The sequence below is a fragment of the Catharus ustulatus genome, chromosome 14, assembly GCF_009819885.2.
Source record: "Catharus ustulatus isolate bCatUst1 chromosome 14, bCatUst1.pri.v2, whole genome shotgun sequence".
Taxonomy (NCBI): Eukaryota; Metazoa; Chordata; class Aves; order Passeriformes; family Turdidae; genus Catharus; species Catharus ustulatus.
The window spans coordinates 5340349-5474614 of NC_046234.1; the positions used below are offsets into that span (position 1 = coordinate 5340349).

The 134266-nt window shown below is 53.2% G+C and overlaps 10 protein-coding genes across 27 annotated transcripts; 7 read left to right on the top strand and 3 right to left on the bottom strand.

Annotated features, from left to right (window-relative positions):
* Positions 1 to 5248: 5248 nt before the first annotated feature.
* Positions 5249 to 14667, bottom strand: DNAAF6 (dynein axonemal assembly factor 6). 8 transcript variants are annotated; one of them, XM_033072600.1, is made up of 8 exons: positions 14624 to 14663; positions 13831 to 14096; positions 13292 to 13403; positions 11537 to 11600; positions 10374 to 10479; positions 8397 to 8493; positions 7528 to 7613; positions 5249 to 6022 (listed from the first exon to the last, which is right to left on the bottom strand). In XM_033072600.1, the coding sequence occupies exons 3-8, from the start codon at positions 13388 to 13390 to the stop codon at positions 5887 to 5889; spliced, it is 588 nt and encodes a 195-aa protein (XP_032928491.1). In that variant the 5' UTR covers positions 13391 to 13403; positions 13831 to 14096; positions 14624 to 14663; the 3' UTR covers positions 5249 to 5886. The 8 variants fall into 8 exon arrangements, with proteins under 8 accessions (XP_032928491.1, XP_032928493.1, XP_032928499.1 ...); XM_033072602.1 differs by lacking the exon at positions 13831 to 14096 and having other exon boundaries at positions 14624 to 14667; XM_033072608.2 differs by lacking the exon at positions 13831 to 14096 and having other exon boundaries at positions 14599 to 14652.
* A 195-nt stretch (positions 14668 to 14862) lies between these two features.
* Positions 14863 to 21878, top strand: LOC117003056 (nuclear pore glycoprotein p62-like). Its single transcript, XM_033072680.1, has 12 exons — positions 14863 to 15155; positions 15971 to 16356; positions 16587 to 16697; positions 17157 to 17288; positions 17465 to 17569; positions 18020 to 18128; positions 18284 to 18428; positions 18823 to 18872; positions 18995 to 19129; positions 19780 to 19891; positions 20419 to 20485; positions 21669 to 21878. The coding sequence occupies exons 1-12, from the start codon at positions 14863 to 14865 to the stop codon at positions 21758 to 21760; spliced, it is 1737 nt and encodes a 578-aa protein (XP_032928571.1). The 3' UTR covers positions 21761 to 21878.
* A 1706-nt stretch (positions 21879 to 23584) lies between these two features.
* Positions 23585 to 30435, top strand: RBM41 (RNA binding motif protein 41). Of its 3 annotated transcripts, none has more exons than XM_033072758.1 (7): positions 23585 to 23654; positions 25054 to 25170; positions 25273 to 25465; positions 27552 to 27756; positions 28647 to 29017; positions 29579 to 29726; positions 30059 to 30435. In XM_033072758.1, the coding sequence occupies exons 1-7, from the start codon at positions 23647 to 23649 to the stop codon at positions 30214 to 30216; spliced, it is 1200 nt and encodes a 399-aa protein (XP_032928649.1). In that variant the 5' UTR covers positions 23585 to 23646; the 3' UTR covers positions 30217 to 30435. The 3 variants fall into 3 exon arrangements, with proteins under 3 accessions (XP_032928649.1, XP_032928648.1, XP_032928647.1); XM_033072757.1 differs by lacking the exon at positions 23585 to 23654 and adding an exon at positions 24513 to 24835; XM_033072756.2 differs by lacking the exon at positions 23585 to 23654 and having other exon boundaries at positions 24903 to 25170.
* Positions 30436 to 30666: 231 nt separating this feature from the next.
* LOC117003105 (nuclear pore glycoprotein p62-like) lies at positions 30667 to 36666 on the bottom strand. Its single transcript, XM_033072755.2, has 12 exons — positions 36374 to 36666; positions 35176 to 35561; positions 34835 to 34945; positions 34245 to 34376; positions 33964 to 34068; positions 33405 to 33513; positions 33106 to 33250; positions 32661 to 32710; positions 32404 to 32538; positions 31642 to 31753; positions 31187 to 31253; positions 30667 to 30871 (listed from the first exon to the last, which is right to left on the bottom strand). Exons 1-12 carry the CDS (start codon positions 36664 to 36666, stop codon positions 30780 to 30782), a joined length of 1737 nt encoding a protein of 578 aa, XP_032928646.1. The 3' UTR covers positions 30667 to 30779.
* A 12084-nt stretch (positions 36667 to 48750) lies between these two features.
* Positions 48751 to 49898, bottom strand: CLDN2 (claudin 2). The gene has a single exon (XM_033072797.2). It carries the CDS (start codon positions 49882 to 49884, stop codon positions 49189 to 49191), a length of 696 nt encoding a protein of 231 aa, XP_032928688.1. The 5' UTR covers positions 49885 to 49898; the 3' UTR covers positions 48751 to 49188.
* A 594-nt stretch (positions 49899 to 50492) lies between these two features.
* On the top strand, positions 50493 to 54044 carry RIPPLY1 (ripply transcriptional repressor 1). 5 transcript variants are annotated; one of them, XM_033072796.1, is made up of 4 exons: positions 52610 to 52749; positions 52976 to 53051; positions 53629 to 53693; positions 53774 to 54044. In XM_033072796.1, exons 1-4 carry the CDS (start codon positions 52610 to 52612, stop codon positions 53997 to 53999), a joined length of 507 nt encoding a protein of 168 aa, XP_032928687.1. In that variant the 3' UTR covers positions 54000 to 54044. The 5 variants fall into 5 exon arrangements, 2 of the variants coding, with proteins under 2 accessions (XP_032928686.1, XP_032928687.1); XR_004419461.2 differs by adding an exon at positions 50493 to 50677 and having other exon boundaries at positions 52478 to 53693; positions 53774 to 53802; XM_033072795.2 differs by having other exon boundaries at positions 52245 to 53051.
* A 289-nt stretch (positions 54045 to 54333) lies between these two features.
* PRRG3 (proline rich and Gla domain 3) lies at positions 54334 to 64542 on the top strand. 4 transcript variants are annotated; one of them, XM_033072259.1, is made up of 6 exons: positions 54334 to 54398; positions 57620 to 57661; positions 58242 to 58419; positions 59320 to 59501; positions 61393 to 61553; positions 62306 to 64542. In XM_033072259.1, the coding sequence occupies exons 5-6, from the start codon at positions 61494 to 61496 to the stop codon at positions 62840 to 62842; spliced, it is 597 nt and encodes a 198-aa protein (XP_032928150.1). In that variant the 5' UTR covers positions 54334 to 54398; positions 57620 to 57661; positions 58242 to 58419; positions 59320 to 59501; positions 61393 to 61493; the 3' UTR covers positions 62843 to 64542. The 4 variants fall into 4 exon arrangements, 2 of the variants coding, with proteins under 2 accessions (XP_032928150.1, XP_032928149.1); XR_004419414.2 differs by lacking the exons at positions 61393 to 61553; positions 62306 to 64542 and adding an exon at positions 59600 to 59790; XR_004419413.2 differs by lacking the exons at positions 61393 to 61553; positions 62306 to 64542 and having other exon boundaries at positions 59320 to 59790.
* A 1052-nt stretch (positions 64543 to 65594) lies between these two features.
* On the top strand, positions 65595 to 75644 carry FATE1 (fetal and adult testis expressed 1). Its single transcript, XM_033072254.1, has 7 exons — positions 65595 to 65683; positions 68179 to 68397; positions 68909 to 69057; positions 69753 to 69841; positions 70389 to 70550; positions 72831 to 72909; positions 73950 to 75644. Exons 2-7 carry the CDS (start codon positions 68202 to 68204, stop codon positions 74079 to 74081), a joined length of 807 nt encoding a protein of 268 aa, XP_032928145.1. The 5' UTR covers positions 65595 to 65683; positions 68179 to 68201; the 3' UTR covers positions 74082 to 75644.
* A 708-nt stretch (positions 75645 to 76352) lies between these two features.
* On the top strand, positions 76353 to 85086 carry CNGA2 (cyclic nucleotide gated channel subunit alpha 2). 2 transcript variants are annotated; one of them, XM_033072252.1, is made up of 7 exons: positions 76353 to 76600; positions 78017 to 78152; positions 78327 to 78434; positions 78923 to 79093; positions 81386 to 81493; positions 81873 to 81979; positions 82645 to 85086. In XM_033072252.1, exons 2-7 carry the CDS (start codon positions 78055 to 78057, stop codon positions 84066 to 84068), a joined length of 2016 nt encoding a protein of 671 aa, XP_032928143.1. In that variant the 5' UTR covers positions 76353 to 76600; positions 78017 to 78054; the 3' UTR covers positions 84069 to 85086. The 2 variants fall into 2 exon arrangements, with proteins under 2 accessions (XP_032928143.1, XP_032928144.1); XM_033072253.1 differs by lacking the exon at positions 76353 to 76600 and adding an exon at positions 77220 to 77276.
* A 37712-nt stretch (positions 85087 to 122798) lies between these two features.
* LOC117002942 (zona pellucida sperm-binding protein 3-like) lies at positions 122799 to 125667 on the top strand. The gene is made up of 9 exons (XM_033072489.1): positions 122799 to 123194; positions 123563 to 123681; positions 123765 to 123868; positions 124020 to 124197; positions 124275 to 124395; positions 124484 to 124575; positions 124653 to 124810; positions 125231 to 125350; positions 125534 to 125667. The coding sequence occupies exons 1-9, from the start codon at positions 122799 to 122801 to the stop codon at positions 125665 to 125667; spliced, it is 1422 nt and encodes a 473-aa protein (XP_032928380.1).
* Positions 125668 to 134266: the final 8599 nt, after the last annotated feature.

A 134266-nucleotide genomic window follows, 5' to 3' on the forward strand; every position in this document is an offset into this window, starting at 1 on the left:
CCTGCCTCCAGAATAAGAACAATTCTAATGCCCTCACTTATCTATTTACCTACTGATCTTACAGCAAAAGCTGGTGGTATTTCTTTTTGTGAGTGTTTTTTTTAAGGGTTTTTTGGGTTTTTTTAAAATAAACATGGGTTGCTCTAAATAGGGAAAAGGATGGAGGCAAGCATGCATATGCATGTAGGCCTAAAACTAGATGTGACATCCCTGTTCCAGGTCAGGGCACAGCAATCTGTCACCCAGGCACTGCACACACTAACTCTGCTTACCCAGAAATAGGTGTTACAAGGACAATACAGAGACTCAGGCTGCTGGGAGCATTTGAGAGGGTTCATGAACTCCCAACACCAATTCCCCTTTCATCTGCTGTTGATAAAAGTAATTGCAATGGGCCACCTTAGTCTGACCCCCAGAGTGAGACAAGGTTCCCAGCCCAATAAATCTCCATGAGCCAAGTGCCCAGGACCTCTTGGAAACCTCATAGCTATTCCAGGCACAGTCCCCTTCCCACAGCTTCTTTTGGCACAGGATTTTCAGTGCTGGTGACATTCTAACAAAGGTATCTCACCAGCCCTAAGCTCAGGGTGGCTGTCTGCTCTGAAATTCCCTTTCAACACAGTTTTAAAGAAACTTTGACAATGAATTTCTTCTCCCACTTGTGCTTTTGCTCAGTTCACATCACTCCCTGACTTTCAGCATCCCACTCCCCATCCACCATTTCGTTTTCCTCAAACATAGTGCCTGCTCACCTAGTTTCTCACAGAGCTGCTCCTCACCATTTAACTCAGCTTGAATGGAGCCCTCACCTTGCAATCAGCTCAGGTGAGAAAAGGTGTAGCAGACTATCCCAGGTGAAATCAATCCCTATGTACTATATTCTTGCCAGCTTGCCACAGTGCCCCCCAAGAGCAGCTTTGGGGGTATAACCACAGGAGTCTGAGTCAGGAGATCCCATCGCTAGGGTTCCCAGTTACAGAAATCACCAGGGGTGGTAAACTCTCATTACCTGGGTCCCTGTGAGGGGTGGAACCCACCCAGAGCTCACAGTATCATTTAACTCATTACATTTGTACAGTTCCTAATCTGCTGCTGTTTGGCAAATCTCTGTGTTGCCCACATCACCTGATCAGCTGTGTCCATCCCATTCCTATCCTGTTCCCTTTCACAGTTTCCAACATGAGGAGGGTTTTCCAGAAGAGGTCTGTGGCTCTTTTTCTCTCTGCTCAGCAGCTGCAGGAGACAAGTTGCCAAATAGAATCAGGGAATTGTTTCAGTAAATACAACATAGCACTCTTGGCAGTGTTTGCTGGGTTGTGATACCATCAAGCTAAAATGGCATGGTTAAAAAAATATTGATCAGCATCAGAAGTGAGTTTCCAGGCTGCTGTGATCCACAAAGGAGACACCCAATTACAGAGAGGTGGTCTCTAAGGACTGTAGGTGGACAGTATCTGCTGTCGTTCTGGCAACTTCCTATGATCTCTTCTGAAAAGAGTGCGTGGAGGCAGAGAAAAAAGATGAAAGGGAGGCCTTGAGATGAGAAAGCCCCAAATGATCAAAGATTCCTATGGATTGAGAGAAGTACTCCAGAACCAAAGGCATCCCTGTGTTGCCTGTGTCACTGTTGCCCTGAAGTGGATTTCAAAAACAACTTTAAGTATTCGTCTGGGATGTGGGGACACACATCAGGAAGCAGAGAGAAACTTTTCAGGCCTTGGGGAAGGCTGAAATTCTGAATGATCCTGACTTTTTCAGATGGTTCATTTCTTCATAACCAGGTTCCACCGGGAACATGTGGTACTGGCTGCATTTGAAACAAGGGCTCAAGAGGCTCTCAATTTTGTCAACACTCCTCACACAGCCTGCAGCACCTGCAGCTTTTGTGCCATGGTCCTTCAGTGCAAGTGCCTTAACACACTGCAGGTTCTGCCTGTGTGCTCGTGCTTGTGTCCCCCTCCCACCCACTGACACACACCCAGGAAGGACAAAGCTCTCCAGCCAGCACTGGTCTGAGAGAGGGGAAATGAATCACACACTTCATCACGTTAGGCACATCCAACAAGGGTCAGATACACCACCTGCCACCTGCCAGCAGGCTCTGGTGAGAAATGTCCTAATGTGACAACAAGCAGGGCAGATAAAGCACTTAGGAAAGGAAAGAAAAAGTCAGAGTCCCCTGAAAAGAGCACAGAACAAACAATCGTGAGGGAAAGGGAAGACCAGGGATGCTGTTCACCGTCCTCTGATGAATTCATCACAATCTGAAAGTGAATTCTGCCTCAAGGAAAAAACAGAATGAAGAGAGAGACAAAGAGAGCAAATAGAGATACCAAGAGACAAATCATCTCCTATTTGTGAAGATCATAGGAAAAAAATAAACAGCCCCCAGCATATTCCAGGCACCTCCCCTGGAGCCAGGACCACAGGCAGACAACAAAAACTGTCTGTGGCAGCAGCTCCTGAAGGGGATTGCAGACAACAAGGAGGAATCCAAGCTGCAGGTGCTGCAGAGGAGAGGGTAAAAGTCTGCACCAACACCAGCAGGTTGAAAAGGAGCTGCTCCAGCATGAGGGAGACAGATCTGTCTGTACACGTAGATACAGCTTAGTCATTTTAGATAAACTTTGTCTGGAGGGAAGGATATACTGATAAATCAGTGTTTCACACAGGACAAGAAGAACAAAAAGTTTGGATACAAATTTGAAAGTGAACAGAAAAATGAAGTAGTCTTTTAAGGCAAATAGAAGGGGTTTATTATGATACCGACAGCAGACCTGGAGGAAGATGAGAGTGAGAGCCTGCAGGTTTAAGGGAAAAATCTAAATTTAAGTTCTTGCACTATCTCAGGTGTTTCTATGGAGCAACTCATCTGGGTTTTCTCTTCCCCAAGCTATAGAATGAGACAAGTATCTTGGCCCCAGAGCACTAAGTGGGGAATATAAAGAGAGGTGAAATTCAAAGTGTGAGCTGGGCTCTGTATTTTGTACATGTATTTTAGTACACCACCATAGTTCTGAGAGAAGGCAGGAACAAGTAAAACAGGGATGGTGGCTCTGCAAACACAGCTGGAGGACAGAATGTGTGAACAAGGTGAGACGAGAACCTGCAGTTTATTGGGATACTACTGCAAACAAGCCTCCATCTCAGTTCCACATCTACAGTACCCTCTACTTAACTGCAATACATTTAATCAAGCTGCTTCTTATGGGAGCCAAATAAAGCTTGATGATGCTTGATGGCTGAGTTGTTTAACTGGGCTCATAATTTTGATTAATTAAGATGCTTGCAGGTGTTGGAGTGGCACTTCAGCAGCAGCATTGATGTTCAGAGGCAAAGGGGGTTCCCCTCCTGGAGGATTTCTGCCAGTCCTACTTCAGCAAAGCAAAGTGTCCTCAAGCCTGTGCAAAAAAGGTCAATTTTTGTAGCTGACAATAGCCTCCAGATTCCTGGGAATTTTGACAACCTGTAAGATGTTTTGACCAGTTTCCTCTTGGAAGGATATATGGAAAAAATCCAAACCCCAAAACTCAAACTTTTGCCTAGGGCAGCCTCTGTGTGCTTGATAGGAAGAAAGAGAGAATGAGAGACTCTCCAGGTGATGATGGTGCTTTCAGGCAGTGGATCCAACCAGCACAGCAAACCCCACAGAGCAGTGTCCCTACTTCAGAAAAGGGCAGCAGAGCTTACCCTGAGTGGAACACACAAAGCCTGGCTGCTTATGAGTTTGTCCCCTGTGTTCCTCCAAACTCACTCTGTGGTTTCAACCTCCCTCTGCCAGGACATCACCCTTTTCCTATCCAGTGTCACCAACCTGCCAGCTCCCCCTCATGGATGTCCTGCAGGAGCCTGGAGGTGGATGTACAGAGAGGCCAGCAAGCACAAGAAATCACGTTACAACCTCCCCCTTAAGCACTACAAATTTGTATTTCCCTTTTCTATTCAGCAGCTGGCTTTCTTACAGAACGTACTTACCTCAGATTTTTGTCTCCTGAATGCTGATAAAATGCCCTCAGGTTAAAAAATATTTGGAGATAAATATGGGTACCAGTGTGGCATATGCTCATTTCCATAAGAAACTAAAACATGGGAGAGAGGCACAATGAGCCAGACTCATCACTGTTTTCAGTATCAAACACTGACATTAACAGAACTTGATGATTTAAGGCTTAGTAAATGACTACTGCCAACTATAAAAGCACCATAACCTTGTGGATAGAGCACTGGAGTAGGGCTCAGAAGGGTTGTACCCTGCCAGGAAGGTACTGAATTAATTTGGACAAATTATCTTCACATGTGTATAAATACTGGTCAATCTTCCACTCTTTTTGTAATGTGTACAAGAAATGCAAAAATTAAGCAGCATATTATCTAGGGACCACAAAGACAACCTTTTTCCAAGAAACAGCTTGTTTGGCAAGCACAGGAGGGAAAAACTGAGTCAGGAGGAATGATGTCAGCCTTTTCTCATACATTTACATTGTCCTGCTCAACCACAGCTTTGGAACAAGAGACATTCAGATCTAATTTATGGAAACTTAAGCAGACCAGTTGGAGTAGCCCCTGAGTGTTATCAGCATATTTCATAGCTTGTGATGAATCATAACTGAAGTGTCTGCTTTCCAGTGCATTAAGACTAAAGCAGGAGTTGATTAGGATTATTCTGACCCAAGCAATGGTTCACTTTGCAGGGAAGTGGTTGAAATGCCCAGACATCAGCCTAATTTGTCCTGGAGTTATAATGCAGTGTATTACAAACATACTGTGACTACACCTTTAAACTCAGTGTCAGTGCCTGCAATCCATCATGGAGTATCCATCTTCTCATTACAGCCTGCCACAGATTTAGCTGCATGGGTGCAGCCTAGCTGGTCAATTATTTTCCTCTACTTACACCCCAGAAGAATGCAGCACTCAAGGCATTTTGCTCTGAAAGTACTCACAGGCTTTTGGTTAAATGTACCCTTAGTGCCAGGGCCTGCTTGTCCTCTCCGCTTGGATCACTGAGGAAGTACCTTTGCTTCCTGCAGAACTAACAATGTTAAATGAATATATTTGCCCAGCAGCTACTGAGAGAAACACCTTGGTAACTCATCTCTGTATCTCCAGATTGGACCTGAAGGCCAAAGAACAGATTTTGCAGTCCTTTGAGAGAAGCTTTGTTATGCAAAATTCCTCTTATCTCAACTTCTACGAGGTCTCTCAGAGCATAATATAGAGAAGGCAGGCTCAAAGACAACTGGAACTGTTCCTTAGAACCTATTATTTTATTAATCAAGAAAGATCAGAAAAAGAGGTGGAGGGACAGCAGATGAATAGACAACACTGAACCATAAATTGTGAAAAAAATGTTCAAAAGAGCTGAGATGTTCAGCAATCCAACTATAGCTGGTTAACTTGTTCTGCCAGTGTAAAGGAGCCTCAGATGTGGATATGGATCCATGAAGAACTTTGATCTTCTCACCAGGAAATAGGCAAGAGAAGATTCTGAACTGGCCCCAGTCCCAGCACTGGAGACCAAGCAAGGACACTTGCAAGTCTTGATATGATACCAAAGCACCAGACTCATTGTCCAGAGCCTCACTGTGCTACTTCTCAGCCACAACCACACAAAAGGCTCTAGCTGGCTTACAGAACCAAAGACTCCCACTTTCTGATTCACAGGGTCTGTATCAGACTGAAGGAAGCAGGAAGTTAACCAGAGCAGTGTAAGAGCCAGACAGCATCAGCTGTTAGAACCTGTGGGTGCTGTGCTCCTCCTGACTCATTTCTCCACAGACATTCCCCTGGACTGTTCAGGGGAAACAATCAACCATTTCACAACAAGTTGGGTTTCCAAAAGACTTCAAACTAGAACATTGGCTTTTGCAAACTTTCTCTATCTCTCTATCCATCAGAAAAATTTATGAGATCAAACTTCCTTGACACTCTCAAGGTGACCTCCAAGATCTCCTCTTCAGAGAGAAAACGAGCTTTCCCCTCCTTGCTGTTCACAGGGTAGGGGAGGTGCAGCAGCAGCTTCCTGTAAAAGAGGACACAGTGCATGTCAATGACTCAGATCAGGTGAGCAGCTGAGATGTCATTGCAAGTCACTCCTGCAATTCCTCAGTCAGTGTGCCAGGGAATGTTATTCCAATAGATCTCCTTATTGGGATGGATTGTGGGGCTCCTGCAATACCTCACACACAGCAAGACTGGCCCTGAAATATTTCCATCACTTAAAAGCACCTGGCTTAGAAGCAGCCCCAGGACTACAGAGTTGGAAGCAAGTGCTTTGAGTCAACCCATCTATGGGAGAACAAAGTTTTTCAGTATGTACAACTACAACTTGACATCTCGATTGTTCCTTTCGTACTGAGAAGACTTGCACTTATATTTGTGAAAGCAGCACTGGTTCAGGCTGTACCCAAGCAACCATCAGATTTATGGTGAACTTTTTATTTGCTAGGCTTGTGACTAAAGACAGCTGGGTACTGAGAAGATAATGGCAGATCTGAGTCACCAAAAAGACAGAATTGCAAAAGGAAAAGGATGCTGAAGTTTTCCTACATCTGCAGCATTGCATTAAGCTACTTCTTTTGCTACCCATAGGTTCATCAAGTCATTAGCTGAACAATTATTCCTCCCAATTTTCCAGTTTCAAAACAAACATTTCCAAACCTTCTTCCACTCCAGTTGCATCCTTGGGTTAAAACCAAGCACAGGGCAACTGACTCTGCCTAGTTTTGGCAGAGAAAAGTGGCTTTTCTATAGTTAGTCTACTGGGGACTTATTTAGGCCTTAATCCATGGCCTGCACCTCGAATTTATCTGCAGAAAGCTATTCACACATAGATCTTCCCACATCCCATTCAGTGCACCAAGTCAGCCCAGAGAGGATTAAGGTTTCTCATAAAAGCAGTCTTTGTGAAGAAGGACTTTGAGCAAAACAGACATAAGAATTATCTGGAAATCTCAGGCAGGGGAATAGCACACTGAGGGAGAGATGGAGAAAGACTGAGAAATCCAAGAGTGTATCAGTCAGATGATTATCTCTGTAGGCCTGAAATAGCCCTATTAAAAAAATCAAAGGAAATATCTTAAGGAAACCTTATAACATTTCCATCTCTGCATCTGTGCTTGGATATGTCCATAATTTGGCTTTCAGCTACTGAAAATGTACCTACACCTTTTTTTACCATCTTTGGTCATACGTATTTGTACAAATTAGTGCTTAGAAATACTAGACTAAGTCTTTCAAGATCTTGGGTAGCTTTTTGCCAGATGTTTTGAGCCCTTGAAGCCTTGTTGTTTAAGTAGCCAAAATCTGTCCTAAAGTGTTTTACTGGCTAGCATCACAGATTCAAAGCCAGCAGATTGTACACCTATGGATGGACTATGAGTGGTTTTTTTCTACATTTATTTCTCATGAGCAATTAATAGTACAATTTTTAGCTTTGTTTTCCACACAGACTGCAGTTAAAAGCTTGGCTAAACCCCATTTCAAACAGGATATTAACTGTGCTCCTATCAATTGTGCTACACTTACTTTTTGGGAGTTCGAAGGTCAAGAACCTTGTCCTGGATGTCTAATGTGATGTCTGAGTACTTTGTCTCTGGCAGCTTGATTTTAATCTGAAATGATGGGCAGAGGTAAAGCTGTGATTACATATGTTGCCCTGAAAGCAATAAAAGAGCTCATTTTCATGAATATTTCAATGCTAGTATCAAAGAGCAATGTTTTGAGAGGTAATTTGTATCAGAGAAAATACGACAGTGATAATGACTGCTTTCAATAGCTTAGTGATGTGTATTGATATCTTATTCTCCTCCAGATCCTGAGCTGCTAATGTGCTTGACAGGTGTTCGACATCCAGCACAAGCCTCAGGCTTTGTGTATTGCAGGGACAGTTTGCTTCTGCTGGAAAGATAACACAGCAGTTCTACCTGTCCTGGAGCTCAGAAACCAGGGAGGTCTTTGATGATATAATGATGAGGCAGGATCTAATAGCTGAAACTTTAAAGGCTGTCAGCACTGTAGCATTCTGCTAGCCCACACACCTTGTAAAAAATGCAGGAAGATGAAAAAAAATCTCCTTCCCAGCCCTTCTCCTCTCCAAATATGAAACTTCATTTTAGAGCTACATTTTATTCCCTCTAAGTTTATATGGGACATATGCATTTGCACAGATTCCCTTGAGCACACAGGTCCTTGAGGAGATACACAAGTTCCTCAGGCTAGCAAGTGTAAATGTCATCTACAAATGCTTGGAGAACCACGAGAAAATGCTACAGGAGGTCAAAGGCAGCAATAGAGCTTGGTGTTTACATTCTGTCCCTTGGAAAGATGGGGAGATGGAAAAGGGCAGAGAAAGAGCACAAAGAAGGGGTCAGAGCTCCAGGCTCAGCTCAGCTCACCACTATATCTTCACAGCAGGCAGTGGAGGGGTCTTTCCCAGTCATCCCAAAGAAGACATCCTCCGTTCCCACGTGCTGCTTGAATGAAATCTCATACCTGCCAAAGAGAAGCCATTGCCTAATAACACTGGAGCAGGAGACTGAAGGAGACTCTGGTTCTCAGAGGACTGAAATCCTCCTCACATTGTCTCTCCTCCATTGCAGTCTCCCTTCAAGGCTCCAATCCATCTGCACTGGGTTCCTGTTCAGAGCCATGACAGCTGGAAGACAGGTGAAGATCATTGACTCCACCTTCCAAAGCCCTCACCAGGCTGCCTCTGCTTCCCTAACCAGCCTTTGCAGGATCAGGAAATGCTTCCTAAGTGGATACGATGCTTATCAACCAGCCAAACTCCGTAAACTCTTGGGGAATGGATTTGAAAAGGGAGATGTCACAATTACATGTGTTCTATTCTGCCCTTCAGCATACTCTTGCAGCCTAAGCATAACACTCTAAAGCCAGATTGTAGTTTTTTTGCATTCAGCCAACATTTATTTTCTTCTTCACAACTACAAAATATAGACTCATGTATTCCCTTGCTCTTGGTGATTAATGAATGAGGGAAAGAAAACTGAATTTGTATTTGTAGCATATGCTAGTCCTACTAAGTTCAGCAAAATTACTGGGGTGGATCACTTGTCTAAGCTGTTAGAAATCCTTTCACATCTCCAGTGTGCATCTGCATATGTAATAATTCCTAAGTCAATGACAAATGTGTCTAATAGCTCTGGATGCACCTCTGTAGCCATCTGTTTTCCTTTCAGGACATTTTCTTCGCCTCATTTGATGAACTGTTTTAAAGACTTATACTCCTTCTTCATCTGTGCAACACTGGTCACAAGTGCTTGAGGCTGGAGAAGCACTACAGAGGGGAAGGGTCAGAGAAAAGCTTCTTTGTGCCCACAATACAAAGAGACTGTGTTCTGTATCTGACAGGTGACAATTTCAAGGACAACTCTGTGTGAGGGTGAATTCCAAATCATTTTCAGAAAGAATGAGTCCCTGTTCAGGTGGGTTTCAGGTCCTGTGTTTAACTGGGGAATTGAAAACCTCATTTTCAGAAAGGCTGAGTTCCTGTTCAGGTGGGTCTCAGGTCCTGTGTTTAACTGGGGAATTGAAAACCTCATTTTCAGAAAGGCTGAGTCCCTGTTCAGGTGGGTCTCAACTGGAAAATTGGACACCTCGCATCCTGACTTACATGCAGGAAAAAGTGAAGATTCTGGTGTACAATGTGCAGCTTCATGGGCTACAGTCCACATTTAACACTTCAGGACATGGCATTGAAAAGATGATTAAAAACGCAAAAGCTGCTTTATGGACTGACCCTCAGGGCTTTCTGACCTCTACAAACTACAGCTTACATGCCTGATTTCAAGAATATTTTTGCTACTGTTTTTCTATTGGCAAGGGAAAAGGCTCTGGTTTTGTGCTTTGACAGACTAAGATTGAATGACAACATTTAAGAGCTCAAAATTGCCTGCACACAGCTTTTCTTCCCGCAGTACTATTTGTCTCTAAAGAGCTCAAATCTTTGAAATGCAAATATACATTGGAGTACTTTATGAATTTATTAGTATGGAAAAATGGATGCATCTCAGTTGCAGCAGGAAAAAGCAGGTATTTCACACAAATGGCATATTTTAAAGTTAATAAATCGTTTTTCTGACCTACTTCCACTCCTAATCCCACTTTATACAAGTAACTGACACTGCACATAAACTTATGATGGGAAAAACCAACACTAAGTTTGTGTTCTGAGATCAGAAGATTTCAAGAGAGGGGTTAAAACCATTCCTCACATGTTGCTTAGATGCAACACTGATATCTTCCCTTTCTTCTTGCACGACACAAGCTTTTCAGCTGGCTGTACATGCTGTTTAACTCTCATCTCCATTAATGCTATGTAAAGCCCACACAGGCAGTCTCAGCTCTCTTACTCTGGCTTTTCTCTAGGGTCCCAGGTATCATCAAATTCAGAGCCTTCTGGGACCTCCTCTGTATTCCAAATGGTTTTCTTGTTTTCAGATTTCACTTGAAAAGTACCTGTAAGTGAGGAGAAAAATCACTCTGAGTCATTCTGAAATGTTTTTGTTCCTTAAGGCTTGCTGAAAGCTTAGAATATTTTTCAAGAATGAAAAAAAAAAGCCATTTCTAAAGCCTAGAAAAGTATTTCTAGGCTTTAGAAAAACCTTTGCATTAAAAGCATTCTAGGTAATGATTACTGTCTTCTTCACCTCACTATCTTATGAATGAGGATTTGCAGAGGGAGGATGTTTTCCTTTCACTTCAATCTCCTTTATCCAACCTTTATTTCCTGGAAATCCTCCTTTCTGGCATATAATATCTAGCATTTCAAAATCAGTAAAGTGTAGAGGGTTGAAATACTAATCTTCCACAAGCCCCCTGACATGAGATTTTCAGTGAGCACAGTCATTTACAAGAGGACCACCTCTTCACATAGAAATCCAGTTCTTCCCATTAATTACAGGGCACAGTCCAGTCAAAGTGCTTAAGACACATGGAAGTTTATGAGCAGAATAGCATGGTTTACATCTGTCCTGCATGGAAAAATATTCTTTTAGAAGCTGGTAAATGTGAAATTTGAAGTTTTTTAGAGTAGAATTTCTGGTTATTGCTGGAATCCTAAGCAAAAATTATCTATATTTGTCACAGTTCCTTTCCTGCAAAATTCACCCTGGCCCTGTTGGCCTTTCTTAGGGCTTTTAACTAAACTGCTCAAAAAAACTTTACATTAATTTTGCCAAGTCTTTACCAAAACTGTCCTCCTGTCTTCCCTGAGTACTTAGATGGAGTTTTGCTGCTCAGTTATAATCCTTGCAGCCCCCGACCAGGCTGTGCTCTGAACTGTTATCATCTCCACTGGAGGCTGCCCTGGATTACCCTTTCTGCTTCTCTTTGCATGTTTTAGAGTTAAGCTTTCAGGAAAGGAATAATTTTACAGTGTAACTGTAAGAAGTGTCATGTTATGCCCATCTCAAACATCAGTGGCCACTCTTTTATTGCAGTGGTGTCTTACTACAGCTGTTACAGTCTGCTGATGTGACACTCAATGCCACAACACACAAATACTCCTCCTTACTGGTGGGCTCTTTCTTTACTGGTCCAACACTCCCAGGAGTCATGGCAGCAACAGAACAGCGTGGCTGCAAAGAAAGGCAAGAGGATTTAAAATCAATTTTTACAGAGCCAAGCTCGGTTACAACCATAATGTCAGTAAATACAACACATTAACTAAGGTCAAACAAATCTCTGATAGAATTGAAAAAAACATTATCCCACAGTTTCATGACTGAACCACTGAACATTCTCTTCACTCTCACACAGCAGAAAGTGACCTTGACACACTGGGTTTGAGCAGGAAGCCCAGAATACAGACAGATGTGCTTTATGAGTTTTGGTTTCCATGGCATTTTGGCAAAATTTCCATGCTTTGCCTGCCATGAAAATATTACAGGAAACCAAGGGTGCCACATGAAAGCCCCATCACAGCACTTGGATTCCTTTTTACAGTAGAGATCATGTGGCAACAACATTTTCCTCTAATTATGAATCAATTTAGTGCTAATAGGCCAATGTGAGGCATTTCTCTATATATGAAGATTCCTTGGTTCAATAAAAGTGCCTCATATGCACAGAGCATTAAATTAAATCAAAATAAAGATTTCAATTTACCCAAATTGACTCAGACTTAATTGACATCCCTCGTGGCAATTTTCCATTTCTGTCTCTGAAGTGTCATTTATTTTATTAATAAGATGTAAACAAATTCTTTTTAAAATCAGGATGTTTACAGCAGAGATGTACAGCAATAATGCAGGGTTTAAAAGGCAGGCATTAAAGAGCTGGAGGATAGTTGGAGTGTGAAGGACCACATCTGTAACCCACTGAAAGAAAACTTCAAGGGATATACACCCCTTTTATCCCACACATTACTTGCATTGCCACTACTGGGGCTGGTTAGCTCTTTGTTGAGGAGTCATTTGGAGGAACACCCAGGCATTTGCTATTTTTGTTATCTGTTTTTTTTTTTTTTTTTTTTTTTTTTTTTCCCTTATCCATGTCATAATATGATCTGTCCAAAATCCTGAGAGACTTGGCAAAGTTTTGAGCCTTCACAGAGGCCTTCCACATTGTTGGCACTTGGGAATATTTCTTCCCATCACACAGGCAGGCCTAGATGAAAGCAGGTGTTGCATGTTGCAGGATTAATGCATGTTCTCCAAACTGTGATTTTCATCTGCTCCTGAGAGGAATTGATATAGAAGAACACATTTGGATATTTCTCTCATTATTCATTCAGATTATGCACCTTAGAATGATTGTTCACCTTTCCCTATTTTATGACCACCAAAATACTTCAGTGATCAATTGTCTCTACAGTTCTTCAATGTCTGACATATACAATTAATACACTCAGTTGCCTCTGGATATTTTGGTCCTTACTCAGTTGAGCATCAAAATTTTCCCCACTTGTCTGGTTGTAACTGCCTTCATCTCCAGCAGAGTTCAGGGGAAAGTAGGGGGAAGCCTGAAGTATCTAAAGCTCTTTCAACTCCATGTTCTCATTTCCTTCAGGCTGAAAAACTAAACCTCCCTCATATGTTGTGCTTACAATGTCTCCTTGTTTTCCTGGGGCATCTTGCTCATTCTCTACCTCAAGAGCTTGTTACTCTGAAAGTATCCTTGAGCTGTTTCAGTCAGTCCAAAACCTTCTAAGGTTTTCATTCTGTTTTTACTTGCTCAGGAGAAAAAGATATTTGCTTCTCTTTGGTTAACAAGATTAGGCTATGGCACAATATGTAAAAGAAGCAGAAAATTCTAATGAAAGGCTCACCACATCATCATAATCATCATCCTCCTCTTCTGGAGCATCACGGAGCAGTTTGGCAAGGCTCTGCAGAGAAGAGCCTGAGAACACACTGTCCATATCCATAGCCACTGCTCACCTATGCAGAAAAAACAAGTGACAGATGAAGCAGGAACCAAATGTGCTTGGAACAGCCTGTAAAGCACAATTTTCCTGCTGTGTGTTTGGGAAGGAAAAGTTTAGCCAAGTTCCTGTATGTGTGATGACAAAACATGTAAAATGGAACAGAAAATCAAAGAACATGCTGAGTTGGATGGGACCCATCAGGATTGGCGGGTCCAGCTCCTGGCCCTGTGCAGGACAGCCCGAGTCCCACCATATGCGTGGGAGCATTGTCCAAATTCTCTTCGCAGCCTTGGGGCTGTGACCACTTCCCTGGGGATCCTGTTTCAGTGCCAGACCACCCTCTCGGGGAAGAATCATTCCAGATCGCCAACATAAACATCCCCTGAGAGAGCTGGAGCTGCTCCCTCGGGTCCTGCCATCCCAAGGGAATATCACCCAACCTTTTCCTTCTGTGCCCATCCTACGGATGTTCTGCTCGGCTGCCTTTTGCTGCAAGCACAGCTGAGCCTTACAGGCGCCTCGGGCCGAGCCGTGTCACACAGGTAACCCGGCAGAACTCTCCGTAGGCTCCCCCAGCCGCCAGCCTTCGGACCGGGCCAGCTCCAGGCGCAGTGGGGGCGAAGGGAACCGCAGCGACAAATCCTCGTCCCCGCTGTCAGGCGGCTCCAATACCGCACCCCGGCCCGGTGTCCCCTGTCACGCATCCCTGACCCGGTGACAGAGACCCTGCATCCTCGGCCTAGCCCCGGCCCGGCGCCCGCTCACTGCGCAGCCCCTGTCCAGCCGCCCCAGCCCGGCGTCCCTTCCCTGGTCCCGCACCCGGCCCGGTGTCCCTGGTCCCGCACCCAGCCCGGTGTCCCCGGTCCCGCACCCAGCCCGGTGTCCCTGGTCCCGCACCCAGCCCAGTGTCCCCGGTCCCGCACCCAGCCCGGTGTCCCCGGTCCCGCACCCAGCCCGGTGTCCCTGGTCCCGCACCCAGCCCGGTGTCCCCGGTCCCGCACCCAGCCCGGTGTCCCTGGTCCCGCACCCAGCCCAGTGTCCCCGGTCCCGCACCCAGCCCGGTGTCCCTGGTCCCGCACCCAGCCCGGTGTCCCTGGTCCCGCACCCAGCCCGGTGTGCCCGGTCCCGCACCCAGCCCGGTGTCCCCGGTCCCGCACCCAGCCCGGTGTCCCCTGTCCCACACCCAGCCCGGTGTCCCCGTCCCGTATCCAGCCCGGTGTCCCCGTCCCGCACCGCGGCCCCGCAGCCGCGTCCCCCGTCCCCACAGCAACGCAAACACGCCCCGCCCCTCACGCCCCAACAGCCAATCGAACCCGCGGGACAGCGAGTGGCGGTCGCGCTGACCAATGGGAGCCGAGGGCGGGAAGGCGCGGGGCGGGGCGCGGCGCGGTGACGCCATCGCCGCGCGCGCGGTCGCGGAGCCGCCGCCGCGCCTGCCGGAGCTCGGCCCGCGCCGCCGCCGCCGCCGCGCCATGAGCCAGTTCAGCTTCGGGGCGGCCGCGCCCGGCGGCGCCTTCAGCCTGGGCGCGCCCCGACCCGCCGCCACCACCGCGGCCACCGGCGGCTTCTCCTTCTCCACGCCCGCCACCGCCACCTCCTCCAGCGGCTTCAGCTTCGGCAGCGCGGCGCCGGCGGCGGGCGGCAGCCAGACCGCCGGGTTCTTCTCCTTCAGCAAGCCGGGCACGGCCGCGCAGCCCTCCAGCTTCAGCTTCGGCTCGGCCGGCGCGGCCCCCGCGGCCCCGGCAGCCGCCTCCTTCCAGCTGGGGTGAGAGGCCGGGGCCGGCCGGGGGCGCGGGCACCGGGGAGGCTCCGGGGGAGGAACCGGGGAAGGCTCCGGGGGGTGCCGGGCCAGGGCTCGGCGGGGATCCTGCAGGGAGCGAGCCTTGCCTCTTGTCCTGGGGGTCCCAGCGCCCCGCACTCATCGCCTCGCTGGGCAGGTGCTGGGCGAGCCCTGCACCCGTCCCGGCTGATGTTTTCATGGGGAGCTCTTACACGGGCTGCGAAGGAGAAGTTGCGCGTTTCCGTCTGGAACTAGCCTGGAGACGCGTGCACAGAGAAATGCGAAAGCTCTGCTACCGAATATAAATAGTCCTGTTTTTCTGACCCGAATCTGGAGTGCTCTGAATGTTTTCCCGGCACTTTGGGAGTGATTTGTCGTTAAGGAAAGGCTGCGAGTTCTGGAGTGGCTCTGCAGAGCTGCTGCTGTCAAAGCTTGCCAGATGGGAGCTGTGGGAAGGGAGCTCAGATGGGGACGAGCAGAAAAAAACCAGCCTTGTGTACAGGGAGTGAAAATGGTGAGCTGAGAGAAGGAGCAGTTTCACATATATCGCAATAAAATGTCCTGTGGTGGCTGGGTGGGTGGAGGTAATGAAGGGAGAGTCAGTAGAAAGAGCCCTAAGGGAGGGTGGCAGGTGACAGCAGCTGGATAGAGTCTGCTCAGTACTGGACACAAGCCTGGCCATGTGTGCATCTCTTTGAAAGGAGGGTTCTGTTGTCAGCAAGTGGTCAGGGAGAAGGCCAGCTGTGTACTGGAGTGGATGTGTGTCTCAAGCAGATTGGATCTTTTCTTTTCTTCCCTAGGGCAAACACCCCAAAAGTGAACTTTGGAGCCAGCACTGCCACTTCAGCTCCTGGAATCACGGGGAGTTTTTCTTTTGGTACCCCTGCCGCAACCAGCACACCCTCGAGCCAGGCAGCAGCCCCGTCTGGCTTTACCTTTGGCTCTGCTGGCACCAGCAGCACCAGCACGGCTCCGTCTGGGACAACAGGAGGCTTCACCTTCTCCAGTGGCACCACGACTCAGGCGGGAACAGCCGGCTTCAGCATCGGCACCGCGGCTCCGCAGGCGGCGTCCGCAGGGATGACCTTTGGCACGGCCCCCGCGGCTGCTGCCACCACCAGCACGGCCACCCTGGGAGCTGCCACCCCGGCAGCAGCGCCCTTCAGCCTTGGGGGGCAGCCCTCAGGTGGGGGAAAGGGCTGGGGGGCAGCTGGAGCCTGGGAGCCTTTGGCATGGGGATGTCTGAGGGTGGAGGGCAGCTCTGCAGCCTCTGCCTTCTGCTGGGGCAGAATGGAGCGAGGGGCTGGAGCCAGAGGTGTTTCTGATAGGCCTGCCCAGGGTGTGCAGAGCTGAGCAGCAACTGCTCTTTAGCCTGTAGGAAGCAAGTCCAGCTTTTCTTTTTGCTCCTGCTTCCAGGTCTAACCTTTGGGGCACTGCCTTCAACAGCAGCCACCAGTACAACCACAGCAACGCTGACCACAAGTACCAGCCAGGCACCCACCCTGTCCTTTGGAACCAAGCCTGGAGGTAGGAAGCTGTTCTAGAAAACAATTCCTCAAGGCTTTGTGAAATCTGCTGTCCTCCTGGCAATATTTGTCTATTGAAAGTAGACAAGTACCTTATACTGGGGTGTGGGAAGGGCCCAGAAGCTTTTGTTCCTGTCAGTTTGCTCTGGCAGTGATGATCTGTGACAGCTCCTAGAGCCATTGGACAGCATGTCCTGTGTTTGTGCTTGTGTCCCACATGCCAGATTCTGTTCTGTGCAAGTTTGCGGAGCAGAGTGGAAGGGAGGCAAAATCTTAAAGGGCACATTGTGAAAGAGAGGGAGTGGAGGGAGAATAAGAGGAGAAGGATGTTGAGATGCTGACATCCCCAAGAGCCAGGTGTGGCTGGGTAGTTTGTGTCACCTTCCCAGCAGGGTTGTTGTGTAGTGGGTGGGAGCTCAGTGTGCTCTGCTTGTACACATGGAGCTGTTTGTCTCTACAGTCACATCCACAGCTGCCACCACAGCCTCCACCCCCAGCACCACCTCAGTGCTGGGCTCCACGGGGCCCTCGTTGTTTGCGTCTGTGGCCACGTCTTCAGCCCCAGCCTCCAGCACCAGCACGGGCCTCTCACGTGAGTCTCTGCAGGCAGCTTTGTCCCTGGGGCAGTAAAGGAGCAGCGTGGCTGCTGCTCCCTGTGCCTGCTGGAGCTGCTGCAGTGGGAGCAGGGAGCAGGCTGGGCACAGCTTTTCCCAGGGGCCCTGCATTTCCTGGCCTAGGCAGCCTGTCAATGGTGTCTTCTCTTTACAGTTGGTGCCACTTCCACTGGTTCCACTGGGACAGCCAGTCTGGGCACGCTTGGCTTTGGATTAAAAGTTCCTGGAACAACAGCTGCCACAACAAGCACGGCCACTGGTAGGAACAAGATTCTGAAAGGCACTGGAGAGAAGGGAGCCTGAATGCAGTGCTCTGTAGAAGTGTGAAGGGCAATGTGAGAGTAGAGGCACAGCAGTTATGATTTGGAAAGCCCTTGAGTAACTGAAAACAACAGCGTTTGTCTTTCTCACATCCTTTTCCATCTCTTAGTTGAAAACCCAAAAGTTCTCTCGTCTGCTGCAGAGGTGCAGGGGTGGAACTGGGTGTGCTGGTAGTTGTTAGGTCTAACAGTAAAATATGAGGATGTTGACAAGGGTGTGGGCTGGGGATGTTTTCATTCCCTTCTTGACAGAGGTGGCATTTGCTGCTGTTCCCTTCCGAGGGATCCACTGCAGCTCCTACAGCCATGGGCAGTGCACCCTGCACCTGTTCTCTGTGGGGTACCAGGTGTGTGCTCTTCTCTTGCTTGACCTGAATCTCCTCCTGCAGGGACTACTTCTGCTTCTGGCTTTCCTTTGAATCTGAAGCCTTTGACTACAACTGGTGCCATTGGAGCTGTGACCTCCACAGCTGCCATAACCACAACCACCACAACCAGGTGGGTGTTCTGTGAGCACTGACCATTTCCTGCCTGGGGCAGGAGCAGCTGCAGTGTTCATGCTGGGATCTGCAGGAGGAAGGGAAAAGAAGTGAGTGTTGTGGTGTTTCTCTTTCCTGACCCTGTGTCCTGTGCTGCCCCTCACTCCCTCTCAGTGCTCCCCCAGTGATGACTTATGCCCAGCTGGAGAGTTTGATCAACAAGTGGAGCCTGGAGCTGGAAGACCAAGAGAAGCACTTCCTCCATCAGGCTACACAAGTCAATGCCTGGGACAGGATGCTGATAGAGAATGGAGAGAAGGTGAGCAGGCCTCCACTGGAGCCTCATTCTGCTTCTCAGGTCCTTAAAGGCCTCAGTGTTACAAGCCATCAAGTGGGACTTCCTGCTTGTAAAAACAATAGATGTGAGCTCCACATGGGTGCTTTTCACAGTTTGTCTGTGTGTCTTTTCTGGCCTTTAGGCCTTGGAGCTTGGAAATGTGTTTTGTGACTTTGCTCTGTGATGCCAGGTTCTCTTAGGTGGAATCATTCCAAGCTGAACCTCCCTTATTCCATCTTTGGTCTGCAAATCTTTATGTAACCACCTCTTGTTTCCAGTAGAGCTTGCATGGTGCTGCTTTCTCCCTCCCATCTCTCTTCTTTGGAGAGCTGATTTCTTGGTTTTCAAGGTGTAATGAAATGTCTTCTCTTTCCAGATTACTTCATTACACAGAGAAGTAGAGAAGGTGAAGGTTGATCAGAAGAGGTAAGAGCCTGTGAGCACTTGAAATGATTTTATTTCTTCTCTGCATTGTCCTGCCTGGTTGTGTGACAGCTGTGCAATGTCTGCAGCATGAAAGGGAAGCAGTTGGCATTTTCTCTTTGCAGACTGGATCAGGAGCTGGACTTCATTCTGTCCCAGCAGAAGGAGCTGGAGGACTTGCTGACCCCTCTGGAGGAGTCTGTGAAGGAGCAGAGCGGGACCATCTACCTGCAGCACGCGGATGAGGAACGGGAGAGGACGTGAGGCACAACCCTGCTGGGCATGGGGGATGAGCACTGTGTTCTGGTCATGGCAGGCAGCAGGAGATAGAGTTGGGATGTGGGACAGGATTGCACAATGAGTGGCTGCTGTCAGATATTTAATCCTGTTTTACGCGTAGCAATTTCAATTTTACTCATTAGAAACTAGAACAGTGAGTGGAAGCTCTTGAATCAGCATGAAAAGCTCTTTGGATGCTGGTGTAAACCTCTAGGAAGAGGTTACTAATTTTGGCATAATCTCGGAAAATTAATTATTCTTCAGTGGCAGAAGTGGTGAGAGCAGAGTGAGCTGTGTGTGACATGAGCATCCTCGAAAGCCTTTAGTGATGTGTAATAGCAGTGTCATTAAAGGCAGGGTTTGTGTGGCTCAAGAAATGAAGAATCTTGAATCCAGCTTTGCTGCTTCCTTCAGTTCCCATAAAGCCTTCCAGGAAGTTCTCCACTCTCTTTCTTGTCTGTAGATCAAGGGAGACAGCAGTGGGCAGGTGATGGAGCCTCTCTGGGTGCTGTTCCCAGGTCTCTGCCAGCCTTGGCTGCAGATGTGGAAGCTCATTCCCATAGTTGCTGTGACTGCAGGTCTTCCAAGTTCTCCTCAATCATTCTGATCTTGGTTCCCTTGTGCTCTGCAGCTACAAACTGGCTGAAAACATCGATGCTCAGCTGAAGCGCATGGCACAAGATCTGAAGGACATCATTGATCACTTGAACACGTCAGGAGGCCCAGCAGACACGAGTGACCCGGTAAATGCAAGCTTCTATTTAATATTGCTGAAGAGGCAAAGGATATTGAATTAGTTCTAACTCTTCATTTGTCCCCAAGTGTATTCTATATTTATACTTTTTCTTTTTATCTCATAAAGCAAGTTCTTATATCCTCGTTAAACAAGATGTGAATGACTTGCTCTTTCTGATGTCTATTTAATTTATTTTAATGCTCCTTGTGACTTTACTGAGAAGTTTTTTTTTTTCAGTAAAACTTTCCCTTCAGTATTGCAGACTAAGTTTTTCCACATTAATTTTGAATTTTGCCACTTTAAGCCTAAGGTAATCAATGTTCTGCTGGTTCCTAGGCCTAAATTAAAATAACCCAAAGCCACAGATATATCATCTAAAGTGTGCAGTTCTCTTGCTGCTAAGAAGCAAAGTAGCAGCATTGCTGCACACACTTCCCTGGCAAAGTGACTGCTGCCTTAGGAGAAACTTGCCTTGGACTCCTCTTGCTGTTCATGCAGTCTCACAACTGACTTGCACCTTCTCTCTCTGCTCAGCTTCAGCAGATCTGTAAAATTTTGAATGCACACATGGATTCCCTGCAGTGGATTGACCAGAACTCAGGTGAGATTTATCTTGCAGCCTTCTGGGAATGTGAATGGACAGCAGGAGCTTGTGTGTGTTTGTTCATCCCTAAATTCCTGAAGGTGCCTGAGGAATCTTCCTGTTCACCTTCAGTGGCACTGTCCCTTCTGGGCTTGAATTCTCCTGCAGTGCCTGATTAGAGGGCTCTGATGAGCACTTACTCCTGGCAACTGCTGCTGTTTTACCAAAAAAGCCCTGCTTGAAGTACATCAGTGCAAAGCAAAGAACTTGAAAACCTTATTCTTCATTCTGTCAAACTAATGTTAAAGTAGCTCAACTTGTAAATGAGTGTGGGGTTTGCCTGTGGTGCAGAAAAACTGGTGAGGGGAATTGTGTTTGTTGAATGTTGCCATCCTCGCTCTTAAAACAGAAAAGCCAGAGTTAGGTAACATGGAGCAGATCTGCAGGTGGGGTAGCTCTGGAGGAATAATGTGGGAATTTTAGAGTCTCAATAGCTCCAGATCCAGTGCAGAGCACGGGGTGCACTCAGGAATGAACACTTGATAGTGGAGTGACTGTTTGGTATTCACCTTTAACTCAGGCCATACTAAAACAAGACAGGAAAATGGAACTTTTCTCCCAGGCAGTGCCTCCTGGTGAGGGATTCTGGAATTCTGTGTCGTTTGGATGTTAACTGGTAGCAACCACACGGGGGCATGGCAGAATAAAGCAGCTCTCCTTTCAGCAGCCCCAGAGTGCACTGCCTGGCTACAGTGCTGTGAAATGCTCACACCTGGTGAAACTTCTTATGTGAAAGCAGGCCTGCTGTTCTCCATGCCCACACAGAATTACTGGCTTAGGCCAGGGTCTAATTAGGGGTTTTCTTTCAGAACACTTATGCTAGGCTCCACATTCCAAACATGCCTTTTTCAGGAAGTCTGGTACAGCTCCTGTGCTACCTGAATTCTTTACAGAATGTGTGTGAAAACAGCTGTTTCCTTTAAATTTTCCTCGAAAGGAGACCCATTTTTTCCTCTGCCATTCAATAATGAAGAAGTTGTCTTATTGGCAATGCTTTGGGTTGAGTTTTCCTCCTGCTTTGTCCACTGTCAAATCCAAGTGACTGTCAACAAGAAAATATTTTTCTTTCTGCAGGCAAAACTGTGCAGGGTTGTGTTCTGGGGTAACTGTGACATTAGTTAATCCCTTGTTTCTCCCACAGCTGTGCTGCAGAGGAAGGTGGAAGAGGTGACAAAGGTTTGTGAGAGTCGCCGCAAGGAGCAGGAGCGCAGCTTTCGCATCACCTTTGATTGAAACACTCCCATGGTCAAAGGATGTACATAAAACCTCCACAGAAAAGAGGTGTTTGGGAGCTGAGGACTGAAACTTTTCTTTTCTTTTCTTACAATAAAATGTGTTGTTTGTTCAGTTAGCCCTTGTGGTGGTGGACTGGATTTCACCTGCTCCCATCAGAAACTGGATGAAGTTTGTGCAGGAAGTGTGTGCTCTGTGCTTTAGCTGTGCCTGCAGACTGGTGAGATAACAGAAATGCTGCCTTGGAGAGCTCTGCATGGTTTTGCATGGCCTGGTTTTGGAAGGAGGCTGCTGTGAGAAGCTGCCAGAAGCTTCCACCCTGTCCAGCAGAGCCAGTGTCTGGTGGCTCCAAAAGACAGACACATTCCTGGCCAGGGCTGGGCCAGTTAGGGATGGTGGTAATGCCTCTCTGAAACAGCTTTAAAACAAAAGAACAACAAATCTGTGGCTCAGTTGTAATTATGGCCAGAGAAGAGCGGGGTGAAAACGTGAGAGGAACAACTCTGCTGCCACCAAAGTCAGTGGAGAAGGAGGGAGGGGAAGAGGTGCTTCCAGGCACTGGTGCTGCGATTCCTCTGCAGCATGGGGTGAGGACCATGGTGAAGCAGCCCTTACAGCCCATAGGGATGCAGAGACCCACCTGCAGCCCATGGAGGAGCTGTGAGCCTGTGGTGAGGTGTCCTGCTCTCAGGCTGGAGCAGCCTGTCCTTGAAGGACGCTGTGGCAGCATTTTGAGGGGGGCTGGTGCTTGTGACATGGCCTCACATCAGACAAGTTTCCAGATGTCAGGAAAATGAATCCACAAGCAAACACCAGAGGTTTATGTCCAAAAAGGAGGCAGAGGAGTCCTTTTATTTTATTTGAATAAAGGGAGAGGCCAGGGGGCATTCCCCTAAGCTGTCTCAAATTTTTGGAGGACACAGCCTCCTTTTTATCTTATTTTCCCGGCCTCATTTCCCTCTTTCCCCATTGCTGAGGTACTTGAGAGGTGCAGACTTCCCAAACACCTGATACCTGAGATTCCCCTCCAATGTATAATTTTTAATTCTTATAGTATTCATGGTTTTTCCCCATTGCTTCTTCCATCTTTCAATATCCAATTTCATTTATCAGCAAACCTACAGTTTGTTTGTAAAGGCAAACATATATATATATATATTTCATTCATTAACCAGTGGAATCCTTCCCATTGCTTCTTTTATCTCTCAGTGCTACTCTTATCTACCAGCAGACCCACAGTTTGTAAGGACAAATCTGTCATTCCTCTCACAGAGAACTGTCTCCCGTGGAAGGGACCCCACAGTGCAGCAGGGGAATGGCTCCTCTCCCTGAGCATCGGGAAAAACACCGGTGATGAACAAACCATGAGCCCCATTCCCGACTCCCTGTGCTGCTGGGGTAGCAGAGATGGCTGGAGGGGAAGGTGTTCTAAGGGCTGATTTTACTTCCCATTATCCTACTCTGCTTTAGTTAGTAATTAATTTATATTATTACATAATTAAATTTATTTATAACAATTATATAAATGTATATAAAATAATTTAATTTATTACATTAATAATGATACCTTAATTTATACCTCTAAGTTGAGCCTGTTTTGCCCATGACAGCATTTGATGAGAGATCTTTTCCGGTCCTTATGTCAACCCACGAACCTCGCATTAAATTTTCTCTCCTCTGTTTAGCTGCAGAGGGGACCGAGTGTCTTTGTGGGCTGCGTGGGATCCATCCCGGCCGGGCCAGCCCTCGCCGAGGCTCCGCCGAGCGCGCAGCCCCGGGCCCCGCCGCTCCTCCCAGGGCTCCGCCGCTTCCCCGGTACGCGCCGCTCCTTCCGGGGCGGTGCCGGGCTCGGAGCGCGGAGCGGCGGGGCTGGGAGAGGCGGTGCCATGCGCCGGTGAGCGGGGGATCCGCAGGGTCTGGGCTGCACAGACCGCCCTCGGGGGCTCGGCCCCTCCGCCGGGCCCAGCCACCTGTGCAGGGCGGTGCGGGAGAGCGGCACGGCCCCGCTCTGGGCACGGACCCGGCCTGGGCATGGACCCGGCCTGGGCATGGACACGGCCCCGCTCTGGGCATGGACCCGGCCTGGGCATGGACACGGCCCCGCTCTGGGCACGGCCCCGCTCTGGGCATGGACCCGGCCTGGGCATGGACACGGCCCCGCTCTGGGCATGGACCCGGCCTGGGCATGGACACGGCCCCGCTCTGGGCATGGACCCGGCCTGGGCATGGACACGGCCCCGCTCTGGGCATGGACCCGGCCTGGGCATGGACACGGCCCCGCTCTGGGCACGGCCCCGCTCTGGGCATGGACCCGGCCTGGGCATGGACACGGCCCCGCTCTGGGCATGGACCCGGCCTGGGCATGGACACGGCCCCGCTCTGGGCATGGACCCGGCCTGGGCATGGACCCGGCCTGGGCATGGACACGGCCCCGCTCTGGGCACGGCCCCGCTCTGGGCATGGACCCGGCCTGGGCATGGACACGGCCCCGCTCTGGGCACGGCCCCGCTCTGGGCATGGACCCGGCCTGGGCATGGACACGGCCCCGCTCTGGGCAAGGCCCCGCTCTGGGCATGGACCCGGCCTGGGCATGGACACGGCCCCGCTCTGAGTGTGGCCCCACTCTGGGCACGGCTCCGCTCTGGGCACGGCCCGGTCCGGACACGGCCCCGCTCTGGGCATGGACCCGGCCCCGCTCTGGCTCCGGGCACGGCCCCGCTCTGGGCATGGACACGGCCCGGTCCGGACACGGACACGGCCCTGCTGTGGCTCCGGGCACGGCCCCGCTCTGAGCGTGGCCCCACTCTGCTCTGGGCACTGCCCCACTCTGGGCATGGACCTAGCCTGGCTCTGGGCACAGCCCCGGCCTGGCTCCGGGCTGGGTGTATTTAGGGTCTGTCTGCTCCGGAGCAGTGACCGCAGAACGGGAAGAGCGCTGTTGAAATTCACAGTTTTTCTCCTCGGTGTCAGGGTTTTACTTCTTTCTTCACTGGCTCATTTGAAACTGGAAGTGTCTGTCTAGGTGCTGATGCAAGACGATTCCAGTCAATGAAAATGATGGAGTATGATTTTGAAGTAAACAAACACCCATCCCCCCAATACAAAAACACCCGGAGACTCGTTGGGGTACTTTAATGTTCTCAAAGTAGCTTTGGTCACATAATTTTGCTTCCTTGTTTTTTAAATCCCTTAAAAACAGGCCAAGAGGTGGAGGATGTGGCGAGGATGTGTTTTGAGCAATGTTTCCCCTGTTGCCTTGCTGACCATGCCTGTGCTGTGGTTGTGTGCCCCAGGGTGAACAGCAGCCTGTCCAGTGATGAGCTTCTCCTGGAAGACTTGGAGACGGAAGGAGAGAGGCAGCTGAAAAGCCTCCTTCACCACCAGCTTGACACCACTGTCTCCATCGAGCAGTAAGTCCTGATCTGGCCCATGGGTGCTTTGGGAGAGACCAGCCCCTTCCTGTCCTCATCAGTGCTGAGTTGTTTGTGCTGTTGTGTTGCTCTGGCTCACAGGTGCAAGTCAAAGCGGAGATGCTTTGCCCCTGCAGCTTTTTACAAACCTTTTGGGGAAGAGGCTGCGGGGGCTTTGACCCTGTCACAGTTCCAGGCCCTGCAGGAGAGTGACAAAGAAACCTCCTCTCTCCGGGAGCTGGGGCTCTCTGACTCGGAGATTCTGCTCTGGAAGAACCGGGCTTCAGCAAGGAAGGTGGGTGTGCTCTGCTCTCATGTGATTGTGGTTAGCTTCCTCTAATCCCTGGCACTCTGGTAGAAATTCCAGTCCTTTGTAAGCCGCTGGTAAAGAATGGCCACTCCTTGTATTCCTTGCCTTTAGCCCAACCCTACATTTCTTCTGGCCTGTTCTCTTTGGTGGAATGGTCAGTGTTAAAAGATATGGTGGAGAAAGGAGTGGGTCCTTTGAAACACAGCAGGACATGAGTATATTCCTGCTTCTGCCTTGATCTCCAAGAAATCATTTCACCTGTTTACACTTGTGTATGAAGGATTTAAATGCCAGAAGAGAAGGAGAAAATACTTCAAAGCACCTCCTTTGAGTATCCTGATAAATCCCTGGATCCCATTGCTGATTTGGGATGGCTGTTTGTAGGAAGTGTTCTTAGGGGCTTGCAGGTGCTTTAGGGGCCTTGGGACAGCCACGTGAAAATAGTGCAGAGCTGTCAGACCCAGTGTGTGATGACAATGCCTTGGCTCCTCCCTGGGTGCTCTTCCAGCAGGTTTTTCCCCTTCCCCACCCTCATCCTTTTTTTTTTCACCTTCCAGAGACAAGAAGCTTTGGTGGTTGTCCTATGTCAGGTGCACAGGAGTGTCCTGTTTTTAATTTGCCAAACTGGAAAATGCAAAACAGGACTTGGGCTGATCCATGGCTTCCCTCTGTCTTCTCTTCCTGAGCTGTAGCTCTGTGCAGGAGAGAGTTGTCTGTGGTAATCAGGGCTTTGCCTCTTTTCAGCTGAAGTCATTACTTTGGTGTTTAAATGCAAACCAGCCCCGATTAAATCTTGGTGTAGAGAGGGGTGGTGTTAATTTAAGAATGAAAATCAATGTCATCAGTACCAGCTGTTATATTTGGTGTGAAATTAATTCTGGGTGTTCAGAAAAAATTATTTGTATGGAAAACTGCTCTGACAGAAAAAAAATGGTGACATCAGGGTATGTCTTCTACAGATTCTGAGATAAGAATATTTAGGGAGAAAGCCCAAGTGAGGTAGTGATGTGCTGCTTCAGAGGTGGAGGCCTTGAGTGAAAGATTCCACCATGGGTGATGAATAATGTCAGCTGAAACAGAGAGAACTTCAGATTGCCTGGGGAAATCTTGGCAAAGTACTGAGTGCAGATTTATGTTATTTTCAGCTGCTAAGTGGCTGCTTTTTTGAAAACAAAGTACAACAAATGATTTCCGGGAATTGCTTTTCCGTATAAACAGCCTTTTGTGCCTCAGGGAAGCTGTGAAATGGTGAATGGCAGAAGCTGTGCAGATGTGGGGCAGAGGTACCATGGGAAACTGTTAGGTTGTGCTCAGTGCAGGGAGAAAGCCTGGTTTCTTGCCCGAGGCAGAAGGATCTGCCACAGTAATTCTCAAACTGAGTTTGAGAACAGAAAATCCCCCCACAGCCCTGTAAAAGCTTATTCTGTGTTCTGATCGAGGTGGATGGGGGAGCAGAAATGCCCTTTCAGCAGCTGGGGTGTGTCCCTGTGCTTTGGCAGCATGGGATGGCCCGTGCTATGAGGTTTGTTTACTCAGAGATGCTCCCTCCTCGCAGGTGAGCTGTGAGGGCTGTGCTGCCAGAAACCACAGAGGGTGATGTCAGGGTTTAGTCCTCAGCATGAACCTCCCCTCGGCTTCCAAGCAGCAACTGGGGGCCCACTTTTCAGCAAATAAGGTTCTCAGGGTCACAGACTGAGAGCTTAGTGGAAACTGGAGCTCGGGGGTGCTGTAGGTGTGGGGAAAGAATTGCCAGAGGATGGTTGTGCAGTCACTGAAGGCAGGTGTGGAAAATGGCTGTAGACGTCAGAGGCAGCAGGGACAGAGGGAGACAGGCCAGGGGGAGGGAAGCAGCACAGACAGGTCGTGAGAAAGGAGCTGTTCCTCCACTTGCCTCCAGAACTGAGCTTGCTGCGTGGTTGTGTTTGTCCTACCCTTGCAGTAACGGGACCTCTTGGTGCCCTGGGGGATGGTTCCTAATTGCAGCCATTGCAGGGCTGGGCTGTGACATGACTCGCTCTGAGAAGCAGGTGTGTGCCATTGCTGAGCCGAGCCGTGCTGTTTTGTTTTCCAGAGCTCTGGGCTGGGGGCAGCCCCCGAAGCCACGCAGGAGCGGCTCGATGCCATCCAGGAGAAGCTGGAGGAGCGCCGGCGCATCCTGGCGCTGCCGCAGAGGTTTGCGGGCAGCAAGCAGCTGAGCCGGCGGGAGATGGAGATCGAGAACGCCCTTTTCCAGGGCACAGACAGACACTCCTTCCTCCGGGCCCTCTACCACGAAGGTCTGTGGGCTCAGGGCTCTTCTTGGCTCCAGCACACAGAGCCAGGCTGTGTGGGAGCCTGACACATTTCTGTCTGGCCTTCTGTCCCTGAAGATGTGGTTCTGCTTTGGTACTGTGTGGGAGGAGCAGACAGACAGTTGGTTCTGTGAAGGGTTTAATATAGAAATTTTGAAGTCCGTTTCTGGAGAGTGTGGATCTCTTTGATGTGTTGCATGTAGTGCAGAGCAGCTCAGGGTGTGGCAGAAGAGCTGGGGTGATGCTTTGGTAGTCTCTGAGGTACACAAAGTGCCTGTGTGGGACTGGAGATTTTTCCTTCTCTTAACTGAAGGGGATGAAGGAAGCAAAGGCACAGAGCAGGTAGGAGGAGGAATGACTTGTTAAAGCCTCATCCCTGAAGTGGAATTGAATCCAGTTGAAGGCTGGGAGATGCTGCTCTCACATTTGTCCTCATTTCCATTAAAGAGAATTAAAAGAGATCATTGATCAATCCATCTCAGGGACCTCCTTTAAAACCAGAGGCTTAATCTGATGTCCATGAAATCAAAATGTTTCTATTCCACATAGTGGTACAGGAAGGCAGCGTGACCCATCCTGGCCACACAGGCAGGAGGAGGGATGTGTGTTGAAGGAGTCACTAGAAAGTGCTGAAATGTGGCTGCAGATAAGCAAGTGAGGGCATCTCTGAAGAAAAGAGCTCTGATGTAGCACGGGTCGAGGTGCTATACTGCAGGTTCTTCCTGCTGGGGAACCAGCACTTGCTGGGGCTGCTCTTGTTTTAAACGACCTACAGAGGGGTGAAACAGGGTTTCTCCTTTCTGTGTCTCTTCTTGCAGTCTGTGTGTTTTCCAGGTTATTTGTGATAGTTACCACATATCTCTGTTGTTAATTAGATGACACTAAGAAGGGGGGAACAGATGAAAAGGACCCCATGGTTCATCTGGAGAGTGTTTACCAAGAGCTACTGAGCAAGAAGTGCCCTGAAAAAGTCCAGTGTGCTACAAGTGACCCCTGCTTGTCCCCGACCCCACAGGGGGCTGTGACTGAGGAGTCATCACTTCCAGACCAGGAGGAGCAAGCAGAACAGGCAGCAAGTCCCAGTGTTTCTGCAACACAGCCCCACCAGTGCCCTCCAAGGCCTGTGGTTATCAAAGAGCCAGTCAAGTTTGTCCCAGAGGAGGAGATCCTCAAGAACCGCCTCTCAGAGGAAGAACTCCGGAAAATACCCAGGTTCTCATCCTACCATGCGGGGGAGCCCAGCAAGGTAAGCTCAGATGAACCAGGATTTATCCTTGCTCAGCAGGATGCCCTGCAGCCCTGTCAGTAGGCAAAGGCTCCTCTTTGCTGTTGCCTTGAAGTTGCTTGGCTGATCTTCTGGGCTGGGGGGAGAGCAGCCTCCACTGTGGGTGGAAAAGGAACCTTAGGCTCTTATGGGAAGTCACCAGCCTGGCAAAGAGTTGTACTTCTGAGCCCAGCCCTTGCTGGCTCCAGGTCACCTGTCAAGATGTGCTCTGTCCGTTCAGTCCTAGCTGAGGCCTGCTGTCACCTTACTCAAACTGTGCCTGTCTGGTAGCTGGAGATTATTGTGTTTATAAATAAACTGAACTGTTTTATTATAAACTGAAACTGTCGGCATTTGGTGCAGGCAAGCAGGGTGATGCCTGGAGTTCAGAGCTGCCTTTATACACCCACCTGTCCTCTAAATGCATGTGAGTGTGAGAGCTGAGCTAATTCACACCTTGAGCTGTACAGACTTGGGATCAGGCTGAAAGGTGTCTTTGCATGGCAAAGGCTGGCTGACTGACCCTCTGTGTCTGTGTTTCAGGTGCTGTATTTGAAGAACCTGGGCCCCCGAGTGACAGTGAAGGACCTGGTGTCCTTGTTTGCTCGGTTCCAGAAGGAGGACAGCCCACTGATCCAGTTCCGCCTCCTGAGCGGCCGGATGAGGGATCAGGCCTTCATCACCTTCCCTGGTGAGTTGCTTCCTCACACCTCTCAGTTCTTCCCTGGCTCCCAAAGGTGTCACATCCTCCTGCAGGGCACTGTGCTGCTGCCAAGCCTGCTTTCCAAGGAGAAGCAGAGGAATTCACTCATTTTCGTTCCTGTTGTGTCATGATCCTTGCCCTGGGCTGGAAGAGTACGAGGGCAGAAGTGATGTGGGCTGTCCTGTGCAGTGTTCATTCAGCTTGTCAGTGGGGCTGGAGGGTCCCCTCACTGCACTAGAGCAGGCTGAGTGGCCATCAGAGGGGAGCAGCCATAGAACACCTGCTGGGTGCCCTGTGCCCACTGTGCCCTCTCGTTGCAGACACGGAGTCAGCCCAGAGTGCCCTGCAGCTGCTGAACGGGTACAAGCTGCAGGGGAAGCCCCTGGTGATCGCCTTTGGGAAAAGCAGGAAGCATTTGCCAGAGGCTGATTCTGCCATCCCCAGCTCCTCTGCTGCAGAGAACCCTCCTGCCACGTGAGGGATGAACCAGCAGCCTTGTGGATTTCAGTGAGCTTGGGAAATCTGAGGTTGAACCTGGGACAGTGAAGGACTGGTGGGAGCCAACATGCAGGTCCAGTGATCTCAGAGTGGGGAAAGGAGAGCTGGGGACTGGGCTCTTCTCGAGAGATGGGCACTACCTGTATACTGTTGGGGCAAGGAGGAAGAGGCCAGAAAAATAAATGTACTTATTGCAGTATTTCCTTAGTGTGTGCTTATTAAGGTTTATAGTCCACAAGTCTTCTACAGTGTGCTATACTCTCCTGCTGCAGGATTGTGTCCACACCTCACTCCTGGGAGTCTCCCAGCTCTGCTGGCTCCCCTGGAGACAGAGAGGGCCCCAGGCAGAGCTAAAGCACAGAGACCACACTTCCCCCACAGACTTCAGGCAGTTTCACAGCTTCACCTGCCCAACATAACAGAGAGTGTCTTTGGAACAAAACCATATTTTATTCCAAGAAAACAAACAAAGCCATCATTTCAGACCTCAAACACCTCTTTTCTGTGGAGGTTTTATGTACATCCTTTGACCATGGCAGTGTTTCAATCAAAGGTGATGCGAAAGCTGCGCTCCTGCTCCTTGCGGCGACTCTCACAAACCTTTGTCACCTCTTCCACCTTTCTCTGCAGCACAGCTGTGGGAGAAACAAGGGATTAATTAAGGTCACAGTTACCCAGAACACAACCCTGCACAGTTTTGCTTGCAGGAGAAAGAAAAACATTCGAGCAGGGCTTTTTTGGTAAAACAGCAGCAGTTGCCAGGAGTAAGTGCTCATCAGAGCCCTCTAATCAGGCACAGCAGGAGAATTCAAGCCCAGAAGGGACAGTGCCACTAAAGGTGAGCAGGAAGATTCCTCAGGCACCTTCAGGAATTTAGGGATGAACAAACACTCACACACAAGCTCCTGCTGTCCATTCACATTCCCAAAAGGCTGCAAGATAAATCTCACCTGAGTTCTGGTCAATCCACTGCAGGGAATCCATGTGTGCATTCAAAATTTTACAGATCTGCTGAAGCTGAGCAGAGAGAGAAGGTGCAAGTCAGTTGTGAGACTGCATGAACAGCAAGAGGAGTCCAAGGCAAGTTTCTCCTAAGGCAGCAGCCACTTTGCCAGGGAAGTGTGTGCAGCAATGCTGCTACTTTGCTTCTTAGCAGCAAGAGAACTGCACACTTTAGATGATATATCTGTGGCTTTGGGTTATTTTAATTTAGGCCTAGGAACCAGCAGAACATTGATTACCTTAGGCTTGAAGTGGCAAAATTCAAAATGAACACGGAAAAACTTAGTCTGCAATACTGAAGGGAAAGTTTTACTGAAAAAAAAGTCGCTGAGTACAGCCATAAGGAACTTCACGATCAATTTAATATAAATCATAAGAAATAAAAATAGAAGCTTGCATTTACCGGGTCACTCGTGTCTGCTGGGCCTCTTGATGTGTTCAGGTGCTCAGTGATGTCCTTCAGATCTTGTGCCATGCGCTTCAGCTGAGCATCGATGTTTTCAGCCAGTTTGTAGCTGCAGAGCACAAGGGAACCAAGATCAGAATGATTGAGGAGAACTTGGAAGACCTGCAGTCACAGCAACTATGGGAATGAGCTTCCACATCTGCAGCCAAGGCTGGCAGAGACCTGGGAACAGCACCCAGAGAGGCTCCATCACCTGCCCACTGCTGTCTCCCTTGATCTACAGACAAGAAAGAGAGTGGAGAACTTCCTGGAAGGCTTTATGGGAACTGAAGGAAGCAGCAAAGCTGGATTCAAGATTCTTCATCTCTTGAGCCACACAAACCCTGCCTTTAATTACACTGCTATTACACATCACTAAAGGCTTTCAAGGATGCTCATGTCACACACAGCTCACTCTGTTCTCACCACTTCTGCCACTGAAGAATAATTAATTTTCCGAGATTATGCCAAAATTAGTAACCTCTTCCTAGAGGTTTACACCAGCATCCAAAGAGCTTTTCATGCTGATTCAAGAGCTTCCACTCACTGTTCTAGTTTCTAATGAGTAAAATTGAAACTGCTACGCGTAAAACAGGATTAAATATCTGACAGCAGCCACTCATTGTGCAATCCTGTCCCACATCCCAACTCTATCTCCTGCTGCCTGCCATGACCAGAACACAGTGCTCATCCCCCATGCCCAGCAGGGTTGTGCCTCACGTCCTCTCCCGTTCCTCATCCGCGTGCTGCAGGTAGATGGTCCCGCTCTGCTCCTTCACAGACTCCTCCAGAGGGGTCAGCAAGTCCTCCAGCTCCTTCTGCTGGGACAGAATGAAGTCCAGCTCCTGATCCAGTCTGCAAAGAGAAAATGCCAACTGCTTCCCTTTCATGCTGCAGACATTGCACAGCTGTCACACAACCAGGCAGGACAATGCAGAGAAGAAATAAAATCATTTCAAGTGCTCACAGGCTCTTACCTCTTCTGATCAACCTTCACCTTCTCTACTTCTCTGTGTAATGAAGTAATCTGGAAAGAGAAGACATTTCATTACACCTTGAAAACCAAGAAATCAGCTCTCCAAAGAAGAGAGATGGGAGGGAGAAAGCAGCACCATGCAAGCTCTACTGGAAACAAGAGGTGGTTACATAAAGATTTGCAGACCAAAGATGGAATAAGGGAGGTTCAGCTTGGAATGATTCCCCCTAAGAGAACCTGGCATCACAGAGCAAAGTCACAAAACACATTTCCAAGCTCCAAGGCCTAAAGGCCAGAAAAGACACACACACAAACTGTGAAAAGCACCCATGTGGAGCTCACATCTGTTGCTGTTATAAGCAGGAAGTCGCACTTGATGGCTTGTAACACTGAGGCCTTTAAGGACCTGAGCAAGCAGAATGAGGCTCCAGTGGAGGCCTGCTCACCTTCTCTCCATTCTCTATCAGCATCCTGTCCCAGGCATTGACTTGTGTAGCCTGATGGAGGAAGTGCTTCTCTTGGTCTTCCAGCTCCAGGCTCCACTTGTTGATCAAACTCTCCAGCTGGGCATAAGTCATCACTGGGGGAGCACTGAGAGGGAGTGAGGGGCAGCACAGGACACAGGGTCAGAAAAGAGAAACACCACAACACTCACTTCTTTCCCTTCCTCCTGCAGATCCCAGCATGAACACTGCAGCTGCTCCTGCCCCAGGCAGGAAATGGTCAGTGGTCACAGAACACCCACCTGGTTGTGGTGGTTGTGGTTATGGCAGCTGTGGAGGTCACAGCTCCAATGGCACCAGTTGTAGTCAAAGGCTTCAGATTCAAAGGAAAGCCAGAAGCAGAAGTAGTCCCTGCAGGAGGAGATTCAGGTCAAGCAAGAGAAGAGCACACACCTGGTACCCCACAGAGAACAGGTGCAGGGTGCACTGCCCATGGCTGTAGGAGCTGCAGTGGATCCCTCGGAAGGGAACAGCAGCAAATGCCACCTCTGTCAAGAAGGGAATGAAAACATCCCCAGCCCACACCCTTGTCAACATCCTCATATTTTACTGTTAGACCTAACAACAACCAGCACACCCAGTTCCACCCCTGCACCTCTGCAGCAGACGAGAGAACTTTTGAGTTTTCAACTAAGAGATGGAAAAGGATGTGAGAAAGACAAACGCTGTTGTTTTCAGTTACTCAAGGGCTTTCCAAATCATAACTGCTGTGCCTCTACTCTCACATGACCCTTCACACTTCTACAGAGCACTGCATTCAGGCTCCCTTCTCTCCAGTGCCTTTCAGCATCTTGTTCTTACCAGTGGCCGTGCTTGTTGTGGCAGCTGTTGTTCCAGGAACTTTTAATCCAAAGCCAAGCGTGCCCAGACTGGCTGTCCCAGTGGAACCAGTGGAAGTGGCACCAACTGTAAAGAGAAGACACCATTAACAGGCTGCCTAGGCCAGGAAATGCAGGGCCCCTGGGAAAAGCTGTGCCCAGCCTGCTCCCTGCTCCCACTGCAGCAGCTCCAGCAGGCACAGGGAGCAGCAGCCACGCTGCTCCTTTACTGCCCCAGGGACAAAGCTGCCTGCAGAGACTCACGTGAGAGGCCCGTGCTGGTGCTGGAGGCTGGGGCTGAAGACGTGGCCACAGACGCAAACAACGAGGGCCCCGTGGAGCCCAGCACTGAGGTGGTGCTGGGGGTGGAGGCTGTGGTGGCAGCTGTGGATGTGACTGCAGAGACAAACAGCTCCATGTGTACAAGCAGAGCACGCTGAGCTCCCACCCACTACACAACAACCCTGCTGGGAAGGTGACACAAACTACCCAGCCACACCTGGCTCTTGGGGATGTCAGCATCTCAACATCCTTCTCCTCTTATTCTCCCTCCACTCCCTCTCTTTCACAATGTGCCCTTAAGATTGTGCCTCCCTTCCACTGTGCTCCCCAAACTTGCACAGAACAGAATCTGGCATGTGGGACACTAGCACAAACACAGGACATGCTGTCCAATGGCTCTAGGAGCTGTCACAGATCATCACTGCCACAGCAAACTGACAGGAACAAAAGCTTCTGGGCCCTTCCCACACCCCAGTATAAGGTATTTGTCTACTTCCAATAGACAAATATTGCCAGGAGGACAGCAGATTTCACAAAGCCTTGAGGAATTGTTTTCTAGAACAGCTTCCTACCTCCAGGCTTGGTTCCAAAGGACAGGGTGGGTGCCTGGCTGGTACTTGTGGTCAGCGTTGCCGTGGTTGTACTGGTGGCTGCTGTTGAAGGCAGTGCCCCAAAGGTTAGACCTGGAAGCAGGAGCAAAAAGAAAAGCTGGACTTGCTTCCTACAGGCTAAAGAGCAGTTGCTGCTCAGCTCTGCACACCCTGGGCAGGCCTATCAGAAACACCTCTGGCTCCAGCCCCTCGCTCCATTCTGCCCCAGCAGAAGGCAGAGGCTGCAGAGCTGCCCTCCACCCTCAGACATCCCCATGCCAAAGGCTCCCAGGCTCCAGCTGCCCCGCAGCCCTTTCCCCCACCTGAGGGCTGCCCCCCAAGGCTGAAGGGCGCTGCTGCCGGGGTGGCAGCTCCCAGGGTGGCCGTGCTGGTGGTGGCAGCAGCCGCGGGGGCCGTGCCAAAGGTCATCCCTGCGGACGCCGCCTGCGGAGCCGCGGTGCCGATGCTGAAGCCGGCTGTTCCCGCCTGAGTCGTGGTGCCACTGGAGAAGGTGAAGCCTGCTGTTGTTCCAGACGGAGCCGTGCTGGTGCTGCTGGTGCCAGCAGAGCCAAAGGTAAAGCCAGACGGGGCTGCTGCCTGGCTCGAGGGTGTGCTGGTTGCGGCAGGGGTACCAAAAGAAAAACTCCCCGTGATTCCAGGAGCTGAAGTGGCAGTGCTGGCTCCAAAGTTCACTTTTGGGGTGTTTGCCCTAGAAGAAAAGAAAAGCTCCAATCTGCTTGAGACACACATCCAACTCCAGTACACAGCTGGCCTTCTCCCTGACCACTTGCTGACAACAGAACCCTCCTTTCAAAGAGATGCACACATGGCCAGGCTTGTGTCCAGTACTGAGCACAGTATCCAGCTGCTGTCACCTGCCACCCTCCCTTCGGGCTCTTTCTACTGACTCTCCCTTCATTACCTCCACCCACCCAGCCACCACAGGACATTTTATTGCGATATATGTGAAACTGCTCCTTCTCTCAGCTCACCATTTTCACTCCCTGTACACAAGGCTGGTTTTTTTCTGCTCGTCCCCATCTGAGCTCCCTTCCCACAGCTCCCATCTGGCAAGCTTTGCCAGCAGCAGCTCTGCAGAGCCACTCCAGAACTCGCAGCCTTTCCTTAACGACAAATCATTCCCTAAGTGCCGGGAAAACATTCAGAGCACTCCAGATTCGGGTCAGAAAAACAGGACTATTTATATTCGGTAGCAGAGCTTTCGCATTTCTTTGTGCACGCGTCTCCAGGCTAGTTCCAGACGGAAACGCGCAACTTCTCCTTCGCAGCCCGTGTAAGAGCTCCCCATGAAAACATCAGCCGGGACGGGTGCAGGGCTCGCCCAGCACCTGCCCAGCGAGGCGATGAGTGCGGGGCGCTGGGACCCCCAGGACAAGAGGCAAGGCTCGCTCCCTGCAGGATCCCCGCCGAGCCCTGGCCCGGCACCCCCCGGAGCCTTCCCCGGTTCCTCCCCCGGAGCCTCCCCGGTGCCCGCGCCCCCGGCCGGCCCCGGCCTCTCACCCCAGCTGGAAGGAGGCGGCTGCCGGGGCCGCGGGGGCCGCGCCGGCCGAGCCGAAGCTGAAGCTGGAGGGCTGCGCGGCCGTGCCCGGCTTGCTGAAGGAGAAGAACCCGGCGGTCTGGCTGCCGCCCGCCGCCGGCGCCGCGCTGCCGAAGCTGAAGCCGCTGGAGGAGGTGGCGGTGGCGGGCGTGGAGAAGGAGAAGCCGCCGGTGGCCGCGGTGGTGGCGGCGGGTCGGGGCGCGCCCAGGCTGAAGGCGCCGCCGGGCGCGGCCGCCCCGAAGCTGAACTGGCTCATGGCGCGGCGGCGGCGGCGGCGCGGGCCGAGCTCCGGCAGGCGCGGCGGCGGCTCCGCGACCGCGCGCGCGGCGATGGCGTCACCGCGCCGCGCCCCGCCCCGCGCATTCCCGCCCTCGGCTCCCATTGGTCAGCGCGGCCGCCACTCGCGGTCCCGCGAGTTCGATTGGCTGTTGGGGCGTGAGGGGCGGGGCGTGTTTGCGTTGCTGTGGGGACGGGGGACGCGGCTGCGGGGCCGCGGTGCGGGACGGGGACACCGGGCTGGGTGTGGGACCGGGGACACCGGGCTGGGTGCGGGACGGGGACACCGGGCTGGGTGCGGGACGGGGACACCGGGCTGGGTGCGGGACCGGGGACACCGGGCTGGATGCGGGACGGGGACACCGGGCTGGGTGCGGGACGGGGACACCGGGCCGGGTGCGGGACCGGGGACACCGGGCCGGGTGCGGGACCGGGGACACCGGGCTGGGTGCGGGACCGGGGACACCGGGCTGGGTGCGGGACGGCGACACCGGGCTGGGTGCGGGACCGGGGACACCGGGCCGGGGTGCCGGACACGGGCTTTGGAGTGCGCACCGGGCCGGGGCTGGGGCCGAGGATGCAGGGTCTGTGTCACCGCGCCTGCAGGGTCAAGTGGCACCGGGTCAGGGGTGCGGGACAGCGCGCCCCAGGCCGAGGGTACCGGATAAGGGACACGTACCTGTCTGTACAGTTCTCATTCAAACAGGTGATATTAAAATAGGAATTATTTTTGGTGCCTGCTTTCTTTGATCTCTGCCTGACCTCTTTTTTCCTGATTAAAATAACAGCCTTTCATTCCAGAGGAATCTCTCCATTTAATTTACATAATTTCTGGAGAATTGTGTGGGTTTTAGTTAAATGTGCTGGTTGACTTACATTCCCATCGCAAAACTGCTAATAGAAAATAAGGTTGTTGTCGAGAACTCCTGACCTGTTGCAGAACAAGAAGTTTTACTTCCTTACCAAAAATTTTAGCTCAAATGCTAAGCGGAAAGAATTGCTAGAGTTTGGACAATTATCTGGATGTTATTGAAGGAAAATTCTTTTCTCTGATCAAGAGATTCCAGGATGCAGCAAATTCATACAGCTCAATGGCTATTAGCTGTTGAAATCCAGCATTCCATAAAGCCAGATAAGATAGCCTTTATCATTAAGTAGAAAGGAAATCTGCTGGCTCTGGAGGCCAAGAAGTAAGTTTTTATAACCTAGAAACTAGATAATAAAGGCACTTTTCAACAGAGAAGAAGTAACAACAAATTTGGCAACATTGTTGGAGGATGGAGACCTAAGAATGTGTTGGACAGTTCAGTGAAAACACCTGCGCAGTACTTGTTGCTGCCAGAAAAATAAAAGTTACATTTCTGTTTTAAACCCCTATGTGCTGGATTTTTACTTTGTGCTTCAGGACAGTGGTGCCTAGAGAGAACTTCTCCTGACCCTGTTTCCATATAGCTGCTGACTGTGCTGGTGCCTTCCCTTGGAATCAGCTGTTCCTAGTGCTCTGTGCTGCACACAAGGGTTACACTGCACTTCTCTGTGCACTCCTCTGGGATTTCCCCACCTTCTCAGGGGCTCTTGGGTCAGAGATACCAGGTTCTGCTGAGGACTATGCTCCATTGGGGTTGCAGGTATCAACTAGGTCAAGTTGACCTGCATTCCATATCAAAATCACTCCTGTGGAGATAAAAAAGACAGGTTATTGTCGTAGGGACTCATTTCTGAGGGGAACAGAAGGCCCAGAAGGACATTGGATTCAAGGGCAGGTTACACAGGAAAATTAGGGAGATGCTGTTCACCATTGCAGGGAGAAAATGCATGTGGCCAGAGCTTGATTAGTGTTCAAGCTTGACAGCACTGTGAAGGACAGCAAAAAGGACTTGTTAAAACATGGCAACAACAAAAGGAGGATCAGAGAGAACCTCGGTCTGCCCTTGATGAGGTCAGACACCTCACAGACAGGGACATGGGCAAAGCAGAGATGTCTGATGCCTTCTTCAGCTCTGTCATTGACAACAGTGCTGGGCCCTGGGACTCCCAGAGCTCTGTGTTGGAGGACTGTGATTAGGGGCAGGATAAACCCCCAGCTAAAACTGAACTTGTGTGAGGCTTGCTGCTCCAGCTGGATGCACAAAAATCTATGGGGAGGGATGGGGCTCATCCCAGGGTAAGGGAAATGCTGGCCCTGTCACCACAGGATCTCTCTCCATTATTTTTCAAGTCTTGGGAGTCTGGAGAGGTCCCCATGGACTGGAAGCTGGCCAAAGTCCTGGTTTTCAAGACAGACAAGAAGGAAGACCCTGGTAATTACAGCCCTGTCAGTCTCACTTCAGTGCCTGGTAAAAGAGAGTTATTTTTCTGGGCATTATTGAAAAACACTTGAGAGACAACACAGTCTTTTGGCTTCCAGCAAGGAGCAGATTTCTGGCTGAGAAAATTTCTCTGGATAAGTCTCTCATTCTTTTTAAGTTTTGGGAGGGGGGGAGGAGGGTGAAATTGAGTTTATTTATGTATGTGTGTGTGTTTGTGTTTCCAGCTGCTCTGTTTCATGCTCCAGGAGCCCTTGCTGGCTGTGTCCTGGCAGAAGGAGGTGACCTGCTCCCACATGGTGGCACTGCTGGTCTGGCTGTGTCCCACACGTGTCCCCACTGCCTGCCCAGGGAAGGGTCCTGAGCACGGCCCAGTGGACCTTGGCATCTCACAGAATCACAGAATTCTGGCCCTCTGCAGCTGGTTGGCGAATCAGACTGATCTGGGTCACCTTCTGCTCCCCCTTGCAGGATTTTGGGGAAGGGAAAGGTGCTGGGTTACAGCAGCACTGAAAACATTGTGTGGTGAGAGCAGTCCTGCTCATCCCTTGCTGGCTCAGGCAGTCATGGAGCCAAACACCTCCTGTTCCTGTTTTCCCTGCCTCAGCTCCCCCCCAGACCCCTCTTGTTTCTCCTCTGATCCACTTTTTCCAAATATAAACTCTCTGCAGCACCTCTGAGCTCCATCACCGCTTTTGCCCTCAAAGCTTGCTCATCTCTCCCAACACCCCTGTAACTCCTCCACATTCTTTTTTCCTCCTATGCTTTTCTTTGTGCCCACATTCCTTTCCTCTTTGCCCAGCACTGCATTTGAGAGCACACACTAGCAGGTGGAGCCTTTCCTTTCCTGAAGCCAGGCTTTGGGTTGTTCCATAAATGGGTCAGGTACCAGGGCTCTGCCGGGTTCAAGGCCCGGTTGTGTTTGTGGACAAACAGCTGTGGTCTGCAGGCTCTTCTGTGGCCGTGCTGGACTCTCTTTGTGGCTAACACCCTGCCTGGCTCGGGCTAGAGCACCGTGGTGCTGGGCTGGAGGATCTGAGCCCTGTGAGCACTGGGGCATCCATCAGTCTGAGCAGCCCACGCAGCTGCTAAACTGGGTCCCTGCCTGTGTTTTCCTCCTGAGCGTGACTGTCTGTTTGTTAAATAATGTAGCGACACGAGGTTCCTTGAACTCAATTTATCTTCCCGTGTAGCCATGGGAACAGCCGGGTGGTGACGCTGGGCTTGCTGTCAGGAGGCTCTGGGTCAGCCTGGCTGAGCCTGCCCCTTCCATCCGAGCCTGGCAGCTTGTTCAGGCTTGTTCTCTTAGACTCTTCTTTAGCCAGCAGCGTGATTGTACATTAAACCTGGGAAATGTCAAGGGTGGTGGGGAGTTTGGAGGAAGATGAGGGGTTTGGGAGCAGCCAGGTGTGACAAAGGGGAGAGGCTGCACCCAAAAGATGCTGCAAGCCCCTGTGCTGCCTGCAGTATGTGGTTTGTGGGAAGAAAATAGGGACAAGTGCAAATAGTTCAATATCATTCAAGCCTGTGTTTATTTCCAGTGCAGAAGCATCTTGAATCAAACCCGATTTCCTCCTTCATACCATAAAATGACTGGCCTCTAGGAGCTGAGGAGAGCCCACCCTGACAGTCCCACGTTCCCTGGCCCTCTGAAGTACATTCTCTCTCCCAGGTCGTGGACAGGGAGGAGAGGGTGTGTGGGTGGCCGGCACAGCGTCACTCCTTTGACTCAAACACTTCATTTTACCTGGAAAAGCATGAGAGCATGTGACAGAAACCAGGGGATATCTCCAAACGTGTGCCCTGCGTTGCCTGAAGTTGAGCAACAGTGATGTGGATGTGGACAGAGTGCCTCATCCTGCATGGTGAGAATTGTGCCACGTCATTTCCCCCAGGGCTGTAAGGTGTAAACCTTGCCACAGAAGGGACTTTCTCTGTTGCTATTAGAGGCAGAAAGGACATGTCTATACAGCTGTAGGGTTTTTTGCAGCCTGTAGGACCTGTGTCTGTGTCTACCATTCCTGATCTCCTGCTTGGCTGAATCTTGTTTCATTTCCAGCTCATCATTCAAGATTTCAGAGCTTTTTCTGTGACCTCTCTTGACTTTTCAGATTGTGCCGTTTACTGTGTCTTCAGGTCAGTGCTGCAGGTGGGAGCACTTGAGGTTGAAGGTAGCTCCCTTATCTCCCTCCATTCATGGTTTGAAAGTAGTGTTTCTTACCTTCATTCATGTTTGGTGTTTTGCTTCTCTCCAGCTGGTCCTCAAACCACAGGCCTATATTCCAAACATATTCAATTTTCAGTAGAGCTGTTGGGGAGATTGAATCTGTACCAGGATATTGCAATGAGCCAAAGTTTTACTTTAGCAGTGTTTGGGATGCTTGCACCAGTTTTTAGGGTTGTATGAAATATATTTTCTGAAGTACAAAATAACCAATGATCTTGGGAGCATCCATGCTTCTGACCATTCTGGGAAGTTTTATCCCAAAAGCCAATCATTCCTTGGAGCATCTACCCTGGGTGGGTGAAAAGACAGACCTTTATTTTCTTCTCCAAAGCTGCTTCTAAAGCAGGAAATGTCCACACCTCCTTCAGACTTGATCTCAATGTTCTTCACGGCACATATGTGTAATCTTAGCTGCTGCTGCTCCTCCTCTTTGCATCTTTTTTTATTCCCTCCCATTTAAGTAGCTCTATGATCTGAACTTTATCCCTAACATACTTGACCTTATTTTCCAGAAGATTATTCACAGACATCCCCAGAGTTTTTCATGGCATGTGTCAAGCCCTTGGGCTAAAACCTGTCTCCTGGTTTATTCTTGCCACCCAGAGAAAGGAGAACATGTTTGAGTGATTGTCATGGTTTAACCCCAGCCAGCAACTCAGCCCCACGCAGCCACTCACTCCCTCCCCACCAGCGGGATGGGGGAGAGAACTGGAAAAGTAAAAGTGAGAAAACCTGTGGGTTGAGATAAAGACAGTTTAATAACTAAATCAAAAGTCGTGTATGCAAGCAAAGCAAAGCAGGGAATTGATGCCCTGGCTCCCATGGCAGGCAGGTGTTCCAGGAAGGCAGGGCTCCATGGCATGGAACAATGACTGGGGAAGACAAACTCAGAATGTCTTCCCTTCCTCCTTCTCCCCCAGCTTTATGTGCTGAGGGTGATGCCATGCTGTGGTCAGCTGGGATCCTGGCTGTGCCCCCCAGCTCCTCCCTGGTGAGGGTGAGGAGCAGGAAAGGCCCTGGCTGTGTGCAACCCCTGCTCAGGGATAACTGAGACATCCCTGTGCTGTCAGCCCTGTTCCAGCACAGAGCCAAACCCCAGCCCCACAGCAGCTGCTGGCAAGGAAATCAACTCTGCCCCAACCAAAACCAGCACAGTGATGTACAGAAAACAGACACTCAGGTGCTAGTGAGAGGAATGGGCTTTGCTGAATGAGGAGGTGGTGAGCAAAGGCCAGCTTTGATGCAAGCATCCATCAGCAGAGATCCGTGAGCCTACGGAAGCGTTCACCAGCCTGTGAACAGTTAGCAGGTTTCATATTCTCCCCTCTCTGCGTCTGACATCAGCAGCAAGATAAAAATATATGCTCCTTACAGCAGTACATGGGTCTTTTGGCATTTCTTGAGCTGATTTGTTTTCCCCAGTGTGAGGAAATAACACATGAAGTAGTTCTGTGATGGAGTGTTTCCTAAATGGATGTAGCTTGGCAAACTGCAGCTATTAATTTTCCTTAGATAAGCTGGTATCAGCGTAACTAGGTTTGAAACCTGGCACTTCTCTTCCACATCTTCAAAGCTCTCTCAAAAATGCCTGTGCCAGGAGTTGCTGCCAGAGTAGTTTGGGGGGATTAAGTTGTGTAGTCGAGATAAACACTTACTGGAGGTGAGGCGGTCAGAAAGGCATCTTCAGAGATAAGGATGTTTGGCAAAGCCTTCTCCTCCCAGAGCTCCCAGTGTCCACTGTGCCAGCATCATGCTGTGCCCCAGCAGCCCTGGAACGGCTGGGGGCACCCAGCCTGTCCTGCCCTTGGTCCCAGCATTGCATGGGGGGTGTGCAGGAGCAGGAGTGGTGCAAGGAGCCAGAGAAGAGCAGGGTTGTGTTTCCCCTCAGCTCACACAGTTGAAGGCTCTCTTCATCCCATCACTGAGCTGGGAGCTTTAGTCCTGCATTTCCTGGGCAGGCTCCCTCTGCTTTGCAAAGTTCTTCCATGGGAAAGGGCAGCTGCCCTCAGGGACAGCTGAGGGTAAACTTGTCTCCTCACACAGGACTGGGCTGCCTGTGTTTTGTTTTGCCTGCTTATTCCCTTTTATTTCCCATGAGGATTTTACTCAGTACTGAAGTTGGGTGGATAAGCTGCATCTGCCTGTGACCTGCGAGGTAAAACACACTGCAGATACAGAACCCCAAGGCAGAAATCAGCCCCTTGGTCACCCTAGCACAGCAGGGAGATGGGACTCCCTGAGCTTTGGGAAGGAAACCACAACCCACAGCAAGAGCAGCCCAGGCAGGTGGAAATTTATTGTGTTAGCAGGATCCTGGCAGCTCCCTGGGCTGGGCTATGGGGACTTTGTTCTGGGAGCCGCTTCCAGGGGCTTTGCCTTGTAACAGGGAGGTCCTTCCCCTTGCTGAGGCTGCCCTGGACCCAAAGCCTGCTCTCCCTGCCTGGAAAACAAGGAGCTAATTGTTTTTCTCCCTGCTATCTCTCCCCTGCCGCCTCCCTGGGCAGCACGGAGGTGGAGTGAGCCTTGCCCCGGCCAGCAGCCAGGCCTGGGTGAAACATCCTGCCAGTTCACAATCTGGAAACATTAAAATAAAGGGTGTTTGGGAAGGGCAGAAGGCTGAGGAGGAGGCATTCCATTGTGGGAGGATCTGAGGCTCCCAGTGCTCTGTGAGATGTGTGCCTGGCTTCTGTGGCAGCTGGCAAAAAAGCCAGAGGCAAAGAGCAGAGCCCTCATTCCTGTAAAAGCGTACTGGGATAGTTCAAAGGGCAAGGGAGCATCACAGTGGATCCAGGGATAGCTGAGGACTGCCCTTAGCTCTGTAATGCCTGAAGAGTCTCTGGGCTTTTCTATGCCCAGAGAAATTGTGCCCACCATCTCAAAAGGAAAGGCTAAAAATGTGGGTAATGAAAATGCATCTGTTGGAGAAATCTTGGGAGCACCTGCCAGGTAGAGCTGGGGCTGTGGGACTTTGCTCCAGTGACCTGAGAAACCTAGAGAGACAGCTTTTCTGGGAAAGTGAGTTCGAGGCAATCATGCTGCTTCTGACGTGAGCCTTGTTCTGCTTTCAGCCTCTTTGAGCAGGCTGGACATCCCAGAAATAGAGGGTGTTGTAAGTTCTGTGAAAAAAAGATACCTGACTTGAGGAAAGATTAGTCTGCCAGTGTGGGGAAACCTTCATCCAAAGCACACCCTGAAATCCTTCCTGAGTAGTGATAAAAGGCACCCCCAAAGCTGGTGAAGCCCCCCTGGTTCCTCTGCTCGTGGGGTGATTTGTTTCTTCCAGACTTGTGGTGCTTAGCAGAGAGCCTGGAGGGGTTTGGCTGTGCCTGGGGTCTGAGCATCTTCTAGGTATGAACCTTTGTTAGCAGCTGCCAAATTGTTGGTGCCCTCAAGCATGGAGGTGACAGGACAGCAGGGATTGCTCAGGATGGCTCTCCAGACTTGCTAAGGTGGTTGCAGCTCTGTTTGTCCATGTAAATGTGTTTGGGATGTTCTGGTTTGCCTCTCTTCTGTCCAGTGTGGTGCTGTGGAACCATCACTTGGCAGTGGAGCTGTTGAGGGTGCAGGACAATTTATCTGCAATTCTCTAAACCATTTATTCAAAGCAGATTTTGGAGATGGAGTATGTTTTCCCCAATATTTCTGGAAAATCCTTGGAAGATCTTATGTTTGTACCACTATAAAAGTATGTCTTGCTCACTGAATTGGTGTGGGTTCTGCTACAAAGCCTTTTTTTGCTGCTACAGACTGCACGTACATGAGGTTTGCTGAAATCACTAACCTGAAGCTCCTGCAGTAGAGATTAGATTAAAATTATTATTGAACAGTCTGATTGTGATGTTAATGCAATGCCTGGAAGATCAAACATCCGTGTCCTCTCCATGGGTATCAGGTTTTCTGAGATAAACACCTTTTATAACCCTCCTGATAGATTTCTGAGCTGTTGTTCAAACAGGAAGGTGCTTTCCAGCAATCTCTGGTGCACCCAAAGGCCTCTGTCCCCTGCAGTGTCGTGGAGTTCAGCATGCCCTCCTTCCTTCATATCTCTCCTTCAAGACCAAAAGGTCCTTTATCCTTCACAATGTCTTTAACAGCACTCTGGGAGGCTGTGGACAGCCATGAGTTTGTGCTCCAGTTTTTCCCCCAATAGGAGATGTTTTCCAAAGAGGAGCCTGTTTCTTACCTCCACTGCAAGGTGTCCCACCAGGACCAGAAGAGCCAGGCACCAACAGCCCTTGTTGTCTGCCCTGACTCCAGGACAGGGCCATGCCCATGGCTCCAGGAGGGCAGGAGGCTCTGGAGGCAAAATGGGAGTGCAATTGCACCACAGATGCCCAGAGATGAATCCATGAGGCTCTTTCCTGGGCTCAGGGGCACTGCTGGGCCAGGGAATGCCTCTCCCATTCCTGCCAGAGCGTGACTTGAGCCCAGCCTGGGAGCCAGGATTTGGGGTGTCTGGGAGCAGCCCCTTTCTGCTGTGTGTCCTCTGCTGCTTCTGAAAAGGCTGCTGAAATCCGTGGGCAATCTTCCATATCAGCCCTGGCTTGCTGAGGGGCCAGGAGGCTCTGACATGGCGTGGGAGGCAGCTGGGAGTGAGCTGTGGCTGGGGAGAGGGTGGAGGAATGTGCTGGCCCTTTCCAAGTGCCTCAGCCCATCAAGAGTTTGGCCTGAATTTCCTTCCCCCTCCCATCTCTCCTATCTGAGCAATTCCTGGGGGCTGCAGGCAGAGATGGGCCCTCCCAGCACTTGGCCTGATACTCCCCAGAGAGCTTGCATGGACTATTTGCTTCTGCTTCAGGTCAGCTGTGCTAGGCAGAGATGAGAAGCAGGCTGGAATGCCAGAAGGAGCTCTGCTTGCCTGGAAGGCTCCAGGGAAGCAGGAGGTGTGTGATCCTGGTGGCTCTAGGACAAACCTGTGCCCTTTTTCACCTGGGCATCCCTGCCCAGTGCTCTGCACGAGAAGAGGCTCTGCTTGCACCTGGGGCAGTGCTTGGTGGATGCAGGGGTCTTGGAGATGGGCTGTGTTGTTCCCTCTTTGGAAGAAGAAGTCATGACTTTCTGCATGTTTCTCGTGACCAGCTGATGAGGCTGCAGTCCCTGATCCCGGGTTGGGGTGTGCTGAGTGTTTATAGTGCCTCTATCACTTTTGAAGATAAGGGCACATTAGTATTTTATTGCCCCGTTCCTTCCATCGAGGCATCATCGAGAGCGAGAGCGAGGAGAGGGGAAGGACCCATTTCCTTATGACAGGGATTAGTCACTGCAGCCTGGCCCTCCAGTGAGGGTTGCAAGGCTCCCCACTCCCCCTGCAAGGCAAAGGCTTGAGATGGAGAGAGCTCTTCCCACCCCTGCTTTCCCCCTGGCTGCCCATCCTGTCCTGAACCTGGCCGTGCTCCCCTGTGCCTTTCCTGCAGGGAATCCTGGAGCAGCCTCAGCTTTTGCCACTGAGCTGGTGAGGGGCGAGGCCATCTGAGGGGCTGGCTCTGTGCTGTGCTGGCTGGCTCGGCCCCCCTTACATTTGCCACCAGCAGAGCTGTCCCCTGGGACAGTCTGGGCTCCTGCTCTCTCTGTCCCTAGTCTGGGCCACATCCAGGCTGCCCTCAAGAACCTGGTTTATCAATAATGAGGAACGTGGCTATTGCATGATGCAGAGATAACCATTGCCACCACATCTGTGCACCCAGTGTCCTCCCCTCCCCTTCCCCATCCTCCTTTCCGAGTGGAAAATCTGTGTCAACCTGCCTTGCCTTGCAGCCACGTTTCACTTCTTTGGGTGCATTCACATTGAAGGCCAGGAAAGCTGGAGGGGAGAAACGCTGCCCTCCCTGAACCCAGCCACTGTTTAATGCAGGGCTCCCCTGTGGCAGGGCTGGTGGCCTGGGGGCCTGGGGGGAGGCTGGTCCCTGTTCCAGTGTGATGGTGTTTCTGTACCCGAGCTCTGAGCCCTGCCTGTGCCAGCTGCCTTTCTCTTTCTGGGGAAAGCTTTCCTTCTGCTCCTTGAATTAAAGCATTAATAAGCCCAGCACTAATCAAGCTCTGAGCATTTCAAATGGCCCTTTGTTTAATTAGCACAGCCTCTGCCTGCAGACAGGGGTGGGAGGCGAGGGGCAAGGACCCAGTGCCCAGAATTCCTCCTCTTTAAGGTGTGACCTTTTGTGCCGTTTTCTCTCCCACTCTCCCCACCAGCTGCCCAGAATAAAAAACAAAAACATTTATGGCTAAAGGACCCTCAAAACTTGCAGCATCTCCTGGGGGGCTGCAGCCAGCAGGTTAAGCCTCTTGCATGCCCCAGGGCACTCTTTTCCCCAGGGCAGGAATAAATAACTCAGCTGGTCCAGGGTTGATGCTGTGCTTTGTACTTTGTGCTTTGGCCATAGAGATGGAGTCACTGGCCTTTGCCTTGAGATCCACCTTGGTCCCCTTCAGAGAGTGTCACCCTAGGGATGGGTCCCTGTGTGGCTCCTTGCTCTCTGAGGAGAGGAGAAAGCGTGACACAACATTATCATGAGTGTGTTAACCCCACAGCAAACACGATTTCACTGGTGCAAGGGTGATGGTGGTGACGTTTGAAGTGGAGAACACGGTCCCTTCCTCTCCATGACCTAATCTAAATTGCTTTATGAGGGGTCAGCAGGTAGACCAAGGCCTCCCGCAACCTGGGGGAAAAGGAGCCAGGACAAGGTGGTCTCTGGGTGGCCCTGTGCTGTGGCACAGCAGAGCAGAGGTTCTCTCACGTGGGGCAGTGGTACATCAGATGGATTTAAGTGTTCTTTTCCCCTGATGGGTGGGCTGTGAGGCTGGGCTGCCTGCACCTCCTCTTCTGCCATGCCCTGGCATGTGCCCAGCATCTCTCAGTGCCACCAGCAGCCTGTGTGGATGTCATGCTGCTGTTCCTGTGCAGGGCTGCAGCCACACAGCCTGACCCTCCACAGCCTTGGCTCCTGCCTGCCCATCCCTCGCAGCTTTGTAGTGTCTCACTGGTGGCATTTTTCTCCTCAAACAGACCCTTTCAAGGACCTTGGGGCTCAGGACCTGCCTGTGAGGATCTCTCTTGCAGCTCAGACTCCACCATAGCCAGGAGCTGCCTCTGGTCCTTGTTTGCCCCTGTGCCACACACAGGGGCAGTGAATCTCCCTGTGGGCACCCCAGCCTCATCACACCTGCACTCCTAGAAGCAAGAAGGGCTAGGGAGACAAAGGGAAGGTGCTGCCTGCTATTATCCTACAGGGAGCTCTGCTTGTCCCTACTGGGGACAAGCCTAGCCTGGCAGTAGTAGTGCATGGCAACCTCCCAGCGTGGTGCCCAGGGACAAACTGCGCCAGGGGAGTGGCCCTCCTCCCCCTCAGCAGAGCTCCCACCTGACCGGGCATCTGCATGACAATGCTGTCAGCTGTGGGTTGGGGGAGGCAGGCCAGAGCCAGGGCCAGGGGCACCTTTCACATCTTGACCCCCTCCACAGCCCCTCTGCTGGCCCCTCGGTGCCAGAGAAAAGCTCAGACACAGTCTGGCTAGAAAGACATATTTATTGCGACATCGGTTTGCAGCCAGCACTCAACCCCCCAGCAGCGACTCCAGACCCACACACATGCCCTTGACCCTGCTGTGGTGCCTCCATGGCCAGCAGGCCGGTCCCTGGGGCCACAAGCCCACTCCCCTTCCCCGGTAGGTTCATTGGGGCTGCAGGCCTGGGTCCCGCTGTGCCGGGGGTGCCTGTGAGCTGGCAGCATGCAGTAAAGAACAGAAGCTGGATTCAGGGTCCTTCATCAATGCAAGCCACCAGCTGGGATCTCCAAGCAGTCACAAGGCTCTCAGAATCCCAGGGAGACAGCGGGATCAACCCCCCTGAGCACACAGAGGGTTGAGCACGGGCGATGCCGCCGTGTCCTCTGCTCTTACCGCGTTCCCTTGGTGCCAGCCCGGACGCTCTGGGGGCCGGGAGAGGTGCCAGCCTGGCTCCCACCTGCAGCCACTACACGTATCCTGTCAGGTTGTAGGAATTGACTTCACTCTTGGTCTTCTGCACCTGGCTGACAGAGGGCCGGGAGCTCTTGCTCGGCAGCAGCTGGGGCTGGTAGGAGCTGGAGTAGGCGGTCGTCGTGTCCCGGCCGGGGCAGGACGTGCAGAGGATGAAACCCCCGATGAGAGAGAGGAGGGAGGAGATGATGCCGAGGTAAAGAGCCTCCCCGAGCTCGAACTTCATGCTGTCGGGGATGACGGGGTTGCGGAAATCCCGCAGCACCACGTGGATGTTCCACACCAGCGGGATGAAGCAGAGCAGCCCCCCGAGCACGAAGGCCGCGCCGCCCGCCACCGCCACACGGTCCTTGCCCGGCGAGCCCTGGCTGAAGACGGTGCACCTCATGCCCACCACGGAGATCAGGCAGGCGAGCGAGGACACGGCGCAGGAGCTCACCATGAGGGCTTGGGCCGCCTGGATGTCGGCGGGCAGGTTGAGCAGGGAGCTGTAGATGTCGCACTGGGTGATGCCCGTGCTGTACGTGGCGCACTCCATCCACAGCCCCTTGGTGAAGCTGATGGCTGTCACGATGCTGGAGCCGATGTAGGAGCTGGTCTTCCAGCTGGGCAGCAGCGTGGCTGTCAGCGTGCCGATGTAGCCCAGGAAGGCCACGGTGAAGCCCAGCAGCTGGAGCCCCATGGACGCCATGGTGGGGGCTGGCTGTCACCTCTGCCACCTACCCAGGACTCGCAACTCGTCGCCCAGGTCCCTCCCGTGTGCTCACGTTCCCATGGCCCTGCGAGAGGCTCCGCTCGCAGCGCTGCAGCTCCACCCTGCTCCCGGGGGTGCTGGTTTTGTGCGGGTGGCAGCGCGGGGAGGTTACCTGCGAGAGTGGAGAGCAATCCCTCCCCGATTAACGATTGACCCAAGCCCGTGGAGGAGCGCCAAGTGCCCTTTCACCTCCGCTATCTCCCCAGCCAGGCTCAGAGGCAGAGCAGTGCTGCCCAGGAAGGACGCCAAAGCCCTCCCCTGCACTGACGCCGCGGGCAGGGATGGAGAGCCAGCTGCTGGTGAGGGGAAAGTGCCCACTTGTCTTCTGTGATGCCTCGGACTGAGGAAGCCAAATAGCTATGGCTGCATCAGCTTATTTGGGACTTCAGGTGGTGAACCCAAAACTCTCCCAGCCGAGGAAAGGGGATGACAGCTCATCTCCATCTGCATGGGGCTCACCCAAGGCATCTGCAGAGACCCACGACCCACCCCGAGCTGCTGAGGCTCCTTTGGGACAATGGGACATGGCCACCTGAGATTGAGCCATGGATACCAGCCTTTCTGTGCTGCTGGGGACAAGGATGGAGAGGGATGCACGTGACAGCGACACCTGCATCCCCAGGAGAGCCTGGAGGCCCACAGAGGGCAGGATTACATCAGGGCTGGCATCTCCTTTGGGATGTGTCCTGGAAGCATGCCAGCCAAGCAGGGCGACCTGTCCTGTGGAGCGGTGAGTAGTTTGGGGTGCAGCTCATGCTGGGTCTTTGTGCCTGTGCCACCTCCCGCCCACAGCCCTGTACACAGCCGGGGAGATTGGCAGAGGTGGTGGAGAGGGCTGATTTGTTTTCCCTCTGCTTTGTTTAAAAATTCCTCCTTCTGTGGTGCCTTGCGAAACCGGACTGAACCCCGGCATGGCTGCCAGTGGCCTCCCTCACCCTGGGAACGCTCCTGGCTGAGCCTGCTGCCACCACCCAGGGTGTCCTCTCTGCTCCCGTCCCCCCACTGCCACCTCAAATGCTTGGCACCAAAGTTTCCCAGCTTTCCGTCTCCCAAGACCTCCCACACTGTCTCAGTGGCTGGAAAAGAAACACCTGGGGTGCTCAGGGTGCTGGCAGGAAGGTGCAGGAGGGAGCTCTGTGGTACTTACGGAGATGCAGGGTGGGACCAGGGTGGCTGCAGCCGGGGGTCACCAGGACTGGAGGCGCCTGCTCGGGGCAGGGCGAGCAGCCTGGGCCCCAGCCCAGAGGATCAGGGGCTGCAGTTGTTCAGCTACAGCTTTGCACAATCCACCTGCAAATCTCTGCCTGGATCAGAGGCTTATTGCAGATCAGAATTAAACCCTTTGGGTGTCGGGAAGGATTGGGGAGCTGGGATGTCTCGCTTTGCTTGTTGTCTGTGAATTATCAGGGTAGGTTCACCTAATGGGTTTCAGGTTTGAGGTTTGCTGTCATCCTTCTGGACAGCCTTAGTGGCTTCAGGTGACTGTGCCACCATCCATGTGCCCACTCTGGGCTGTGCTGCCTGTATTGGGGTTTGAGGGGCAGTGAAACACCAGCAGGTTGAGCTCCCCACTTCTCAGAGCCAGCCTGAGCTTTTGGTTTACTCTTCCTGGCCCTGCCTGTCCTCCACGGGATTTGTTGTTGTAAGGCTACTGGCCCAAATGAGGAGCAAATGGGGAAGGTAATGAGAGCTGTGCTGGCCCCGTGCCCCCTCCTGCTCACCGGCTGCCACAGATGGAGAGGGGCAGGGAGTGCCTGCGGTGACAAATTGTGCTTGGAGCTGAGCAGGGTCCGGCCAGCGTTTGGACAGCGGTGTTTGGATGCTGATAGCAGAGCTACAGCCGGGACCATTTGCTATTTTCTTTCCTTGTCCCAAACTGAAACTCTCCCAGGAGCAGGAGGTGACTGGTCTGCCAGCGGCACTTTTCTTCGAGTGCTTGGGCAGGGATGGGATGAGTGGCCCTGCTGGGGCCAGGGGGTGTATCAGCTGGCCCCCTCACATTGAGGAGCTTCTCTGTAGCTCCTGGTGTGGGCCACATCTCAGAAACTCGAAGGAGAGGCCATGGAGCACAGGCGAGTACGTGCTCCCGTCTGTGGAATGGGGTCTGGCAGATCCCTGGGTGATGGCCCATGGGTGCCTGAGCAAGACCCCTGATAGTGCCTGGGGTCCATCCCTGCCAGGAGTCTTCCCTCTCTGTTTTTGAGCCTCTCTCGAGTCATCAGCTGCCTCCTGGTGGCTCTGTGCTTGCCACTATTGTAGCCCATCACTGTTCTTATCATGCCCTTTGGACTGTCCCCATGGCATGCCCAACAGGCAGTCCCATCCCATTGCACTGTCCCAGTCCCATACCCATCATGCTACCCCACCATTTCCCATCCCTTTCCCATCTCCCTTGCCTCCCTCATGCAAATAGCTACAAAGAGCACTTAATCATCCTGGTTAATTGTCTCTACCCTCCCCTGTTCCCCCCCGGGGATTTTCTCACAAATGGTGTCCAAATTTTCCCTTTTGTGTTTTGCTTTTCCACCAGAGATCGCAGCCCCTCCGCCCCCAGCCTCCCCCCAGCCCTCTGTTTACACAACTGGGACAAATTTCACACCGCTGTCCCCACGGCCCCAGCCCCTCGAAGAATTCGTGAGTCACGGCCGAGGCAGAGCTATAAATGTGTCCCCACCAAGGGTCTGCAGTGTCAGAAGGGACAGCACCTTCTGCCACCATGCAAGCTGCTGCCTGCTGCCTGCCTGCCCCCGGGCTCCCTGCGGCCAGTGCTTGCCCACCCCTGGGGCTGGAGCAAGGGGCAAGGTACAGGGTGCTGCGCTGGGGGGAGCGGGCCGGGTGTGGGATGGGGGAGCTCCAGCTGGGTTTGGGTGAAGGGTGCGGTGCTGGGGACACCTCTGATCCCAGCGGCCATGGATGGGACAGAGGGTGTTGGCACCCGGGCGGGGCTGGACGGGCGGGTGAGGCCGGCAAGGCAAAGGGGAGCGGGCAGGGTGAGCGGCTGTGGCGCTGAAGCTGCTCTCTCTCCTAGAGCCCTTCCTCTCTGGAGACCGTGGCTGCCCCAAGCCCAGGAGGAACCCGCGACGCGGCGGGAGGAGATGGACCCTGTGAGTTTGGCATTCCCCGCTGTGTTTGTCCCCATGCCCGTGAGGCTGGGGTCCCTGCTGGCAGCCTCTCGCCCCACAGAGTCACCCCGGAGCCCTTTGTCCCACGGCTGTGCCGTGCCCACCTCCCCTGGAGCATCACCCCGCACCCCACGCAGCCCCTGGGGCAGGGCCAGGCTGACCCCCCCGGGGGACACGGCCACCACAGCCCCGCCACGGGAGCCTGAAAGGGCCGCCTGTTCCCAGGCTGGGCGGGCATTCCTCAGGGGGTTAGTGGGATGCCTGGGCACCAGCTCTTGAGCACGGGGGAGAGATTACCCTGGCAAAAAGCCTGTCAGGAGGGTGTGGGGGTAGATGCCAGCTTCCTCGCGGTGGTGTGAGTGTCTCAACTCGGCGGCAGGGGAGGGGGGAGCTGCTGGGTGTGTGGGGCGCCAGCACAGGGCATCCCGGTGCCAGCACAGGGCATTCCGGTACCAGCACAGAGCATCCCGGTACCAGCACAGGGCACCCCGGTGCCATCCCGTGCACCCTGCGGGGAGGGGCACCGGAGCCCCGGTACTACCCGGCTGTGTCTCCCCAGGCTCGGGCAGCGGAGGGGGACGGCGGTCCCGGCAAAGCGCTGGCGTTCTTCCAGCACCCGGTCAGGTACGTGCCCTGCAGCGGGGCCCCGGGCGGGCGCGGCGGGCACGGCGGGCGGGGCGCTCACCCCGGCTCTCCCCACGCAGGCTCCTCTGGCCCAAGTCCAAGGCCTTTGACCACCTGTACAGCGTGGGGGAGAAGCTGCTGGAGAACTTCCCGGTGCAGGCCACCCTCTTCTTTTATGAGGACTCGGGCAGCGAGGAGGAGGAGGAGGAGGAAGAGGGGGATGATGAAGAGGAGGAGGCGACAGGGGATGTGACCGCGGAACACCCGCGGTATGCTGGCAGCCCCGACCCCAGCAGGCCGGCGTGAGGCAACAGGCAGGAGAAGGCAGACAGCGCTGCGTGCGGCAGCGGGGCCAGACCCGCCCGGAGCTCGGGCCAACTCCCGGGGCCGCCCCCGGGCCGCACCCGCGCTCCACGGGATCACGGCGGGGCTCAGGACTACAGCTCCCAGCGGCCTTCGCGGCACCGCCCGCCAGCCGCAGCCCGCTCTGATTGGCTGTCGATCCACCCCGAGCTGGGGGAGGAGCGTGTGGCCCTGCCCACCCTCCCGCCCCGCATCCCCATTGCAGGAGGAAGGCGGCGCGCGCGGGCCGCGGAGGGGCGCGATTGGCCGAGGGGCGGGAGGGGGCGTGCCGGGGGCGGGACCTGCCCTCCCCTGCCCGTCGGCGGGAGGGAGCGGCTGCGGCGGGCGCGGGGCCGCCATGAGGTACCGGCGGGGACCGGGGTGCGGCTGCAGGGCCGGGGGGAGGAGAGCGCAGCTGTGGGACCGCGGCTGCGGGGCTGGAGCGGGAAGGAAGGGGCTGGTGCCGCTGAGGGGGGAGCCGGGAGCCCTGGGACTGGCGCGGCGTGTCTGGGCGCGCGGCGAGCAGCGGAGCGGAGGAGAGGAGGAGAGGAGGAGAGGAGGAGGAGGATGTGTCGGTGGGGCGGAGGGTGGGGCTGGAAAGCCCCCGCAGGGCCGGGGAGGTGGGCTGGGGGTCTCCGCTATGTGGGGACAGGTGACATGGGGGTCCTTGTAGGGTGACAGGTGAGGAGGGGGACCCCGCTATGGGGTGACAGGTGAGGAGGGGGACCCCGCTATGGGGTGACAGGTGAGGAGGGGGACCCCGCTGGGGGGTGATGTTGGAGTCAGTGAGATGACATGTAGGGGCTCTGCCATGGGGTGTAAGGTGAAAGGTGAGCTGGGGGTCGCTGATGTGGGGTCACAGGTGAGCTGGGGGTCTCGGCTGTGGGGTGACAGGATTGAGGACTCTGCCGTGGGGTGGCACTGAAAGCTGAGGAGGGGCTGGAAAGCCCCTGCACACCTGGGCGGGTGGGCTGGGGGTCCGTGCCATGGGGTGACAGATGAGCCGGGGGTCCCTGCTGCAGGGTGACAGATGAGATGGGGGTCCCTGCCATGGGGTGACAGATGAGCTGGGGGTCCCTGCTGCAGGGTGACACATGAGCTGGGGGTCCCTGCCATGGTGTGGCTCTGGAAGCTGAGCGCAGTGGGGATAATTTGGGTTTGGGCACGGAGGGGCCGGGCTGGGGGCTGCCAGGGCAGGCAGCGTGAGCACCAGCCAGGGAGCAGGGTGGGGTGTGAGAGCACTTTTGGGAGGGCGAGGCTTCCTGCCCTGCCAAGCGTAGCCGGTGTAGCCTCTTCTCCTCGCCGTGGATCTTGGCACGGAAAACCCCCAATATTGCTGGGATCCAGCTGAGCCGCTGGCACCGTGACTACGTGATGCTGGCACAGTCAGCATCCTCCCTGCTGCCGTGGCGCCTCTCTGGGGGCTGTGCATCCCCCCGACCCTTACCTGTGCCCCCCAGCCTGTCGAGGAGGTGCCACCTCCCAGTGTGGACCCCCAGGTCCCCTCGGGGTCCGGCTCCACACGCGCGCCGTGTTTTCCCGGCACGATTTCCTCCTTTGGCATCAGTGACGGGAGCGGGGGCGGAGATGGGGGGAGCCTGGGGGAGACACAAATGTGCGACTGCAGCATCCTCACTCCCATGGCTGCATCCCTCGCCTCCTCACGGTTGCCTTAGCAACCTCCTATCGATGGGGTATTTATAGAGGATGGGAAGCCGGAGGGGGGGATCGGGAATGGGTGGGCGTCTGCTAGGTCAGCCTCCAGCTTCAGGCTTCTCTCGGCTTGCGTGGGGGCAGGAGGGATGCTGCTCCCCTTGGCGGGCGTCAGCGTGTGCAGTGCTCCAGCTTTTCCTGCTCGCTGGAGCCAGGAATTTGCATGTGGAAATAAAAATAAGCATCTGGGGCGTCTGCCCTTCTCACCGGCAGTGCTCGTGCTCGGAGGCTTGTGTGCACCTCCCTGATTGTGGCACTGGGTGCATTGACACAGATACGTGGAAGAAAGTCAAAGAGTGTAAATTAAATTAAACAACATTAAATGTGTTGCCTGATGTGTGACGTGAGAATATCCGTCTTTCTGTGTCTTTGTTCTCCTGTCCATCAGAGGGGGAGAATGCCTCTAACAACGAGGGTTTGTGTGGAAACTGTGGTGTGTTCTCTGTGCTGTGCTTTCTTTTATCCTGGGGCTTTGGGTCTCTTTGTAAAAACTGATGACAGCAGAAGTGGGTCAGGTGGTCCCTGCTCAGAGCCTGTGGGGGAATTCATGGATCCAGAGGCCTCTCACATCCCCTCTCAGGGCTCAGAGAAGTGGGATTGGGCTGTGGGGCAGCAGACCCCTCCTGTGTACTTCTGGTGCTTTCCCTTGCTCTTGCTTCAACTCCAGACTGAGGTTTGCAATCTGAGCTTCCCAAACTGCTGGGAAGAAGCTGCTTTCTCTCTCTGGACACAGCTCCAGGCTTGCCTGCCCTCTTGCCACTTTATGGTGTAGGAACCTTGGGAAGCACAGCAAAGCTGACGTTGGCAGGGAGGGGTGCTCCATTTACTGGAAGGTGGCTGTTGTGAGATGTGCTGGTATGCAGGATCACCCCTTCTGTTGCCTGCCTTTTGTGTGAAAGGAGAACTGTGTTTTCAGCCCTGCTGACCCTGTGAATAAGCTCTGTGCTGTCCCTGACCTCACTCCAGCAGAGCAGATCCAAGTGCTTTTGGAAAAACTGGATATCTAAGTCCTGGGCTTGAGACCAGCATGTGGTTTAGTTCCTGCTGTTTCTAACCATGCTTGCTCCTTCATCTGCAATAAATCCCTGTAGGAGCTGGGCAGTCCTGTCCCCTCTGTCTCCTGACAGAGCTGTGACTTTGCCACAGCAAGTGTCACACACAACAATAGTGAGCCCAGGGCAGTCTGATCTGCAGGGCATTGAGCACAGGGAGAAGACAAAGCATGAAAAACATGCAGATATCCTCTGCTTCTACAGGGCTTTGTTTAACTTCTGTGGGGTTTTGTTTGGTTTAGTTTTGCTTTTGAAGCACAAGAGGTACTTGTCCAGCTGGGGAGCTGTTGTCCTGGGTGTGCAGGGAGCTCTGTCACTCTTGCTGCTGCCCTTAGCTTGGCCCAACAACCAGATTGTGGGTAGGAGTTGCAGAAATGAGAACTGGCACGTCTGTGAAGTTGCTCTAAAATAAGATGATTGCTTCACCTGTATCCATCAATCTCTTGTGGAAGGGAAGAGCACCAGGCTGCTCCCAGCAGATCATCTTGTCTGCTGGTGAGAAATGGGGTCTATCCTTCATCCAGTTTTTCCCTTCCTACTTCGCTGGTCTGCAAGGGCCCTGCTTCTCCCTGGGACCTGCCCCAGCACTCTGAGAGCTGAGGGTGCCCTGAGCTCCTCCAGGCAGGTGAAGAGTGGGGAGGCAGCTGGAATCCTTGGCTCTCTGCAGGGGCACTGCTCGGCTGGGTGGGATCTGTCATGGCTCCACCACTCAGCACCATGCTTTCTGCATGAACCTGATCCTGGGTGATGGAGGTTTGGGCTTTGAAAGTGGGCTGGAAATTCAAGCTGTCAGTGACTCTCCTCTTTTCTTCCCTGCAGGTAGGCAGGAGCCCCCCTTGGCCGAGTGAGGCAGCATGGCAAGTAAGTGCTCCCCAGGAGAGGTGGTGGTGGTGATGGAGGAGAGAAGGGGCATGTTTGACAGCCACCTCTCAAGAAAGGGGTGCCTGTGCATTTTGGGGGGCTGTTGTCCTCTGTGGGGAGCAGCTGCCATCAGCTGTTGGCCCTGGGTGAGGTCTGAGGTCTGGCCTGACTCGTACTTCTCTCTCCCCTCTGCAAGGTGGGAGTTGAGAGGAGGTGCTGGAGGTAGGAGCTCTCCGGGACTACCTGGAGGCTGCAGCATTTCTGTCTCTGTGTGGTGCTTGCTGTGCAGGACAGGCCTCCCCAGGGCTCTCTGGGCTGCCTGTCTGTGCTGACATCTCTTATCAGCAGTGCTCCTCGTGCCCATGGCTGGCACCCTGCCAGTGCCCACACTGCCCTGTGTGCCGGTGGCACTGGGGCTCTGTGGAAGCTGCTGAGCTCAGCCCCACCCCGAGCTCGCTGTGGCACACCCAGAGCACTGCTGGGCCAGCACTAAAGATGAGCTGAGCCTGGTGAGGCTGCAGAGGGGTGTGTGGTCTGTCCAGAGCTGGGCTCAAGCCTCCCTCCTCGCTCTCCTGGGTAGCCTGCACGGAGGCTGCGTGCCCTGGTGTGATGGGAGCATAAAGAGGATGGCTGTAGTGAAGGGCAGGATGGAGAGATCTGCCTGGCATCTCGGGATTTGCTCGGAGTGTCGCCAGAGCCAGCTGTGAAGGTGGAGGCAGTAGCCATGCTGGGGAGGAGGAGGACCCCAGGGATGACAGGTATGCCTTCTTTCATTATCTGTGCTGTGCTCGGGGCGGGAGGGAGCAGAGATCTTCAGGCAGTGTTTTTAAAAGGCTGCTTTAATCTTCAGTTAATGAGGAGGGTGCCCAGCTGGGTCCCTGCCTTCTTCCACTGCTGCCTTTTCTCCTTCCCAGAGCTCAGGTGCTGGCTCACTAGCATTTCCTGGTGGTACAAGGTGTCCCCTCTGGTGGCAGTGTCCCCTGCCAAGCTGTCCCCTTCATGGGGACCCTGATGTGCAGGAGGACATGTGGTGATGGGCAGGTTCTCCACCACAAGCTCCCTGCCATCCCTGGCTGTCCCTCTGCAGGCACAGCCATAGTCCTTCCCCAGAGAAGCAGCCCCAGGGTATCCCCCCAAGCATGGCAGCTGAGACATGGGGTGGTGTCCACCAGGGGCCAGCAGCACCCCAGGAAACCCAGCAGGGATGAGGTGAACCCAGCCCTTGCTCCTGCTTCCCCTGCCTAAAGCTCTGATCTTTCCTAAGCACCGGTTCTCCAGCTGGTGTGGGGAGGCTTGGAGAGGCACAGGGGAGGAGCACTGGGGCTGCTGGGCATTGGCAGGTCCCCTCATCCGTGAGGTTTGGGGCTAGGACCTGCTTGGCTGTTTGCTCTTCATGTCAGGGGGGGATCCACTAGAGATGAGAGGCTTGTTTTCCAAAGGCCAGTGGTTTTCCTGCTCTGGTCCCCAGCCACGTGGGAGCTCTTTGCACTTTCAAGGGGAGGGAGCAGTGACTCAGTTTCTGCTCTCCTGCCATTTCTACGTCCCTAAGGGAAAGTGCATGTGGGGAAAAACACACACCTCTGTCACAGCATACTTGCAGTGGGACAGTGCTTGTGATGCCTGCCTGCCTGTGTGTCTGTTTTTATTTCCTGTCTTAGTGGCCAGCTCAGCATGGCAGAGCAGGGAAGGGGTCCAGTGACTGCTTTCTGCAGGGATGGAAAACCCTGACAGTGAGATCTACAGCCAAGCTCGTTGCTCCAAGATGTGCTGAGGAAGTTGAAATCCGAGTCTCAGGCTTAAGTGCCAAGGAGGGGAGAGTTTATACCATGGCCTGATCAAGGTGGGAGGCAAAGGAGGTGAGGCCTGGCTTCTCCAGCAAAGTATGGGACATTTGCAGAATGAATGTTGTCTTTGTAAAATTTCATCTCTTCTGGAAAGGCTCAAGACAAGGTCAGCCTGCCAGCCTGTCCCTCTCCAGCCAGGATAGCTCTCCTCAGCTGTGAAAGCCAAGGCAAGCTGATCCCTGCCCTTCTGCAAGATGCCTTCCGTGCCTCTTGAAAATGCTTTTTCGGTTGTCCTTGTAAAAAAAACAAAATATGGTTTGCATAATAAAGTCGATTCTGAGGGAAGATCTGTGACTCACATCATTCATGCTGCTCTTCATTCACACCTCAGTGGTTCAGCCCTCTGCAAACTCTCACAGAAGCAAGGCATTAATAAATCACAAGGGGAAAAGGCACCTACACAGCACAAAAGCAGCTCAGTGCCTCCAAGCCCAGGATGGTGTAGCATAGTAGTAATTGTTTCTTACATCATGATCTCATCCCTGTTGATATTTCCAAATACTCTCACAAATACCTTGCTGTATTGTTTCTGCAGCAGGATACATGGAAGGTAAAGCAGAAGGAAACTTGCCTTTCTCCCTGGCAAAAGGCTCCAAAGGAAAGAAGTCAGTGGCTTTTCACTGACTATTTTTGCTTGTGGAGCCAGTATTTTGTTAGCACCAAGCTGGTCAGATGGGAGATTCTGTCCCCCTGCCCCCTCTGATGCTGCTGCTGTGTGAATGGGGTCACCCTGTTGATCCAGTGGAAGACAGAGCCTGAGGGTGAAGGAAGTAACTAGATTCCTGTGGATCACCCAGCTGAACTGATTCATCTTCCCAAGGGAAGCAGCAGGATTTTGTGGCTTGGTGGGAAGAGCTGGAACCAGCCTACAGCTGAGTGTGTTGAACTGCTTTGTGGAAACACTCATTCATGAAATGCGTGTTTGGATCCTGGAAGGATCATGTTTTATGTAAAGTTTCTGCTCTCTGAGCAGCAGCTTCTTTGCCTGCTGTGCTGCTGCAGGTCCTGGCAGGTGCTTGCCTCCTGCACCCCATGGAGGTGTCCCTCCTGCAGGATATAGGGAAGAGGCTTTGATGTCTCTTACAGGCAGGAAGGTGCTGCTCCTGCTCTGTCTGGCTTCGGGACTGCATGTGCTGTGGGAACACTTGAGTTTCCCAGGCTTTGGGAGCAGAGGAAAGTTTGTGAGGCCTCTGCATCAAAGCACAGTGGGGATGAGAATGTGGTGCTGTGTGAGGAGAGGTTGCTCAGGCCCCTGACTCATAACCCCCTGTGCTGTCCCTGTGTTTTGGGGATGTTTGCCCTTGTTGTTCTGGGCCTGGGAGAGGACTGGTTTCTCTGGGGCCTGAACAGAGTCCTTGATGCCACCTGAGCTTGCATGACCCCTGAGCAGCTGGCAGCAGGGACAGCAGCTTCCAGCAGGCTGTTGTGTTGAACTGTGTGCTCTGAGTCCCTCTCGGTGCTGGCCCCGTGTCCTGGCAGAGCTCTCTGTCCCAGCCCTGTGGGTCTTGCTCTCCTGGTGGGATCTGCCCTGCCCTGCAGCAAAGGGGCAGAAAGATTAAATCCATCAGGGGCAGAAGGTTGGTAACAAATATTTTTGGAGCCTTTTGTCTCTTCCTCAGTTGCCCTGTGTGGCTGCAGCTGCCACTTCTGATGTCTCTAGCACCTCAGCCCTGAGAGGAGGGCTCCTGGTGCTGTATGTCTCTGGGCAGAGCCCAGGAGTCCTGTGCCCCTTTGGCTGTCCTACCTGCTGTCCTACCTGATTGTAGCCCTGGGTTTTTGGTGTTGGAGATGCATGCAGTGTCAGAGAGCTGGGTGGGAAAGCTTAGCTGGGCAGAGGGCAGGTATGGGGTTTCCTTGCTCAGAATGTCTCTGCCTTGTGTGTTGCAGTGTTCTTGGGGGCCAGGAATGCCCACTCGCTCCTGAAACGCTTTCCCAGAGCCAATGGCTTCCTGGAGGAGATCCGGCAGGGCACCATCGAGCGCGAGTGCATGGAGGAGGTCTGCAGCTACGAGGAGGTCAAGGAGGTGTTTGAGAACAAGGAGAAGACGGTGAGTGTTTGCTGCTCTACTGCCCAGTGCACGTGGGAGGGCTCACACCTCAGCAGGATGGAGACAGAAGGAAAGCACAAGGGGAACAGCCTCTCCTGTTCCTTTTGTCTTCTTCTGGCTGCAGGCAGCATGTTGTGGCCTCACTTTCCAGCATGGCTTTCCCTTCCCAGCAATGGCCTCACCTTGCTTTTGCCAGGACACCCTGCCCACAGCTGCAGGTTGAGCTGGCACTCCCAGGGCGTGTGTGGGAAATCTGTGGTGTAGTCCATGATTGTCTAGGCTGGGTTTGGTGTGGAATAAATTTTTCCCTACTTGGTATGGGGGCTGTTGAGGGATGTTCCCAGGACCTTCTGCGTTCGTTCCCAGAACTGCATTTTGGATGTCCCCCACCCCTTCAACCTAGGCTGTGGGATGAGTGCAGCCAGCTCATGGAAAGGCTGTGGCATTGCTGGGGGTTTGCTGCTAAGCAAGGACTAATTTCTTTGTATGTTTTCATAGCTTGTTGGAGAGGGCAATCAAAATCCAGAGCAGCCAGCCTGACGCAGGCTCCCAGCACCTTTGGCTGTCTCTTGGTCACTCTTAATTAGCCTTTCCACGAGCTAGCTGCACTCACCCCACAGCCTCAGGTTGAAGGGACATCCAAAATGCTGCCTCTTTTGTGGGCCTGGGGAGGGCAGTGATTATTGCTGGTGGTGGTTGGGGTCCCTCTCCCACCTGCAGCACATGATGTTGTTCCTCTGTTCCCATTGCAGATGGAGTTTTGGAAAGGCTACAGCAGCTCTGTGTACTCTGTCAAGGACCCCGGGCACAGCACGGAGCGCTCTGACGCTATGTACGTGGTGGTGCCCCTCTTGGGAGTGGCTCTGCTCATAGTCATCGCCCTCTTCATCATCTGGAGGTGCCAGCTGCAGAAGGCCACCCGCCACCGCCCTTCCTATGCCCAGAACCGTTACCTGGCCAGCCGGACGGGCCGCAGCCTCCCCAGGGTCATGGTGTACCGGGAGCGCTCGCACAGCCAAGGGGAGACCCAGTACCAGCGGGAAGCCAGCAACCGGGGGGCTGGGGATGGCAGGGCCGGGGGCACCCCCCAGCCTGACAGCACCCTCTGCCCGCCTGAGCATTCTGTCTCCGTGCTCTCCAGACTGTCCAGTGCCACCCCCCCGCCCTCCTACGAGGAGGTGACGGGCCACCCGGAGAGCAGCAGCGGCGAGGAGACCAGCGTCTCCTACAATGAGCCTCCGCCCAAGTACGAAGAGATCGTGGCCACGGCCCCTGCCGCGGGCAAATAGCGGGTGTGCCTCCCTCCTGCCTCTTCACACACTCACACTCACCCAGCCACCCTCCCTTCGCCGTGCCTGGGACCCCCTGCAGGTGTCTGTCAGGCCCCCATCTCACCTGTACAATCTGGTGCCATCACACAATAGCCTTACCCTCCTAACCAAAAATAGCTGTCCCCAGGTGGGGTGAGGCAGGGCTGTGGGATGGCTCTGGAGCCAGCCTGCCATCTCCTGCCCCTCACTCCCCACTCACATAAGTGCTGTAGCAGCCAGAGCACAGCAGCAGCTTGTTCCTGGCTCAATGCAGGGGTCTCCCCATGGTGTATTTGATTTCCTCACTTCCCCCTCAAACAGACATAACATTTCCCATGATTAGAGCAGCCTTGCTGCTTCCCTGGGCTGCTGCTCAGCCTCACCCCCTGTCCTCACTGAGCCCTGTTCTACTGCTCAGGGCTCTGATTAGGTCATGGAGATGCAGGATGGGTGTGGCAAATTTTTGTCCATCCCCGCAGTTGGTGGGGCCAGCTCTGCGGGGAGATGGTGCTTCCCCAGGTGGATTTGTTGCCAAGTGGGAGTGGGGAGCCTGGTCCTCACTGTGGTGCCTGTAGTGATATTTGCTGTGTGGAGATCAGGGAGGAGCAGTCAGGAAGGTGCCCTCTGATCTCCAAATCCCTTTAGAAAGGGAGAAAGGGCTCGTGGTGGTTTTGTACTCGAGGTAAGTGACTTTGGAGTAGCAGGGCCTTTTCCTGATGCTCTCTGCTTTCTCTCTGTGGGTGCTGAGCAGCTGGAGGTCTGGCTGCTGCAGAGCTGGCCAAGGGGATTGTCTCTGACCCCCAGCAAAATGTGTTCTCATGGTTTTAACTGATGGGGATTCAGCTCTCTCCTGGAGCATGGCCTGTCTGGTGTCTGCCCCAGAGCTGAGAGCCTGCAGACTGGCCAAACCTCTCCTCTCCCGACCCCAAACCTCTCTGCCCTGCCTGGCCCCTCTCTTTGGGGCTCTTTGTCCTCCAGAGCAGCTAAAGTGGAATGCAAGGCCTCACTCTCCTCTTGACCTCTCGGTTGGGCTGAGAGTTTGGTGTCCAGGGCTGTGGCATGGAAGTCCTGCTGACAGAGGTGGGAGCCACAGGACAGTCAGGAGCAGGGCCAAGCCCTGCTCGGGTCTTGCATTGCCAGGGCAGGGCAGAGCCAGATGCTTTGCTGTGAGATCAGTGTTCCCTTTCTGTAGGGTCCAGGCAACGGGGCTGTCCTTCCCCAATCATGTCTGATGGATTAATACAAGGGTTGTGCTCCAACCCCCCAGAAGCAGCCCAGAAACTCCCAGCACTGCCACCACCCGGTGTTCCCCCAGCACCAGTCTCCACCAGCACCAAAAGGCTATTGTCCATCCATCAGTGGCCTGCATCCTGCCCAGCCCCAGTGATGCTCACAGCTGGTGCTCAGCCCAGAGCTGAGGCTTGCCCAGCGTGGCTGCTCCTGGGGCAGGACATGCTGGCACCTCGTCTGTCCCCTCCCCAGCCTTAGCAGGTCGGGGTTTTGGGAGACCTGGCAGCGAGCATCAGAGCCCAGAGAACACCAGGGGGAGACACAGGGGTGCTCTGCATCCTCAGTCTTTGATGCTCGGTCATTATCCCTGCGGTTTGTATTCTGTAAAACTTGGTATATTTCTGTGCAAAAAGAAAAAAAAAAGTATTTATTAAAAAACCCTCACTGTCTGAGTGGCACAGGGTGGCTTTTTCCCACAAAGGGTGTTGTAGGGGACAGTGACACCAGTAACCCCTGCCATGGCTGCAGGATTGTCCCCAGTGAGGATAAGAGCTTCTGGGAGTGAACCCCATACATTCAACTGGAGCCCTGAACTTCACGTGGGCATGTGGTGTCCCCTAGAGAAACCTGGAAGGGTGTCCTGTGAGCCCCGAGCTGCCGGGAGGTGAGCTGCAGAAAGGTTTTCTGAGGGTCTTCGAGGGGATAGAGGTGTGCAGGTTGTCCTGCTGTCCTCTGTGTGCTCCTAAACCCCTTAGATAATCCCCTTTAAATAGCAAGACTAGGGCAGCGGGGGATTTATTTTAAATCCTTTCAAACCCAGATTTTACGGTCAGGTCTCGGACCCTGTCCCCATTGAGAAGTGTTTAAAACTTCCGTTAATCCCAAAGGATCGTTTTATCTGTGCGGAGGGGCAGAGCTTAGCTCCGGCACAGGGCGGGCTGGGCTGGGCTGGGCCGGGCGCTGCGGGGCTTGCCCGCAAGTGTCCCGGGCATGGACACGGGGAAGGTGCTGGGTTTGGTTCTGCCCCTGGAGACAGCAATCCCGGTGTGCCAGCACGAGCTGGGCAGGGCCGGGGACACGAGGGCTGCGAGGGGAGGTGGCACCAGCATGAGTCTCAACGTGTTAATCACCGGCTGCGGCTTTAAGGGAGGAGGGGCCGGCCGGACACCGGGGCAGGGCCGGACACCGGGGGCAGGGCTGGACACCGGGGCAGGGCCGGACACCGGGGGCAGGGCTGGACACCGGGGCTGGGCCGGACACCGGGGCTGGGCCGGACACCGGGGCTGGGCCGGACACCGGGGGGGCTGGGCTCACTACTGGAGGGCTGGGCTCATTACCGGGGGCTGGTTTCATTACCAGGGGGGCTGGGCTCATTACCGGGGGCTGGTTTCATTACCAGGGGGGCTGGGCTCATTACCGGGGGCTGGTTTCATTACCAGGGGGGCTGGGCTCATTACCGGGGGCTGGTTTCATTACCGGGGGGCCGGGCTCATTACCGGGGGGCCGGGCTGCCCCCGCCGGCACCGCCCCGTCCCGGCAGCGGGCGCGGCTGTTTACAGGTCCGACAGGTTGCGTCGGTCTGCGATAAAAGTAAGTGTCCCTCCCCTGCTCCGCAGTGTCCCCTTGTCCGTGTGCACGGCCGGGGCTCTGCGGGCCCTAGGGCAGGGCCGGGATGGCCCCACCGGGAGGGTTTGGGACCCCCCCTGTGCCTTCCCCGGCCCGGTCCCCTCCCGTGTGTCCCGCGGGGATCAGTGCCCGAAGCCGTCCCGGGACAGCGGGGTGAGGAGCCCTTCCCTGCCTGTGCCCCTCTGTGCCGGGACAGGGCTCACTGGAGCCGGGGACCGAACCCTTCCCTGCCTGTGCCCCTGTCTGCCGGGACAGGGCTGGGAACAAACCCATTGCTCCCTCCAGCTCCCCATCCCGAGAGGCGAACGGGGTGTGCTGGTCCCCTGTTTGGTTTGGCCTGGGCTGGAGGGACAGAGAGAGGGAGGTTGTGGAGTTTCCCTCCCCAGGGCAGGTTTTCCTGGCTTGCAGGATTTAAACCTACTCCGGCTTAGTGAGCCGGAAATTCCCCGTCACTGAAAATCCAAGGAGAAGTGCCAAAGCAGAGCTGAGCCTCTCCAGGCGTGCGGGGCGTGCGTGGCAAAAGCTCCAAAAAGCCCTAAAGAAAGTTAAAGGAGGAAATCCAGCCACTTAAACGTTTTTTTTTTCTTATGACTTTTGACAGCTGATTTTTTTTCCCTTTCTTAATAGCTTAGTCTCAATGCTTGCTTCTCACCCCTTCCCATTTCTGTTCCTTGGGAGCTGCAGTGGTTTCACAGGTGATTAGGAAATGAGCAGATCTGCCCTCTTCCAGATTTACTGCTATTAATAAATGCTGGTTTCCCGGAGAACAGGCTGGGAATGCAACACAGGGTGTTCTCTCCTCTGAAGCACCAAAAACGTGAAGGAGAAACCTGGTGGTGTCTCCATGGCTGTGTACCCTGCCTGGGGCTCTGCTGCAGGTTTCTCCTGTGGGACTGACACATTTTGGGAGCATCCCAGGAATAACTGTCCTGTTTCTGAGTAGGGGGTGCCTGCAAAAATCCACTTCCTTTGGGGTTTTGGGGGAAGCAGGGACCCAAGGGAGAAGGAAACCTTTGTGATTTTGGGAGGAGTTATGGTACCCAAGGGCTGGGGCTGGGCAGGGTGGTGGGGGTGCTGTGGGGCCCCCACTGTGTCCCCAGCAGTGCCTCCAGGACAGACCCAGTGCAGGGACAGGGATGCACAGTCTGCAAGGCTGGACGCAGGGAATCATCACTGCTGATGCTGGGCAAATCCCTGTGTAATTAAAAGGGTTTTAATGGCAGAGGAGGAGGGAGGAGGTGAGCACTCACTGGAAGTGCTGGTTATGGCAGGGGCAGAGCTGGTTCTGCCACCCTCCTGTACCCGGAGTCTCAAGGCTTGGCAGCTGCAGGGAACAGGTCTGTGATCCTTCCCCAGGAATTCCCTTCTGCTCCTGGGTGAAAAATCCTAAAGGTTTTCCCTGAGTGAAGTCCTAAAGGGTTTCAGGGAGCTGGGGAAGGTGGGAGGATGCAAAGTGCCCTGAGAGCAGCAGTGAGGGGGGTGGTGGGCAGCCCTGGCTACTGCTGGCCCCTCTTAGGGTGGAGATTTTTTTCCTGGAAGCAAAGAAGGACCTTTTTGGGCACAGTGAGATCAAAAGGTGCCAGAAGGGAGGGTACAGGGGTGCTGTGCATGCATGTTTGGAGTACCTGGGCAGCACTGGGATTAGGCTGGGGTCTTCCAGCCTCAGCACCTCTTGCTTGTTGGGGTTTTCTCCTCAGCTGCAGCCTTTTGGGAAAGAATAAAGAGTGTGTATGCTGGGAGCCAGGAAGGTGACTTTTGGGGCTCCTCTCCCAAAAGTGTGCATTGATTGCCCTCTGCTTGTGTGGCTTGGTGAAAGTCTTGGGACATTGTGGCCTCAGAGCACTTCTCAAAACCCTGGGACTTGGCATCTGGCAGCTGTGCTCAGGGCAAAGGCCATCCTTGGCTGGATGTGGGTCACCTGAGGAGTGCAGGATCGTGGGGGGAAAGGGGTATGGCCCTGGGGGTACTGCAGTGTGCATGTGTGTGTGGAGAAAAACTGAGCACCAAAATCTTTCCTGTGGTAACCTGGAAGCCCATCACCAAAAAGTGTGTTTTGCTTTTAGAAAACCTAGTTTTTCCTCAAATGTGTATATGAACACAAGAATGTGATCCTAGCCCTCCAGAAAACATTACTTCTGGATGGAAAAGAATTTTTTTCACTGGTACACTGAACTGTGTGCTGAGCCCTTTCCTTGCTATCAGTTGAGGCAGTGGGTGCTAAGCTCATACCTGGCTCCCAGGACACCTTGTCCTTGCCAGCTGGGCACTGTGGGACATCCTCTTCTCCTGGACAACTCCTGCAGTGTCTGTCTTTTGGGTTGTTTCTGTATTTTAGCTCTTGTAGCACGTAGTGTTGTCCCTGTGCAGGTGCAAGAGGAGCTGCCCCTGTTGTCACTTTTGGCAGTGCTGCTCCTGTTGCCACTTTGCAGCTTTCTTTCCCTCTTTGTGAACCCCCCCAGGACATCTGAGGACATCTGCAGAGATGTGGCCGCTGTGGGGACTGGACCTGAACCGCGTGCGCTGTGACCTGCTCTTCACAGAAGCCATCAACCAAAGGATGCAGGTTCCCAACAGGCTGAAGGTGGCAGAGAGCTGCAGCCCTGGGGACAGGAGGACAGGGACAGAGGATGTCCCTGCATCATTTCGGATGCACATCCCTGATAGGATTTCTCTGGCAGGTGGAGCCCTGGGTTGTCTTTTGGGGTGGCTGGAGGTCATCCCAGGGAGCAGGACCCCTTTATAAACCCCCCTCTCATTTGCTTTGCTAGAGGAGAGGATGGGGGCAGATAGTGCAGACACTTTTCTTCGGGAATGTAGGGCAGGATGGTGGATGGCTTGGGAAGAGGTGGGCAAAGGTCACCAGCAGCAGTCTGGAGGGGTCTTAATTTCAATAGGAGGGGAGCAAAATGTGGAGCCAAAATCTCCCTCCATGTCTCTTGCAGTTCCTCTTGGCCTTTGGTGGGGCCCTGCTTTGGGATGCAGGACATTTCGCCCTGTCTGTGATTAACAGCTCTGAAACCTTGCTGTCCTGAAGCAGTGGCTCTGCCTCCCTGGGCTGTCCAAAAAACCCAGGCATAGTGTTTGTCCATCTGGCACTAAACAAGGCTTTACTCTCATGTGGGTGCATCTCTCTTCCCTCTCCTGAGGCCACTCAGGTTGCCTTAATTCTTCCCTCTCTCCTTTCCGTAGAGATCTCAGACACCAGTTTGAGGCCAGTCCTGCTGACCCAGCCAAGGAAGGTCCCCTCTGTGGTGGTGCACATGTCCCCAGACCCCTCTGGGGACCTCCCTTTCCTGCCCTCGGCCAGCAGAGCCCCTGCCCAGCGCCGCAAGCGATCGGTACCGTACGGGCAGGGGGGGGTGCCTGGGTGGGGAACGGGAACAGTCCCAAATTTGGGCTTCTCCAGGTGGCTGTTACTGCTCCAAGCCAGGATTCATCTTCTAAGGAGGCCCTAGGAGTGAGGGGGTAGGGATGGAGGGGTCTCCTTCTGACCTGGAACCAGTGCACCCCTGTGTGCTGGGTCCTGGATTTTGTGAGTGGGGAGTAGGCTAAGGTAGGTGCAGTCCCACCCCTGGCTGCTGCTGCTGCTTTTTAAGTCCTTTTTCAACCTCTTTTTTTTCTTGATGAAGTATGAGATAGAACTGGTTCATCACAGCAGTGTAAAGGGGTCTAGGGTCAGAGCCAAAAGCAGATTTTAACCCTTGTGTGAGACTCTTTCAAAGAGTCATGGGCAGGCAGAGACTTGGTTTGGCTACTGGAGCTGCTGTTCTGCCTCCTCAAGTGCTTTAACCTCCCTGAAATTTGAGAGCTGATCCTGGATGGGTTAGGTTCAGGGGTTTTGATCCAACTGGAGTTCAGATCATCAGGCTTTTGCTGGGGACCCTCTGTTTGCTCTGAGCATTGTCCCCACCTGCACCAGGAGCTTGGGGCTCCTGTAGTGCTCCCCCACTGAGTGCTGATGGCCCCACAGCCCACGCAGGGCACCAGGCTGGGCTCAGCTCTGTGCTAACCTGCTTGTGTTTGATTCCCACAGGGCCATCACAGCAGCAGGTCACGGAGGGACAGGACCCCCAGTGACTGTGCCCAGCTGGCCTTGCACAGCCCAGGACAGCAGCATGAGGGGTGAGCAGGGGCCCAGAGTCACCCAGGGCGGGTGGGGAGCAGCATCTCCTCTCACTGGGCTGTTTTGAAGCTCTCTGCTGTTGGTGTCCTGAGAGGGGCATGGGGGGTCCAAATCACAGCAATGCAGTGCCTGGCAAGTCCTGCTCATCCATGAGAGGGACACAGCCTTTGGTGCCAGAGATGTTTGTGTTTGGAAGCAGCTGTGTTGTTCCCCAGGCCTCTGCTCCAGAGTCTCTGCAGTGGGGAAGCTGTCTCTGAGCTAATCCTGGAGCAGGGACTGCTGTCCCACTTAAGTCACACTAAAGTCCAGGGCTGTCCTGGGTGGCAGGAGAGCAGCATGGCACACAGCCATGGTTGGTTTTAGAGGAATCAGGTGGCTGTCTCTGAGTCTGGGGTGGCTGGAGTGGGTTCTCCCAGCTGATGCCATCTGAGGCATTGCCCAGAGATGTGTGGAGCTGTTGAAGGGATGAAGAGCAGTGCCTAATGCCAGGCTGGGCCCTGTTGTGTGAGACCAGGGGGTAACAGGCGTGATTCTGTGTGCACCCAGGCTGGACTCGTGTCCCCTGCCTGCTCCCAGTGCCCCACTCCCCCTCCTCACCGAGGCAGGCAGGATCTACTCCATGCAGAACATCTTCCAGACCATGTACCTCCTGGGCCAGGTGCTCTTCCACCGTGTCCAGGACTCTCTGCGAGACCCAGCACAGTCCAGGTGACTTTGGCTTGTCCTGAGCCAGCTCTCTGTCACTCTGCCAGCCCTGGCCTGTGCCTTGCTGAGGCATGAGCTCTGTAAGCTGTGGGCTGCAGGGTGGTCCTGCATGGCTGCCTTGGACTTTCTTTCTCAGCTGTCCTGTGTGCCAGCTCTGGGTGCCAGGCCTTGGTGCACCTCACTAACCCAGCCTGGTTTGATTCTGCTGCTCAGCTTAACCAGTCCCCTGGGCACCCTGAGTGACCCAGTGCTGCTGTGGCATTGCTGGGGGTTTGCTGCTAATTTTTCTGTATGCTTTCTAACTTCTTGGAGAGGAATGTGTGAAGGGAATCAAAATCCAGAGCAGCTGGCCTGACCCAGGTGCTGTCCCTGACTCAGCCTCTCCTGCAGGCTCCCAGCACCTCTGGCTGTCTCTTGGTCACTCAGTTAAGCCTTTCCATGAGCTGGCTGCACTCATTCCCCAGCCAAAGCCCCTGGCCAGGCTGTGGTGTCCCTCTGTGCTCCTTGGAGCAGGTGTGCAGTGCCTCAATCCCTCCAGATGTGCTGGAGGAATCATCTCCACCACCCTTATCTGTGCCACTGCAGTAAATTCTCTTTGTTCAAAGAAGCCTTGCAGCCTTAAGGTGTCCCCACTGCTCTAAGGCTGCTGTGCACCTGGAGGAACATCTAAATACTTCTCATTCTCCTTGAGCAAAGCCTCCAGGCAGAAAGGGAGGAGAACCAGCATCCATCATCACATCCATCATCGGTGGCACATCCTGCCTTCCCTCCCCAGCTGGCTGCTGCTTGCTGATGATCCAAAGTGATGTCTCTGCTCTTAAAAACTGTGGGCTGAGGCTGTATTCAGACATCATTTTAATGTCTTAATGACCAAGAGATCTGGTTAGTGGCTACAGAAGACCTTGTCCCTCCTCCCTCCAGCAGTGGAGGACATTCAGGCCATGGTAGCCTGCAGAGCTGCTGTAATGCAGTGGGATAACTCTGGGGCTTCTCCCCAGGCCTTGATCTCCCTTTGAAACCAGCCACCCTCAAACACCTTTTCTTGGTATTTTACATGCCTTTAGATGCAGACATCCCTTCAATATGACAGCTTTGTACTCCTGTGCAGCAATAAAATAAACAAAACGCCTGTGCTGACTTGTTTGTCCTGAGATTTTAGTCAAGTCTGGTCGCAGACAGAGACTGGAATACCTGGCTGACCTCTTGAAGGGTGTGAGTCACCAGAAGGCAATTTCTAGTCTCTGCTTTAAAGGGTGTTCATCTGTATCAACTGGAATTTTGAGTCAAAAGCTGCAGGATGTGTCCTTTTTTCATGGTTATCTGCTGGGGGAAATTGCGTTTTCTTTCTGTTGTGTCATTTTACACTGCAGCTACATTTTATGGAGGCATTATCTCACAAATGGAGCTTCAGAAGGGGATTCAGTGAATCTCCACATGCTCTTCTGGCTTGTCTTCAGCGAGATCAGCATCGTGTTACAAACAGGGATAATCACCCTCTCCTCCCCAGGGTGTCCCAGGAGTGGGGTTAGGTGCTTGTTAACCCCTGTGGGATCAGTGAGTGCCTGTGTGAGTTATTGCTGTGCACAGGGTTGGTTATAGAATAGCTGATTTTGGGCTAGCCTGTGATGACAGGAATTTTTCTCACTGTGGATGTACTTTATTTTGTGACTCAGTGGTGTGGACCCTGCAGTGGTCTGTGCTGCCTCTGCCAGTGCAGCAGCTCATTCCAGTGGGGCCCCTGTGTTTCCAGGGAGAGAAGAAGGTGGTGAATGTTTGGGTTGCTAGTTTATGTTTCAAATTGCAGGTAAAATTTGCTACAAGAGCAAAAAGTGATAGTTCCCTCCAGCTGATGGCAGCTTCCTCACCTGCTGGTGTAACTGGGCTCACCCCTCCATTTCAGCATTGGTCCTGTGCTACCTGTTTACCTGGCTGGCTCTAAAGATGTTTTATCCAGCCCTCAGTGAATTCAGAGGCTACAGAGAATGGGTGTTTAGTAGATGTGTTTTCTCTCTGCTGCACCTCTAAAGAAATGCAAGCATGTGTTTGTTTCCTGTTACCTGTCTTGGCATGTGCTGTCTGTCCTGACCCCTCTGGGTGTGTGCTGGAGGGGTGCCAGTGGTTAAGAAGAGATGAGTGGGTGCTGTGCAGGAGCTGTTTGCTTTCTCCTGGTGCAGCACACTCCCTGCATGGCTCAGCTCCCCGTGGCAGTGCTGCATTTGTGGGGAGTCAGCTGCCCCCCACAAGCAGTGCTTGTCCACCTGCATCTCTGCTTTCCTTTCCCAGCTCCCCGGAGCCCATCCCAGCTGCAGAGAGCGCCTTGGAGGAGGCTGGGGTGACAGAGGTGGCAGTGATGAGAAGGCAGGTGAGATGGGGGTGAAGGGCTGCAAGTGTTTTCTGGGGAAGCCACAGGGGGTGGGTGAGGAAGCTCCAGGGGGAAGTTGCTCAGTCCTGGTGCTGTCAGACTGGTCCCACCCTACAGAGAGGCAGGAGAGGATTTACATTTGTGTTAATCCATTGAGCTCCTACCTCAAGGGGATGAAGGGCTGCAGGACACAGCCAGACCCTTCTGGTGGCAGTGGGAGGGGCTCAGATGCTCTCTGATGGGAAGAATCTTTCCCTGCTGCAGACCTAGGGTGCAGCTGCCACTCCTCCCTCACAAAGGTAGCTGCTGCTTCGGAAAAGGAGGGCCTGAAGGAGGCAGCAGCTCCCATCTTTCCATTTCCATCCCTTGCTGTCCCACGCTGCTGGGTGCTGACATGGAACAGTGGTGGAGTTTTGCACCACTTGATGAGTGGTTTGTCTGGAGTCTTTTCTGTCTTCACTCAGAGCCAGGGTTAAAAAACACACAAAGGAAACAGATTTTCTTGTGTTCAGGCTTGGTTGTTTATTAAATCTTATCTGAAGCACAGAAAGTTCAGCAACACTTCAGCCACCAGCTAAAGGGAAGCAAAATGGAGCTGAACTTAGCTAGTTACAAAGTCTCTTAAAGCTAAACAGTCCAATAGAGAAATAATATTTATATTACTTATACTTTTAACCCAATAACCAAACTCCTGTGACCCTCAGTGCAGCACTAACTGACCAACCAGAAACTGCTGCCTGAAACCATGAAGAAGGAAGATGAGCACAGAAAGAGACACCACCCAAATTCCTCCATCTTGTCCCATACCCATTACTGTATTATAAAAACCTCAAATTTAAAACCCTTCACCATGTGAAAACACACACTTCTATTTAACTGCGCACCTGTGATTTTAACTCCATCACTCAAATTTGGAGCCTTCTCCAAGGGCTCAGGTCCAAAGCAGTGTTCTGCAGGGGTCAGAGCCAGAAAGCACAGAAAGCTCCAAACCCCAGGTTTGTGGGATCCAACACTGACAGTGCCCCCTGCTTCCCTTGCAGCTGGCGAGGATCTCGGGGCGGCTGCGTGTGCTGGAGGAGCAGTGCCATGCCTGGAGGCAGAAGGAGGCCCTGCTGTACTCTGTGATGATCTCTGCTTGCCTCATCAACACCTGGCTCTGGCTTAGAAGATGACAGCTCGTGCCCAAGCTCCCCTGCTCACCTGGCAGAATGGGTGAGGGCAGGGAGTGGAGCATTTCTCGTGTACTTGCCAGCAGTGAAACTCTTTTTTTCTTGACTAGGACTGCTTTTGGCACTGTGGGCCCTCAAGAGTCCGTGTCCTTCATGCCTTGATGACGGTGAAGGTGTGAGAAGCTGCTGTGAAGAGCTGAGGTCTCCCAAGGACCTGGTGGCTGACACAGAAGGTGTCTGTTCTGTGCAGTTGCCCTCAGGCTGCCAGAGGAGATGCAAACCTGAAGTGTTGGTGTTTGTGGACCTGGGGTCCTGTTCCAGTCACAACTCAGTCCCCTGGCCACATCCCACCTTGGACATCTCAACTCTGACCCCATGAAAGTTCTCGGCTGACTGCTGTGGTCAATCCTCATCTTCTATAGAGTGACTGAGTGTTTCTGAACTTCTGCTGGGTTTTCTTTCCTTGTGCAGCTGCTGTTTGGTGGGGGTGGCACTGCCAGGTCTCCTGTGCCACAGAAATGGAGCTGGAGGGGCCAGGAGCTCCCATCCCTGCAGCCACAGCAGGTTTGTGCAGGTCCAAAGTGACTGTCAGAGCCTTGCTGACATCCAGGGGTTGGGTTCTTTCCCAGAGAGATTTACATGGGAAACCTCCCCATGGTGACTCTGTGGCTTACAAAACCTCACACCAACAGCAATAGCACCAAACAGGTCAGGGAAAATAGGTATTTGTGGCACAGGGGAGTGGAGGAGTGTCTCTCCCAGGTCTTGCTGCCAAGCTGCAACTTCAATGATGGTGCAAGAACATGGGTGAGGGAAATTCCTGACCCAGATGCTTTTTAACTATAAACAAGCTCAGTTCAACAGCTTTTCTGTTGGTTTCCTTCTCTAGAGTTTAGTAGCACTTGATTCTGAGGTGACTTTGAGATGTTTTTGATGGTTCATCCAGCACATCTGCTGGAGCTGTGCATGCAGGCCCTGGGGGCAGGTTTTGGCAAGGCTTAACAGGACCTCTCTGTGTCACCTATACCTAATTATAGCTGGATCTACATGTCATCCAGATGTCCCAATAGCTTATTTACAGACAGCAGTGCTCGGGTGTTTTCTGCTTGACACCGCATCAAGCGTCCGTGACTGTAAATCTGGCAGCTGGACAGTGACTAATAAATAACTGTCCCAAAGTAATTGCAGGTCTGAACCTGTGGCTGATTGCTGAGCTGAGCAGAGCACTGGGATTTATTGCAGGTGAGAGCCAGGGGGGTGTGCTGGGCTCGCTGTGCAGGGGGGTGTGCAGGTGGGTGGCTCCTGTGGCTGGGAGGAAGCTTGTGTTTGGGGTTTATTTTAAGCTGTATTTTAGGGTGAGAAGGGATGAATTTGGGAGGGCACACCACCTTCAAAGTGTGGCTTGAAGGTGTTTGGAGGAGAGGTGGTCAAACTGGACATGTTCTCATGGGCTAGTTACTGGCAGGTTGTGGAAGAGATGACTTCTGTGTAAGGCATAAATTCTGGTGTAAATCTGGAAACACTGACCACAAAATGCATATTTTAATAAACTCTGTGTGTTCTGGACATGTTTCTTTTCTGTGGAGTCTGATCCTGGTGTCCCAGTAAGAGGGAACAGGTAAGGTTTATTCCCTTGGCAGCAGGACTGTGACCTGCTCGTGGGTGTCTCAGCCCCAGCTGCCCTGACTGAGGGGGAATCTTGAGGAGAAAAGCTTCTGGTTAATGTTGTTCCTGTTGGAGTCTGATGCTTTTATTTCTTTTTTTCTCTTCCTTGCCTCCTCCTCCTGGCTGATTGTCCCAAGGCAGCACACATGGCAGGGCTGGGTGTCCCCAAGGGCCACTGCCACAACGACTTGCACAGCAAATAAAGTGTTTTGTGCATGATGGTGCTCGGGGGAGCAGCTCCTGGAGTCCCCATGTTCCTTTTGGAGGCAGCTGCAGGCAGGGAGCACAAAGAGAGTTGGAAGGGGGACACGTTGCTGCCAGTGCTCCTGGTGAGCTGTCACCTGGAGTCTGTGATGTGGGGACAAGAGCAGGGTGGCATCCTGTGCTGCTGGGTGCTCACCCAGGAGCCACAGCCCCAGCCAAATGAGAAATTCTGTGTCTTCCTTTGGACTCCCTGCTGCCTGGGTGCTCAGTGAGATCAGAACAAGGGAAATTTGAGGCTTTGAAGGGGAAAGTAAAAGGTAAACCTTTGATAGCAAAGATGAAAGGGACTCCTGGTGCTTTCAGATCAGCCCTGCACAAGGGGCAGGACTCCATGTGCCCGTCAGGACGGATCCAGCCTCAGCCACTGCAAATGGCTTCACCCTGGAGGGCGAGGATAAAAACTGACCTCTTCCTCACTGCCTTGGGCATGCAGATGTTTTGCTAACTGGGTATTAGAATGACTTCCTGAGCAAAATAAGAGAGCAGAAATTGGTCAAATGTGCATTTCATGATCACCTTCACACTTTGCAGCTCTCTCTGATGGGACTCCAGAGCAGCACTTTTGGTCCCCTGCTCTGCCAGCAGAAGAAGAGGTAAGTGGATGTGAGGGTGTTAAAATGTGTCTCCTTTTCCCAGTTTTCCATCCTGGCAGTAGCTGTGGCACAGCCTCTGAAGCAGGGGAATAATCACATCTTTGCATTTCCCTAGGGCAGGGGCTGGGAGGGCGGTGGGAGCAGAACCCTGGTGCAATCCAGGTGCATCCCCTGGTGTGGCAGGACCTGAGCCCGTCTCGGAGTGCTGGCTGTGCACAGGGGGACTCAGGGACACAGAGCTGCTCAGGATGGCTGTGATCTGCAGCTGGGCACTGTCCTGGCGTTCCTGGGGTCCCTCCAGCCCCGAGGAGGTGACGGGTGGGGGAGAAGGGAACACGTGCGTAGGGAAATGGAGCATCCCCAGCAGCACATTCCCCTCCTCCCCTCTCATCCCCAGGCACAAGGCTGGCTGCTGTCAGAGCCGGCTCCCCTGGAGGAGCTGCTCAGGGCATGGAGGATGCTCAGGGGATGAGCAGGGCGGTGACAGACACAGCGGTGTGTGCGCTGTCCCCGCTGCCACCGCCGGGCACCTCTGCTTGCTCTGCCCTGGCTTCGTGCTCTAAAAGCTGCGCAGGCAGCCCGGGGAGCTCCCGGGGCAGGGATGCTGCCCAGCCAGCCCTGCCAGCCCGCCCGAGGCAGCAGCACAGCGCTCCAGCCTGCGGGGGACGCCGGGCTCGTAAGTGCGCGCTGGTGGCTGCTCGGGGGTGGCAGCGCTGGACGGGGAGCTGTGGAAGGGTGGGACAGGCAGGGCAAGGCAGGAGAGGGGGAAGGAGGAGAGGGAGGGGTGGGCAAGGAAAGGAAAGGCAGGGGAGGGGTGGGGAGGCAAGGCAGGCGCAGAAAAGGAAAGGTAAGGGAGGGTAGAAAAGACAAGGGAAGGTAGAAAAGGCAAGGTAAGAGAAAGCAGTAAAGAAAAGGCAAGGCAAGGCACAGAAAGCCCAGGCAAGGCAACCCAAAGCAAAGGAGGAGGAGGCAGACAAGGCAAGGGAGGGGAAAGCAAGCAAGGTAAAGGTGGGCTTGGACTGGGAAAGGCAAGGCAAGGGAGGGCAGAGAAAGGCAGGGAAAAGGAGGAGAACACAAGGCAAGGAATGGGAAGGGGAGGGACAGGCAAGGCCAGGGAACAGAAGGCAAGGAGAGTAGGAAAGGCAAAAGAGAGGTAGGCAAAACCAGGGAAGAGAAGGAAAAAGGTGTTCTGCTGAACACAGGAGTCTGAATGATGAGAAGAGCATCTTTCATGGCCCCAGGCAGCTGTGGGATCTCTGGGAGAGAACAAAACGCCCTGCAGGGCTCCTCATGGAGCCATGGGAATCATGGTGTGGGTCCATGCCTGGTATTTGACCCTGTCTTCCCACGCTGTGCTGGATTTCTGTGTCCAAACCGTGTGATGTGTCCTGCATGTGTTTTCTGTGCTTTTTGCAGGTTCCTGGGTGTGTGCCCGTGGTCTCCTCACACAGAGGATGCCAGTGGAGAGCAATGGTCTGCAGAGCTCCCCAGCCAACCACCAGCCCTGCCCAGCCCAGCCCGGGGGGGACACGGAGGGGACAGGGCTCAGCAGGTCAGGCTGCTCCTGCTCTGGCTGAGGGGGCTGTGGGGGCCAGGGGAGGGAAAGGCCTGGCATGGGCAGGGCTGGGATCCCCAATCTCTGCTGCCAGCTTCCTGCAGTGTGCCTGGCTGTGGCAGTGCCATGGTGGCACAGTGTGGATGTGATCCCCCTTTTTCCCCACTGCAGGACCTGCTTGAGCCAGGATGACCCCAGCTCAGAGCTGCAGAGAGGAGCCAGCCTGCATGAGGAGCAGAGGGCTGACCGTGCTTTCCGAGGCCAGGGAGCCTTGGCCAGGTAGCTGTGTGTGCCACTGCCGTGGGGTGAGCCTTCTGTGCCTGGCCTGGACACTGGGGCCTTCTGTGGGGCCAGGATCCCCTTCTGCTGTGTGGAATTCATGGCATGCAGGGATGAGTGTCTGTGAGTGCTGCTCTTTGTGCCCCAGTGACCATGGAGAGGGTTTTGGTAGGGGATGGCTTCACCCCCACTGGGCTCCTTTCCCTGCAGGCAGCCTCCCTCTGCCTCCCTCACCCACAGATTCCTCATATTCCCGTGGGAATGACAGCAGGGCTATGTAGAAGTTGTGGAACTCTATCAGGGTGCTCTCTACTGCTTGTATAGTTTTGGTCCCACATCATTGCTGCAAGGGGTAAAAAAGAAATTCCAGTGCTTGAGAGGGAGCTGTGAGAGTTTTCTCCTCAGCTGTAGCTCCCTTGATGGCTCTGAAGCTTTTGCTTTGCTCTTGCTCTGTTAACAACTCCTGGCTCTGCCTCTCCCCTGCCCAGGATAGTCCGGCTGGTGCTGGTGCTCAGGGACTGGGCCAACAAGAGCCTGCATGAGGAGCAGCAGAGGCCAGACCCCTTCCTGGAGCGTTTCCAGGGCCCTGAGCTCCTGACTGTGGCTGCAGGCGCTGATGATGACCTGGAGGATGAGGAGACTGAGAAGTTAAAGAAAAAGTAGGATCCTTTTCCTGTGGTGCCATCTGTCCTTGGCTGGGGATCAGCTGTGTGTGGATGGGATGGGGATGGGGATGGGAAAGAAGGAGGTGGGATGGAGTGGTGGGAAGGGTCCCTGCTGCCCTCTCCAGCTCCTGCTGTGGCAGCCAGCCTGGCTCTGCTGGGCTGTTCTGCTGACACACAGGACCTGGTGGTCTGTCCCTGTGGATAAAACCTGGCCTGTCCCTCAGCCACGGGGTCTTCTCTCTCCTGGTCCATGCCCTGGTGGAAAACACATCAGACCTGCCCAGGTTCCTACCAGTGCCACACTAGGGCTGTTTTTGGAGCCAGCCCTGGGTCTGTTATAAGATGCAACTGCAGCTTGTGCATATGAGGGGCTGGACACAAGCCTAGGGATGCAGGACTCCACCCAGCAACCACTGCATCCCAGCCAGGAGCCACAGACCTGTGGGCTGCCAGTCTCATTCATCATCTGCAGGATGAAGGGAGTGTTTGCTGCCTGTGCCCCCACAAAGAGCAGCTTTCTGAAAAGGCTCTTTCAAATCCAGCCCTTTCATCTCCTCAGCTCACACTCCTGGTGAGAAGCAATAACCTGGCTTTTCTTCTGCTGGCTAATTAGAGGGCAAAGCTCACAGACTACTCTGGACCCTACCATTATACATGGTAATTAAAACACCAAGAAATAATTGTTTTCTGTAGGAGAAAAATAATCTGAGCCTTGTATCTGGGTCTTTAGTAGTGAGGAAGAAAATACTGTTCTGCCCTGTGGGGTTAAGGAGAGCTTTTTGATGACCAGAAGGAGCTGAAGTGCTCTGTGGAAGGGCTGCTCAGTGCCAGTGGACTCTGGGGATGCAGTGGGAGCTTCTGGGGCTTTCTAGGTCCTCAGCTCCAGGGTAAGAAGAGCCCCAAGTCTGGTAATTCCACATGTGAGCTGCTGCTCATGGCCATGGCAGGCTCCACAGCTCCAGGCCTGAGTGCAAAGCCTTTGGGAAGAGGCAGAATATTATTTCTCTTCCTGGCTTAACCTAGAGCCCTGTTTGTCCAGCCCTGTTTGTCCAGCCCTGGCCCTGCTGTCAGTGTAGTATCAGTGATTCTGGCCACCTATCATGGCAGCACTGGTGAATTAAAGCTGAAATTACCAACATCATTAACAGCATTGCTGAGGTTATTAGTGGTTGTGGGTGCTACAACTCTCTGGGCTGCTGCAGGTGAGTCAGAGCTTCCCCTGTGGCAGTGCTGTATGTCCTAGGGAGCAGAGTCTCTTTCTCAAAAAACAAATGCTCAACTTGCACTTTCTGGTTAAAAATAAGCCCTTTTAATGGGGAGGCTGGACCACCACTGGTCTGTGAGTGCACAGAGGGTGAACATGAGGGACTGGGGCTGGCTTTGCGCTGAGTGCCAGTCCCCACACTCCAGGCACTGCCTGCTCCAGGGAAAGGAGATTTCCAGGCAGGGGTTCTGCCTTTGAAGCTGCCAGAAGTAATGGGGTGGGCATGGGGAATCTGTTGGCAAGTGAGTTGTTTATTTTCCTATCACTGGAGGGAGTTTTGCATGTTTAAAAGCTGGGAGGGAGGGAGGGAATGAGGGAGAGGGTGTTTTGCCCCACCAGGCTGCAGCAGCTATAAGCCTATCAGCCCAGCCACAGAGTTTCTCTTCCCCAGCTTCTCCAGTGAATCTGGCAACTGGAGCACACACTTCTTATCTCAGAGTCCCAAGACGAGCAGGATCAAACACTTGGGAGCAGTTCAAAGGCTGGAGCTGGGGCTGTGCAGACTGCAGGAGGCACAGGAGGAGCCCTGCCATGCCAGCTGCCCCCAGGGCCACTGCTCTGGGGCTTGGGCAGCCCCTCCTGCTGCTGCCACTGATCTGGAGCACTCTTTCCTTCCTGCTCCAATTAATCTTCTCTTCAGATCTGCCTGGCACCAGTCCCTACCTCACCTGGGAGATGCAATGTCGAGTCACCTCGTGAGAACTTTTCTGTTCACCTTCTTCCATACATCTGTTCCTGGCTCTGCCACTGGGGTGCTGTGTCATGTGGGCCACCTGCTTTGCCTTACCATCCCACAGTTTCCTCTTCTGCTGCATTCTCAGCTGTGTTTTAGGGATAAAGGAACTCAGACAGTGCTGGAATTCAGCTCTGCTGGGATTAGTTTTGGTGTACAGACTGGCACCCAAGCTGCAGCTCTGTTTGAGGCTCTGTGGTGCAAGGCATGAAGGATGTGGCTCTGATTGTTCATTCCAACCCTGTTTTACACACACACTGCCAGCTCTGGCTCTTCTCTCTGCTTCCAGGAGGAAATGGCAGTTCTTTGTGGTGGACCCTGCAGGGGACTGGTATTACCACTGGCTGGCTGTGATTGCAGTTCCTGTCCTCTACAACTGGTGCTTGCTCGTAGCCAGGTGAGCTGTTGTAGGGTTCCTGCCTCCTCTGACCCTCCTGATCACCTGGCTGCTGGGGCTCAGCCAGGATCAAACTGATGCTGATGGGGCTGGTGGGAAGGAAAGAAACCCTCCACTGACACTGAACTCACATGGTGAATTCCAGCTGTCAGCTGGAAAGGGCCATGGTTTCAGGGTCACTTGGGAGGTGGTTTCAAGGTGTTGTTTTACCTCCATCAAGGGAGGGCAGATTTTTCAGAGCAGGGAGTTTTAATTCCTGGAAGAGGAGTGCCAATGGCCAAGCTCTGTTGCAGAGTTGGGTGCCTCAGGATCAGCTGTAATAATTAGGGAAGATGTGGGGATTTGTGGTCTCACACCCTGTTTGATGACCTTCCTCCAGGGCTTGCTTCACTGACCTGCAAAAGACCTATTTTGTGCTGTGGCTGGTGTTGGATTACATCTCAGATGCTCTGTATCTCGGGGACACTGTGATCCGCCTGCACACAGGTGAGCAGGGCAGTATCCTGGCTTTCCTTTAATCCCTTAAAAGTGGAGATGAGCTGCAAGGGACAGGCCTAATCCACAGTCCCATTAGCAGGAGGGTTTTGCCTACCTTGGCGTTCACTAGTGCGAAGCAGTCTCCAGAGAATGAATCTAATTAGGAGATCTGAGAAATAGAGCAAGTTTCAATATGAAAGATTAATCATCCCAGCTTTCAACTTCACCTTTGAATAATTGTACAAAATTACCTGCATTACTATTAGTATTCGGGCATAGTTGAAGGTCTGTATCTCTGATTTTGCATCAGTTCAGCTAATGAATTATCTGCATGGAAAAATGGTAGAATTTAATGTTCTCGGAAGGCAGCACTTGGCTGTACGTTTGCTGACAGAACTGCAATAATTCATGATCTCAAGGATGGAAACCTTTGTGTTCCTTTTTCTTCGTGGCTACAGACTAAATCCCTGAGTTATATCTTAGGGTGGCTTTTGCCAGATGAAGGCCTTGAGTGATAACAAGCTGAGTAGAGCAGGAACTGGTAATATTTGGGTGACCCTGTGTATTTATGCACACATATCCATGGCATACCATAGATTATTGCTCAGGTGTCACAAAACCTGCAGAAAAGTCAAACTTAAACCGAGATAATCACACAATTTGCTTCTCTTTAGGATTCTTGGAACAGGGCCTCCTGGTTAAGGACCTGAAGAAGTTACGGGATAACTACATCCGCACGCTGCAGTTCAAGCTGGATGTTCTCTCCATCCTGCCCACAGACCTGGCCTATTTTTTGGTGGGATTGCACTGCCCTGAGCTGCGTTTCAACAGGCTGCTGCGCTTCTCCCGCATGTTCGAGTTCTTCGACAGGACCGAGACCAGAACCAGCCACCCCAACATCTTCCGCATCTGCAACTTGGTTCTTTACATCCTGGTCATCATCCACTGGAACGCCTGCATCTACTACGCCATCTCCAAGGCCATAGGCTTCGGGGAGGACAGCTGGGTCTACCCCAATGTCACAGACCCTGAGTATGGTTATCTGACTCGGGAGTACGTCTACTGCCTTTACTGGTCCACGCTGACCCTGACCACCATCGGGGAGACGCCTCCCCCTGTGCGGGATGAAGAGTACCTCTTCGTCATCTTCGATTTCCTCATCGGCGTCCTCATCTTTGCCACCATCGTGGGCAACGTGGGCTCCATGATATCCAACATGAACGCCACCAGGGCGGAGTTCCAGGCCAGGATCGACGCCGTCAAACACTACATGCAGTTCCGTAAGGTGAGCAAGGACCTGGAAACCAAAGTCATCAAGTGGTTCGACTACCTGTGGACCAACAAGAAGGCAGTAGATGAACGGGAGGTCCTCAAGAACCTCCCTGATAAGTTAAGGGCAGAGATTGCCATCAATGTTCACCTGGAGACACTGAAGAAGGTGAGGATTTTCCAGAACTGTGAGGCAGGGCTACTGGTGGAGCTGGTGCTGAAGCTTCGCCCCCAGGTGTTCAGCCCGGGGGATTACGTGTGCCGGAAAGGGGACATCGGCAAGGAGATGTACATCATCAAGGAGGGCAAGCTGGCTGTGGTGGCCGAGGATGGGATGACACAGTATGCTTTGCTCACGGCAGGGGGCTGCTTCGGTGAGATCAGCATCCTCAACATCAAAGGCAGCAAAATGGGCAACAGGCGCACAGCCAACATCCGCAGCTTGGGCTACTCTGATCTCTTCTGCCTGTCAAAGGAAGATCTCATGGAAGCAGTCACAGAGTACCCCGATGCCAAAAGGATCTTGGAGGAGCGTGGCAGGGAGATCCTAATCAAGGAAGGGCTGCTGGATGAGTCAGCTGCAGAGGAAAGCACGGAAGGGAAGAGCATGGAGGAGAGGCTGGACAGGGTGGCCCTGAACCTGGACACGCTGCACACCCGCTTTGGCCGGCTCCTGGCTGAGTACAATGACGCCCAGATGAAGCTCAAGCAGCGCATCAGTGCTCTGGAGGCCAAGATGAGGCAGGAGGAACTGGAGGATTTCTTCTCTGATAGCTCAGACAGTCTGTTTGAGGACGAGGGGAAAGCTTCACCTGGTGGGATGCAGTGAGGGGGAGCAGAGTCAGCTGGATGATGTTTGACCTTGTGTTGAGGCAGTGCTTGCTGTTTCACAAGGCAGACCCTGTGGCTGCCTTGCCAGGGCCTTTTCTCAAGTCCTGCTGCTGGCACTGCCTGGATGGCAGCCCCTGAGGTGGCTCCACATCAGGGGATTGTCCCAGCTCCTCCTCTGACCTGTCACTTTTTTCATTGCCTTTTGGGATCAGCATTTATAACTCGCTTCAGGAGTTATATCAAATCTCAGCCCTCAGTGAGTGTCTGCAAACACTACCCAGTCTGCACCCAGAAACTCTTTACCCACAAAACTCAGCCAAGAAAGCCAAACGGTGCCTCTGACACCTGCAAACAGAGAGGCTTGTCTGGGTCACTGTCACTGCCCTGGCCACCACCGTGGCTGAGGCACTGAGCTGGCAGGGCGCTGCCTCCTGCCTGCCTCTCTCTGCTGTTATTTGGTGCTGTCAGGGGGCACCTGCTGCAGGTGGTTTAGTGCCCTGAGCACTGCACCTTCCTGGGACAGCGTTCCCAAGCCTCCTGCTGTGGAAGCAGCGTGGTTCCCATTTGGGCTGTGGCTGTCTCACATGACAAGTGTGGTGCAGAGGTGCAGTGCTGGCAGTGCTGCGAGCAGGAGACAGACAGAGAGCGTCTCTCTTCTCTATCTAATGACTGCCACATGTGCCGGGAGAGATTTCACTGAAATCACATGTTTTTAAGGAACAAAGCCATGGTGGGACCCAACTGTGCCCATATTTGCTTTGCTGTGGGTAGCTCAGAGAGAGTGCAGAATACATTTATTTTCTTAGGCAGGGGGTTTTCTTGTACTCAGTGGGAGTTTTGGGGCTTTGCAGGCTGCAAAGTCCCCTGCCTTCTGGAGGAGAGATGAGTGGCAGAGCCACAGGGACACGTGTGAGGGTGGAAACGTGGCACCACTGCGAGCGCCAGCAAAACTGTGCCGGGCTGTGCTGCAGCCCTGGGGGCTCTGGGGTGTGAGCAGCGTGATGGGGAGGGGGAGAGTGCAGGAACAGCCCCCAAACCCCTGCAAGCAGCAGCACCAGTGCAAGCAGCAGTGTCACCCACGCCTCAGGGCAGGGGCTGGGACTGGAGGATGAGCCCTCATTTCTTGGTTCTGTGCCTATGAGCCCACTGCACACATGAGGTGGGCTTGGGCTGGTTTCAAAGCAGGGCAATATGTGGTGGAGAAGAGAATTCATGTTCTGGTTCAAATTGAGCCAAGAGTTTGGCTAAAATGATGGGAGGACACATGGGGAAATACCAGTCCAGAAGGGTTGATAGTGGAAAACTGAGGGTATTTCCTTTATTCTTTCCTTCCCTCCAATCTAAAACTGCCTCTCTGCATTTCATATGAACATTTTCCATTTAAAAATAATGGCCTTGCTTTTTGGGATTGTGGGGCTAGGAACGTTTACATTACCAAAATTAGAAGTTGGGGTAAGAATAAAAGTTTTTTCATCATCTCTGAATTAAACTGTAGCTCTTCTGGGTTTGATGTTTTTTTCCTTTTATGATCAAGATGCTCTTGGCTGAAGTTGGCGTAGTTGCAGGTGTGCTACTCTTTATAATACCATGACCCGCGGCTCCGAGATTCCCACTCTCCTGGGAGGATCCATCGCGGATTTGCAGCTGGCTCTTTGCAGAACCCGCCCTGAACTGCCCGTCCTCCCGCAGCGCCCATTCCCTGTGTTCCCCGTTCCATCCCTCACCCCCCGTTCTCTCCCGTTCCCTCCCGCGCTCCCCGCTCCCCATGCCGGCGCTGCGGGTGCGGCGGGCGGGCGGCAGAGGGCGCTGTGGGCCGCGGAACCGCCGCGCCCGCGCGGGACCGTCCGTGCGGGGAGGGGACCCTCGGACCCTCAGTGTGACACCCCCGTGAGAGAGGGGAGGGGACCCTCGGACCCTCAGTGCGACACCCCCGTGAGAGAGGGGAGGGGACCCTCGGACCCTCAGTGTGACACCCCCGTGAGAGGGAGGGGACCCTCAGTGTGACATCTCTGTGAGAGAGGGGGGACCCTCAGTGTGACACCCCCGTGAGGGAGGAGAGGGGACCCTCAGTGTGACATCCCTGTGAGAGAGGGGGGACCCTCAGTGCCACATCCGTGTGCGGGAGAGGGGACTCTGTGCGGGACCCTCCTTGCGGGCAGGGGCACCCTCCCGGCGGGACCCTCCTTGCGAGCGGGTGGGACCCTGCGTGCGGGACCCTCGGTGCGGGCTGGCAGCGCGTCGGGACGGAGAGCCAAGCCTTTGGCAACGCCACCACGAGTGTTTCCCGATGTCCCTTGCACCGCTCTCCGCTCCGCAGCTGCGCCCCGAGCCGTGCCCCGCACGGAGCAGCGCCTGCCGCGGGTCGGGAGCTGCTGCCGAGGCTCAGGGAGCTCTGCACTGCTCCCGGGAATGGGGAGAAAAGCCAATCAAACCCCCTCCCTCCCCCAGTTTTAATCCGAGATAATAATGCACTCGGGAAATTTTAAGCCTTCAGACAAATGACCCCAGGGGATGGCTTTGTGAATTCAGAGCAGATCCCGCTTGTTTCCTCAAGGCGGCAAGCCAGGAAATCATGGATTGATGAACCGCTTGACGGGCCTGCTAATGAAATTAGCGGCAGCTCCATGATTTTTTCAGTGAGCAGGACAGGCAGATGTTGGCGGGAAGCACACGCAGTGGCACAGCTGCACTTGCAGGCTGCCGAAATTCCCGGCAGAGCGGACGTGGGGCTCGGCAGATCCAGCTCTGGCTGCTGCCCATTTTACAGGTGGTTTCCCTAAGGCTTTCCTGGAGATGGGCTGCAGAGAGCTGCCAAAGGCATCCAGGAGGAAAATCCCACTGTGAGGGTCTGCTCAGCGCCCTGCAGAGATGTGCCCATGTGCCACAACGTACTGAGCTGCCTTGTCCATGTATTATTAACAATTTCCTTCTTTTAGCTCTCTCCAAAGATAGCTTCTGTTGTACAGGGGATTTTCTCAGCTGTGTGTTGTGGCTGGGAGACATCAAACATGGAGAAAATATATTGACTTTGGGAGAGGTCATGCCAGGAGGAAACATGTACCTCACCAGGCAGCCACCCATCAGACCAGGGAAGGCTCCTGACATCTGCAGCAGGTGTTTTCTGCAATCAAAGGATGCATCTTCAGACTGGCCTCCCTGTACCAGAGCTGCAGGAACCAGAGCTGGGATGCTCAGGTGAATCAACCATGACTGTGCCATACTGGATTTCCCTCCCCTGTGAGTATCGCTTCCAGGAATGAAATGATTGTTGCTGGATGATACCCAGAAAAAGCTCTCATCGACCTCTGGGAAGTGCAAGTACCCATTTCACAGCTGGGGAAAATGGAGAGAGCCTGCCAGGACACAACGGCGATAACTGCTGCCTCCCGGCTGCCTGCCTCTTGTTTCTGTAAGGCATTCATGAACAGGCCATTTTGGTGTAGTGAGCGAGCCCCAAAATAACCTCTGCTTAGGCTGTGGGCAGCGGGGCTGCAGCACAGGAGACCATCTGGCTGTGCCCATTCTCCAGAGCTAAGTTAGGTCAGCAAGCTGCAAACAAGGTTCGTGTGAGTTTGGAGCAGTGGATTTAGGGATTGCAGAGAGGGTCTGGCTCTGAGCCCGGGGTCTGGCACGAAGCCTGAAGCACAGCAGGCTCAACCTGGTGAAAGATCTGTGTGCCAGGGGAATGGTGTGAAGCACAGGGGCAAGCTCCAATCTTGCTCTGATGTCCTGACCACTCTGTGTCTCTCCTACGGGCTGGCTGAACCCAAATCTCTCAAAAATCAGGAGAGTTTGGAGGCAACTTCAAACCCTCCAGCACGGGCCTCTTTCAGAGCTCCTAGACAGCTTTTCTTCCCCCAGCTCCTGCCTCCTCTGCACACAGGGGAAGCAGGACTGCTGCTGGGGCTGGTGTGCCATCCCAGGAGTGAGGCACTGAATGCAGAGGGCTGCTGCAAGTGAGATTCCACCCGTTCTCAAGGGGCTGCCATGTGGAGGTGGTGTAGAAGGTCACCAGCCTCCCATGCAGCTGTTTGCTGGAGGAGGAAATATCTTGCTCAGGCTCCTCTGGATTCTGAAATCAAAGCACTGCCTGCTTCTCCTGCAGGAAGGAGTGAGGTTCCAAAGGAAAGGCTGTGCAATCTGCCTGTTCTGCAGGAAGGAGTGAGGTTCCAAAGGAGAGGCTGTGCACTCTGCCTGTTCTCCTGCAGGTAGGAGTGAGGTTCCAAAGGAAAGGCTGTGCACTCAGTTCTCCTGCAGGTAGGAGTGAGGTTCCAAAGGAAAGGCTGTGCACTCAGCCTGTTCTGCAGGTAGGAGTGAGGTTCCAAAGGAAAGGCTGTGCACTCAGCCTGTTCTCTGGGCCCAGGGGTAGTGCTGGATGTGCCGTGTCTGGGGCTGCCCTTGGGAAATGGCTGCAGAAGGCAGGAGCTGCTGCCAGGACACTGCTGCTGCTGGGCAATCTCTGTTTTCTTTGCAGCCCCTGGTGAGTATCAGAGGATCTTCCTGAGGTGTGGTCCCCCCCTTTGGAGGGCAAGGTTGGTGCTCAGCACCCAGCATGTCCCAGTTTTATCCTGTGCAGCCACAGCCCTCTATCACCCCATCTTCACGTGGGGTCCCAGTGGTGTGGGGACTGTCACCATCCCCACGAGCACATCTCCCAGCCATGAGCAGCAGGACTGAAATGGATGAAGGCTGCACCCCTCTTGTGGGTGCAGGAGGCTGCAGAGCTGCACACCAGGCAGGTCCAGGTCAGCCTGTCTGTGAGCTCCCGTGCTGGCTGCAGGCTCACTCCCCTCCTTCTCTCTGTTCAAAACACCAGGATGCTGCCTTGCCTCCTTCTCGGGTAAACAAGCAGAAGTACCTGTTCTGTCCTGAATCCAAGCATGTGTTGCCATGACAGCAGCTCAGGGTGATGGGTGAGCAGGAGGTGAAGCCATCCCAACCACCTCCCTTGGAGGCATGGAATGGAAGATCCTTGGATGCCTTCCCAACAGCCCTTCTCCCCTTGATCCACCAGTCTGGGGCTTCTGAGGGTGAAGGCTTCTCTGTCCCATCATGGGGCTCTCCCTGGTGCTCTCCTCAGCCCAGCCCTGCTTGTCCCTAAATGTTGTCTTTTGGTCCTGACCACATATCACATTACATCTTCTGGACTGGAGAGTGGAAGGGAAATACAGGAAAGGATTTAGGTTTATCCTTCCTGGAGCCAGATAAAGTCTGTCACAGAGAATGAATCCCTCTGCCTGCCTGCCTGGATGGATTACCTGCAGTTGTAGCAGGATCTTTGATCTCCTCCACGCTGTGGTGCCCAGGTGTGGGGTGGGATGGGGGCAGGGGTGCTGTGGAGTGGCCACTGGCCCTGTCTGTGTCTGGCTGTGCTCTGGGAAGAGCTGCCTGGCTGCTTGGCAAGGCAGCATGGTCTGCAAAGGCTTGGGTGGAGCAGGCTGCTCACTGGGGAATGCAGGAGAGCAGGCAGAGCAGAAGGAGCCTGAGCTATGCCTGCAGTCCCCACAGAGCTCAGGGGAAGCACTGATAACACCTCAGGCACAGGATGGAGATCCCCCCAGGGTCCATGCCCAAATGTGGGTGCAAACCTCGCTGAGGAGGCTGCCAGGGCAGTTTTAAAAACGAGAAGGTACTTTGTCACTTCTCTGAGAAGCTTTTGGAGCACATTCAGAGCAGAAGTCCTTTCCTGCAGGTTCCTCTTTGTTTCTAAGTGCTCAGATGGGGACGATGCACTCGTGGCTCTCTCCCTTAGTACTGCAGGCCATGGTGGCATCTGCTTGCTATGTGAGGTCAGAGGGACAGGGAGCAAGCTTTTAGTCAGAGTTTTGGCTCTTTTATGATCCCATGAGGACAGCTGTTGGTAGCTATGCAACACAGAGGGATGGGGAGAATGGGATGGGCAATGAGGAGCAAGAAGAGAGTGGCAGTTTCTTACCTCATGAGTGGCAGTGGATGCTTCTGAGGCTGTTCCCAGCTCTGTCCCTGGCACAGCACTGTCTGGATGCTCCTCACTTGGCTTGTCTCTTGAGATGCAAAGTTTTAACCCCTGTGGGAAGTGAGGATTCAGCAGCCACCTTCCCCTCCAGACAGACCCACCCTGGCCAGGCTCAGGCAGCCACAGCTCCTGTCTTGTCATGAGCATCTTCCTCTTCATAGAATTGTAGAATGGCCTGGGTTGACCTTAAAGTTTATCTGGCTCCAACTCTGCTGTTGTATACAGGGACACCTTCCCTTGGACCAGGTTGCTTAGGGCTCCATCCAGCCTGGACTTCAGCACTTCCAGGGATGGGGCATCCACAGCTTCTCAGATGCCAGTGCCTCACCACCCTCACAGAAAAAAATTTCTTGCTAATAGCTAATTTAAACCCACTCTCAGTTTGGATCCATTCCCATCAGCTCTCTGCTAAAGGACACCTGGCCACAGAGACCTGAAACCCTGGTGATGGCTCCCATCTTTCCCACTCCCATTCCCATGTCAGTGACAGACTGACTTTGCTTTTAAAAACCATCTTGTGCAGAGCAGGTGAGCTGGAAGTTGTCTGGATTTTCTGGCCCCAGGCACCCTGTGAGTCCTGCACGTACCTGAGTCACAAAGACAAACGTTTCCCGTGTGTTGCTCTGCTGATGTGAAGGTCAGAGGGCTCTGCAAGCGGTGACCTTTGAGAGCCTCAGTGAGAAACACATCCTGACTGTGTTCCCCCCATTTCTGAGTGGTTGTCTGCCTGCTGTCAGCCAGCCTTAAAAATACATGGGGCAAATCAAACGAGGATTCACATGGAGCTGAGGGAATGGGAACCTTGGAGATTTCTCTGGTGAAGAAAAGACCCAAAGTCTTAGGGATGGTGCCTTGTAGGAGAGGGTTGTTAGAGCAGAGGAGTCTGCCCCATGTAGGAATGACAGGGAGCAAGGACACACTTGAGTGCAGCACTGCAGCCTCCCTCCCCTGTTCTCTTCCAGGCTCTTCATCCCTCTTTCCTCACCCTGGCTTGGTCTGGGTAGTTTTGAATGCCACATGAATCGATAATTTTAATTAGCTGCCATTCCTCATTTCTGCTTTATTGCTTGGATAAGCAAATTAAAAGTGAGCATGCTGTGGTGAACTGTTACCTTGGGTGGGCTGTGAGTACAGGCTGTTTCTTGCCCCTGGAAGCCCTGAGATGCTGCCAATCACTGGGACAGGGGGTCAGAGGAGTTGCATGCAGAGGAGATGGAGAAATGCCTGGCTTTTTTTATTTGGGCTGCTGGGGGAAGCTGGATGAAATCTCTGCTTGAGAAGAGGGACCTGGGCTCAAATCTGTGCTGGTTGGCCAATCTCCTCTGTACCTTCATGGTGGGAAAACCCTCTGCACTGAGAAGGTGAAGCTGTCATGGGCACGCAGAGGGGCTTTGGCAGGGCTGAGCAGCCCCACACTGGGGCAGAATTCGGGGGCTGTCAGGCTGGTGCCCGTGTTCAGGATGGCACCTGTCACATCTGTCCCCAGAAGCAGCCTGGGGAAGGCTGCAGGAGGTGAAGAAGGCAGGGATGGACCCTGCAGAGTGGGGCAGAGTGTTTCTTGTGGTCAGGTATCCTGAACTCATCCCCCCTGGGAGGCAGGGTGGCACAGAGATGTGTTTGCCCAGCTGGGGGGTGTTATCTACCAAAAGCCAAATCCACACTCTTGTGCCAAGCCCAAAACGTATTGTTTGTCTAATTAAAAGTTTTAGCAGTGTAACCAAAAATGCACTGGATGGTTGTTGTTATTATTAGTCCAGTTAAAACGCTACTAACACTGACAGCCTATTGATTGTGCAATCAATACCTAACAAATGCCATCAGCAGTGCTGCAGTTAAAGCTGCTCTGCCAGGCACAGCCAGGATTTCCCCTGTGCCCCTGACCCTGCCTTGGGGTCCAGAGGGACAGGAGCCCTCACCCTCCTCAGCTCTTTGCCAGGAGCACTGTGTCATTCACCATGGGGTGAATCTTCCTCCTGGGATCCTCTTGGGACAGGCTTTATGTGGTTTTCAACAGGCTTCCTGCTCATCTCACTTTTCACTGCTCTGCAAGTTCATGGGGCATCTGGCTTGACTAAATCTGCTCCCTTGCACATCCACAGCTCCTGTCCCGTGCTCCTGCTGCTCCTCAGGGGGATTCTGCTCAGCTCACAAGTTTGCATTGCCATCCCTGAGGTGTGGGGGTCCCACATCATCTCTGCCCACATCTTCAAGGCTCAGGCTTGTAATGCTGCCTCTGCAGCTTGTTCTGAGGCTTCAGGGGGTTCACCCTGCCACAGCTTTTTAAATCATTTATTTATGTCATGATTTTGAACAACTGTATGGTGTTGTACTCCACAGTGAGACCACTGTCCCTCCTACAGGGCTCTGCTCCCCAGGTCCAGGTTGCTGTCCTGGTGTCCCTTGACACCCTCAGTGAAACAAATCTGTGAGCCCAGGCACACATGGCTGCCTGCCAGCACCCCAACAAAAGGAAGTGTAAATGATCACACAATGCTGTGTGCTGACACAACTCTCCTTGGAGCTGGTGCTGCCACGTGCATGGTTTTTGGTCATCCAGCTCAGCCCTGCTCGGGTGCTGCCCTCCAGAAGGACTGGCAGGAGCAGAACAAGGTTCTTGTGGAGTTTCTTTGCCATTCTCAGGGCTGGAGGAGGAACCCACACCCCGTGACCAGGGTCTCCTGCCAGCTCTGCAGCCAGCAGGTGACACAGGGACATGTCCTGCTCCAGACAAGGCTTTGCCATCTCCTGATGCTTTCCCCTGCCTGCTCACCTGGGACACAGACTCTGACTCCTCTTCAAGCTGCTGTGATCCCTGTGTATCCCACCATTACCTGGGTGTTCCTAAATTTGGGGTGGTTCTGTTCCCTGTCACCTAAAGCTTTGAGCTTTCCTGCTGTGCCTACCTGCATTTCTCTGGCAGTAACGTGGATTGTAAGGTTCACTTCTCCTGTGCCAGGTTCTGCCTTGTGCTGGTGCTCCCTGGTTTCTGATAGTGTGCTAGCCCTGAAGGGAAAACTCCATTAGGGGAATTAAAAATGTTGAATGTAAAACCTTGAATGTAGCTGGGAGGCAAAATGTGGTCTGACAGATCCTCTGGTTTGTCAGAGCCTCTGACTGATGGCAGCCAGTGGGCTGCTGTCTGTAGGAATGACCTTTAGGGAAAGACAAATTGAGACAAAATGTCTCATGAAAAAAACAGCAGTTTATGGAAATCTTTCTACTGCAAAGCAATGGCAAAGGTTCCCTGTAAGCTGGCCTTGGCTTGATTGCTTTCTGTCAGACACAGAGAGCTTGTGCTTCCTGGGAGAGCTCAGGCTGACAGACCTGTTTGCATGGAGCTGTTACTCCTTTTCCCTTCCCCAGCCTCAGCCGTGGACCAGGAGGATGGTGAGGCTCTGCTGAGCCTCAGGCTGAGGCATTTCCCTCCTGCTCACCAGCACAGGTTGTGCTGGCTCCTGAGCCCAGAAAATTTCTCAGCTGCCACCTCCAAACCCAGCTGTGGCCTGGGCTGGGGAGTGCTCAGTGACCCCCAGCTGCTGCTGGAGCTCTGTGCACTGAGCCACTGGACTCATCTCTGGCTCCAGCACAGCAGCTCTGCACTGCTTCTGCCATGGCAGCTCATGGGCTGCTGTGCAGCAAAGGAGTTGTATTGATGCTGCTAATGTTCTGTGCACATTCAGAGGAATTACCAGATGAATGTTTGATGAGGCTAATGAGGGCTGAGCAACTTCCCTTCCCTTCCCTTCCCTTCCCTTCCCTTCCCTTCCCTTCCCTTCCCTTCCCTTCCCTTCCCTTCCCTTCCCTTCCCTTCCCTTCCCTTCCCTTCCCTTCCCTTCCCTTCCCTTCCCTTCCCTTCCCTTCCCTTCCCTTCCCTTCCCTTCCCTTCCCCTTCCCCTTCCCCTTCCCCTTCCCCTTCCCCTTCCCCTTCCCCTTCCCCTTCCCCTTCCCCTTCCCCTTCCCCTTCCCCTTCCCCTTCCCCTTCCCCTTCCCCTTCCCCTTCCCCTTCCCCTTTCCCCTAAAACCTCCTGTCCCCCAACTCTGTCCCATGTCCCCTGGTGGTCACAGACCAGCTGTGGCCCAGGTTGGAGCAGCTTTTCAGCCAAATTTTCAAGGAGAAATCCCTGCAACCACAACGTGCTGGAGGGGGACGTGTCTGTGCCTCTTTCCTCTGTTCCTGTTCCCATTCCAGCTTTCTCCTGGGCCCTGTTATAAAGCCACAGATTTCTGTGCTCCTGGTTCTGCACAGGTGAGGCTGCAGGTTGTTTCTGCAGCAGTTGGGTCAGACAAGAGGGAATTCCACTTTTGGGGAATCCTGGAAGGATTCCCCACCCTGTGGGAGCTGCACAGTAAAGCTGGAGGTGACTTCTGACAACATTTACCACAGGCTGAGCTCGGACAGCAGGAGAGGGAAGAGCTGCTGGGACCACTTCACTGGAGCTGAGATGTGTCTGGGAGAGTGAGACTCGTGTCCTGAGGCTGTGGGGTTCTCCCACTCCAGCACATGGCAGCACTGGAGGTGCCAACAGGCTTAGAAAGGGAAAAGTGCAATAATGAGCTGTGTGCTGGTGATGAGGAGGGTCTGGCAGGGTCTGGCTCCTCTCACCAGTGCTGCTGCTGGAGATGGGACAAGGAGGCATGAAAAGAGGGGTCTGGTGAGTGCCCATGGCTGTGCAGCCTGGCTGGAGCATCCCTGCAGGACAGGGATTGAGCCCAGGCACCACCACCCACCCTGGCCTCAGCTTTTTGTGCCTGGGAGCCAGTCAGAGGCTTCCCAAGCAGGGCTGTGGGGAAACTCCTGCTTGGGAAGTGCAGGCATGCACCTTCAAATGCCACCAGCTTGCAAAGAGCAGGGGAGTCATTTGAACTATTGGTTTTGAAGCTCTGGACTGTGGTTTTAAACTGCAGTATCCATGCCATGCCATGCCATGCCATGCCATGCCATCCCATCCCATCCCATCCCATCCCATCCCATCCCATCCCATCCCATCCCATCCCATCCCTCTCTCCTTTTCTTCCCAAAAACTCAGCAGGACTTCCTAAACAAGGATGTGCCCTTGCAGCCTCCCTGTTATTGTCCTTTTCTGTAAAAACAATTTCCATTTGAATTGCTGGCACTACAACGTGGAGACAGTTTTTACGTTTTTACTGGGGGCATGAATCTTCTTCAGTCTCTGTCTGCCATGAATGGCTGTTTTCTCATCTCTCTCTTTTGTGGCTTTGTCAGAAGGACAGAAATGGTTTTTGCATCAGTGTCTTTGTTTCTTGCCTGCCCATGCAGGGGCAATGTGGTGGTTCAGGGAGACAAATGGAGAGAGCAGCTTTTCTGCCCCTCAGCTGCTTTGGGCCACGAGGTTCAGCCCTGAGATTTCTACTGCACAAGGAATTTGTGACTCAGGACACACCTGCAGTGCTGTGCCCTCGTGGATAAAGTCCTACAGGTCAGTCTTGAGTGCAAACCCCTAAGCTTTTCTAGAAATGACTGCCCTGAGGGGTGTCTGTTCCCCCTGAGAGGGGTGCCAGGCTGGGCAGCTCCCTTGGCCGTATTTTCATGGAGCTGCATGCTCCTCCCTCAGCCTTTATCCCTGCTCCATTGTACTCCTGCTGAGCTCAGGGTTTGGGGGTTCCCTGACATTTTCTGACTCAACATTCAGACTGAGGCATTGGTCTCTCACTGGTTTTCCAGGTGGTGCCACACTCTGTGTGTCCCTGCTTAGTTGCAAGCCATCCTTAGGAAAGCTGGGTTTCCCTTTGGGAGGGTCTCAGCCCTGCACAGTCTTCAACCCTCTGAAAAGTGGCTGTCTGCTGAGCAGGGAGGGACTTTATTTCCCTGCTCTGAGACAGAAAATCCTTCTCCTTCACCTTGCTCTGCTTGCCACAGCATGGCACACATTGAGGATGAGTTAACCAGCCAGGGTAAGTGACAGGGCTTTGTTCTCGGCCTCTCTTTCCCCAGTTCACCTTTCCAGACATGAAAGGTGAAAACAAAACCAGAGCAGCTCTGAGGGCACACCTTCATCCTCCCCTTTCCTCAGTCTTTTTTTGCCTCCATTCATCGTCCTCTCCTTGTTCCTTGCTCTGCCGTGATCCAGCACCACTGAGGCTGCTGACAGATGCCCTTATCTCCAAGGGTATGGCTGGTGTTTGGGATTCAGAGGCAGCTTTAGGACAGAGTTCTGACTAATCTCCTCAGATAAGGTGTGTCACAGCAGGAGGGGCAGGGCAGAAGGTCTGACACCACAGCTCCTGTGCCTGGTTTATATTTAACTCCCTCCCAGGAGCGGCCGAGGGGATGTTCCAGCCCTGCTAAAAGGGGTTTGCTTCTGGACAGAAAGCAGCTCTGTCTGCCAGGCTGCTCATCTCCCAGCTGGGTGGGCACTGCAGGCTGTCCAGCAGCTCCCTGCCTCATGGCCCTCCTCACCAGGGAAGGGGAAATGTGGAAAAAAGGGGCTGGAATGAGCTGCACATTGTAAACCAGGACAGGTGTCCTGCAGTAAATCGAGTGACAGGCAGGAATAAGCACAAAAGAATGAGATGGATAGATAGGAATGAGGGATCAATAAACTGAGCCTAAAGATAGCAAGAGAGATGCACTGAGGGCTGTTGACAGAGAAATAGATGTTGGAGCCAGAAAGATCCTCGAATAAGAGAAACATCAGATGAGAGAAGGGTCATTTTAAGTGCACTTCACTGCTGGGCCAGGATTAACCCACACAATAACTTTTAATGCTTCCCTTTTCCTCTCCTTGTTTTAACCCCCCCGAGTGGTGGGATGGGAGCAGCTCCACTCATGCCATGGGTTCAGACCTCCATGGCAGTCAGCTCATTGCATGTTCTGGAATAATCCTTTCTCAGGCACCACCACAGCCAGGGAAAGGCTGCTTGGAGCAATTTCATGGAGCCAGGCTGCAAAAATGCTGCTCTTACAATCTCTTGTTCGAATCTATGTGCTCTGTATTCATATATTGGATTTAAATCAACATAGCTGCAATTGAAACCAGCTTTACTCTGGCCCCTGCCACTGCCATCTATGAGGAGTGGCAGTTTTGGAAAAGGAAAAAGGTGTAAAACCAGCAGCATTGGGGTGCTGAGTGTCCTGGAGGACCCAGGCTGCCAGAGGGAAGTTAATGGGAGGGGATTTTGGTGGGGTGAGGAGCAAGAGCATCCAGGTGTTGATCCCTGGCAGCTTGACTTGTTGCCCTAGGCCTGGATTGGGTTTGTTTTTCACCAGTCTGGCACCCAGTGGGTTTGTTACAGAGTCCCTGTGCTGTCCTGTGGTACCTGTCCTTGGGGCATCCTGCTCCCCAGGTCCCCAGCACAGCTCTCTGCCTGAAAGCCTGCTGAGTCTGAGAAAGCCTCATACTCTGGAATTGCTTTACTTCTTAAGGGCTGGTCTGAGCAATGAGCAAAAGAGCTCAGCAGCTTGGTAGCAGCTGTTGATTCCCTCTTGTTTTATTAATTAGGCGAGCTACTCCCTCCCAAATGCAGGCATTTGATTAAAACCTGTGAAGCCACTCAAGGCAGAAGAATCCACTCCTTCTCCCCATGGTCCTGGGAGGCCCAGCAGAGTGGGGATCTCCCTCTGGGGCAGTGTCCATGGAGCCCAGCTGGCATCTCTGAAAAGCAAAAGGACTTGGAGGGATTCACACCTGAGAGCAGAGCGGGCCAGACACAAATGCAGAGCTGGAGGGGAGTGATTTACCTGGGGATGGCTCAGACAGCACCCCAGGAAGGTGTCTGTGTGTGGTGAGAGCTGCAAGGAGGGCTGGAGCCTGTGCTCCCTGGGAGCTGCCTCCTCCCCTGCCACCTCCAGCCCATCTCACACAGCTCCCCCAGGGAAGTGTCCATGCCCAGGGCACTTTGTTGGACAGGCTGGCAGCGATCAGAGTGCTGGAGCCGTCTATCAGCCCCCATGCATATTTAATGCCTGAGCAGGGCTGCAGTGGTGTTTGCTGACAGCAGAGCTGGGGAGCTCTGCCACGGCCCTTAACGGTCCTGCATTAATTATGACAGGATAAATAATTCACAGGGCTAATAACAAAGGCTTGTTTTTAATGGGTATGGAAATCCCAGCCTGCTCCTAGAAGCAGGGGTGAGATAGCAATGTCTGGCTCTGCTTCTGAGCCAAGAGTACAGGGTGTGCTGGTGAATTTTTTGGGGATCTGTACCCCTTGCTAGCCCGTGCACAGCCCAGGGGTGTAAGGAACCTTCCCAGCACCTGCCAAGTGTGTGTGGAGAGCCTGGGGGATGAGAGGATGAAGCACCAGCTTCTCCTGTGGCTCCAGGCACCTGTTTTCCACAAGCTGAGGAGCAGTTTGGCACTCAGCCTCTTCCCCAGTGCTCCTGCACACCCTGCTCAGCCCAGGACTGAGCATCTCTTCCTCTGCTCCATAACCCTGCTCCTGCTTCCCCTCCCTGCTCCCACTTGGTGCCAAAGCCTGCAGGAAGGGTGAGGACCCTGAGCTCTGCATGGATCCTACAGGAATCCTTCTGGGGGAGAGGCAGCTCCTGCTTGGCCCCTGCCTGCATCTCCTCTGCCTACCCTTCAGGCCATTCATTTCTCCCTTCCCTCTCCCCATAACTTGCTCTTTCACTTCCTCAGACATAAATATGGATGTTTTCATGTGCCACTATCGTCCTTCAGCTTAAATAGCTTTTCCCCCCTCCCTGGTGTTTGGCCTCTAGGTGTATTTATAGAGAAAAAAAATCACATCACTGCCAGTTTGCCTTATCAAGGCTGAGCAAGCTCTGTTCTCCTACAATGCTTTTATACCGTGTGTCCTCCATTCACCAGCTCACTTAGGTGCCCTTCTCTGCTCCTTTTGAACCCTCCTGAATGTGCAGAGCCTTCTGATGAGTGATCCTGGGCAAATAATTTTACTTTTCTTGCCTTGGCTTCCCTACCTATAGAGAGAAGACAGTGTCCCATCCTGTGGCATGGGGTGAGTTAGGTGCTACAGGAGGTACAGGAGATTTCTCCTTCCCAGCCCAGATCCCTGATGTGGGCTCATTTCAGCATTCTGTGCATTTAAATCCCAACAGAAACATGAACAGCAGAGATATGGGAGCATCAGTCCTGTCCCAGACCAGTGCAGGCAGCTCAGAATAGCTGAGCAATCCAAATGAGCATCCAGAGAGGGCTGGATGTGATAACTCACCCACACATCACCCACATGTCCTGACATGTCCTAAAACCACAGGGAAAAGTCATGACAAAATTTTTTTCCAGTGAAAACAACAGCAGCTGGGGGCTTGTGTGGTGCCACCATCTGTGGAGGCTGAAGGGATTTCCTGAGTGTCTAAGAAGATATTCAGACCCCACAGACATCTTTCTCCTCAGGTGTTCTGTCACACTGTGTGTCAAAGCTTTCCTGGACTCATTGACTCAGATCATTTTTTCCTTGGCCCTTCCCCATGGATGAGCCCTTGCTGGGCAGGGCAATAGCTGCTCCTAACCCCAAGCTCCTGAGCCTGAGCCCTGCACCCTGTGCTCCTCATTCCCCTCCCAGTGGCTCCAAGCTGTCCTAGGCTGGCTGCAGGGCTGTGCTGCTCCAGGGCCACAAATGAGACTCTGGGATGGGTCACAAACCTGCCCTGCAGGGAACTCTGCTGAAACCTTCCCTCCAGCCTCATTCTTCCTATTTCCAGGACTCACTTTTGGCTGTTTTTGGGTCCTCCCACTCCACACATGTTCCTGCTTTGGTCACCATCTCCCAGGGAGCACCAGCACTAAGCCCTGAGTGGGGAAACCACTTTAATCCTTTTGCCTTTCTCTTTCAAGACAGGCACCATGCTAGCCTAGGAGGATAAATCCAGTGTGTTTTAGCCCTTTTTCTTCTGTGTCTATGCTGTTGATCATCCTTTCCTCCTGCTCTTGCCTTGCAGACCCATCTACTGAGATGGCACAAGGGACAGAGTGCATCTAAAAATGGATAAATAAACACCCTCAGACTGTTCCTGTCCAACACAAGGGCTATTTCAGAGGAGCCCAGGACAGCCCTGAGCACTGACTCTGTTGACACAGCAGAATGCAGCAGATTTCACCTAGAAAGTGGCTGTTTCAGGAGAGGAGTGCAGCACAGCTCAGAAGTGCTTATGTCTGAGGAGTTGCTGTTTACACAGGGGAATAGCACGCTCACCTTGCTGTTAGAGCACAAAACAAATGTTTGCCCAGGTAAGTGCAGATCCCAAGCTCAGGCTGTGCTTTGGGTGTGCAGCTGTGGAGCACACACACAGGGAGGCACTGTCTGAGTGCTGCAGGGTAATTGTCCTGCTCTGGATGCCTGAGAGCAAACCAGAAACTGGAGAGCTGCTCCCAGTCTGTGCCTGGGGCAGGCTGAGGGACTGGGTCTGGCCAGCTGCATTCACAACCAAGGCTGGCCTGGGGCAGGCAGGACTTAAACTCAGTTCTCAAGAATTAAAATAGAGTGTACACTGGTGAAAACCTGCTTTTTGTACTCTTATTTGACAAATTCTCCTTCCCTCTCTTATTCTTGTTCTGAGAGGACTTGGTGAAGAAAAGCCTTGATGGATTTCCTCTCCATTCCTGTTTAATCAAATGAACACATTTTCACACCACCAAATTCCCATCATATTTTCCCAAGCCTTTGGAGAAATTTTTGAGGACATCACCTGGATTTAATCACCGTTGTTCTGTGGGAATGTGGCAGCTTGGTCCTCTGTTTCAGCAGTGGTGAGACATGGCCACAGGTGCTCTGGTGGTTAAAAAGAGACATCCCTGTCTTCCCTACCTATTGCTGTCCAGCCCTGCTCTTGCCGTGGCAGAGAGCAGCTCTGGTGACTGAGAGCTTCTCCCGTGGTACTGGGGAGGAAAGAGGAAGAGACTGGGAAGTGGGGTGGCTCCTGGTGGGCTGGTGGGTGTGTGGGGTGAGGACAGACCCACAGCAGAGGGGATGTGTCCTGGGGAGATGCTCCACTGCTGATGGAAGGGCTCATGTTGGGAGGGCTGTGACAGGGTGGAAAGATTCCCCATTGCTTTACAGCCACTGTTTGAATTTCAGAGCAAGCTTTTCTGGAGATTAGGTATGAGGAAGTGTTGCTCCCTCTGAGGGTGGTGAGAACCTGGCACAGGGACCCCAGAGAAGCTGTGGCTGCCCCAGCCCTGGAAGTGTCCAAGGTTGATCAGGGCTTGGAGCACCCTGAGATAGTCAAAGGGGGATGAAATGAGATGGGATTTAAGGTCCCTTCCAACCCAAACCATTCTGTGGTATTAGGTTGCTAACAGGAAAGGAATCAGCTCTTTTCTGTCATGGGGGATGACAGGAACAAAAGGTACCAAAGAGCTCCATGGGAGCTGGATGGTGTCACAGGGCATCTCCTTGGCCCTCAGTGTGGCAGTTGCTGAGGTTCTTTGGGAAGCAGCACCTTCCAGGGACTGAGAGCCTGGCTGCACTCTGCCAGAAGCCTCTCTCCTTCGAGGCAATGCCTGGGAGGCACGTGGGCAGGCAGGTCAGCGTGTGTGGGCTTTTGTTACAGCACACATTGGTAGCTGTGGGGATCAGCCTCTTGCCAGACTCAGCTCTGAGGAGGGCTGCTGCTGTGCTTCCTGTGCTGGAGCCCGTGGGCTGGCGAGGAGGAGGCAAACCAAAATATTTATACCAGAAAATGTGCACTTTTTTTTGAGCTGAAGCTTGGGCAGCATCCCAGCCCGTCCATATGGGCTTGTAGACATTGCTTACCTGATTTCTTTCATCTCTTGGGGACAGATGATGAGGCTGCTCGGTTGCAGAGGGGGAGGCAGGCAGCTCCATCTGTGGATGTGGGGGCTGCAGGGGCTGTGCCTGCTCTCCCCAGGCCCCCTGTGCCCCCCTGGCCCTGGCTGGAGCCGTCCTTGCCCATGGGAGGTGGCAGTGACCCATGTCCCCAGGCCTGGGGAGAGGCCCCTGGGCTGGCTCTGCTGCTGGCTGAGTTCACATTCCCCAGGTCCTCGCTGTGAAAGCTCAACCCACTGGGCATGTCTGCTGCTGTGTGAGCTGTGTGAGGACTGAGGCTGGGCTGGGAGCTGGGCACGTGTGGAGAGCAGGCAGGGCAGTGTGTGTGTCCCCAGCACACTCAGCCATGGGAGCCAGGAGCTCTGAGCAGAGGCTTTGCACTCCTGCTGCTGGGAAGGAAAGCACCTTCTCTGCTGCTCTGGGGCCCTGACCTCTCTCCCATGGCTGGGACAAGCGGCACTGCAGCATCTGGGCTGGAAATGTGGTGTTTTGGGGAATGGGTGTGTGGATGTGCTGGTGTCACACTGGGCAGGGCCAGACACTGCCCCTGGGACTGAGCCCTTCAGTGCATCCTGCACTGGGCTGCAGCAGCCTGGCAGCATCCTGACCCTCCTTGGACTTTGGGAGAGATGCTGAGCCTCTTTGCAGTGCCTCTGGTGTTATTGAACCTCCCTCCCTCCTCTCTGAGGTGTGGCTCAGCCCTGCCCAGCCCTGGAGCCACAGTCCCCGGCCCATGGAGCGGCCACCAGGGAGGGGGGCTCATTTTGTGATTATGCTGTGGAAATGTGGTGTTAAATCTTCCAGCCTGTCCACTGGAGGTGCTCCCTCTCATCCCCTCTCTGACAAGATTTAGGATGGTCACGGATAACTGGCTCTCATTATGGCTGTGCCCATGAATCCTTCTGTTATCCCCTTTCTGGTGGCTGCTGCTGTCCCCCACACTGTGGCCACTGTCTGGCTCCAGCCCTGGGTGATGTTCCCCTGCTCCCCTGCTCCCTGCACATCCCTGCTGTCCCCACTCCCACGTGCCACTCACTGTTGTGCCCTTGTCCCTCCTGTTTCTCCTGCAGCAGGGTCAAACCCCCAGTGCTGCTGCAGTTCTCCCTTCTGTAGCTCGTGTGGACATCCTCCTGATGTCCAAACTGGGGAATTCCCTGGTCCCACAGCTCCCATCCTGCCAGGGCTGTTCAGCCAGGCAGGGCATGATTCAGCCCTTTGTCACGCCTTGGGCTTTTGAATGACATCTGTTACTTTCTTTGAATTCCCAGCTCACTTTTGACAGGGTTTTGGCTCTGGCTGCCCAGTGGTATTGATCAGACTTTTTATGGAGTGAGTGTTCTTTCTGTCTTCAATTCTCATGCAAGATGCATTTCTGTGTGCAAGAGGTATGCAATTAAAACAAACTCAGAAAGAGAGAGGGAGAAAGAAAAAGAGGAAGAGAGAGAAAGAAATAGAGAAAGAATGAGAAAGAAAGAGAAAGAATGAGAAAGAAAGAGAAAGAAAGAGAAAGAAAGAGAAAGAAAGAGAAAGAAAGAGAAAGAAAGAGAAAGAAAGAGAAAGAAAGAGAAAGAAAGAGAAAGAAAGAGAAAGAAAGAGAAAGAAAGAGAAAGAAAGAGCCTCCACATAAAAGCAGACTTCATCTCCTGCTCCTCCAATTGCCTGTGAGCAGAGACAGCAAATAAAAATTCTTCAAGGCTTCTTATTTCTTTTAAAGTACCTGGCTTTTTGCAGACCTCTGGCCCAAAACACAAGCTGAAAAAGGGGATTTTTGGGTATATAGAGAGGACAACAATGGTTCCATCCTCCCTTGAGAGCATGGTAACCCCACTCCTTTCTATTCTCCAGGAAGGGAGTAGTATGGATTAGTGATGGGAGTTTTACTGCCCCAGGCACTGGCTCTGTGCAAAGAATATTATGGATTTGTGTAGGGGAAGACTGGTTTCAGTTCCTGGCCTTGGGAATTAAAGGTAGCAATAAAATCCCTGCAGCCCTTCCAAAGCCTCCATGTACTCCTCCATCCAGGACTGGCCAGAGGGGAAGGAGGGTGTGAAGGAGGCACTGGAGGGGCAGAATTGAAAGGCATCACTCTAGAAAACACCAGAAAATACCCAGAGCTTTGTGAAAGCAGCCAGGGGTCAACCCTGGCACTGGCTGCTCCCTACAGACCACAGTGGGAGCTCAGGGGACTCTGTGAGGAGCTGAGGTGAAACAGCCACAAATCAGCAAGAATGGTTTCAGAGGGAGACCAGCAGGGGAAACGCAGATTTCTACAGCCAGTACTTTGGGATACTGCCTGGGAACGAGACCAGCCCTGACAGAAAGTGTGGATGCCCAAAATGCATCTGAGGAGGAGCCTGTGAAGGCTCCTGAGCATCAGATTTGGTGTCTCCAGGTGAGGAGTTCCCAGGAGCTGCTGTGGGGCAGACATCCCTCCCTGGCCTCAATGAGAAAGAGCCTCACCCACTGGGCTCACAGCACTGCTGCCCAAATATTTGCATTTGGGGTATGGAGACCTGCCAGCCAAATTTGGGTTGGCCTGAGCAGCTCTCTGTAGTGGCCAAAGAGCCCCAGGAGCTGGAGCTGGGCTGGCTCACCATCTGTCTGAGCTGGTGGCAGGGCTGTGGTGCCAGTGCCAAAGGGAGCTGAGCCTGGTGCCTGCTCTGGGGCACTGGGGCTGTGTCCCCCCTGCCCAGGCAGCTGTGCCAGGCCCCAGAACAGCCCATCCCACCCCTGCAGCACAGGCAGAGAGGCAGCAGCCCCTGGCAGGGTGCTGGCCCTGGCCATGGCTGGCTGGGCAGGGGGATGCCAGGCTGAAACAGAGAGGAGAGGAGTCCTGCATTCCGTGGGTGCCAGTTTGGAAGGGAAGCACTGATCCCGGGCCAGTTTTCCAGTCCATTTGGTTTCTCTGTGCCTTGATGGGGACATTAAATGGCAGGCATCATGTGCTGAGCCTGGGCATCTCATGCCTGTGTGGAGAGGCCGGTGATGAGCAGTTCTCAGGCATGGACACAGGGACAACCACTGGCAGCCCTGACTGAGGCTGTAGAGAGCAGGCTTGCTGCAGGACAAACAGGGCCACTGCTCCCTGCAGGAGCTCGTGCTCCAGTCCTTCCCCAGCCCTGGGCTTGAGACAGAGGGTTTGATTTGTGGACTGCAGCAGCCAGGGAATAAAATGCTCCTGCAGCCAGGCTGTGCCTTGCTGAGCTCCAGGTGGATCATCCCCTGTGGCTGCACATCCCCAGTGTGCTGGGAGCACTCCAGGGACAGCAGAGCAAGGACTGCACATCTCTGCTCTGCCCCAATCCAGCCCCAGCGTCTGTCTGCTCCCAGCAATTGAACTTTAAACAAGGTGTGTTTTTCCCCTACACTTGCCTGCTCATTGACTAGATTTCAAATAAGATCACCATAGGTCTTAAGCAGTGTTTCCTAAATTAATCTCCTGAACACAATCATCAGAGAAAGCCTTGTTTCTGCAAGGCTGTACCTTACACTCGTTAGAGGTGAGTGGCAGCAGCTGTCACTGAATAATCGCTCTCATTAACTCAGCTTTGTACCTTTCCTTTGCCGATGAAACCCTCTCACCAAAACACAACCCCGAGGGCTGCTCAAAACTAAAGCAGACAAACAGAGAGAGACAGGGCCAGGGAGGCTGGAAACTCATCCACCTCCTCCTCCCATGGAGACAGTTTAGAGGGAGAACATGTCCCAGTTCCTGCTCCCTGCTGGGGCTGGCAGCAGCACAGGCTCCTGGGGCATGGCCCAGCTCACCCATTTCCCATCCCTTCATCCTTCCCCTGCTGCCAGAGGCTCCAGCAGGGACCTCATCACCACTGCCCTGCACTGGCCTCACTGCCAGCCCTTGGTGAAAAACTGCCTGCATCACCTGGGGTTGCTTTCTTGAGAAAACTCTTGTGAATCTAACGTGAGCTTCATTTGCAGGATATGCTGTTTGGTGATCATTTTCTGCAATCCCAGAACCCAAAGCCACTGGAAGGGCACTCTCAGACTCTGGTCCCACCGTGGATCAGCAGGTCAGGGGTGCAGTCTGGTCTCTGATGCTGCTTCCAGTGGTATAAATGATGTGGGATCCCAAAGCCCCTTCTGCAGACTGCAGAGACCGTGCTTAGAGATGCCACCAAGTGAACAACCACGAGAAAATAACTTTCAGTCAAGGGTTTCAGGCTCAGGTCTCGAAGCTATTTCCTGAATCCAGGTTTCAGCATACTCAGTGTGGCACTGGGACCTCTCCCTGCCCCTGTGCCTCCACCTCAGAACAGCCCATTTGCCTCCTCCCCAGCCCTGAGGTCCTCCAAGTCCAGCATGCAAAGGAGGCAATTGCATTGATGCCTTAAAGAACCTAGAAATAAAACCACACAATTTCAAGATAATATTAGTATAGGAGGTAATATAAGGGTTGGTCTTTATTGGAGATCTCCAAGGGCAGATATGGAAAATGTCCACAAAAGGGGTGAATACAATTTTCTAAGTTTAGCAAATTAGCATAATTGACAAAAATCACCAATTAAGGGCACAAGTGGTGACAAAATCCCCCTCCCAGTTCAAACCCCTTCTAAATCCTCCCCCTTCAGATGGAACTAAGCTTTGTTGATGGAAATGTGTCACAAAGAGCTGGTTTTCATCATTGGTTACCAGAAAGAACCAAGATAGGATAGGGGCTCTGGAATGTGTTTTGTCTTTCTGCTTAGGAAAAAGATAGGGAGAAGTACAGGGAAAACTGTCACAGATACAATAGGGTACAGAGCTGAAAATATATGTGTAAAATTACAGAGAATATAGAAAAGAAAAAAGGAAAAAAAGTCATTCTACATCAGCACACAGCCCACATCCATCTCTGCCCACAAAAAGAGAAATACTCAAAAAAGCAGATCAGAGACAGGCAGGAAGGAGGAGTCCTTCCCCTGAGGGGGGCACCAGGGCTCCAGGCAGGGCAGGGAAGGTGAGCCAGTGATGCACTGCTCAAGGATGAAGGAGATGTGGTCATGAGAGAGCAAAGGGCTGTGGGGACAGCGCTGGGACAGAAGCTGTGGGGTGCTGGTGGCTGTCCCTTTTTGGGGATATTTTTGGGTTTCCCAATTTTCCTATTTTTAGGGTAGAAGTGGTGAAAACAAAAGAAGAGCGAGTACAATGACCATGGCTTGATAAAATAAAGTATTTTAATTATGAGGAAAGCAAACATAGGACAAGGCCCCAACCCCAAACACAATAACCACAGGAACAAGTTCTTTTCAGAAGCCAGTGATGGAAGACTCAGACAAAGGAAGGTCCAGGGTATAAATGTGGGGCAAGAGGGGGTGGAGTTGAGGTTAGGGTGCAATGGGTACAGGGGAAGGTGGAGCAGAGGTGCAGTGAGGGGAAGGCAGGGACCAGTGGGGTGGGCTGGGTGGGACAGTGCATCAGCTGAGGGCCAGTGGGGACACAAGGAAGGGAGAACATTCCAGGAACTGGGAGTGGAGATAACGGACTGGGAAATGAGAGTTAGGAATATGTATGAGACATTAACATAAACAATCCCATAACTCTTAGTAACTTACTTTTGAGATCATCACAAGTTAAAGAAATGCCTCCCAAGGTCTAGGGTATAATTTTTGTTGACGATGGTTACCTGGCTTGGAACATCGGCAGGGCAGTTCTTCTCTGCTAGTCCTGAGCTTTTCAGAGAAGTGAGATCCCTGGGAGCCCCCCATGGCCTGAAGAGCTCTCTGCCTCCTGCTCTGGGCACAGCATGTCTCCAGGACACTGACCAGTTGTGACTTTTATTTCACCAGTGCTCGGGTGCTGACAAGGAGCATACGGGCAGGGCTGGAGCAGCAGCAGCAGCCATAGATTATCCCTAATTGCCTGCAGCAGATGAAGCTGACCTTCAGAGAGCACAGCCATGAATCTTCACACAACACACTGAGTGCCATGTGGATTTACTGTCTGCTGCATCTAGAGCTCCACCAACCCTCTGCTGCTGCTGCAAGAGAAGCAGGGCTGGAAGGATCTGCTGTGCAAAGCCCTGATTTACAGGTGTCTCCCAGCCACAAGTCAGGAGCACACCTGAGCTTTCAGGCATGTTTTCCCCTGCAAGCTGTTCACAGCTGGTGGACAAGAGGCAGAGCAGACAGATGGATATGGAACAGCAGTGCTTTCTCCAGCCTTCTCTGGAGAAAGTAAATCTTCACTGTTAGACCAGGAACATCATTAATGAGTGCTATAGGAACCTGGTTTGGTCTTTTGGTGGGGTTGGCGCCTTTGTAGCTCTGCTTGGGTGAAGGCAGAACAGCTTCCAAAACTGCATGAGAAGCTGAACAGGAAGATCTGGGTGGTTAGGGGGAAAGTGCCCTACAAACCTTGCAGTGCTCCATCACTGAGGCAGCAGGGACCAGCTGAGCTGGAAACAAAGGCCATTCCAGAGGGACCTGAAAGATCCCAAAGCTCTTGCTGTCTTTGAAACAGGGTCCTGTGCTCCTGCCAGGACAGAGGGAGATGGCACAGCATCTGCCTTTCCCTAACCTCACCTCCATGTGGCTGGGAGTGCTGGGCAGAGCAGCCCATCACTGTGGCTCCAGAGCTCAAGCTGTACAGAGAGGGATGAGAAATCAAATCTGTAGGGTCTTTCTGCCTGGTTTCCACTTCTGCAGTGCCAGCAGTCACCAGGCACACGTTGCTGATCTGGGAGGATTCCTATCAGATGCTTGGTCACTCTGAATCAGCAAGGCTGTGTTGATATGTACCCACTGCAGCCTGGCCCCTCCTGCAGACTCCTGGTTGTGCTCAGAACCAGCTAAGAACCAAGATACAAATAAAAAAGAGAAGGAAAAACCAACCAAATGAAAAATCTTTGCTGCCTGAGTGCAGCTCTGTGATTATCAGCCAGTTTCTTTGTGGGCAAAGCCAGAATCGCAGCCAGGGTTTGTTTGTTAGCTCAGCGTTTCCAGGGAAGAGCCAGGGTGTTTGTGTCACTTAGAACTGAGAGAGGCCTCTCACGGGGCTGCCAGGGCCAGGACAGTGGGTGGCAAGAGGGGACAGTGTGTCACTAGGGGACAATCCAGTATCTCAGGTGCAGTTTGAGCACGACAGTCTCTGGGAGCTGCGTGTGCAGGGGCTCCCTCACTCCTGCTCTGCTGTGTTTTGATGTTCATCTCTCCCCTCTGCTCTTTCTTGGGGCAGGAACAGAGCCCATGGAATAAGAGAGAGAAGCTCTGGCCCTGCTGTGTCAGTGCACTGCCAAAACACATCTCCTGAGGAGGGGAGGCAAGGTTTGCAGAGCACTGCTGGCTTTGCTCGTGGGCAGAGCCAGCTCCTGCCTGGCAGCTCCCACATCTACCAACTGCAGAGGGCTGGCAGGGAGAGGAGATGGGGAGTGACAGGCTGACCCTCTGGCTGGCATCTGCAGAAAGAAGGCAACCACAGACAGGCAAGGAACCCTTGGGGTGATGTGCAGTGCTGGGGGCTCTTCCCGTGGCAGAGGGTCACCTTCCCAGTCTCTCTCACCTTGGGCTGCCCCACAGGTCGCCTCAAGACATGTGGGAGTGTTAGGGGGTGATTTTAATGGCCACTGAAGCAGTGTTTCAGCTGATGTGCCCTGTGGACTTGCTTGCTCTCTCCTGCATGCCCAGGGTGCCCATTCCCTCAGCAGGGCCCAGAGCTGCCCCATTTTCCAGGATCTTTGCTGCTGGGCTGCTTTGCTGCCCTTCCTGAGCTGATCCTCGTGCCTGGCTCAGCCTCCATCGTGGCCCTTCCCATCCTGAGCCAGGTGCAGGACCTCAGGACCTGCAGGATCCAAGGGCTAAACCCTCCCTGAATTCTGAAATGCTGCTCCATGTCACCAGACCCCTTTCCCAGCTGTGTTGCACTGTGAATTGTGCACAGAGGATGATCACAATCCCCTTGGAAAGGAGGAGACTGTCAGCTTCAAAAGGCCTGTCCAAGTCTTGGGTTTTGGGTTCTTCTGCAAATTACTCCATTCCAGAAGTTTCAGCAGTGGCTGCTGCTTATGTATGCTTATGGTTTTTTTTCCATGGGTTTATACAAACTTCCTTTTATAAATATGAATTCAACTGAGGACTTCTGGGTTAAATCCTTCAAGTGGTTGTTATTTTACTTCTTCCACTTGGGATTTCTGGAAGAATGCAGTACTTAGCACACATTTAAATTACAAGGAAGTGCAGGAAACACTGCAATCTTTTCTACCTCTATTTCATTAACCTCTTTGCTCTCTGAAGGACTGGCAGCCTCATAAGAGAGCAGATTTTTCCAAGACAGGGTCCTGTTGTCATGCCTGTCAGGAAGCCCCACCAAAATTGAGAGGCTGACTGCTTTCACATTTAATGGCCTAAATATTTATATTTTTAAATTAATACTGGTGGGCCTAGCTGTCTTTTCATTAATTTCTTCCACTTTCAATTGACCCTTGGTTTTTTTTTCCTCCTTGATCTTGCTAAAGAGCTGTTGAGTTCAAGACAGCCAAGAAACTACTGGAGAAGGTCAAACCTTGTACTTCAGGCTTTCCTGAAGAGTCCCTGCTAAGCAAGCACTGCAGAGGAAGGTTGGGAATGAGGGTGCAGCATTGCCTAAGTGAGAGGTTTCAATGTTTGTGGGGATGGAATTCCACTGAAGGTGATGACTGACTGGGAGTTACTCTGCATCTTCAATTATCTGTCATTTTTCCAAAACACATATAAAATACCAAACTCAGCAGCCTTGGCTGAAACAATTGGTCCTGGAAGCAGTAATTAATTTTTAATCACCTGCAGCATGCCATGACTGCTGTCATTGTTGGAGGGGGATGAGCCAGCCCCAAGCACAGCTGCCGTGCCCTGGTGGATTTGGGAAGATCAGCCTTCAGAGCAGAGTTAAAAGGGAAATATTGATAACCCAAACTATTCTGGGAGAAGCAGAATGGGTGCAGCTCTTTCCTCCTTGTGCTGTGGGGCTTCTCCAGGGTTGGCAAGGGGGGTGATGCCCAGGCTCTGAGATCACTCTGGGCTGGGAAAGTGCAAATTTTGGTTCTCCCACTTGTGCCCACTGCTGTGTTCCTCACTCATGTGGGATGGCTCTGCTGCTGCCTCTCCCAGGGGCTCACCCACACACAGCTTGGCACATACTCCCCGAGACAGGGAAAGGCTGCAGGAGCAGGAGGAGGTGAGAGGAGGGGAGCTTGAGAAGTTTTCCAACTAGGAAAATTATTCTAAAGCTGAAAAATGGAAAGCTGAAATCCCCCACTGGGAAACCCCTTGGAGGATATCAGAAAATGAGGCTGAGTAGTTTCTTTGGATCCTGTGGAATTTAACACAGATTTGTCATCTAGCTGTCAAACCCACTAGAAATGTCTCACTCTCTATTAATAGTTTCATAGATTTTAGAGACTTTCCAGCTCAAAAGACCATTCTGTTCATCTCTTCTTGCATAAAATTGGCTATTCCTGTATTAAGCACATCCACCCTGGTCAAACATAACTTTATCTTTCCAAAAGATCCCCACTGAGATTTAAACACTTCCAGGCACAGAGAATCTGTCGTATACCTGGTGACTTCTTGCAGAGGCTAATTGCTCCCACAATTAACCATTCTGAACATATCCAGCCTTCCAGCATGCCTTTGATCCTGCAGGGGTTCAGTTTGGTTAAAGAGCTCTTCATCATGAGGTTCCCCCTCTAGAGACGTGTTCACCTCTTAGTCTGTGGCCTGCTGACCTGTGGGACTTTCCACAAGGAACCTGGGAGCAGCTGGCATGTCAGGAGGCTTCAATCAATTTTACACAGGTCACCACCAGAAAAACAGCAGAGGAAAGAGCTGAAACTGTTGGTTTCTGGGTGTTTGGAGAATTAAAAGCAGGGTGCAGCTGTTGCAGTGTCTGCACTCCTGTGTGGCCAGGTGTGGGGAGCTGCAGGTGCAGGTGGTGCAGTGCTGGACTGCTCCTCCTTGCTGTTTTTCCAGAGAACAAGATGCAGAGAGTTGTGCCAAAGCTCATAACTAAGGGCCAATAAAACCTTCCCTGTGCTGCCACAGCTTCTCCAGGGGGCTTGTTACTGCTGCATCCCAGGAAGCTGATTTAGAAGTGTTATAAGGACTGGGATGTTTTATAGGGTGCTGCTTTCACACCCCACTGCTGCCAAAATTAAAGACCTGGAGGGACACAGCTATGGCCACTGGGCCAACCAACATCCATGGCCCAGGTCCCACGGTGGGATGGATGCTGCTCTGGGAGCCCTGCACGCCCAGCTCTCCCTGAGGGGCCCAGGGCAGGGCTGGTGCCTGTGGAGAGGAAGAAGAACACGTTTGGAGTGCAGAATTATTTTTCAGTCCTCATCTTCTCCGAGGCCCTGGAGCGTTGTGCTGGTTCTCCCTGGGGATAATCTGTCAGGAGACAAATCTCTCTGCTGCTCTGGCCTGTGCTCACAGCAATTGTCCTTGGGGAGTAAGTGGTTTGGATGGATGACTCCAGCAAAAGTGAGACCCAAGAGTACAGTAATTTCACGAATACAAGCCGCACCAATTTGACCAAAATTTTGGTGGAAACCCGGAAGTGCGGCTAATATTCCGGGGCGGCTAATCTATTAACAAAATTCTAAAAGCTGCCAACACGGAAGTGAGAGCCCGCGGCAGCCCCAAGCCAAGCTGGAGCCCGGCCGGCCCCGGCAGAGGTGGGAAAGCCTGCAGAGGCGGGGCCAGCAGTGTCGGGGGCGGGCGGCAGAGCCTGAGCCAGCAGGGCGGGGGAGCCCGGGAGAACTGGGGCTAGCAGCGCAGGGGAGCATGGCAGAAGCAGGAAGGCCGGCGGGTGGGGCTGCCTGGCAGCGGGGGAAGCCCAGCATAATCGGGGCCAGCAGCGTGGGGGAGCCCGGCGGTGCGGGGGCCTGCAGTGCCGGCCAGGGCGAGGAAACGCGGCGGCGGTGCAGACGGGAGGGGGCGGCCGGCGAGCCTGGTGGCGGCGGCGGCAGCCCTGCCGGCGGGGCGAGCGAAAGCGGCGCTCGCGAAAGCGCCGCCGCGAGCCGCGAACCGCGAGCCGCGAACCGCGAGCCGCGAACCGCGAGCCGCGAACCGCGAGCCGCGAACCGCGAGCCGCGAGCCGCGAGCCGCGAGCCGCGAGCCGCGAGCCGCGAAAGCGCCGCCGCGAACCGCGAGCCGCGAACCGCGAGCCGCGAACCGCGAGCGCGCCGCCGCGAGCTGCGAGCCGCGAGCCGCGAGCCGCGAACCGCGAGCCGCGAGCCGCGAGCCGCGAACCGCGAGCCGCGAACCGCGAGCCGCGAGCCGCGAGCCGCGAGCCGCGAACCGCGAGCCGCGAAAGCGCCGCCGCGAACCGCGAGCCGCGAACCGCGAGCCGCGAAAGCGCCGCCGCGAACCGCGAGCCGCGAACCGCGAGCCGCGAGCCGCGAACCGCGAGCCGCGAGCCGCGAACCGCGAGCCGCGAGCCGCGAAAGCGCCGCCGCGAGCCGCGAACCGCGAGCCGCGAAAGCGCCGCGGGGCGGGCGCGGCGCTCGCGAGGCGCGGCGCGGGGCGAGCGAAAGCGGCAGCGGGGCGGACGGCGAGCCCGGCGGCGGCAGCCCTGCCAGCCGGGCGAGCGAACGCGGCAGCGGGGCGGTGCTGACCGGAGAGGGGGGCCAGCGAGCCCGGCGGCGGCGGCACCACCACCCGGCCAGCCCCGCCGAGCCCTGGCGCTGAGCTGGGCCACCCGGCCCCGTCGGCAACCATGAGCGGGCCGAGCCTGCCTGGCCCCGCCCCGAGCCAGTAAAGCCCGCTATGCCGCGATCCTCTTACTAATTGGCCAATTTGTGAAAGCTGCGCACGGATTCTCGCGACGAACGAAAGTGCGGCTAATATTCGGGGTGCGGCTTATCTATTGACAAAGACAGCAACATTGTCGAGGCACCGGGGGTGCGGCTTATAATCCGTGCGGCTTGTATTCGTGAAACTACTGTAAATGAATTCAGCTATGGGCTGCAGTGGAGCTGCTCAGCCTCTTGGTTTGATGCAGCAGCTGTGTTTCCTCCAGATTAAAACATATTCCACTCTCGGCCATACCTCTATCTGTTCTGCCAGAGGAGTGCTGGAACTCACAGAAATCTGAGCATGACCTGTAATTAATACATGATAACTAAATCTAACTAAATTTAACTGAGTTTAATTAAATTTCCTGAGACAAGCAGCCCAGACAAATATGTCCCATGAATAGCTGGTGACAGAAATTTGTATTTTTCAAAAGGAGAAGCAAACCTAATCAGTCCTTTCTGATAGAGGGCTTCCCAAATTGCACAATTTCCAAATGCTCTTTAGTCATTAACCCTAATTACTGGATCTAAGTACCCAAAATTTACATCTGCAACTGGGAGAGCAGGAAATGTTGCTATTTAAATAAATATATAGATGTGCCAATTTTACCAGCCCTTCTTCCCCCACTGAAAGCTGTGTGATCTCAGAGGCACAAAGTCCAAGAAGCTCGATGCATGTGACACTAAGTGCCAAGCAGGTGTGAGCTGCAGAGCTTGGCTTCAGTAACAAAGCATCTTCTTTTAGTTTATTAAGAGCAGGTTAGAGGTGACGTGGTAATGGTCTGGAAGTGCCTGCGTCCAGGGGCAGCTTCGGAGAGGCTCTTAAATCTCTCAGCCAAGAGCATGGTGAGAGTTAGCCAGGAGAGAAGGTTAAAGGGGAGGCACGCAGTGTGAGTTTAATCACCCAGGGGTGGTGTGTGCTGCTCTCAGCCAGGCTGGTTTGGAGCAGGGATGCAGAGCCAGGGCTGGGATCCTGCCGCGAGCCCCAGAAGCAGCTCCGGGTGCTCACCCCCGGTGAGCCATCAGGGCAGAGCAGAGTGTTTGTCTGGGAGCTCATCTCCCTTCCCAGGCTTCCAGGTGGCACTGGCACGCTGGGTATTTGCCCCAGAGTTCTTTATTTTCAGCTTGATGTGTGGTTCACGGCGGTTCCTGGGAATTTATGATAACCAGGGAAGAGCTGGTGAGTCAGGAGGCAGGCAGTCATTAATTCCCAGTAATGCCTCAGACTGAGTTCATTACTGTTATCAGAAGATGAAATGATGTGCAAAGTAGATTTATTTATTTTTCTGAGGCTGATGCAGTTTGCTTTTGGAAGACACTGTGCTCCTGGGAAAAGCAGCGCCAGTGCATTGGCAAGAGAGGAGCCTGAGTCCTCTTGCAGCAGTTTGTTCAACACAGAAATGTTTGCTGTGGGTTTGAAACAAGAGGTTGTATCAAGGTCACTCCACTGAGACACAGCTTTGCAATCCCTGTGAAAGCAGAGCTCTTGCTCTTGCTGTCTTCGGAGATCTTTTTTTACTCCCCTCCTCACAGAAAGGGCAGGGCAAGCTCTGGCAGGAGGAATAAAAGGTTTTCAGAATGGGCACTCTTACAAAGTGTCCTGCCATAAAGAGCTGCTATAAAGAAACTGAATCTGTTCCAGAAAGTGTCTCTCTCTTTCTCACGCGCTCCCTCCAGGTCCAGCTCTTGCCTCTGCTTTGTTGCCAGGAGGGGACTTTGTGGTTGCAGAGGTGATTCAGGTCTGTTCTTCCAGCACCAGACCCTCAGGGTGCCCAGGAGGAAATGGAGAACTAATCCATTTGAAAATCTTTTAGCAGCTTACATTAACATTAATCTGGCAGCTGCCATAAAACCTTCAGGAGCTGTCCTCACTGAGTGCTTCCCTTCTCTTTTTTAACCTCAGAGGGAGGATGTGAGAGCTGCCCTGTGTCCCACTGCCCTCCCAACCCCAGCAGCACTGGCAGCACAGTTTAATTCCTCTGCTCCCTGTGCTGTCCCACTGGGCTCAGAAAGTCAATTTTGGGTTTAATTTCATTCCATCCAAGCAACCCAATAGAGGCAGAGTATATCACGGTCACCCTACATTTCCTGATTAGTGCTCTGTTGATGCCACAAGCAGCCCAGGATAGAATTGGGATAGCAGTGGTGTTGTTCTTATGGTGACAGGGGCCCTGGATTAATTCAAGCACTGCCAGCACTGAAGGAGATACAAAAAGACCCATCCATGCTGCAGGCTGAGCAAATAAAGAAACTGATTGCTGGAAAGTTTTATGAGGGTAATAAACAACATCATAATAAATGGCCATGAATATTTCATGGCGGGTGTAGTGCTGCTATGATGTGCCATAGAGAGTGATGGGGATTTTCAGCATTCGGATGCAAATGGTGAATGTGTTCTATATTTTGCAGGTTTCTCCCCAGACACGCTGTGTTTTCTAAAAATCAGATTGACTGGGAGCGTTTGATATGAGAAACAACTTCAGGGCTCTGGTTAGAGTCAAAGAAAAGCACAGGCAGTATCAGAGGATTGTCGGTGCTGAAGATGAAAAAATCCCACGCAGATCAAGAAGCCCCTAAACATCAGGGGAAGGTAGGTAGGAGTTACCAAAGGCAAATCACGCTCTGTGCCTTCCTTGGAGCTGGGAGCTGAGCTCCCCACCCAGTAACAGCAGCCCCTCTGCACTGGGGACAGCCCCTGGGAGAGGGGATCCAAGTGAGGGGCCAAGTCCTCCTTCCTCACTCACTGCTTGGGGCAGAGGTTTGAGCTTGCCAGGGGCGAAGAATCCCCTTTCTGGAGGGGACCAGGGGTTTTTGAGTTCCACCCAAACCTGCATATAAGAGGTTTTTTTTTTGTTTTTTTTTTGAGAGAATCCTTTGTTCAAAGGCATGGGCAATACCTGGGCTGATGCCTCCACCTGAGCAGGTTCCTCTGCCAGGACACTCAGCCCCTGAGGCAGCACTGGCTGTGTCAGCCCCACACGTTGTCCCACAGCCAGAGGAAACTGGGTTCCTTGGGGATTGTTCCTGCTTTCTGCTGGCATGTGCTGCTGCCTGAGCAGGTCCAGGGCACAGCTCTGACACTGTTGGAACATCTGTGTGCCATCACACACAGGAACACGTGCAGAGGAGCAGCAAAGTGCTGGCAGCTGTCAAGGCCAAGCACCAGTCTGTGCCTGGGTAAGACAGCAGTGGGAGCACTGATAGCCCCCTGTCTTCTTCCTGCACCTCCCTCAGCCTTGGCTGATACAGCCTGGCCTGCTGCTCTTCACAAGCCCCTCTTATTCGTGTCCTGCCTCCTTCTCTTTTAATTAATTCTGTCAGGTCCCCAGATGTATCAGAATGTGATGCATGTTGCATATTCACAAGTGTGGATGGTGCAGGGACAGTTTCTAACGAGCCACCTGCCTCCTGTCCTGTTTGGCACGGGAGGCAAAGCCAGGGTGTGAAAGGAGAGGTGGGACTAGAGGAAAGCAGCTTTGCAGGTGCCTGGCTGGGCAGAGGAACAGGTCTGGAGCTGGAGGAGACAGCCTGCAGGCTCAGGCTCAGATCCATCAGCCATGGCATGAACTTGGCTGTTCTCACCCATTGCTGCAGCTCTCTGCTTCTGTTTTCCCATTTCCAAGGCAGAGCGAGGAGCACACCCATCCTCCTGTGAGAAACATTGCTGAGGAGGACCTGCACCTCCAAACAGCGAGATCCAGCAAATCTCCAGCTGCTGCCACTTCCAGAGCTGCTTTGTCACCCAGCACGGGCTGGGAACCCTTCCTCCTGACACCTGTGTCCTTCTGGGGGCATCAGTACAGACACCCCACCTGGGACTGTTTCTCCTGTCTGCTTCACAAGTTTCCAGTGAACCCAGAGTGTTTTGTTTGGATTTCTCACTTCATTCCTCCTCGTGGTGCTGCTGAACTGGTGGCACCAGTGGCCCTTACCCTGGTTCCTTGTTCCCAGAATGGTTACTCTATGTTTTTGCCCTCTGTGCTGCACTGCTGGACGACCCAGACCCTTGTTACTCCGAGGCTTTTCAAGGGTTTGTTCCAATTTCCTGACCCCTGCAACCAAGATCAGTCCCACCCACCCTGGTTAGGGCTCAGCACCCACACAGATGTGGAAGGTGCTCTGCAGAGCCCTGTTTGCACCAACACATCAACAAATAAACAGGCTACGGCCCCCAGATGTGTTTGGCCAGCTGGCATCTCAGTGGAGGTGGGCCCATCAAATGCAAAGTGCCTTTTCAAAAAATAAAATAAAATAAAATGGAAAAACAGGGAAAAAATTAGAAAATAGGAAAAAAATGCCCTTGTTTTAAAGTCTGCACCTGAGTGATGCTGTGAGCTAATTTTTCCCAAAATAGGTGTTGTCAGTTGATGAAAACTCTTCCACAAGGATGTTAAGCTCACTTTCTGGATCACAAGTATTTCTTCTTGGAGAGTGCTGATGAGATTGTGCCTTGATCAGCCAAAGTGGGGCTGATTTGAATGTGCTTTACTACAAAGCAGTCATTACATTTCTCCTTAGGATTCAAACAAACATTTCCTCCGTATTTCAGCTGTGCTGAACTGGCTCTGCAAGGACCCCTCCAGGCATTTGCTTAGGAACTGGTGAAATTACCCTGCCTAATGGCCTCCAGAAGTTGAGTTACCCAAGCATAAATGGTGCCACGGAGATCCCAGGAGCTGTGTGAAGCAAATGGCACATTGGCTTCTGTGTCAGTCTCAAGGTAGCAGCTGAAGCATAAACTGGGGATGGAAAAAGATTTAATGTGCTCACACACACCTTGTTGTTTTGTTTCTGGCTCTTTTTGTCCATTAATTTGACACTGCTTCTTCTCAATGCATGGATGGGAGAAGCAGTGTTTGCCCATTTGTTCCATCTGCTCTGCTGACACCTCAGGGCAGGAGGGCTGGGGCTGCCTTCAGCACGTGCCATCCTGAGTGACCAAGGGCACTGGATGGGGACCAGCAGTGTGTGCAAGCCTGGAGACCAGAAGAGCCTCAGGCTCCTCACTTGCTGCAGGCAGGAGCAGGAATCAGCATTACGTTAGGAAGAATGAATCCCACTTAAATGCTCTGTGAGGTGTTTCCCTCTTGTGAAAACTGGTGGGGTTGAACCCACAGATATTGCCCATATAAATGCCTGCCTTGGATTTCTCACATTGTTCCTCCTTGTGGTGCTGCTGAACTGGTGGCACCAGTAACACTCAACCTGGTTCCTTGTTCCCAGAATGGTTGCTCTATGTTTTTGCCCTCTGTGCTGCACTGCTGGGCCTGGATGACCCAGAGCCTTGTTACTCCCAGGCTTTTCAAGGGTTTGCTCCAATTTCCTGATTCTGCAACCAAGCTCAGTCCCACCCCCCGGTCAGGGCTCAGCACTGGACTAGCAGTGTCTGTTTGTCTCTCCTCCTTGGGGCTGGGTGTGTGCTCAGCTTTCCTCTGCCAAGGTTGAGCTTTGCTGCTATGAAGTGTGGTGATGATGTCAGTGGGCAATGCCAGCTCTCTCAGGCAGGAGGTGTGTATCAGTCCCACTGCTGAGAGCTTTTATTTGTCACACTGTCAGTCACCTGAGTGGATCTGGCACGTGCTGTCACGCACGTGAAGGAGGAAGCGTGCTGAAGTGTCATCAGAACAAGGTCTGGCTGATTGGGAGCCCCATCACAAACATCTGTATCTTGCTGCTGCATTGGTTTACTCAAATCACCCTGAGTCACTGCAGACCTCTGTGATTTACCCTCCATATGTTTACTGTGGCCAGCTGCAAAAGCACACATTTTTTACTTGGCCTATGTTGAGTACTAATAAAGTTCTTCTCTTCTGAAACTAGTATAAGATAAAATAATTAACAGGCAGGGAAACCACCACCAGTGTGGAACCTTGTGGAGCTGTTTCCACTTCCCCATGACCCTTCCTCTCTCTCATCCCATTTCTCCTGCTTTCCTTGCAGTTTATGAGCTGGTAAATCACATTCGAGTCCCTGCTTTGCTCTGCACGTAAGCAGTGGTGTGATCCTGTGGAATAAATGTGTGTGGTGAGAATGCCTCTAGCAAAGCACACCCTGTGTCCCCCCAGCCCTGAGACCACTCAGCTCATGGGTTTATTATTTATCCTGGCGAGCAGTCCTCAAAGCTGAGAACCTGGCTTCATGCATGTCCCTGAATTACTGCACCAAAGCTGTGAAAGGACCTGAGCTTCAGCTCTGACTGATATGAATAGGTCTGCCTGCAGCTAAAAATAGAAAGCACGGGGCAGGCTTCCAGGCAGAGCTGTAGTAAATTCTAATACAAGGTGGCTCAGCAGCAGCTCTTGTGGCAAAGCTTCCTCCCAGGCAGTGGGGAAGGTTGTGGCATGTACTCAAGCCAATATTAGACAGCAGAGTTTCCTTACAGGAACCAACTTGTGAGCTGCAAAGACCAACACTGAGTTTCAAAGCTTTCTTTTCCCAGCTCTGCAGGAATGACTCCTTGGCTCTGTGCCTCAGTTTCCCCCCTGCAGAGGATGCTGAGTGCTGCAGGAGATGCTGTTTTAGCTGGCTGTTTTCTGGCTCTCTCTGCAGCAGAGCAGATGTGCAGCCCCCAACCCTGTGAGCCCATTCTGCTCCAATGCCACCCCTTGTGCTCTTATTCCTCCTCCTCCACTGAAGTGTTGGCTCATTCCCTGCTCTCCAGACCAGCAGGAAGGTGCACTTTCTCAGCCCTGCTGCCCAAGTACTGCTCCATGGCCTTGCTGGCAATCAAGTGCTTCCTTCCTCGCAGGACTGTGGCTTTGGAACTCTGTGCATCTCTCTCATCACGAGAAGTTATTTCTCTGTTCATTAGCGCTTATCTGCTGTGAAAATCTGTCCCCCCCTGAGTCCTCGTGCCATCAGTCATGACAATGGCTCATCACAGCCCCGCTGGCTCAGTGAGTGGCTCATTGTCCCCGTGCTGGAGCATATGTTCTCCTGCCTTAATGCTGCCCCACACACGGGCTCCTGCACGAGGAGCAGCTGTGGAGAGGCTCAGCGGAGCTCCCGAGGGTCAGCCGAGTGTAATATCCGTAAGGAAGAGCGCTCGGCTCTGCGGAGCATCGCCAGGAGCAGCGGTGCAGAAACGCCCAGGGGTGTAGGGCAGCAGCAGGGCAGCGGGACAGGGCTCAGGGAGGGCTCGGCTCCTGCCGGGCTCAGCTGTGTTTGCACGGAATGGAAAGGCTGCGATCTTTTCATCCTGAGCAGGGCACTGCTCCTGCATCCACCCGAGTGACCCCTCGGGGAAGGGTTCGGCTGCTCTGGAGCTGGAGGCACCTTCAGGGGTGGAGAATCTCTTGGGGCTGTTGCACTGACCACAGAGTGACCCACAGGGCTGGGACCTTCACCTGCAGAGGTGCTGAGAATTCCAGGGGGTGAGAAATCCACACTGGAAAAGGAAAGCATGGGAAGGGGCTGTGCGAGGCTCTTCGGGATCCTGGATGCTTCCATCCGGAATAGCATGAACAGGGTTTTGGGAGCAAGCGCCCATCCCCGGGGATCTGGGTCCCACAGAGGTTGGGCAGATCAAATCCTGGATCCTGGGCCATTCCTGATGTTGGGATGGGGAATGGAGCTGTGGGAAGCAGGAACATCTCCTCCCACCCCCCTGGATCCCTCTGGATGCAGGAACATTCCCTCCCATCCCTCTGGATGTAGGAACATCTCCTCCCACCCCCCTGGATCCCTCTGGATGCAGGAACATTCCCTCCCATCCCTCTGGATGTAGGAACATCTCCTCCTATCCCCCTGGATCCCTCTGGATGTAGGAACATCCCCTCCCATCCCCCTGGATCCCTCTGGATTCAGGAACATCCCCTCCCATCCTACTGGATCCCTCTGGATTCAGGAACATCCCCTCCCATCCCCCTGGATCCCTCTGGATGTAGGAACATCCCCTCCCATCCCCCTGGATCCCTCTGGATTCAGGAACATCCCCTCCCATCCCCCTGGATCCCTCTGGATGTAGGAACATCCCCTCCCATCCCTCTGGATCCCTCTGGATGCAGGAACATCCCCTCCCATTCCCCTGGATCCCTCTGGATGCAGGAATATCTCCTCCCATCCCTCTGGATGCAGGTACATCCCCTCCCATCCCTCTGGAGCCCCCCAAGCAGCCCCATCCCCCTGGATAAAACATTCCAGGACAGCTTCAGGATAAGCCAGGCTGGGACCTGCCCCATTCCTGTGGAATTCATGGAGAGCCATGGAGAGGTTTGCCTTGTCCCATCATTTATTCATCGTCCCTAAAAACACCCAGGACAAGGCCAGGACAGCGGGATGGTGCCAGAGGGGGGTGTGGGAGTGACATTATGGGTGCTGCAGGGGACAGCAGGACCTGAAGGGACAATTTCCACCAGGAATTCGGGCTAGGTCAGAGCTTGGCTCATTCCCTACAAGTGACTCATCCCTAGCGCATCCCACAGATCCTGGAAGAGGGAGGTAAACGCTCCAGCCCCGTTTCCCGGTAAAAAGCCCCATAAATAAATCCCGAGGCCAAAATTCCTCCCAGTTCTCCATGAGGACTGGGAATTCTCCGGGAATACCCGCAGAGATCGGGGGCGCCCTGGCCAGGCTATGCCACTCCCGAGTGTCCCCAACCTCTCCCGCAGCTGTGCAGGGCCATTGTCACCCTCCTGTGCCCACCAGCGGCGGTGCCAATCAGCGCAATTAACACACGCAGGCTAATTAATCTCTGGATTCCGCTTGCCGGGCCCTGACCGGCTCTTCACCTCTGTTTTCCATGCAAATGAACGCGTTATGGTGCCATCATTAGCCAGGCGCAATTCCAGGGAAATCGAGCACGGACAGACCCCAAAGAGCCCGGGTGGGGTTGGCACATCCGCAGTTCTGAATGCACCGCCTGGATTTGGGGAAATCCCGGGAGGATCAAGGGGGAAATGTCCGGCAGAGCCTCGTTGGCCACAATCTGCTCTGGCTCAGGGAGCGAGGGGGACACGGGTGACATTGATGCCACGGCAGCCGAGCAGGACGTGGAACAAACGGGACAATTCCCGGCTGCAGGGGGAGGGATCGGCCCAGCTGGGTCCCGTTATCCCGAGTGAGATCCCCAGCTGGACCCCGTTATCCCGAGTGAGATCCCCAGCTGGATCCCGTTATCCCGAGTGAGATCCCCAGCTGGCTCCCGTTATCCCGGCGGGGAAATCCCCCGGCATGCTCCCATAAAAAGCTCCCTCGCAGCCTCCTTTCCCATGCGCTGCTGTTCCTGGGGCCAGGATGGGGTTTGGGAGTTGCTTTGGGATGTCTCTGCTCTGCTGGGTGTTGGCTTCGGCCGCATCCTCTGATCCCTGGGGTTTTCCCCTGAGGAACTCCGGGACGTGGCGGCTGCGGGGTGACTCCTCCCGGGGCCATGTCCCCTCCGTGTCGCAGCCCTGGGCGCGGGTGGATCTGTCGCAGCTGCGGGCGCTGTCCCCGCAGCCCGCGGTGGCCGTGCGGTGCCAGGAGGGGCAGCTGGCGGTCACCGTGCGCAGGGACCTCTTTGGCACCGGGCGCCCGGTGCGGGTAGCGGAGCTGAGCCTAGGCACGGCATCCTGCCCGCCCCTGTCCCCAAACCCCGCCCAGGCCTTTGTCACCTTCGTGGCCGCGCTGCACGAGTGCGGCAGCACCCTGCAGGTGAGCGGCACCGGGGACGGGCGGCCACGGGGTGACGGTGTCACCCTCGGAGGTGCTGGTGGGTTTGGGGCGAGGAGTGCCCGGAGCAGGGATGGGTTTTGTGGTATGGATATCCTGGGTGTGATGCACACTCAGCAGTGGGTTTGGGAATAGATGCAGGAATTTATGGGATAACGGGTCCTGAGGTGCTGTGCCCAATTCCTGGAGGCTCTGTGACCTCCTTCAAGCTGGCACCTGTTTGGGGTCCCAGCACAAAGCTCCGGGGTGTCCTGTGGGATTGGGAGTGTGGCCTCTGTGTCCCAGCACAGTCCCTGCTGGTGCAGAGTTTGTTTTCCTGATCTTTCCCCTCTCCCAAATCCTCCTTCCAGGTGACCCCGGACTCCCTGATCTACAGAACCACCCTGTTCTACAAACCCACCCGTTCTGGCAACCCCCTTATCGTGAGGGCCACCCCGGCCGAGGTCCCCATTGAATGTCACTACCCCAGGTGAGCGGTGGGGGCTGTCCCCGTGCTGCCATGGCCCTGAGGTGCCGCTGCCACCCCAGGCAATTCCCATTGCTTCCCTTTAGGAGGAGCAACGTGAGCAGCGGTGCCGTGCATCCCACATGGCTCCCGTTCCGCTCCACGGTGGCGGCGGAGGAGCGGCTCCGGTTCTCCCTGCGCCTCATGGACGGTGGGTGCAGCCCTGGTGGCCTTGTGTCCCTCGGCTCCTGGGGACATCCTGGGAGCCACATCCACCCCATGGGGGTTACCGCACTTTTAAGCGGTTCCACGCTCCCGGGGAGTCCCCAAAGTGACCCCATTCCCTGGAATCTGCATTCCAGACGAGTGGAGCAGGGAGAGGCTCTCCAATGGCTTCCAGCTTGGGGACAGCCTCCGCTTCCAGGCCGATGTCACCTCGGAGGGCCACGTGCCCCTGCGGCTCTTCGTGGAGCAGTGCGTGGCCACCGCCACCCCCGACAGGAGCGCGTCCCCTCGCTACGCCTTCATCGACCTGGGCGGGTAAGGCCGGCTCTGCGGCTGCCTGGGCAATCCCGGGTTGCTGTGGGGAATCCCGAGTGACTCCAGCCCTTCCCCAGGTGCCTGGTGGACAGCAGGGCAGAGGACACCGGCTCGGCCTTCGTGTCCCCGCGGCCCCGGCCGGAGTCGCTGCGGTTCTTGGTGGATGCCTTCAAATTCGCTGGAGACGTGGGGAATCTGGTGAGGTGTTGTTTCCACCCCTCCTCCATAGGGAAAAAAGCCCTAAAATCTCTGAGATTAATGAATTTTCCTTGATTTCCCCTGCCAGCTCTACATCAGCTGCCACCTGCGGGTGTCCCCGGCGGCTCAAGCCCCGAATCCCTGGAATAAAGCGTGTTCCTTCAGCAAAGCCAGCGGCCTGTGAGTGTCCCTGCCGCGGGGAGGGGACCCGTGTGTGCAGGCGGGCACACACCGTGACTCTGGTGGCTCTGTTGCAGGTGGGCGCCCTTGGAGGGCACCGCGGCCATCTGCAGCTGCTGTGACACCGGCAGCTGTCCCTCTCCTGGAGGAGATTCCCGGGAATTCCGCGCTGCCGGGAATGCCCTCCCCGCACGGATGGGCAGGCGAGTGAGGAGGGACAGCCCCGGACAGAGAGGTGTGTCCCAAAGGTGTCCCCAGGGCCCCTCGGGATGGCGGGGCGGGGATTTGGCACGGTTTAAGGACAAACCTGGCTCCTCTGTGGTGTCATTAGGGAAGGGATTTTAAAAGGAAAAAGGGGAATTTGGGGGGGATAATGTGGGGAAAAAAATTCTGTGCACAACTGTTGCTCATCCCGGGAAGTGTCCCAGGCCAGGCTGAAACTGCCTGGGGTAGTGGGAGGTGTCCCTGCCCATGGCACTGTCTGGGCTTTGAGGTCCCTTCTGTCCCAAACCTTTCCATGATTCTATCCTGACTGTGTCCTTGCATTGAAAACCCCTGGGATTCTGCCCTTCTAGTGTCAATCTCCATGTAATTCCCAAATTCCAGTACAAGCAGCAATTCCCTCTCTCTGGTACTCATTCCCATCTTTTTCTAGATGGGCTCTCAGGACTGACTGAGGCTGATGTCTCCGTGGGACCTCTGCTAATCCTGGAGCCATCTCAGGGATTAATGAGCCCCTCTGGAAGCCCAGGATCAACCAGGAACACCCCCCAGGGTAGGGATTGCTGTGGGGTCTTTGTTGGGTTGTGTCTTCAGCCTCACCTGTGAATTCCCAGTGATTTCACAAAGGGAAGCTCTGGAACAATCCCCCAGAGCTGCCCTATGGGCTCTTTCCCAAGGACTGGATGGGGGCTGGGAAGCCAATAAATGAGTGTTGAGTGGGTTTTGTCCCTTCCAGGTGCTGCTGGTGGAATTCCTGTGGTGATCCAGGGGGTCCTGCTGGCAGCAGCCACTCTGCTGAGCCTGACTGCCCTGGGAGTGCTTGTGGGAATGTGCTGGAAAAGGCTCTGTCCTCTGGGAATGTCCCAGTGATCTGAATCCCAATAAAGAAAAAAGCATTATTTGCCTTCTGGTGTTCTCTGTGGGGTGGGAGGGGCCCCAGGTGGCTTTGGATGGGAGTCCATGTTCCAGGAAAGGGGTGGAATTGGGGATGGGAAGCTGCTGCCACCTGGAAGTGATTCCTAAGCCTCCAAGCCCTTGGATTTGGGAAGTGGAGTTTCCAAAGGGCTGTATCCATGGAAAGGAATCCTAAAGGTGTGGCTTACCTTTTAGGGGTTTATTCATGTTCTGAGGTTCTAAGTGATTTCCTAATCTAGGAATTCCTGCTTTCCTTTCCAATTCCCACTTTCCTTTCCTTATGCAGTGGGATGCAGGAATCAGGCTCCCTTGGAGGATACAAGGGCAGCTGGCATTCTGGGATTTTGGTTTGTTTTAGTGCTGAGTTTGGCTTCTCTACAGGGGAGAACTGGGAAAGCCTTGGGAATGGGAAAGGGCTGGAGGTGCTTGTGTTATGCAGGGGCTGGATGGGAATGAATTCCACTGTTTTTATGGAATGTGACAGCTCTGGGATGAGCACAGCAATGCGATTGCATTCCTTGGGCCATGGTTGGAGCTGGGGGCTCTTCCTGGGATGATCCCATTCCAGGGCAGATGCTGTAGGTTCTGGGGCTGTGTTGGGGGAGGAAAAGGCTGCATTATCTGAGATGAGTGCCCTCCACACCTCTGCACTCCTTCTCCTGGTTTGTTTTGGCTCCAAAGAACTTCTGGGGACATCCATTGCAAAGAGAAGTCTGCTTGGGTAAGCACAGAATCCTCCTGTAGTTTGATGGTGTGGTCATGGTCCATCCTTTGAAGATGTCTCTGCATGCAGGTGGAAGGCAGGACTGAGATCTGCATGCCTGAACTTGCTGATTAGAGCTCCATAAATTAGCCACCAGCTCAGATCCCCCTGAATGATCTCTGGCTCGTCTCCTGTGACAAATTTGGTACAGTTGGTTGGGTGGCAGATTCAATTACTGGCATGGAATAAAATCCTCTCCAAGATTTTTTAAGGATTGAGTGTTCAAAAATTGGTGTAATTGGAATAAAGGTAGAGGAACAGTTAAACTGCATGAGAGGAACTGAAAACGGTAAAGAAAAGGGAATAATATGCAAGATGTCATGAATGTGTTTGGAAGCAGCGTGTCTTTGTTAGGAACACAAAGAAAAGGAAATGAGACGGTTAGAAGATGAGTTTGAACAATGAAAGAGACAAAAAGAGCTGTTATCTCTGAATATAACAATTGCAGAAACAACTGGGGTGGGGGGAAGGAAAAAGAGTAGAGGACAAACTAGAATTTATGATCTGATGTATTAGGTCCCAAAAAGATCCATTAGTTAATTGCCTCTCCAGAAGATTGGGATAGAGATATATGGAGGGACCCTGACTGGGAATTTAGGGATGACAGTAAATTAGGTGAATTGTAGTTTATTAAAATTGAATTGAGCCCCAAGGGGGGAATCAAAGAAATACCACCAGAACCGTTCTGTGGGACACTCTTCAATTGGAAAATTTGCAAGAAAAATATGACCAGAAGCCTGGCAAGAGTGGAACTGGGTATTTATGGTGTCTTTGTCTAGGGCACATCATATGAAACCCAAGGTGAAGGGGAGTGGCTTTTGGGCACCAGGGGTGGCTTTAACGAGAGAATGAGATTCTAACAATGAATCACATTCCATCACACACTGAACAGCTGACTGCAAGGGAATAAACCCTGGGGAATGGGACAAACCACTGCTACTCCTATATATTCATTAAACACCTTTCAGCCCTGCCTCAGCTCCCACAGAGCCCCAGGCCTTGAAGGTGGAACCCCCTGCTCTTAAAAACTATCACATAATGAAAGGAGATGTAAAAGACAACAGTAGAACTAAACAACATTAATTTTGGGTGGATACACTAGCAGGGGTAACCAGTTTGAGTCCCCCCACTGAGACTTGTCCTATTCCCCTCTTCAGCACCCGTGCTGGGTTATACCAAAATCCCAAAGCCCAGCCATTTGACCCAGAGCTAGTTTATCCATTAACAAACCTGATCTATGGGGTTTTCTATTTTTTTTTAAAGAAAATTGTATTTGTGCAAATCAATATGGTGATGGTTGTGATCATGTTGCAATGATAAATGCTAAAAACCAAGCTGTAACTGTACAAATTTAGGAGTTCCACCTGTTAATGTGGATTTGGCAGAGGGGAAATGTAAGCACAATATGTGAAAAACTTCCACTTCATTTTGGAGGGGTTGTCTACTTGCTTAGTTTTCAATGGGGTTCTTTGAAAAGGAATTATGGATCTAACCAGGCTGGCAGCTGCTCAATGAGCGTTACATCAGAATACATGGAAAGAGAAATAGTATCAGGTGTAATTCACCTATTTGTCTTGGAGATATAGTCTAAATATATATTAATTTAAGCTTGGATTGTTTATATTAATGCAGCAAAAATTACTTTAACCCTCACAATGTATCTTACTACCTCTTGGAATCTTAACTCCACAGATTTCTGAAACTGAGCCCAGTGGTATGAAAAAGAGAGGCCAGTAACAAGTGCTCCTTAATCCATTGTGGAGCCTCAGGCTGTGGAACTGTCACTGCAGGTTATTATCTCTGCACTTAAACCTACCTGCTTATCCTCCCTAAATACATCTGTGCAGGGCTGAACAGGTGAGCCCTCACCTCTCCAAAACCAGCCAGGAGAGGTGTGACTGGCATCCCAGGAACAGGATTAGGAGTATTAAATAAACAGCACACATGCTGAAGTTTTGGCAAATAAATTAAGCTTAGCAACAAGTGATTTTTATGAGCAAGTACACCTGCTAAAATCTTTGTTGGCATTAGGGACTAGTCAATGTCTCTTGACTTGGTATGTTGTCTAAATGGGAAAAAATTAATGAAAAGTACCCCCACCTAATTGTAAATGCGCTTGGCATCACCCAGAATAATGTCTCCATAACCCTCAGCTGTATCCAAGCTCAGTTGTAGGTGCAATCCACTGTGGCAATAAGGGAAAGTGATGAGGGCACCTTACCCACTGAGTTTCAAAAGGCAATTGGGGTAAATACATTCAACTCAAAAAGTAATTAAAAATATTATTATAATTCAAAAAGTATTTCTTATCTTAGTGGCATCAATTAAACTTATGACCCTTCCAGGAGTAGGGCCACAGCTTTTATCTTAACTCTAAGCAATATTTAATGGCTGGACTTGATGATTTTAGAGGGGTTTTCCAACCTAAATGATTCTATAAACCCAATAATTATTTTGGGGTTGAAGCAGCATGGAATTGTACTGTTAGAACCTGGAGAATGGGAACAAATGGCAGACTGTCACTGCTGCCACATGTGCTGTGCAGAGACAGCAAGGATTTATTTGTGAATGTAATGCTGTTGAGACCCAAGACATTTGTCTTGACACTGAACAAAATGTTTGTCATTTTGAAATACATCCTGGAGAGACCTCTGAGGCTGTGCTTAGATGTGTTGGGAATGGATGTGCTTGCATGAGAGCCCCTTGTGATTCCCTATTTATAGAGAATATGCACACTCCCTCAAATATCTGTAATTTTATTAAAATTATGGGATGCAACTTTAACTATGCAGTCACAACCCACCATGTCCCAGCCAGAGTGAACAAAGGTGGAAAACATCACTGGTGAGAAAATCTGCTCAGGTGGTCACCAAGAGCCACTGGGGCTGTGAATTAGATGTTCCACCTAATTGTAGTCTTGTTAATCATTGTAGTTCTGTGTTCATTGCTCTACTTTTGTTTACATGTCAAATTACAGCTTGTATCAAAGTATAATAGCTATGAGTGGATGTGTGGGTATTAAGGGATTGGCAAATCTGAGATATTATCTTATTTACCAGCCTATTACCCACTCAGTAAATTAACTTCTAGCTCAGATCTGCTTGAATGATCCCTGACTCTTCTGCAAGGTGGGGGGTGACATTCACTGAGTGGAAGGTGCACTGTGGGATTTGAAGTCATCTTTTCTCCTGTTCTGCTCCATTTTCCCCCCCTTGCTGAGAATCTCCATCCTCTGATGGTTCTTATCTCTTTCCAGCTTGCCACGAGTGGGATGGGTGGGATTTGTGTTCAGTGGCTTTGGGGTCAGTGTTAGCTCACATCCAGCTGAGAGGGGACACTGAGATCTCCAGTGCAGGAATTGGCATTACACTTGTTCTACCTGCTGCCTCCTAGGTCTGGAATGGGGGGGAATAGGAGGAAAGGGCTGTGAGGTGGAGATGCTGTGGTTATTGTTGTTTGCAGGTGGGTCAGGGCATGAGCTGGCAGTGCAGAGCACAGAGAAGAACCCAGACCCACCTGGGTGTCCAGAGTGGGTGTGCTGCTTGAGGTGCTGCATCCTTAATGTGTTTGAATCCAAATTTCTAGGAACTCTTTACAGAAGGACAATGCTGATCCCATAAAAAATAATGGGCTTTGAACTCCATCAGTCCTCCTGCTGTCATTGAACACCTCTGCCTGTGTTGTCAATTCAAAGAGCTGCCATTCTGGGGGTAAAAAGGGGCTTCTAAGGGACAGTCATGAAGCATTTGGGGAGAAAACCAAGCTTTAAACAGCTGCAAAGAAAGCCAAGGGCTGGGAGCTGAGTCCTGCTGCCTGTGTGTGCACATCAGTGTTGGGTTAGCCAGTGGCCTGGCTTGTTTGCCTCTCTGATGATACCAGATGACTTCTTGGCCCACTGCATCATCTGGAGAAAAACAGCTGAACAAATGGAGATGTGCAGCTGATCTGCAGTTCTGGGACTTGTTTTGAATCTTGTGGGCTTTGGATTTTTTTTATTTTGTTTTGTTTTTCACTGCTGAGCTCTGAGGGGATTTGGATATTTGACTCTCCCCAGCCTGCTGGCCTTGGCAGGAAGGTTTTAACTTCTCAGCACTGAATAAGGTAACTGTGAGAGTGGGAATGCTTCAGCCAGCCAGGACTAGGAGCTGATTTATTACTCAATAGAGCCATTGAGGAGCTGGAAATGGATGTGATTTGTACTCAGGGCCAGTGCTGGCTTGCTGGGATGAATTCTGTTCAAACCATCACCTGTGAGTGCAGCCTTCCCTGCCCTTTATATCCACTGGGATCCCCACTGCTGCTCCCCCTGTTTTCTTCTCCCTGCCCACACAGGATTAGCCAGCCCCGATATAATCTCTTCATCCCTACTGAACCGCTGAGAAACCCTGTGCCAGCTGTTCTTGAGAGGGGGGAAAAAAATAAAAAAGGCAGCTCTTTTCTGATTTTCAAAACTTAGAGAGGGGGAGGGAGGAAACGTGGGGTGTGGAGGAACTGGGGAGAATAATTGGGCAATTCCCAGCATCCTCGATGGCAGCTCTTAAGCAATTCCGGGGACTCAGCAGCACCCTTATCACAGCACGTTCTGGGAGATTACCCGTCTGCTCAGCTGGCAATTAGAGCTGGGGAAATGGGAAGCTGCCACTTAGCTCTGACTTTGTAGAGGCTGTTTGCACTTCCCCAGGCACTGCAGGGAAGGAGGGGTGTGAGTATCTGTGGGGAAGATTAAGTGTGAGCTGCCTTTCCCATGCTGGGAGCGGGGTTGGGGACAGGGTGGCTGGAAGGGAATAAAGGCTCTGCTCCTTTTTCTTTCATAGTTTTTCTGTCGAACTGGAAAGCATAAGCTGCTCCCTGGTCCTGTGTTTTATCCTGTTCTAACTTTCCCTCTATCTTTGTTTGCAGTTTTGGGTAACTTTGCTTGCTGATGCCATCTGTGAGTGCACCAGGGCTGTGTGTTTATGTGCCAGCTTCATTTGCAGTGGAAAAGTGCTGAGCTGAGTGAGAGATTTGGGCCACGAACCTCCTGTGAGATCCTGCTCAGGTCAGCAGGGAGGGTGCATTTTGGTTGTCTTTGCTACTGAAGAGGTTAATGAACCTTACCCCATCCCATGCTGTGGTGCCTCACAGGACTTGAATGATAAAATATCCTTTAGCCTCGGCTGCTTTGGTGGCTGCTGGTGCTTTGTGGGGACACACTGGCCCCACTGGGAGGGTGGCAAGCCCTCATCTCTGGCCTCCACAGGGCTCCATGGGGTTCAGTGCTGCACCCAGGGACACTGCCCAGCTCCTCTGGTGGGGTTTGGAGGCTCAAATATGGCAAGGTAAGGAAAGGGCTGGAAGAGGAGGGTGAAGATCCCTGCTGGTCCCTTCAGCCCTGTTTGCAGCCCCCAGGCACCAGAGGCTTGGCGTGGCCCAGGCTGGTGGGTCCGTGCTGAGGGTGGAGCAGCCACCCTGTCCTGCCAGGCAGCTCCCTGCTCCTGGGGACAGCCACCTGCTCTTCCATGGCTCTACCCTGCTGCTGTGCAGGCTGAGCTGGCCCCAGGGCTGCTCAGCACCATGGATGGAGTGGGTGCCACCAGGTGCCTCTGTCCTGCGGGCTCAGCAGGAACCTCACGCTTTGGAATTAATTTCAGGGTTTTTTTTTCTTTTTTCCCTTGCCGATTTATCTCTGGAGTTTTCTAGGCCAGCTGTCCTCCTTTATTATCCTCACGCTACCTATTTATCTCGCCTGTCCCTTCTCCTCCCCGCTTCCCTCCCCTCGCTTTGCCTGTCCGTGGCTGAGCTCCTGCCCGCCAGCAAAAACAAGGCACGGTGCTGGAGCGTGACAGCTCCTGCTGAACCACAGCATCCCGACAGCCAGGGCCGAGTCAGCAGAGCCATCCACCCTCCATCCCTGCACCCAGCCCCTGCTGCTGGCCCTGCACCCAACCCCGGCTGCCACGGGTGTCCCGGCACCTTGCAACAGCTGTGGGAGGAAGGAGCTGCCCTCCTCCCCCTCTGTGTGTGCTGTGCCCAGCCCAGCTCCTGCCCCAGCCCCTGTGTGTGCTGTGCCCAGCACAGCTCCTGCCCCAGCTCCTGTGTGTGCTGTGCCCAGCACAGCTCCTGCCCCAGCTCCTGTGGGTACTGTGCCCAGCACAGCTCCTGCCCCAGCTCCTGTGGGTACTGTGCTCAGCTCCTGCCCCAGCTCCTGTGGGTGCTGTGCCCAGCTCAGCTCCTGCCCCAGCTCGGCTCCTGCCCCAGCTCCTGTGGGTGCTGTGCCCAGCTCAGCTCCTGCCCCAGCTCGGCTCCTGCCCCAGCTCCTGTGGGTGCTGTGCTCTGCACAGCTCCTGCCCCAGCTCCTGTGTGTGCTGTGCCCAGCTCCTGCCCCAGCTCCTGTGTGTGCTGTGCACTGCACAGCTCCTGCCCCAGCTCCTGTGTGTGCTGTGCACTGCACAGCTCCTGCCCCAGCTCCTGTGGGTGCTGTGCACTGCACAGCTCCTGCCCCAGCTCCTGTGGGTGCTGTGCACTGCACAGCTCCTGCCCCAGCTCCTGTGGGTGCTGTGCCCAGCACAGCTCCTGCCCCAGCTCCTGTGGGTGCTGTGCTGTGCCCAGCTCCTGCCCCAGCTCCTGTGGGTGCTGTGCCCAGCACAGCTCCTGCCCCAGCTCCTGTGGGTGCTGTGCCCAGCACAGCTCCTGCCCCAGCTCCTGCGGGTGCTGTGCCCAGCCCAGCTCTTGCCCCAGCTCCTGTGGGTACTGTGCTCTGCACAATTCCTTTCCCACCACCTGCTGCCACCCCTGCTCCTCTGACAGCCCCAGGACAGAGCCAGGGCAGTGCTGCCCCTCTGCAGAGCATCCTTCTTTCATGGGCTTGGTTGTGGTCACTGTGCCTCTATGCATGGCTGTGGTGGGCACAGAGCAACCAATGATAATAATAAATAGTAATAATAAAAATAACAGTACTAACATCCTGCAGTTTTGTCTTTGTTCTGGGTGTTGTCTGTTGAGAGAAATGGGTGGGAGGGTTCGAAGAGAGGAGATGAAAGTCCTGGCCTAGAGTGGCTGTGGCTACAAAGAAGAGGCCAGGGGCTGTTCTATGGCCCAACCAACAGCAACAAAAAAACACCCCCAAAACCCAAACCACACCAACCAACTGACCAAAAACTCTCCCTCAAACCCCCAAACACAGCCAATAATAATAACAGTAATGTTAGCTCAGGTATTATAAACACAGCTTTTATCCCACCATGCTTCAATTCAGCCCTTGCTTCCCCTTCTGCTGCCCTGCAGCCTCTGTGCCCGGCCATGAACAAACCAGATGGAGCCTTCAGTCAGAGGGCCACAATGGAAGTAGGTGTAGGAAACCCTGCACCAAAATATCCTGTGCATAATTTTATTCCCTCTTATCCCACATGCCAGCTCTATCCCACAGCAGAGCTCTCATATGAAATCAGGCTGAGCAGAAACAGCCTGATGCTTCAGAGATGTGCCTTCAGAGCCTGGAGAGAAACTAACCCTTCATTGCCCACAGCTGTAGGACACAGATGTGCCTCAGCCTGGCCTTTTCCAGATCCATATTGTGCCTGTTTTAGAGCTTCTGGGGAGCCCCAGGCTTGCATGTGTACTGTGTGCCAAGACAGCAGTGCACAGGGTGCCAGGGAAGGGCCAGAGGGCTGATGTAGGTGAGATGTTGTAGCACGGCTGAGTTACAAGCTCCAGGCCTCTGGGGCAGGGCTGTGCAAAGCCACAGCTCTGCCTCCAGATGTGCAGAACATCACCAACCCCTCTGGCAAGGGGAGCAGGAAGGAAATTGAGTTT

What these genes read in the sequence shown, in the direction of transcription:
- DNAAF6 (XM_033072602.1), bottom strand. Translation starts at nt 13,390, where the DNA reads ATGGATATGGACAGTGTGTTCTCAGGCTCTTCTCTGCAGAGCCTTGCC. An exon ending in ATGATGATTATGATGATGTG is followed by an intron (nt 11,601 to 13,291) that starts GTGAGCCTTTCA and finishes CTTTCTTTGCAG; the next exon opens with CCACGCTGTTCTGTTGCTGC. An exon ending in AGTAAAGAAAGAGCCCACCA is followed by an intron (nt 10,480 to 11,536) that starts GTAAGGAGGAGT and finishes CCTCACTTACAG; the next exon opens with GTACTTTTCAAGTGAAATCT.
- LOC117003056 (XM_033072680.1), top strand. Translation starts at nt 14,863, where the DNA reads ATGAGCCAGTTCAGCTTCGGGGCGGCCGCGCCCGGCGGCGCCTTCAGC. An exon ending in CTTTGGAACCAAGCCTGGAG is followed by an intron (nt 16,698 to 17,156) that starts GTAGGAAGCTGT and finishes TTGTCTCTACAG; the next exon opens with TCACATCCACAGCTGCCACC. An exon ending in GATGAGGAACGGGAGAGGAC is followed by an intron (nt 19,130 to 19,779) that starts GTGAGGCACAAC and finishes TGTGCTCTGCAG; the next exon opens with CTACAAACTGGCTGAAAACA.
- RBM41 (XM_033072756.2), top strand. Translation starts at nt 24,986, where the DNA reads ATGTGTTTTGAGCAATGTTTCCCCTGTTGCCTTGCTGACCATGCCTGT. An exon ending in ACCACTGTCTCCATCGAGCA is followed by an intron (nt 25,171 to 25,272) that starts GTAAGTCCTGAT and finishes TCTGGCTCACAG; the next exon opens with GTGCAAGTCAAAGCGGAGAT. An exon ending in ACCGGGCTTCAGCAAGGAAG is followed by an intron (nt 25,466 to 27,551) that starts GTGGGTGTGCTC and finishes TTTGTTTTCCAG; the next exon opens with AGCTCTGGGCTGGGGGCAGC.
- LOC117003105 (XM_033072755.2), bottom strand. Translation starts at nt 36,666, where the DNA reads ATGAGCCAGTTCAGCTTCGGGGCGGCCGCGCCCGGCGGCGCCTTCAGC. An exon ending in CTTTGGAACCAAGCCTGGAG is followed by an intron (nt 34,377 to 34,834) that starts GTAGGAAGCTGT and finishes TTGTCTCTGCAG; the next exon opens with TCACATCCACAGCTGCCACC. An exon ending in CAGCAGACACGAGTGACCCG is followed by an intron (nt 31,254 to 31,641) that starts GTAAATGCAAGC and finishes CTCTCTGCTCAG; the next exon opens with CTTCAGCAGATCTGTAAAAT.
- CLDN2 (XM_033072797.2), bottom strand. Translation starts at nt 49,884, where the DNA reads ATGGCGTCCATGGGGCTCCAGCTGCTGGGCTTCACCGTGGCCTTCCTG.
- RIPPLY1 (XM_033072795.2), top strand. Translation starts at nt 52,245, where the DNA reads ATGGCATGCCCAACAGGCAGTCCCATCCCATTGCACTGTCCCAGTCCC. An exon ending in GGCGGGAGGAGATGGACCCT is followed by an intron (nt 53,052 to 53,628) that starts GTGAGTTTGGCA and finishes GTGTCTCCCCAG; the next exon opens with GCTCGGGCAGCGGAGGGGGA. An exon ending in TTCTTCCAGCACCCGGTCAG is followed by an intron (nt 53,694 to 53,773) that starts GTACGTGCCCTG and finishes CTCCCCACGCAG; the next exon opens with GCTCCTCTGGCCCAAGTCCA.
- PRRG3 (XM_033072258.1), top strand. An exon ending in TTGAGAACAAGGAGAAGACG is followed by an intron (nt 61,554 to 62,305) that starts GTGAGTGTTTGC and finishes TTCCCATTGCAG; the next exon opens with ATGGAGTTTTGGAAAGGCTA.
- FATE1 (XM_033072254.1), top strand. Translation starts at nt 68,202, where the DNA reads ATGTGGCCGCTGTGGGGACTGGACCTGAACCGCGTGCGCTGTGACCTG. An exon ending in CCCAGCGCCGCAAGCGATCG is followed by an intron (nt 69,058 to 69,752) that starts GTACCGTACGGG and finishes TGATTCCCACAG; the next exon opens with GGCCATCACAGCAGCAGGTC. An exon ending in CGAGACCCAGCACAGTCCAG is followed by an intron (nt 70,551 to 72,830) that starts GTGACTTTGGCT and finishes TTCCTTTCCCAG; the next exon opens with CTCCCCGGAGCCCATCCCAG.
- CNGA2 (XM_033072252.1), top strand. Translation starts at nt 78,055, where the DNA reads ATGCCAGTGGAGAGCAATGGTCTGCAGAGCTCCCCAGCCAACCACCAG. An exon ending in ACTGAGAAGTTAAAGAAAAA is followed by an intron (nt 79,094 to 81,385) that starts GTAGGATCCTTT and finishes CTCTGCTTCCAG; the next exon opens with GAGGAAATGGCAGTTCTTTG. An exon ending in TGGTGCTTGCTCGTAGCCAG is followed by an intron (nt 81,494 to 81,872) that starts GTGAGCTGTTGT and finishes ACCTTCCTCCAG; the next exon opens with GGCTTGCTTCACTGACCTGC.
- LOC117002942 (XM_033072489.1), top strand. Translation starts at nt 122,799, where the DNA reads ATGGGGTTTGGGAGTTGCTTTGGGATGTCTCTGCTCTGCTGGGTGTTG. An exon ending in CTCCCTGCGCCTCATGGACG is followed by an intron (nt 123,869 to 124,019) that starts GTGGGTGCAGCC and finishes TCTGCATTCCAG; the next exon opens with ACGAGTGGAGCAGGGAGAGG. An exon ending in GGACAGCCCCGGACAGAGAG is followed by an intron (nt 124,811 to 125,230) that starts GTGTGTCCCAAA and finishes ATCTTTTTCTAG; the next exon opens with ATGGGCTCTCAGGACTGACT.